Here is a 131,931-nt window from a genome sequence, read left to right on the forward strand (position 1 = left end):
CCAAGCAGCCCACATGCACCTCAGCGGCACTTCCACAGAAGTGGCACCCAGACCTGAGAGAGTGCTGGCTTGGGGCCAGGGGCCATACGCACTTCAAAAGGAAGAAGTGGCTGGCCTGTAAGGCTGTTCTTTAGGATGGCTGAATAACCTTTGATCTGCCCTGAGAGGAATGTGGGCATCTGGCGGTGGCTTATAGGCCAGCCTTTGATTTGGCTGCAGTACAGATCTCCTTCGGTGATTCCCATGGAATTACGTAGACCTCAACCAGGCCCCAGACACCTTGGCAATTTGCTGTCCTCCTGCTACACTGTGGCCTGTTTGTCTAGAGCAGGCTTATTCCCAGCAAGGGCATGTGTCACATACTCTCCTCTCCACTTGCTTTGCCCTTTCCTGGCCTGCAGTCACGTGAGTAAGGGTAATGGGTGCCAGGGCTGGCCTTGGCGCCCTGCTCCACCATCTTTCCCAGATAAAACTTCCATAAGGCAGCCCTTTCTTCCCTAAGGTGCAGCCCCAGTCTACTCCCTTATGATTCCCACCAGGAGCACCTGTCGGGTGTATAGTTACCTCCTGGCCATGTTTAATTCATGGCTGGGGGTTGGGATGAACTTCACAAGAAAGGAAAGAACTCCCTTGGGTTCTTGCCCAGTTCCCGCTGACCCCACAGAACCTACAGCCAAGGCCTTCTCCCCAGGACTGAGGCTGGGGAGTAGGAGCTGCCCTTGGGCTTAGAAAACACTGTCCCAGCCAGGGTACAGTCATTGCTTACTAATCCGCAGCCCTGGAATGTCTGTGGGCCAATCAGCGGGGTCTCTAGTGGCTCCCCAAGGGTGCTAATAATCCTACAATGATTAGCAGGGGCCACGGGGTCAGTGCACACTGCTCTGCCTGCTGTTGGTGGGTCAGGCTGGCCAGACTCAGAAGTCAGAGTACAGAGAAAATCTAAGAGAGCTATATGTCTCTTTTCAAGCCAACGCCACCAAGGGGAGGATCTCTGGACACACTGATTACTTACCAGCCTCTTCCTTTTGTCTGGCAGCCAAGCCGGACTCCTTGGGATTATGAATAGCTTCGTCCAGCCTGGGAAACTAGCTGGAAGGCTGCTTAAGGCCGTGCCTGCAGCACTGGACAGGCCCATGCTGCAGCCAGAGCCCTCTGTCTGGCTGGGAGGCCAGCGCCACCGGCCTGGTCTCCTGCTTGCGCTTCTGGCTCTCCTTGGCATTGCCTGGGCAGAGGTGCAGCCACTCCAGGTGCCTGAGCAGGCTCCAACACCCCAAGGTAAGGGACACCTGGGCCAAGACAGAGGTGAGGTGACATGATAAGCCTGCAGAGGGGTACCAAAGGACTTCTGGGAAGCAGGTCCCAGGCCTGAGCCCTGGGTTGTGTTGATGTAATGTGATGAGGGGTCCCCCAGGACCATCCAGGGGATATTGTGGAGGAATGCTGAGACTGGTGAGGAAGAGGGATAAAGGGGATGGGTCTTGGGGCGGGGTGAAGAAAGAATCCTGGCTGCAACATTTAGCCTCAGAAGAGGTAACATGGCAGAGAGGAACCCCAGACAAGGGTGCTTCCAGCCAAGGTGTGGGTCCCTCGTTTCCTCCAACATCCCTCCCCCCGCCCCCCAATGCTCCAACAGTCAGCTACAGCACTGCTTTCTGTCTGGTCTCGCTCCACCTCCACCCCTATCTTCATCCCCTTTTCTGCCTCCACCCGTGTGCCGAACACCCTCCTGTACATCTCAGGTCTATATCCTTAGGGTGGGGTAGCACTGTCACCAGGCCATGGGGATATCCCAGCTCCCACTGCCCTGTGGCCCGACCTTCTCTCCTGGCTCTCAGCCCTGAGCAGGAAGGAGAGTTTCTTGGTGCTTTCCCTGCACAACCGCCTGCGCAGCCAGGTCCAGCCCCCCGCCGCCAACATGCGGAGAATGGTGAGTATTGCTTTCCAATCCCAACGCTATCAGAGGGTAGCTACGGGGACCCTGTCAGTCTCAAGTAGGATTCAGGAGGCCTCCTTCTACCTGGGGAACCATGGTCCTGGCTACTGGGGGAAGGGTGAGGGTTAGGGTGTGAATGTGTGTGTGGTTTTCTCCCTTTGCAAGGAGGGCCTCGGTGTAGGAGGTCAGGCCCCTCAGGGCTTCACCCTGGCCTCAAAGTGGTCCTTGGGCCAGCCCTGGCATCCTGTTGCCACGGAGACCCAGAAATATGGAAGCCGGGATCCCATCGTCCAGGGAAGAATAGCTGTACAAAGGAGTCCAGCAGAAAGGAAGAGGTGGGGAACAGGGAGGGAGAAGAGTCTCCATGGGCTGCAGAGGGGCTTGTGTGGGACAGCATCTGTCTGGGCAACTATGGGGGGGGGCACTCCTGAGTTCCAGCTCATTCACTTACTGAGCCAGGGCCGAGGGTAGGATTTCCCACGGGCCAGAGCTGCGGTGTTGGAGCTCAGAAATCAGTCCTGGCCCATGAATCGGGCCAGGGAGCCAGGGAGAGATGGGTAGGGGCAGCAGGCAGGGTTCCCCATGGCTGCCTCCCATAAACTCCTCTGAGGCTGGCAGCCATAGTGGGTGGCGACCTTGAGAACTCTGGGGTCAGTTTCCCAGGAGATGGGGGAAGGGCAAGTGGGGTCTGCCTTCCTCCCCTTTCCTTGCCTCCTGTGGCTCTGTGACTCCCTGGGCCCAGGTCCTAGGCAGCCAAGGTGCTTCTAGCTGTAATGCTTGGTAGTAAGTGTTACTGGCCCAGGACCCTGACACAGCAGACAGGGCTTGGAAAATCACATTTGGCCAGGTGAGAGCAGCAGAGCTCTTCTGACCACAGCCAGCGCCAGCTTCCCCTAAAGGAAAATACAAAACCCCTCCGCAAAGCTGGGCTCTGCCCACGCTCACTTTACTGGGTGGGGAACATGACGGCAGAAGTCCAGCCCAATGCCTGTTCCCTGAGTAGGGTCTAAGCATGTCTGTGCAAGACTCAGCAAGATGGAGGCTCAGTCCTGGTCAGAGCCCGATTCTGGGAAACACCTGTCTTTTCCTGCCCACCTGGTAGGGCTCGCAGGGCTTGGCCTGACCCCCTGTTCCTGCGCAGCGAGGGGAAGTGTTGGGCAGCTAAGCAGAACCCCTTGACCATGGCTGCCTGCTCAGTGTGAACTGGCACCCCCACGTACTCAGGCAGTGTGGAGTGGACACATTTCCCATGGCCTCTTCCTTAACCCAAAGGCTGCCTGAGCATAACTTTGTTTATGCCACTCCCAGGACTGGAGCGAGAGCCTGGCCCGACTAGCTGAAGCCAGGGCAGCTCTCTGTGGCACTCCTGCCCAAAGCCTGGCACCTGTTCCACGGACCATCTCACAGGTGGGCTGGAATGTGCAGCTACTCCCCATGGGTTTGGCGTCCTTTGTTGAAGTGGTCAGCCTCTGGTTTGCAGAGGGGCAGCGATACAGTCACGCAGATGCTGAGTGTGCCTATAATGCCACCTGCACCCACTACACACAGGTGAGTGTGTCTCAGGTGAGGCCAAAGTATGGGCTGCCAGGGTTGTTGCAGTCAGATTTGCATTGCTGGCAGAAAACACCCGACCAAGAACAGCTTGTAGGAAAAAAAAAAAAAAAAAAAAAAAAAGGTTTATTTGGCTTACAGACTCAAGGGGAACCTCTGTGATGGCAGGGGAGAACAATGACATGAGCAGAGGGTGGACACCACCTCCTGGCCAACATCAGATGGACAACAGCCACAACAGAGTGTGTCAAACACTGGCAAGAGGAAGCTGGCTATAGCACCCATAAGCCTGCCCCCAACAATACACTGTCTCCAGTGTAGGCGTTAATTCCCAGATTGCCAAAAGCTGGGACCCTAGCATTCAGAATAGCTAAATTTATGGGGTCACCTAAATCAAACCACCACAAGGATAATCTCAGAAGGTTATGTATTTTCTCCTAAATACTCAGATTATTTTTTCCAACTTCTTTCTTTTTCTCTCTCTTTCTTCCCTCCTTCCTTCCTTCCTTTGTTTCTTTCTCTCTCTCTCTCTCTCTCTCTCTCTCTCTCTCTCTCCTTCTTTCTTTCTTTCTTTCTTTCAATTTTAATGAGGTGGGGGTCTCAATCTAGCCCAGGCTGACTTGGAGCTCACTCAGTAGTCCTAGGTTGGTTTCGAACTCACAGCCATCCTCCTACCTCTGCCTTCCAGTGCTGAGATTAAAGGTATGTGCCACCATGTCCAGCAGTTTTCTTGTTTTTTCAACTTCTGTTTGTGTGTGTATGTGTGTGGGTGTGGGTGTGTTTGAGGCAGGATCTCACTCTGCAGCCCAAGCTGGCCTAACTCAGGGAGATCCTCCTGCTTCAGTGTCTCCAGGGCTGGGATTACAGGCATCTGCCACCACATCTGGTTTCCCTCTGAATTTATTTAGCTGTATGCCATAAAAGTTTGATGTCATTGTTACTTTGTGCTGTATGTGTGTGTGTTAGTGTATGCACATGTATGTGCAGATGTATGCATGTGGAAGCCGGAGGAAAGCACCAGCTGTTCACTACTGCTTTTCTACCTTATTTCCCTGAGAAAGAGTCTCTCATTGAACTTGGCGCTTCTCATGTTTTGGTTTGATTGGCTAACCATGTGTGGCCACGTGGGCTTTTTATGTAGGCACTGGGGATGAAACTCAGGTCTTTATATTCAGACCTTTTTATTTATTTATTTATTTATTTATTTATTTATTTATTTATTTATGAGAAAGAGGCAGAGAAAGAGAGAGAATGAGCGCACCAGGGCTTCCAGCTGCTGCAAACTCCAGATGCACATGCCATGTTGTGCATCTGGTTTATGTGGGTCCTGGGGAATCAAACCTGGGTCCTTTGGCTTTGCAGGAAACTGCCTTAACCACTAAGCCATCTTTACAGCACTGTTTTTTCCCTCTTTCTTTCTTTCTTTCTTTCTTTTTTTTTTTTTTTTGAGGTAGGGTTTCACTTTAGTCCAGGCTCACCTAGAATTCACTATGTAGTCTCAGGATGGCCTTGAACTCACAGTGACCCTCCTACCTCTGCCTCCTGGGTGCTGGGATTAAAAGCATGCACCACCATGCCTGGCTAATTTTTCAAGTCTTTACGTGTGTGAATTTGAGCATGCACATGCCAAAGCACTCATTTGGAAGTTAAAAGATACTTTCAGGTAGTCAGGCCTCACTTTCTACCTTGCTTGAGGCAGGATCTCTCTGCTGTTTGCCACTGCTCTGTACACTAGGCTAGCTGGCTATGAGCTTCTGGTGAATCTCCAGTCTCTGTCTTCCATGTTACTGTAGGGATTGCAGATACTCACAGGGCTGTGTCCAGTTTTCCATGGGCTCTTGGGATCTCAGCTGAAGTCACATTTACTCAACAGGCACTTTTACCCACTGAACCATCTCCCCACACTTTGTTTTGATTTTTATTTGTTTATTTTGATCTTTTGAGGTAGAGATGACCTGGAATTTGTCTCAGGCTGCCCTTGAACTCACAGTGATCCTCCTACCTTAGCTTCCCAAATGCTGGGATTAAAGGTGTGCACCACCATGCCTGGCCATTTTTATTTCTTTTTGTTGTGTATAAATGTGTGCTCATGTATGTGCAGGTGCAAGTAATTTTGCATAATGTGGAGGCCAAAGGACAACTTTGAATGTCACTCCTTTTTTTTGGTTTTTCAAGGCAGAGTCTCGCTGTAGCCCAGGCTGACCTGGAATTCACTATGTAGTCTCAGGGTGGCCTCAAACTCATGGTGATCCTCCTACCTCTGCCTCCCAAGTGTTGGGATTAAAGGTGCCACCACACCCAGCTCTTTCTCCTTTTTTTTTTTTAATGCAATACTGTTTATTTAATTTCAAAAACATCTCAGCAGGGCTGGAGAGATGGCTTAGTGATTAACGCACTTACCTGCAAAGCCTAAGGACCCATTTTTGATTCCCCAGGACCCAAGTAAAGCCTGATGCACAAGGTGGAACATACATGTGGACTTCATTTGTAGCAGATGGAGGCCCTGGCATGTCCATCCTCTCTCTCTTTCTCTCTTTCATCTATCTATTTGCCTCCCCCCTCTCTCTCTCTCTCAAATAAGTAAATTAAAAAGTCTCAGGGTTGGAGATTAGCAGTTAAGACACTTGCCTATGAAGTTTAAAGACCCATGTTTGACTCTTCAGATCCCACATAAGCCAGACACACAAGGTGGTGCATACACCTGGAGTTTGATAACAGTGCTGGAGGTCCTGGCATGCCAGTGCTCTCTCACACTCTCACACTCGCTGTCTTGCATAAAAAAAAAAAAAAAAGTCAGTTTGTTGGGCTTGCCTCAAAAAAAATAAATAAACAACTCAGCATTGTGACCTTACAAAAAAATAACAAAAAGTTGCAAATTGTGTTTAAGTACAGAGGGGCCTTGAACTTTCATTGATGCAGTAGTTCTTTTGCTTTGTTGATAAAGACAAGTTCTAGTTTAGAAACAAAGTTTGAAAATGTACTGCACTTAAAACTCCAAACACTTTTTCTCATGCCAGTAGACCCCACCCACTATCCCACAACTAAGAATATCAGCAGAATGCTAAGTCACTATATACAAAGACAAGACAACCTGAAGCTAAATGATGCTCACCGCAGTATCAACAGGTCCAGCCTCACAGTGCATGCCCTGAGCTACAAGCTCCTCCAAAAGGCACCTTTCCCACCCCACCCATTCTCCACACCATGCAAGGTGCATCATGAGTTCGTCTCAGTTGTTTGTCCCCTTTGCAAACTATAGATATGTACAGCTGACAGCTCAGAATTTCTAGAAAACAACCAAATAGCTAACCTTACAAGCTGAAAGCAAAATGCCAGCAATATCCCCAAACACCTTGTTACACCAACAGCAAAGTGCACAGAGTGAGGAGAACATGAGAGCACCCTTTCATTTTAAAAAATGCTTGGAGGGCCGGGTGTGGTGGCACAGCCTTTAATCCCAGCACTCAGGAGGCAGAGATAGGAGGATTACTGTGAATTCAGGGCCACCCTGAGACTACATAGTGAACTCCAGGTCAGCCTGGACTAGAGTAAAACCCTACCTCAAAAAAAAGAAAGAAAAAGAAAAAGAAAAAGAAAAAGAAAGAAAGAAAAGAAAGAAAGAAAGAAAGAAAGAAAGAAAGAAAGAAAGAAAGAAAAAGAAATAGGGCTGGGGAAATGGCTTAGTGGTTAAAATGTTTGCCTGCGAAGCTTAAGGACCCTCGTTCGATTCCTCAGGACCCACGTAACCCAGACACACAAAGGGTTGTAAGTGTCTGGAGTTTTGTTTGCAGTGGCTGTAAACCCTGATGTGCCCATTCTCTCTTTCTCTCTGCCTCTTCCTCTCTCTCAAATAATAAATAATATAAAAAAAGAAAATTTATTTTAAAAAAGAGCCAGGCGTGGTGGCACATGCCTTTAATCCCAGCACTGGGGAAAAAAATTGCTAGGAAATATGTACAACTTTGATACAGTTTCAGGGTGCTTCAAACACCCATGGGCCACTTCATGTAAATCATTGACACTGAGAGACTACAATGTGATCATGATCAAGTTTTGTAATTAAACCTAATGAGGGAATGGAGGGATGGCTTAGCGGTTAAGGCGTTTGCCTGCAAAGCCAAAGGACCCAGGTTCGGTTCCCCAGAACCCACTTTGGCCAAATGCACAAGGGGGCTCACGCATCTGGAGTTTCTTTGCAGTTCCTGGAAGCTCTGACACGCCCATTCTCTCTCTCTCTCTCTCTCTCTCTCTCTCTCTCTCTCTCTCCCCCCCTCTTTCTCTGCCAAATAAATAAATAAATAGATAAATAAATAAATAAAATCTAATGAGGGCCATAGACATGGCTCCAATGTGCGATATGTCAATCATGGTGCTCCCTACTCTGAGGTATTCACAAGGAGACAGATAAACTCACTCTTTGTCTTCCTCTTCCACCTTTTTCCGGGCAACTTTGGTGAGACCCTTGGGCCATCAAACTTCCCTTTGGACTTAACAGTCTTCTCGTACTTCTGCTGTAGTTTGGCTGCCTCGGGGCTGGCTGTATGGCTGCTTCTCGCTGTCACTTAAGCTATTCCACATCTCACCCAGCTTCTTGGCCATATCTCCAATAGAGATGCCAGGGTTTGTGGATTTGATCTTGGGATGGAATTCTGAGCAGAATAGGAAAAATCCAGGTGGTCTTTTTGGGGCACTGGGGTCCTTTTTCTCTTTGCTTCCTTTAGCTGGTCCATAATCTTTCATTTCCCGATCATAGCACACTTTATCCGCCTTCGCCATTTCATCAAACTTGGATTTCTCCTTGCTTGACATTGCCTTCCACCTTTCAGAGCACTTTTTGGAAAATTCTGCAAAATTGACAGAACCTCTGGGTTTTTCTTCTCTACAAGTCTGCACAAAGAAGGCATAGGCAGACACATTGGAATCTTGGGTCACCTTTAGCCATCCTGACTGTACTGTTTGCTAGTCTGGGCAGCGTAGGGCACAACATGCAGCAGCTCAGAACTCCTAGCCTTCATGACAGCCACCTTCTCTTTTTTCATATATATATATATTTTTAAATTATTTATTTATTTATTTATTTATTTATTTATTTATTTATTTATTTATTTATTTATTTATTTGAAAGCGACAGACACAGAAAGACAGATAGAGGGAGAGAGAGAGAATGGGTGCGCCAGGGCCTCCAGCCTCTGCAAACGAACTCCAGACGCGTGCGCCCCCTTGTGTATCTGGCTAACGTGGGACCTGGGGAACCGAGCCTCGAACTGGGGTCCTTAGGCTTCACAGGCAAGCGCTTAACCGCTAAGCCATCTCTCCAGCCCTCTTTTTTCATATATTTTATTTATTGCTACTATTATTATTATTATTTGGTTTTTCGAGGTAGGGTCTCACTCTGGTCCAGGCTGACCTGGAATTAACTATGTAGTCTCAGGGTGGCCTCGAACTCATGGTTGTCCTCCTACCTCTGCCTCCTGAGTGCTGGGATTAAAGGCGTGCGCCACCCCTCCCGGTTTATATTTTATTTTTTTTGAGACAATCCCAACAGACTGGTCTTTCTTTTTCTTTCCTTTTTTTTATTGACAAGTACCATAATTGTAAACAATATCCCATGGTAATTCCCTCTTTCTAAAAATTATTTTATTATTTTGTGAAAGAGAGAAAATGGGCGTGCCAGGGTCTTCAGCTGCTATGAACAAACGCCAGATGCGTGCGCCACCTTGTGGTGCATCTGCAACATTGCATGCTTGCGTCACTGCCTGGGGCTACTTGAGATCTGGAGATTCAAAGTTCTTAGGCTTCGCAGGCAAGTGCCTTTAAAAAAATTATTTTTATTTATTTATTTGCTTGACAGAGAAAGAGGGAGAGAAAGAAAATGGGCGCGCCAGGGCCTCCACTGCAAATGAACTCCAGACATGAGCGCCCCCTTGTGCAGCTGGCTAACTGGGTCCTGAGGAATGGAGCCTGGGTCCTTTGGCTTTGCAGACAAACGACTTAATCGCTAAGCCATCCTTCCAGCCCCCCTTCTTCTATGAGACAGTGAGCGAGAGAAAGAAATGGCATGCCAGGGCCTCCAACCACTGTAATTGAATTCCAAGTGCACCACCTTGTGTGCATGTGAGACCTTGCGCATGCGTCCCCTTGTGAGTCTGGCTTATGTGGGATCTGGGGAGTCGAACATGGGTCCTTAGGCTTTGCAGGCAAGTGCCTTAACTGAGAAGCCATCTCTTTGTCCCTATTATTTATTTATTTAATTATTTATTGTTTGGTTTTGCGAGGTAGGGTCTCACTCTGGCCCAGACTGACCTTGAATTAACTATGTAGTCTCAGGGTGGCCTCGAACTCATGGCACCAAGACATTGAAAACAAACTCCAGATGCATGTGCCATCATGTACATCTGGTTTACATTAGATTCTGGGGAGTTAAACCTGGGTTCTTAGGCTCCGCAAGCAAGCACCTTAACTGCTAAGCTATCTCTCCTACCCCTCTTTCTCCTTTTTTTTTTTTGTTTTGCTTATTTATTTACTTATTTATTTATGGTTGTTCTATATCTTTTTTTTTATTTTTTGAGAGAGAGAGAATGGGAGCACCAGGGCCTTCAGCCGCTGTGAATGAACTCCAGACACCTGTGTCTCCTTGTGCACATGTGCAACATTGTGCCCTTGCATCACTACATCTGGCTACGTGGGACCTGGAGATTCATACATGAGTTCTTAGGCTTTGCAGACAAGTGCCTTAATGTCTCAGCCATCTCTCCAACCCTATTTTTGGTCTTTTGAAGCAGGGTCTCACTCTAGCCCAGGCTGACCTGGAACTCACTCTGTAGCTCAGGCTGATCTCAAACTCATGGTAATCCTCCTACCTGAACCTCTTCAGTACTGGGTTTAAAAACATGAGCCACCACTCTCAGCTGCTGTCTGCCTACATTTTCTGATAACAATTTCTTGCTTCCCTAGAACTCACCAATTAACTAGACTGGCTGGCCAAGAAACCCTCAAGATCCACCTGTCTCTGCCTTCCCAGTGCTGGGATTACAAATTTGTGCTATCACATGTGGCAAGCACTTTGCTGATTGAACTATTATTTGTCATTTTTAGTGGCAACTGAAGAGCCTGGGCTTAACCATTTATACTATTTCAAGTGGTCATTGATTTTAAGACTTTTTAGATCTAAGTTTAAAAAACCCATATCCAAAAATCAGAGTGTGGTGGCACACAGCCTTCAATCCCAGCACTCGGGAGCAGAGGTAGGAGAATAGTTGGGAGTTCCAGGTCAGCTTGGGCTAGAGTGAGACCCTGCCTCCAAAAGAAAACAAAAAAAAAAAGTATGGGGCTGGAGAGATGGCTTAGCGGTTAAGGCATATGCCTGTGAAAGCGAAGGATCCAGGTTCAATTCTCCAGGTCCCACATAAACCAGATGCACAAGGTGGCAATGCATCTGGAGTTCATTTGCAGTGGCTGGAGGCCCTGTTGTGCCCATTCACTTTCTCTCCCCTCCCACCATCTCTAATAAATAAATAATCCTTTTTTAAAAAAAGTATTATGGTGACACATGTCTCTGGAGTTTGTTTGCAGTGGCAAGAGACCCTGAAATGCTCACACACATGAACACATGTGCACACACACAAATGCATGTAAATAAATATATACTTATATTTATTTATTTTAGAGACAGAAGGAGAGAGATAGAATTGGCATGCCAGGGCCTCAGCCACTGCAATTGAACTTCAGATGCCTGCATCACCTAGTGGGCATGTACAACCTTATGCTTGCCTCACCCTTGAGTGTCTGGCTTACGTGGGATCTGGAGAGTCAAACATGGGTCCTTAGGCTTCACAGGCAAGTGCCTTAACCGCTAAGCCATCTCTCCAGCCCATAAACAGCTTTTTAAAAAGATAGTTAGGGCTGGAGAGATGGCGTAGTGGGTAAAGATGCTTGCCTGCAAATCCCAAGGACCCAGGTTTGATTCCACAATACCCATATAAAGCCAGATGCACAGGGTGGTGCATGCATCTGGAGTTTGTTTGCAGTGGGTGGAGGCCCTGGCATGCGAATTCTCTCCATCTCTCTCTCTTTCTCTCTCAAATAAATAAATAAACTGGCCATGGTGGCTCACACCTTTAATCCCAGCATTTAGGAGGCAGAAGCAGGAGGATTGCCATGAGTTTGAGGCTACTCTGAGACAACATGGTGAATTGCAGGTCAGCCTGGGCTAGGGTGAGATCCTACCTTGAAAAAACAAAAATAAATAAATAAAATATTACACAAATACAAAGATAGCTATAGCCAGGCATGACGGCATATGCCTTTAATCCCAGCACTTGGAAGGCAGAGGCAGGAGGATCAACCATGGGTTTGAGGCCACCCTGAGAGTATAGTGAATTCCAGGTCAGCCTGGCCGCCTGGGGCGGGGGGGCTGGTGTAGGGAGAATTTAAGGGATGTACAATCGAACATGAGGCTGTTCATGTCAAAATCTTTTGCCGCTGTTGGCCACCTGCCCACAACCCCCTCCGTTCAGCAGCTCCTACTCTTCATCTTCCACTCCTCGTCTGCCTAGAAAGCTTCCCCACCATTCTAACGACCCTGCCTAGCCGGGCTGCCGCTCCTGAGGGCCCCAAGGGAGGTGCACGAGCTGTCTGCCTGGACAAAAGCCGAAGCTGCAGCCTCCTTCCCCAGATGTGCATTCCCTGTGCTGCGGGGCTCAACACTGAAGCGTTGGTAGCCTTGCGGGGCTTCTGAGCTGTTGTGTCCTCTGCAGCTCGCGTGGGCCACCTCCAGCCTCCTGGGCTGTGGGCGGCATCTGTGCTCTCTGGGCCAAGCAACCATGGAAGCCTTTGTCTGTGCCTACTCCCCTGGGTAAGTGCCCTCGCCCTGGGCTCGGAGGTGGCCCAAGGATAGGGGCGGGGGTTCCTTCACCCAAGGAGAAATGTGCACCCCGCCACTAGGAAGGCCTTTGCTCCCCCTGGTCTGCACCCTCGGTGGGAGGGGAAAGAGGAGGAAAGGGAGAGGAAGCAAAAGTTCTGGCCACGCTTGTCTTTTGGCTGCCCCTTCCTCTGGAAGCGTGACCCAGCTCTGGGAGAATTTGCTCAAGACTCTCGAAAAAGTCATCTTTTCCTTTCCTAGCAGATTCCCCTGCTGCTCCCAGCCTCCCTGGCTGGACTAGAGGTGCCAGAGGGGCACCAGGCAGCAAGGGCCCCCCTGTACCTTGCCCAAAGCCCCTTCCCTGCCCAAGGCCCCGCCCCAGCCTTGCCCCCTCTCCCCCCCCCCCATCCTGCTCAAAGCCAGGCTCTTACAGAACCCCGATGCCTGCTCTCACAGAGGCAACTGGGAGGTGAACGGGAAGACCATCGCCCCCTATAAGCAGGGTGCCTGGTGTTCGCTCTGCACAGCCAGAGTCTCGGGCTGCTTCAAGGCCTGGGACCATGCAGGGGGACTGTGCGGTGAGTAACGCTCGCTACCTGTCTCCCCCCGGAGCAGCAGGCACAGGAGGGCTCGGAATGGTCACCCTAGGGTGGGAGGGCAGCAGTATGAGGGGCTGTCCCAGATGCCCTGGCACCCAGGAAGAGAGCCTTTCTCAAAGTTCTTGCTTCGTGTGACTAGAGGTCCCCCGAAACCCATGTCGCGTGAGCTGCCGGAATCACGGATATCTCAATGTCAGCACCTGTCACTGCCACTGTCCCCCTGGCTACACAGGGAAATACTGTCAAGGTAAGGACCGAGCACCACTCTCAGGGGATGAGGAGCATCTGGGTGGGCACGCCCTTGTGCTTTGGTTTGTCCTGGGGCTGGTGCGGTGGAGGTGGCGGTTGGTGGTGGCTGCAGATTCAGAGTGTTCTGAGGGCGTCCCAAGCGGATTGGGTGCTGATCGTGACCTCAGTGGAGCTCCGCACTGTGTGTATTCGGTCCACAAGCACTCATCCAGCGCCAGCTGTGTGCCACACCTTGAGCTATGCAGAGACTCAAAATGCAAGTTGAGCATGGTGGCCACATGCCTATAATCCTAGCACTTGAGAGGCTGAGGCAGGAGAATTGCTGTGAGTTCTAGCTACAGTGAAGAACTGTCTTTAACTGTCTTTAAAAGCATGCAATGAGCCGGGTGTGGTGGCGCACACCTTTAATCCCAGCACCTGGGAGGCAGAGGTAGGAGGATCGTTGTGAGTTCGAGGCCACCCTGAGACTACATAGTGAATTCCAGGTCAGCCTGGGCTAGAGTGAGACCCTACCTCAAAAAAAAAAAAAAAAAAAAAGCATGCAATCAAGGCCAGGCGTGTTGGCGCAGGCCTTTAATCCCAGCACTCTGGAGGTGGAGGTAGGAGGATCGCCGTGAGTTCAAGGCCACCCTGAGACCACATAGTGAAATCCAGGTCAGCCTGGGCTAGAGTGAGGCTCTACCTCGAAAAACCACACAACAACAACAAAATAAATAAAATAAACATGCAATCAAAGCTGGGCATGGTGGCACAAGCCTTTAAATCCCAACACTCGGGGAGAATTGTTGTGAGTTCAAGGCCACCCTGAGACTAATAGTAAATTCCAGGTTAGCCTGAGCTAGAGTGAGACCCTACCTCGAAAAACTAACAACAACAACAACAACAAAAAAAAATTGCAATCAGATTTGCTTCCGCAGGCTGTGGAAAGGAATTAGGAAACAGATGGGGAATCTTGTTACAGTCTCTAGACCTTCCAAACCCCAATTTCTTTCTCTCTCTGCAATGGGAGTCCAGCCAAAGAAGCCAAGTGTGGGAGTACCTGGGAGCCCTCATGAGAGGGTGTTCTTGTGTGGCTGGCACCCCTAAGTGTTTGGTGTCTGTGGGGGCAGCGTCGGGTCCGAGTGGCTAGAGGCTGAGCACCCTGTCTGCCCTCCTGCCCTGTCCTGACAGTGCGGTGCAGCGTGCAGTGTGTGCATGGCAGGTTCCGGGAAGAGGAGTGCTCCTGTATCTGCGACGTAGGCTATGGAGGAGCCCGGTGTGCCAGTGAGTCCTGCCCCCGAGGCCCCTCCCAGCACCCCCTTCAGTGGGGAGCTGGGTCCTACTCTACCAGCTCCCAGCAGCCCAAGTGCACAGCTTTTTCCAACTCCTTATTTAGGGACATCAAATAGCTTGAGAATGGCCACTGTGGCAGTATTTTGTTTATATAATTTATTTAGTTGTGTGTGAGGGCACACAGGGTCTCTTGCTGTTGCAGACGAAGTCCAGATGCATGCACCACTCTGTGTCCAGCTTTATGTGAGTACTAGGGAATTGAACCCAGGCCTTCAGGCTTTGCAAGCAAGTGCCTTCAAACAGTGAGCCATCTCCCTAGCGCCACCACGGGGATAGTTACGTGACTGGATTTATACTAAACCTACAAACTATGGATCTTACTTATTTATTTGAGAGAGTGAGAGAAAGAGGCAGATAGAGAGAGAGAGAAGGGGTGTGTAAAAGGCTCTAGCTACTGCAAAGGAACTCCAGACACATGTGCCACCTTGTGTATCTGGCTTTATGTGGGTACTGGGAAATCAAGCTTGGGTCCTTAGGCTTTGCAGGCAAGCACCTTAACCACTGAGAAATCTCTCCAGCCCTGGATTTTTTTGTTTTGTTTTGTTTTTTTGGTTTTTTGAGGTAGGGTCTCACTCTGGTCCAGGCTGACCTGGAATTAACTATGTAGTCTCAGGGTGGCCTCGAACTCTCAGCGATCCTCCTACCTCTGCCTCCCAAGTGCTGGGATTAAAAGCGTGAGCCACCACGCCCAGCTTTTTTTTTTTTTTTTTTGAGGTAGGGTTTCACTCTAGCCCATACTGACCTGGAATTCACTATGTAGTCTCAGGATGGCCTCGAACTCATGGTGATCCTCCTAACTCTGCCTCTAGAGTGTTGGGATTAAAGGCGTGCACCACAACACCTGGCTTGTTTTTTTTTTTTTTGTTTGTTTGTTTGTTCTGTTTTTCTTCAAGGTAGGGTCTCGCTCTAGCCCAGGCTGACCTAAAGTTCACTATTTAGTCTTAGGGTAACCTCGAACTCATGGCAATCCTCCTACCTCTGCCTCCCAATGCTGTTTATTTTATTTTATTTTTGAGAGAGAGGGAAAGAAAGAACTCATTGTTACATACTTACCAGCACACTACTTACCTCCACCTACGTCCAGTTTGGAGCAGTTGACCAGAGGTTGGGGAACATTGAGTTTAGTCGTTGGCAGAATGGGAGAGGGCAAGGACTCTGTGGATTCTAAGGTCAGTACACTCAGACTCAGGCTCCCTCCCAACCTCCAACCAGCCAAGGTGCACTTTCCTTTCCACATCTGCGACCTGAGGATCGATGGAGACTGCTTCGCGGTGTCTTCGGAGGCAGATACCTACTATGGAGCCAAGATGAAATGTCAGGTGATGACTGACCCCTGCCTTCCAGAGACCACCCCCCCCCATGCCCCGTTCAAGGATTTCAAATGGAGTAAAAATGGCTCTGGACCAAGGGATAGTTCCTTCTTCTTCTACAATGGCCTCACTCTCCTCACTAGGATAGAGCAGGAGTCACAGGCTCAAGGCTCGTAGCAGCCAGAAGGCCACCTATAATGGAAAGTTCCCAGGGACAAGGCCCCACCCACCTCTCTCTAAACGGCTGACCTGACATAACAGCTGCCACTGCTGGCTTGTCGTGAAGGAATGCCAGGTCAGGGTGGCCAGGACTCAGGAAACCCAGGTTTTCCTTGGCACCTCTTGATTAATGTTGGTACTCAATCTGGATATATTTAAGACACTGAGCAATTGAGACAAAAACCCTTCCAAGAGCAGGACCCTGCCTGGGCCTGTGGGCTGCCAGTTGGACCCTTATGTAGACAGAAATGGGGAGCAGTAAGGGAGAGGAAAAGGACCCTCATTTTCAGAGGCCTGAGGTTGTTGGGGTTGTGTGTGTGTGTGTGGGGGGGGTAACAGCAGCCTGGCCAGCACATATATTTGGGATCCTGGCCATGGTGGAACAGCAGAAGGGACAGAAGGGACCGGCCTGAGCTCTGGAGGCTCCGCAGTGTGATGTGGGGTATGAGTTACAGGCAAAAGGTGGGGTGCTAGCCCAGATCGAGAGTCAGAAAGTGCAGGACATCCTCGCCTTCTACCTGGGCCGCCTGGAGACAACCAACGAAGTGACCGGCAGTGACTTTGAGACCAGAAACTTCTGGATTGGTGAGTGCCTGATGGTTGGAAGTATGATGAGTAGAGGAGCTTGACAGCCACACAGCCCCAGGAGACATAGGCTGTGACAGCCCTGAGCAAGCACTGGCGTGCAGCAAGTGTCTGGCGAGGCCCTGGAACATGGAAGGGCTAGCCTAGCCCCTTTTGTGGGAAGAGGGGTGAAGGTAGGAAAGGGGGTGGGGGCTGCTGGGGCTGCTTGGAAGTGTCGTTTAAGAACTGAGAGCCTCAGAGACACTAGGCAACAGGCTTCTGGGCTCAGTTCCTCCTCTTGGGGTCCTAGGCTCTCAGGCGGGAGAGTAACCTTAGCTATCCTGGCTCAGGGCTCACCTATAAGCCATCTAAGGACGCCTTCCGCTGGACTACTGGGGAACACCAGTCTTTCACCAGTTTTGCCTTTGGGCAGCCAGACAACCAGGGGTGAGTCTGGGGTGCCCATGTTCCTCTGGGCCTGCTTTCCACCTGGGTCTGCTTGGCTGAGCTTCCCAGCCTCAGAGGCTCTGGGCTTTACTTGGTACCAGGTGCCAGGAACACCTGAGCCCGACTGGTTCAAGCTCTCAGGATTGAGGTGAGGGAGGTACAGGAGACACAACATACAAGAGGGGCTCAAGAAACTGTCATCCACCTGTCATTGCCGATTTCCCCGCATTGTCCTTTCCTCTGTTTTTTTTGTTTGTTTGTTTGTTTTCAAGGTCGGGTCTCACTCTAGCCCAGGCTGACCTGGAATTCACGTTGTAGTCCCAGGCTGGCCTTGAACTCACAGTGATCCTCCTACCTCAGCCACTCCAGTGCTGGGATTAAAGGCATGCGCCACCTTTCATCAGTTATGTCCACTTGTCCTTCCCTCTGCCACCTCTCTTGACCTGTATCTGCATTAATATACCAATTCTGGCACCCACCACACATACACATATCCACTGTGTCCACACACATATCCATCAGCTTAACCACCAGCTGTCCTGTACGAAGAACCCTCTGGTTAGGTGGCCTTGCCCTGGTCTCCAAAGTCCATAGCAAGGGTGGAAGTGAGGAGTTTATATGGCCACAAGGGGCTCCAAGTATTTTCCCCAGCACTAAGTGCTGGCAGCCAGGCCTGACTAGGCTCTTGCTGGGGTGGTAGCTTATGGGCCTGTCCTTTCCCACTGACTGGTGTAGTTAAGTGCTACACAAGGGAGTTCCTTGAGGTATTCCTAGTTTCCTAAGAAGAGCTCTTAGTACAAAGGACACATGGGATGGGATGGCTCCTAGCAACCCCAACTTCAGGTGGAAGAATCTGGGCCTCACTGATACTTATGGCCCAATGGGATGGAGGGGTTTAAGATGCTTCTAGACTCCGGATTTATTTCCTTCACCCAAGCATCCACTATCCTGGTCCCACAGGTTTAGCAACTGTGTGGAGCTACAGGCATCTGCTGCCTTCAACTGGAATGATCAACGCTGTAAAACTCGAAACCGTTACATTTGCCAGTTTGGTGAGACCCCTCCCTTGGCTTCCTTTCTCTGATTCCTGTCCCCTGGGGTACTTATGGCCTGTCCCAGGCTGCTACAATACTCAAATCATAGGCACAGAGTGGATCTGAGCATACAGGGCCACAGAGGATGTCTTGCTCAGTGACTTGTATGTATGGTTAGCTGAGGCCCACAGCAAGTCCACGCAAACACTGGATAAACCACCGAACCACATCTTGCTGAGGAATTTTCTAAGGTTCCTCTGCTCCTATTATGAAAACTACCTCCTGTGGAGCTTACTGTCAGAGCCCTTAATGTAATCCCTCAATTGCCTAGAGCCCAGTCATCTATGAGGAAGGGCAGAGGTGAAACCTAGCCCAGCATTAGCTCCCAGCATCCTCTTGCTGAAAAGTTTATAGTTCCACAAGGAACCATGGCCACAGGTCCTTCCAGATGAGTGCAGCAGGGTCCCCACCCCAGGACTGTCGACGCCACCCACAGGCCCTCTCCTTTTCTGCTTCCTTTTCAGCTCAGGAGCACATTTCCCGGTGGGATCCAGGGCCCTAAGCCTGGCCAGGCAGCTTTCCTGCCAGCCCCTGAGCGCACAAGGGCCAGGCTAGGACCACATGTCCGACGTTCCAAAGAGGTCTCCATCTTTGCACAATGCTGGATGCTGGGCACAGGGCGAGAGTGCGGCTGCAGGGGTAGACCCAGGGAGCCTGGCGCAGGAAGAAGAGAGACAGCGACCCTCTGCCTGCTTCTGACTGGGACGATGGGTTCTGTGAAACACTGAGCAGAAGAGCTGCTGTCCAGCGTCTGGGCCAAACCTTCTGGGGCAGCTGGAGGTTTCCAGATAGTTGTCTTGTAAAGGATTAAATGAATTTTTTAATTATCTGGGTTTGCAATGGCTCAAGCTTTGTCTTGTTGTTTGCTTTTGGCTTTTTGAGGTAGGGTCTCACTCTAGCCCAGACTGACCTAGAACTCACCTGTAGTCCCAGGCTGCCCTTGAACTCACAGCAGTCCTCCTACCTCTGCCTCCCGAGGCCTGGGATTAAAGGGCAGTATGTTTGTTTGTTTAGTACGTTGGTTTTTTTGAGACAGGGTCTGGCTATGTATCCCAGGCTGTCCTCTGGTTCACAGCAGTCCTCCTTCTTCAGTTTCCAAGAGCAAGCTTCCCAGTCCAAGTACAGCTCTTTCTCACCCTTATGAGCCAAACCTCACAGTCCATAGTTCTGACCAGAATAGTCCATCAAACTGTACTTACAGCACTGTAAGGCATCTCTTAGACTAAGGTTTCAACTCCTTCCACTTTCCTCTTGAAAATCAGCTCCAAAAAGGCTGAAGCCACATAGTCAGGTGTTTAGCAGCAACCCCACTTCTGGTACCACTTTACTGTTGCAGTCCGGTTTGCATTGCTGGTAGAAATCACCCAACCAAGAGCAGCTTCTGGGAAAAAGAGGTTTAGTTTGGCTTACAGGCTTGAGGGGAAGCTCCATGATGGCAGGGGGAAACAATAGCATGAGCAGAGGGTGGACATCACACCCTGGCCAACATAAGGTGGACCACAGCAACAGTAGGGTGTGCCAAACACTGGCATGGGGAAACTGGCTATAATACCAATAAGCCCACCCCCAACAATACACTCCCTCCAGGAGACATTAATTCCCAAATCTCCATCAGCTGGGAACTTAGCATTCAGAACACCTAAGTTTATGGGGGACACCTGAATCAAACTACCATACCCCATAACAGACATACCACTATTGTACCCGTTGGCTTATTTGACCTGGCTGGCCAACTATAATGCTTTCAGTGTCTACTGTTGAGTATCTTCACTGGTGATTTCTCTCTCTCCCATTGAACTGCATGCAAAATGGCTTCTTCCAGCTTTCTGTCGGCTGATCTGCATGGAGGAGGTTATCAGCTCAGTTCCAGCAGGATTTCTCAGTGGCCTTGTAGCCCAAGTATATGGAGTCTTCAGCAATAGGGTCTTACCCTCTATTCCTGGTGGGAAACCAAGGGCCTCGGCAATGGCCTATAATGTTTTGAGGGCATCAGGGACCTCCCTGGCCAACAACTCACTGGAAGATATCCCATCCCTGGAACTGAAAATTTTCTAGCCACAATCTACGGCTCCTGAGTGTTCCACTGTCCAAAATGTAGGATTACATATGATTTATTTATATCCTCTTAGATATTTATTTATTTTAATATATATTAATTTTTATTTATTTGAGAGAGAGAGAAAGAGAGAGAGAATGGACACACCAGGGCATCCAGCCACTGCAAACAAACTCCAGATGCTGCACCCCCTTGTGTGTCTGGCTAACATGGGCCCTGGGAAATTGAACCTAGGTCCTTTAGCTTTGCAAGCAAGAGTCTTAACTGCTAAGCCATCCTTCCAGCTCTATTTATTTATTTATTTTGGTTTTTTGAGAAGGTTCTCACTCTAGCCTAGGTTGACCTGGAACTCACTATGTAGTCTCAGTGTGGCCTCAAACTCACTGTGATCCTCCAACTTCTGCCTCCTGAGTGCTGGGATTAAAGGTATGCACCACCACACCCAGCTTTTAAAATTTATTTTAGTTTTATTTATTTATTTGAGAGAGAGAGAGAGAATGGCCACACTAGCCACTGCAAAGGAACTTCAGACACGCATGCCACCATGTGTATCTGGCCTTTATGGGTACTGTAGAATCAAACCTGGATCCATAGGCTTCTCAGGCAAGCACCGTAACCACTAAACCATCTCTCCAGTCCTGAATACCTGAGTTCAGGTGCCCAGAGCCCACATAAAGCCAGCAGCAGTAACTGGAATGACTGTAACCCTAGCAAGCCTACAGTAAAATGAGAGGCAGAGACAGGAGAATCCGTGGAAGTTTGTGGGCCTACTGGTCCAACAAACACAGTAGTGAACAGTGAGACATGCTGCCCCAAACAAGATGGGAAGGTGAGGGGCAGCATCCAAGGTTGTCCTCTGACCTCCACATGCATCATGCCATGTCATGTGTGCCTAGCACGCACACACACACACACATACACACACACACACACACACACAAATCCCACAGTGCTTTCTTTCTGTTTACAGGAAATCATGAAGAATAGGTGCTCTAATTCTTTCTTTCTTTCTTCTTCTTCTTTTGTTTGTTTGTTTGTTTTTCAAGGTAGGGTCTCACTGTAGTTCAGGCTGACCTGGAATTCACCATGTAGTCTCAGGGTGGCCTCAAACTCACAGCAATCCTTCTACCTCTGCCTCCCGAGTGCTGGGATTAAAGGCGTGTGCCACCATGCCCGGCTTCTTTCTTTTAAAAAAAAATTTATTTATTTATTTATTTATTTGAGAGAGGGAAAGACACAGAATGTGTGAGAGAGAATGGGTGCCCAAGGGCTTTCAGCCACTGCAAATGAACTCCAGATGCATGTGCCACCTTGTGCATCTGGCTTATGTGGGTACTGGGGAATTGAACCGAGGTCTTTTGGCTTGGAAGGCAAGTGCCTCAACCACTTAAGCCATCTCTTCAGCTCTAATTATTTCTTTAAAATAAAAAATGTTTAAGCCAGGTATGGTGGCACACACCTTTAATCCTAGTACTCGGGAGGCAGAGGTAGGAGGATTGCTGTGAGTTTAAGGCCACCCTGAGGCTACATAGTGAACTCCAGGTCACCCTGGGCTAGAGTGAGACCTACCTCAAAAAAAAGCACAAAAAAGCCAGGTGTGGTGGTGCCTGCCTTTAATCCCAGCACATGGGAGGCAGAGGTAGGAGGATCACCATGAGTTCAAGGCCACCCCGAGACTACATAGTGAATTTGTCAGCCTGGACCAGAGTGTGACCCTACCTGGAAAAAACAAACAAAAAAATTATTGGTGCTGGAGAGATGGCTTTGTAGTTGAGGTGCTTGCCTGCAAAGCCTAATGACCCGGGTTCAATTCCCTGGTAATCAGGTAAAACCAGATGCGCAAAGTGGAATTCGTTTGCAGTGGCACACCCATTGTCTCTCTTTCTCTCCTCTCTCACATAAATAAATAAATAAATAAATAAATAAATAAATAAATAAATAAAATATATACTTTTTTGAGATAGAGTCTTGCTCCAGCCCAAGCTGACCTAGAATTCACTATGGAGTCTCAGGGTGACCTCAAACTCATGATGATCCTACCTCTGCTTTCAAGTGCTGGGATTAAAGGCATGTGTCACCATGCCTGACTAAAACATTTTTTTAAAAATATTTATTTAGAGCTGGGCATGGTAGGGCATGCCTTAATCCCAGCACTTGGGAGGCAGAGGTAGGAGGATCACTGTGAGTTCGAGGCCACTCTGAGACTACATACTGAATTCTAGGTCAGCCTGAGCTAGAGTGAGACCCTACCTTGAAAACAAAAAATTTTATTTAAGGCTGAAGAGATGGGTAAGTGATTAAGGTGCTTTCCTGCAAAGCCAAAAGATCCATGTTCAATTCCCCAGGACTCACGTAAAGCCAGATGCACAAGACAGTGCATGCATCTGGAGGTAATTTGCAGTGGCTAGAAGCCCTGGTATGGCCATTTTCTCTCTCTCTCTCTCTCTCTCTCTCTCTCTCTCTCTCTCTTTCTCTCTCTCCCTTCTTCCCTCCCACTCTCAAATAAATAAATAAATTTAAAAATATGTAAATGTCCTAGTTCCTCACCCCCCCCCCCCAGTACTGGGAATCCAACGGAGAGCCTCACACATTCTAGGAAAGTGCTTTGCCACTGAGCTATTTCCCAGCACACATCTTAATCTTTTTCTTCTTATGTGCTCGAAGGGATTGTCTGGTGATGTGCTTGGGTGATGTTTTCTGCTCTCTGGAGACTATGTATATAGACAGTCTGAGCTTCACGGCCTAAGGAGCCTACAGATAGGAACAGCAGTGGACACTGGTTTACTCTGGCCTTACAGTACAGCACCCCAACTTACTTGAGTGTGACCCTTGTTCTCATCTATGGTAGAAGCCACTTGGTCCTTCAAAGCCTCGCCTTTGATGAGTGCTTTGTTCTAGGAGATTGTAGGATTAACTGTCTCACCACAGCATGCCAGGGGCTGGTGGCATCCGGTCTCTTAATACTAACTGGATTTTTTCACTGCCTTTGGCCACTTACAGACCTTAGATTGCCCACTGTTTCCTATGGGGCTTCTTGCTCCATTCACTCTTGGTCGTATTGTTGCATGACTTAGAGCTCTCAGTTGTAAGCCATAGAAACTAATTCTGACCACACTAAGAAGAAATGAGTGTGTGAAGGAAGATGCTTGTTATCTCCTAGGGGCCCGGGAGAGTCACGGAATCAGATCTGGAAGTGATCATATGGCAGAGCTGGCTTGGTGAAGACCTCCCCTCCCCTCTCTTCTATGAGAAACAGTAGCTACAAGTGGCACCACACACACACACACACAAAGGACCGAAATTCTACTATCTTTGAAAATTGGGTCTGTGATTCTGATTGGAAGAGTTAGTTCATGTGCCCAGATCCTGGCTGCAAAGAGGGCTGGGGAAGGAGGGCAGAAACAGTTATTTCCAGCTTCATTCAGGAAGGCAGGCTCTGTCTCGGAGTTTGAGGATATCGATAACAGAGGAAGAGGGCTTAGATGTGGGACTGCTGAAAGAACCTCTACTATAAGAAACCACTGGTGAGCGAGGCATAGTGGCTCATACCTTGAATTCCAGTACTCCAGAGCCTGAGGTAGCAGGAGTGAGTTGCTTGCTGTTTGAGGCCAGGCTATGCTACCGAGTGAATTCCAGGTCAGCCAGGACTATAGTGATACCTGCCTCAAAGGAAGAAAGGAAGGAAGGAAGGGAGGGAGGGAGGGAGGGAGGGAGGGAGGGAGGGAGGGAAGGAGGGAAGAAGGGAGGAAGGAAGGAAAGAAGAAAAGAAGAAAGAAAAAGAGAAAGGGAAAAAGAAAAGATGCTAGGGAAATCCAGGCGTGGTGGCGCACACCTTATATCCTAGCACTTGGGAGGCACTTAGGCACTTAGGAGGATTGCCAAGAGTTCGAGGCCACCCTGAGACTCCATAGTGAATTCCAGTTTAGCCTGAGCCAGGGTGAGACCCTACCTCGAAAAAAAAAAAAGAAAAGAAAGAAAGAAAGAAAGAAAGAAAGAAAGAAAGAAAGAAAGAAAGAAAAGATGCTAAGGAGATAGTTCAGTGGCTAAAGGAACTTGCTTGCCAAGCCTGCTGGCCCAGGTTCAATTCTCGATCCACCCATGTAAAGCTGGATGGGCATTTGTTTGTAGCAACAATAGACCATGGTGAACATTCATGCTGGCATGCGCACACACATGCACACATGCGTGTGAAAATAAATTTTAAAAAACTTAAAAAGAAACCAATAGTGAATCCAGGATTTGAGGCCCTTGTGATTGTCTTAGCAGCCCCTCTCAGAACATACCTGACCCGGGACTCTGTGTATGTGGTGTGGGTCATGGGGCATTCCTATGAAAAAGCAGGGAGGTTTCCAGGATCTGTTTATAGCTGACCCTCCAAGTATGTGTAATAAATCATCTAAGGTTTTGGAACACTATACCAGTTGTAACACATGAGCCTGATATTTCAGCATGCCTTTCTTCTTGCTGCCTATGTAGTCCTGAACATGTTCATTAACCTTCATGTAAGGCAAGTTAGGAATAACATCTACCTGTGAGGTTCTGTGAGGATTAAATGATGTGATGGATATAAAGTTTACAGCACCATGACTGGTAAAGTGTAGGATTGCAATCATGGTTAACTGCTACTTGAAGCCTTTAATAGTGGATATGATAACAGTTACCCTTTCCTTTCTTCCTGGGAGAGCCATGCAAAGAAGTTAACTCAAGGGCTGAAGAGGTGACTTAGTGGTTATGGCACATGCCTACAAAGCTTAAGGACCCAGGCTCAGTTCTCCAGATCCCACGTAAGAGAGATGCACATGGTGGTGCATGCGTCTGGAGTTCCTTTGCAGTGGCTAGAGGCCCTGACGTGCCCATTCTCACTTTCTCCCTCCCCCCCCCAACTAATAAATAAATAAAAATAAATCTTAAAAAAAGGGCTGGAGGGATTGCTTAGTGGTTAAGGCATTTGCCTGCAAAGCCAAAGGACCTAGGTTCAATTCTCCAGGACCCAAGTTAGACAGATGCACAAGGGGGAGCACACATCTGGAGTTTGCAGTGGCAGGAGGCCCTGGCATGACCATTCTCTCTCTCTCTCCCTCTCCCTCTTTCCCTGTCAAATAAATAAATAAATAAGAAATATTTTTTAAGAAAGAACTTAACTCAAGGCTGAGGCAAGAGAATTGTGAATTCAAGACCAGCCATGGTTACATAGCAAAAAAAAAAAAAAAAAGAAAAAAAAGAAAGAAAGAAGGAAGGAACAAATGAACTGAGCCAGGCATGGTGGCGTATGCCTTTAATCCCAGTACTTGGGAGTCAGAGGTAGGAGGATCGCTGTGAATTTGAGGCCAGCCTGTGACTAAAGAGTGAGTTACAGGTCAGCCTGGAATAGAGTTAGACCCTACCTTAAAAAAAAAAAAAAAAAAAAAAAAAACAGGGCTGGAGGGATTGTTTAACCATTAAGGTGTTTGCCTGCAAAGCCAAAGGACCCAGGTTCCCCCAGACCCACATTAGCCAGATGTACAAGGGGGCACAGGCATCTGGAGCTCATTTGCAGTGGCTGGAGGCCCTGGCACGCCCATTCTCTCACTTTCTTTTCTTTTTTTAGGTTTAGCCTATTATCTTCATTTTTATTTTTTATTTTTTTTTTCATAGTAACAGTCAAGGAATCTTCTTTTATTTGTGCAATAGGAAGGAAAGGTTTGTAGAAACAGATCTGGGTTTGAACCCCAAACCACAATCTTTTGAATCACTTTCTGAGAGAACATGGGCAATTTTCCAAGCCTTACTTTCATTTTTAAAATGTACATAACATAATACCAAGGAGCACTGAAAATATAAAGCACTTGATAAAGAAAATTGTGTAGCATTTTATAGGGGCTGCTTGTCATTAACAATATTGCTGGGATCCTTACCATTAAACAGCTTGAAGTGTGTTCCATCAATTCTAAGAATTTACCTTTAAAACTATTCATTGTAAGACAGGCATGGTCATGTACACCTTTAATCCCAGCACTTGGGAGGCAGAGGTAGGAGGATCACAGTGTCACTTTCTCTGTTAAATAAATAAAAATAAAAAATTTGGGCTGGAGAGATGGCTTAGCGGTTAAGCGCTTGCCTGTGAAGCCTAAGGACCCCAGTTCGAGGCTCGATTCTCCAGAACCCACATTAGCTAGATGCACAAAGGGGCCCATGAGTCTGGAGCTTGTTTGCAGTGGCTGGCGGCCCTGGCTCACCCATTCTCTCTCTCTCTCTATCTGCCTCTTTCTTTCATTGTCTGTCGCTCTCAAATAAATAAATAAGAATGAACAAAGAAAAAATTAAAAATAAAATAAAATAAAAAATAATTTAAAAAAAACAAGGGCTGGAGGGATGGCTTAGCAGTTAAGAGCTTGCCTGTGAAGCCTAAGGACCCTGGTTTGTGGCTCGATTCCCCAGGACCCATGTTAGCCAGATGCACAAGGGGGCACATGCGTCTGGAGTTCGTTTGCAGTGGCTGGAGGCCCTGGCACGCCCATTCTCTCTATTTCTCTCTATCTGCCTCTTTCTCTGTCTGTCGCTCTCAAATAAATAAATAACAATAAACAAAAATTAAAAAAAAAACAGGTGGCTAGAGCGATGGTTTAGCAGTTGAGGTACTTGTCTGCAAAGCCAAATGACCCAGGTTCGAGTCTCCAGGACCCACATAAGCCAGACACACAAAGTGGTACAAGCGTCTAGAGTTCAGTTATAGCAGCTAGAGGCCCAGGTGTGCCCACTTTCTCTCTTGAAAATACATAAAAATATTTTTTAAAACCCCAAACCAACCAAACAACAAAAGAACTCCCAAACTAAGTACTTAGAAGGGAGTCTTGTACCTCCTTTTGTCCCTAGGAACAGGTACCCACCTGGGCAGTGTTCCCAAACCCTCCTAGGAAGAACCTGCGAGTCCTCCCTCAGAAGACCCTCTCTCCTGGCTTCTGTTGGAAGAGTGCCATGTGAACTGGAGACCACCGAGACCAGTTGTGATTCCCAGCCTCTGTCAACCTGAGGCCTACAATAAGGTGACATTTGCTCCCCAGTGGGCAGTTGGACTTTGGGTCTCCAGCAGAATTTATAATCTCCCAAGGAATAAAATGGCCAGAATACTTGGAAAAAAAAAAAAAAAGAAAGAAAAAGAACTCCCAAACCAAACAAGAAGTCAAATCCAAACAAAAGTAAATGCATGACAAAAGAAGATCATGACCGTTGCTCTTAGAGAGCTCTGGATGAGCACCAGAACCTTGCACTCATTGTCCTGCACAAGGGGGCGCTCGCGTCTGGAGCTCCTTTGCAGGGGCTGGAGGCACTGGCGCGCCCATTCTCTCTCTCTCTCTCTATCTGCCTCTTTCTCTCTCTGTCACTCTCAAATAACTAAATATAAATAAACAAAAATTTAAAAAAGAAAAAAGAGAGAGACTCTTGGGCCGGAGGGATGGCTTAGCGGTTAAGGCCTTTGCCTGCAAAGCCAAAGAACCCTGGCTCAATTCCCCAGGACCCACATTAGGCAGATGCACAAGGGGGCGCATGCCTCTGGAGTTTGCAGTGGCGGGAGGCCCTGGCTCACTCACCCTCTTTCTCTGTCAAATAAATAAAAATAAAATATTTTTTTAAAAGAGAGAGAGACTCTTTAGTAATGATGAACATGAAATGGGCTCTGTGGCCTGAGTCACTCAGTCACTCAGGCAGAATATTTGCTGAGCTCTGAATTCAAGGGTCTGTGATAGGATGAAGATTTCAAAGGTGGCTTTGATGCTGACCCTAATTACCCACCGAGGTTTCTAGTCTGACATAAGGAACTCAGGGCTGTGACAGAATCACAGCCAGGTATCTTGATTCTTGGATGGAGGTTGATGAGCACTGTGGGGGAAGCACCCAGTACAATTTTACTTTGTTCTATGAAAGTTCAGTGTGCAGGATAGCATCTTGCATCCCTACACAGCAAGCACATGGGAAGCCAGCCTAGCCTCAGCCCATAGCACTGGACGCTCCCTTTCCTTTGCACAGTGTGGGCTGGACACCTGGTACATGAATACTGGTCATTGGCAAGTTAGTTCTCCAGTGCACCCTGATTTCTTCCTTCCTGCCCCTTATTCCTGGCTTTTCTCTGTCACTTCACTGGAAGGATACATGCCTCTGTCACAGCAAATAGCACAGAGGTCCCTGTGTCAGGGAGTTCAGAGGCCCCCACACATCATTGAAAGGCAGGCCAAGGTCTTGCAGTTCTTTCTTTCTTCCTTCCTTCCTTTCTTTCTTTATTTATTGTTGGGTTGTTGTTTTCAAGGTAGGGTCTCACTCTAACCCAGGCTGACCTGGAACTTGCTCTGTAGTCCCAAGCTAGCCTCAAACTCACAGAGATCCTCCTACCTTTGCATCCAGAATGCTGGAATTAAAGGCATGTACCACCATCCCCAGACAGAAGTTCTTTTGAGCCTGTCACCTGGTTCTTTTGCTATTCTTTGCTCACAGCAAAGGCTCTCGTTTCTAAGACAAGAACCTTGGACTGGTTCATTGCCTACAGGAAACTTCTAGGTTAATCATTTTAGGTAGCTTGGTGGATGAGCAGAACTGGCTATATAGGGTCTGATGCAGAATAAAAATCCAGGGGGCTGGATACATGGCTCAGCAGTTAAGACATATGAAGCCTATGAAGCCTAAGGACCCAGGCTTGATTCCTCAGGACCCTCATAAGCCAGAATCACAAAGTGGTGCATGTGTCTGGAGTGCATTTGCAGTGGCCCTGGTGTGCTCCGTTCTTTTTCTATATCAAATAAGTAAATAAGTAAATAAAATTCAGCGGCTGGTGGTGTACACCTTTAATGTCAGCATTCAGAAGCAGAGGTAGGAGGATCACTGTAAGTCCAAAGCCAGCTTGGAACTACAGAGTGAGTTCTAGGTCTGCCTGGGCTGTAGAGTAAGACCCTCCCTCAAAAAACAACAGACTATACTTCCCAGGATCATTTCTATAGTTCCTTACTGGAGAAGTTTCTCTGACTGTGTAGAGTACCAGAAACCACGAAGAGGAGGCGCAGTGTTCTCTGCTGAGCGTGAAGCTGGCCCCGGGTGTTGTTTTGTGCAACTGCCCATCGCCATTGATGATTGTTCTCTCTCCCCCGGGAGAGTAAGAGGAAAAGAATGCAGTCTGAGTGGCTTCCTTAAAAAAAAAGTCAGGGGCTAGGATATAGTTCAATGGTAAGCACTTGTCTAGTATGAACAAGAACCTTGGTTTGATCACCAGAAACACACACAAAGCAAAGAAAATAAAAATTTCAAGTGCCAGGGGCTGGAGAGATGGCTTAGTGGTTAAAGCACTTGTCTATAAAGCCTAAGGATCCAGGTTTCATTCCCTGGTACCCACATAAGCACAAGGTGGCACATGTGTCTGGAGTTTGTTTGCAGTGGCTAGAGGCCCTGGTACGCCCATTCTCTCTCATACGCTCACTCTCTTTCTCTCTCAAATAAATAATTAAATAAAGTATTTTAAAAATTCAAGTGCCGGGCTGGAGAGATGGCTTAGCGGTTAAGCGCTTGCCTGTGAAGCCTAAGGACCCCGGTTTGAGGCTCGGTTCCCCAGGTCCCACGTTAGCCAGATGCACAAGGGGGCGCACGCGTCTGGAGTTCGTTTGCAGAGGCTGGAAGCCCTGGCGCGCCCATTCTCTCTCTCTCCCTCTATCTGTCTTTTTCTCTGTGTCTGTCGCTCTCAATTAAATAAATAAAAAATTTAAAAAAAAATTCAAGTGCCTTGCTCAGAAATTGCTAAGAAGAGCTAGATAGATTGCTCAGTCGTTAAGGTGCTTGCCTGCAAAACTTAAATAGGACCAAGGTTTCATTCCCCAGTACCCAGGTAAGGCTAAATGCACAAGGTGGTGCATGTATCTGGAGTTTGTTTGCAGTAGCTGGATGCCCTAGCATGCTCAATTTTTCTCTCTCCATCTGCCTCTCTCAAATAAATATTATTAAAAATTACTAAGAAGATGGGTGTGGTGGCACACACCTTTAATCCCAGCACAGGCAATGGTAGGGTTGCTGTGAGTTCGAGGCCAGCCTGGGACTACAGAGTGAGTTCCAGGTCAGCCTGGGCTAGAGTGAGCCCCTACCTTAAAAAAACAAAAAAGTTAGTGCTCACCTCGGCAGCACATATACTAAAATTGGAATGATACAGAGATTAGCATGGTCCCTGCACAAGGATGACACGCAAATTCGTGAAGCGTTCTATATTTAAAAAAAAAGTTAGTAGTATTTCATAAACATTACTGGGGCTCTTGGACTTCATCTGTCCTTGAGCACTTGAGCCCCATAGTCCAACCCAGAGAGGTTACCAAGTGGGACTCCCTCCTCTGGTTCTGGAGCCTCTCACCTTCCTGTGCTGTTCTTCTTTTGAGTTTGTTTGTATGAGACAGGAGAGTATTATGTGTCCCAGGCTGGACTTAAATCCTCCATCCTCCTGAGAGCTCGGGTAGCAGGCATGTCATCACACCTGTCCTCTCTTGAGTTCAAGGTAAATAATCTTGGTATGGGATCTGGGAAGTTGTTTGCCTCAGAGCAACAGTTTCATGAACTGGAGACTGTAAAAAGTACTCCTTTTGCTTCTAACTGCCAGCCACTTTACTTGCAGCAACAGCCAGTGCAGGGGCTTAGTGAGGAGCAGGTGCTGGGTATGGGCTTGGCATCAGCAGGCCAGTGTGGGTGTTCAGGCAGGCATTCTCCATCCTGGACACTGAAGAATTAACCCAGACCACGGCTGGGTGTCTCCTCAGAGGACGCAAGAATCACAGGTATACCTTCTCTTGCTTTTTAACAGTAGCAGTTCAAATTCCAGGGCTGGGGCAGTGGGGTTAGTACTTGGTTTGGGTCTGAACGGAACAATGCAACCTTCTTAAACCTAGGGTATTTTTGCTTTGAAACATGTAAAAGGGACCCTTTATGTCTCTGTCTAAGGGAGTCTCCAGGATGAGCCCCTGAAGCCTGATCCCAGCCCTGTGGAGGGGCCTGGGTCTGTCTGAGATGGGCTAGATCTGAGGAGGAGGAAAGGGTCCTGTGTGCACGTAGCCTGGCTCCCTGCAGCCCCTTCTTTCATTCTCTCACCTCGGTCCCACTATTTTCCTCTCTCTTTAGATCTGGGCATGGCTTGGGAGCCCAAGCCTGGCCCTCCTTGGCTAGGCCAGAAGAGACAGCAGGGCATGGCTATCTTCTGGTAAGTGTCCTGTCAGCAAGGGAGACTGCTTGTTGATTTGTTTGGATTCCTCTGAGATGGGACAAGGACTCCAGAAGACTCTCCAAGTATGATGTCCACCAGGCAGTTCAGGCTGCTCAGCCCTACGAGGAGGTGCCGTGTCCTTCAGACTCAGCAATTGTGTGTAAACAGACTAAGTACACCCTGGCATCCCTTGGAGCTAACATAACCCTTAAGATTTGAACTGACCTTATTGGGGCAGGATGCCCTTCTACCAGCTTGAAACCAGGGACTTATGTCCTCCAAGGGGAGCCTCTATGAGGATTGGGGCCCTGTTCCAGGTGTAGATGTTTGGGTATAGTTTTTTTTTTTTTTTTTTTTTTTTGGCCCTTAACTTGGTGTGCCTAAAGCAATTGTGTACATATGTGGTAAGTATTGTGTAGTGTGTCTATGGTATTTGCACATATGTGTGTAGATGCGAATGCCCTGTGAATATGTGCATTGAGGTCAGATGTTGGGTATCATCCTTTACTGGTGCTCACCTGCATGTTTCCTTGAGAGACAGTCTCCCACTGAACCCCAAGCTGCCATTTTTTATGGTCAGACAGGCTGATCAGCAAGCCCCAGTGATTCTGCGGTCTCCACAGGTCTGTAGTTACAGGTGAACATGGCCTCACTCAGCTGTTTACACAGGTGCTGGGGATCAAACTCAGGACGAATCAGGCGAGGGCTTTTACCCACTGAGCCTCTCCAGCCCTACTTAAAACAATTTTAAAGAAATCTAGTTTCCTTCCTCCCTCCCCCCTCCCTCCCTCCCTCCCTCCCTCCCTCCCTCCCTCCCCCCTCCCTCCCTCCCTTCCTTCCTTCCTTCCTTCCTTCCTTCCTTCCTTCCTTCCTTCTCGTCCTCCTCCTTCTTTTTTGACAGGGTTTCACTCTGTAGCCCAATCTGGCATGGAACTCTATGTAGACCAGGTTGGCCTCAAGCTCTTAGCAATCCTCTGACTTAACCTCCCAAGTGTTGGGCTTACAGGTTTGACTCACTACCCTGGCGTCACAGTTTCTAGTTACTTTTGGTGTTGGATCTCCCTGGAAGTGGGGTGGCAGGGCTGAGGTGTGGGCTGCTCTGAGAGGTACCTGTAGCTCCGGGCTGATTTCCGGGGCAGCTGGGCCAAATCTCTCCCTGCCAGTAGCCTCTCAAGCATACTGCTCTGAGCAGCATTTCACAGAGCTTGTCTGGGGCTACTGAGCAGGTGCGTACTCAAGTTACTCAGGGTTTGTAGCCTTTTGTTTCTTCAGGGACACATGTAGAGCCACAGACTAGTGGTTCTCCTACTTATAACATGTGGAGTTTCTTGTTTGTTTGTTTGTTTGTTTCTCGAGGTAGGGTCTTGCTCTCTAGTCCAGGCTGACCTGGAATTCACTGTGTAGTCTCAGGCTGGCCTCAAACTCATGGAGATTCTCCTACCTCTACTTCCTGAGTTCTGAGATTAAATATTTTTACATTTACTAAGGGGGCCTTTTCTTCTTTTTTTTTTTTCCCCCAAATATTATTTGTTTATTTATTTGAGAGAGAGAATGGGTGCGCCAGGGCCTCCAGGAACTGAAAACAAACTCTAGACCTGTGCGCCCCCTTGTGCATCTGGCTTATGTGGGTATTGGAGACCGAACCGGGATCCTTTGGCTTTGCAGGCAAACACCTTATCCGCTAAGCAAGAGGGGGCCTTTTCTTGATAGCTGATCAAATATAGGAACGGGTGGTGGTGCACACCTGTAATCGAAATATTTGGGAAGGCAAGAGAAAAGGGCAAGCTCAAGGCAAGCCTGGTCTGCATAGCAAGTTCAAGTCTAGCCAGGGCTGCAGTATGTACAGTCTGAGGCTGTCTCAAAATAAACGGGAGAAACAGAGAGAAGAGAGAGAAGAGGAAGAAGAAAGAGGACAAGAGCAAAGAGATGAAAGGAGGAAGAAAAAAGATAAAGAGGGAGAGGGAAAGAGAGACTGAGAGAGACAGAGAGAGAGAGAGAGAGAGGGAGGGAGGGAAAGAGAGAGAAGAAAGAAACTGGTTAAAATAGGAAAGCACTGGTCCACACAGATCCCGGTCTCCTGCCTCACAGCATAGGGTCCCGTACAGCCATACCTACGGTGTATTTTGTCTTTGTGGGAAGTCTCAGGTTTGCAGGCTACAACCATTAGCACAGACCAGAGGCCGTTATGGCTACAGCCTCGGTGCAACCAAATTGTAAGAAAAAGGTTAAATCAGCCGCCATCAGAGGTCTGGCCTCGGTGCATGCGAAAGAAGCCAGGTCCCTCCTTGCCTGCAATTGGCGCGGCTGTCGTAGCGCATGCGCACACCGTGTGCGTTTCAACTTGGATAACAGTACAATCTTGTCTTTTACACTTCTCATTCTTGACCACTTACGGAAAACAGTCATTTGGGAAAAAAAAGAATAAGGCAAAAGTGACGCACACACAAAAACGGAGAACTGTGCATTGGCCGGGAATCGAACCCGGGCCTCCCGCGTGGCAGGCGAGAATTCTACCACTGAACCACCAATGCTCACAGAGAAAGCGAGCTGTTTTTGAAGCCCAGAAGGTCTACCATAAGCCTTACTGGTGGAGTGAAGTATTGATGTTCTGGAGGGCTCATTACTACTGTGTGGACAGCATTGCTGCGGGTTGGACAGCACGTTGCCTGCGGAAGGATGCGAGCACGGCCGCTCGCTCTCGTTCCTCCTCCGGCCGACCGAGCGGAATCCGCGGCCGCCCTGTGCCTCCCCGGCCTCCCACCCAGACCTCCGGAACCCAGGAAGCAGGGGCGGCCGGAAATCTCCGCGCGGCTCCGAGAACTCTGCTGCTCGGTGGGGATGGCTAACATCTTGATGTCCCCCCAGCGCCCCTCCCCACCGCCCGCTTCACTGCTCCCTGGTGGGCTGTCCTGGAGCTGGACTTTTTGGGCAGCAGCACCGGAAAGTTGTTTGAGAACTTTACCTCCAATCCCACGCATCCTCTCCCCACTCCCAATTCACCACTCTCCCCAGCCCCAGCCTGCAGCCCCGCATTCCCCCCACAGCCCTTCAGGCCCCGTCAGGAGAAACTCAGTTGTCTTTGCAATCCCTCACCCCTCAGGGCCCGGTACCCCTGAACGCTCCCTGCCTAGAAGAGGTGAGAATAACCACCCGAGCCTAGGACCTTGCAGGAGGTTGTTCTCTGGCCGGGCCTGTCGCCAAGGGCAGGTGGTGTGGCCGCCCGCGCTAACCCTGCCTTCCATCCTTGCCTGAGCGGGGATCTGTATCCTGGCACTTCCTCGACAGGATTAAAGGCTCCCACATCCCCACGGTGACTTTGGGCTCTTACTTAACTCTTCGCTTTCATCCTTTGCCAGACTAAGATCCAGAACATTAGTGGTGTCTGACTCAAGCAGAAGATTCTTTGGAGAGACAGGGTCTGGCTGGACAGCAGCCTGTAGGCAATTGTTCCCCTACTGTTGCCTGGACTCACTGGGGATGGAGGGAGTTACCAGAGTTCAAGGGAGGACCTGTGAATTCTGGTTTGTGTGATCTCCCAAAATGACCTGGGTCAACTTCTTAGGGCTTCTTCTGGAGAAGAATCCTGGCAATCTAAACAAGAGGTACAGGTGAAGGCAGGTGGGTCAGGAGTTCAAGGATTGCCTCAGTACATACCAAGTTTGAGTCCAGCCTGGGCTATATGAGACCCTTGTCTTATGAGCAAACAAATAGCTTCATCCTTGATTTATTAAGTTCAACTTGGGACCAGGCAAAGGCTCTGACTCTCCCTTTGCATTTATTATTATTATTTTGGCTTTTCGAGGTAGGGTCTCACCCTAGCTCAGTTGATTTGGAATTTATTATGTAGTCTCAGGCTGGCCTTGAACTCATGGCGATACTCCTATCTCTGCCTTCAAGTGCTGGGATTAAAGGCGTGCGCCACCATGCCAGGATGATGATGATGATGATGATGATGATGATGATGATTTTGAGAATGAGAGAGGGAGAGGGAGAGAATGCACACACCAGGATCTTCCACCTGCTGCTAACGAACTCCTGACGCATGTGCACCTTGTGTGCATGTGTGACATTGTGTGCTTGTTTATTGTTACTGTGCGTCTGGCTATGTGGGACTTAGCGATTTGAACATGAGTTCTTAGGCTTCATAGGCAAGCCCCTTAACCACTAAGCCATCTCCCCCCCACCCCGCTTCCATTTGTCTCCACAGTAGCGACAGTAACTATGACCTGAACTATGAGCTGCACAGAGAAGATAACCCCTTCAGGTGGGTAGGTCTTACCCTGTGTGTCCTGGGGAAGGGCAGGTGGAGCTGGGTAGCTCTACCCCTCTCTTCTATTCCTTTAGGGTATATGAAAACCAGAGGATCCCTCCACTCATCAGCCAGGTGCCAGCCAAGTTCCGAAGGACTCACATGCGTCTAGGGATCAAGAGCAGCTACAGCCTCCACAAGGCCTGTAGGAAGAGCCATCTGTCCCTGGGACGGATGAAGTGTGAGTGAGGGGGGCACAGTTTTCACCTGAAGTCTAGGGAGGAGCTGGGCAACCTTACCTGAACCAAAGCACACTGGGAGCCCCAGCAACAATATCCTCAGTCCCTATGGCTATGTGCCTGGTGTGGGCATCAACCCAGTCTCTCTCTCAGCAGTCCAGACTGATGAGCTGCGCTCCATCAGGGAGGAGCTGAGCCAGATCAAAGCCCAGGTGGACCGCTTGTTGCAGAGTCTGGAGCAAATGGAGCAGCAGAGGGACCAGCATACAGGTCAGGTACTCAAGAGTGGGCACAGCCTACGTCCTCAGCAGGTCTTATTTTTCTACTTCTGACGATGCCAGGACGCTGGGGTCCTGCCTGTGGCATTTCCTGAATAGGCCTCCTCTCCCTGGAGTGCACTTCTTCTCCACTCCTCCTGCCAGTTATTGTGGCTGGAGGACTCCTGTAACCTCGAAGTTGTCCCACTCAGCAGCTATATGAACTAGAGCATCCTGTCCCATCACGCTGTTGCTCTCGAGAGCATTATATTACTGTCAGCTGAAACTTCACATTTGACCACTGGTTGTTGACTGCACAGAGACAAAGAACAGTAGGGGGAACAGTAGCCCTAGAAGTGAGGAATCTTCATTCAGAACTACTGATCCCCAACAGGAGCCCAGGTGCCAGAAGACTCGTCCAAAGGCAAAGAGCTTCCAGGGAAGCAGACATGACAGAGGCAGTGAGTGGCTTGTCTTCCTCTTCTTCCATACCTACCTGTGTTTGGGTTCTGTGTCGATGGGTAAGGAAGGTACACTCCACTCTGACTTATGCAGGAACCAACATTAGTGGGACACAGAAAGGCTTGCAGCTTCCAGAGCAATACCTAGAACAATAGACCCTGCCCTGCTTTTGTTTTTTTTTTTCAAGAGTAGGTGTCATGCATTCCTAGACTTGCCTCGAACTTGATATGCAGCCAAGAATGGCCTTGAACTTCTGATCCTCCTAGCTCCACCTCCTAAATTACAAGGATTACAATCATGCACCATCACACTCAGTCCTGTGATGCTGGGGTCGAACCTGGAACTTCATATATGTACATGTGAGGCAAGCACTCTACCCTTGCTCTTTCACAGTGGGCCTGATTGGCATAGCTATACCAGGGATTCAGTAGTAGGAGTTTATGCCCAGGCAGTTGGACTCTTTTTAGTCAGTCAGTACTGGACTGAAATACCAAAATCATAGATTTGAAGGAATGTCAGAGGTATGTCCCATGACCCTTGCACAAGAATCCTCTGGCAAGCTTGTTAAAACACAATCATTTAAAAATAAAAACAGGGTCTGGAGAGGTGGCTTAGCTTGTAAGGCATTAGCCTGCAAAGCCAAAGGATCCCAGTTCAATTCTCCAGAACCCACAGAAGCCAGATGCATAAGGGGGCACATGCATCTGGAGTTCATTTGCAGTGGCTGGAGGCCCTGGCAACCCCATTCTCTCTCCCCCCCCCAAATAAATAAATAAAATACAATTTAAAAACAAAAACAAAAACAGCTGGGCATGGTGGTACACACCTTTAATCCCAGCACTTGGGAGGCAGAGTAGGATCGCTGTGAGTTTGACACCAGACTGAGAGTACATAGTGAAGTCCAGATCAGCCTGGGCCAGAGAAAAACTGAACCTTGAAAGACAAAACAAAAGTTAAAAAATGAGACAAACAAGCCGGGCATGGTGTCGTACGCCTTTAACCCTAGCACTTGGGAGGCAGAGGTAGGTGGATTGCCATGAGTTTGAGGTCACTCTGAGACTACATAGTGAATTCCAGGTCATCCTGAGCAAGAGTTGAGACCTTAACTTGAAAAAAAGAAAAGAAAAACCACAAGCTCCCAAACTTCTGTCCAGTTCCTGGTATCACCCCACTGGTTGTCTAAGGGTCTTGGGATGCATTTGCCATGCTCCCAGGACAGAGAAGCTGTGGCTGGAGAAGGCCAAATCTGACAGTGGCCCTTTGTACAGCAGCATTAAAGGGCCTGTGTTTTCCCTGCCTTCCTACATCACTATCAGTGGTCCCTACAATAGGCTAAGCCCACATTACTGCCCTTCAAGCAAGCCCAGGGTGGCTGTGTGTGTGTGTGTGGGGGGGGTTGGCAATGGTGATTCCCCGCCACACACACTGCCTGCTTACCTCTGCCCTCCCTGCTGCCCAGGCCCTGAGTCACAACTGCCTTGTAAAAGGACTACAGAGAAAGAATTCCTGCTGGTTGTAGGTTCCAAGGTCTCAGGAAGATTTTAGAAGAGTCAGGGATGTAGCTCAGTGGTAGAGGGTTTGCTTAGCATAGGCAATTCTCAGCAACCCCCTCCCCCTACGAATAATTTAGAGTAGCCCCCCAGAGCTGCCAAAGCTCCCAAGACAGGAGTGGAGGGCCGGATCTGGGAGACTAGATGCTGACAGATAGCCCTCTTGTCTAACTAAACTGCCTCCCTCCCTTCCTCCCTTTGTACCTGTCTCCTCCTATTCTTTTCCACAGGTGAAGAGTCAAACATCTGACCAGGCCAGCCAGTAGATGAGAACCTTTTGGGGCACTTTCTGGGGTGGCTTCTTTGCCTTGTGTATTCCTTTTTGAAAGCCTCCCGTTGCATCTATGTAAGCCCAGCAACAAGCCTCCTCAGAGGGAGTTTAGCTCTAGATGTTGTTTCCATGGCTGGCAGCAGCTCACCATCTTCAGGATAGTGAACAGGAGGGAATTCACAGGGCAGAGGGCCTTTATCTATTACTAACTGCAGACTGCCTAGTTGACGCCTTCCTTCCCATACATCACTTGTGCCCCATACAGACTCAGGCTTCAGTCTCCAGTGGGTGTAGCCCTACAGGGTGTGTGGGGCGGGGAGGTAGGTCATTGGGGGTGGATCTTGGGTGTCCAGCCCTAGGTGTGTTTGGTGGCAGAAGACCCTGAGTCCTGATGCAGTGTGGAGAGCAGCTGGGAGCTCTGGCGGTCTTGGGCTGGCTGTTGGTGGTATCTCTCTGCTTGGATCTATGAAAGTGAGTCCGCTTCTTCTGCCATTGATGGTGTTCCCCTGGAATTTGTAAGCCTGAAATATAAGCTATAAGCTGCTTTTGGTCTGGTGTTTGCTCAGCAATGCAAAGCTGACTGCAATACCACTAGTCCTAGTGTGTAGAACACTATGCAACAGCCAAGCCAGCTTTCTCCAAAGGTAAACACACTGGTGTTGCTACAGACACTGAACCAGTCATTTTTGTGACCTAATCCCTTTTGACTCAATGCTGTAATCATACGTGCATTCTATAAAGCTATCCTTCAGGAGTATCGTTTTTATATCCCATTCTTATCACTCACTAGGATATGTATTTCAGATCTGCTTTAGGCAACTGTATCTTATCAGAAAGGAAAAATAAAATTTCTATTTCTTCTTCCTGGTCAGTTCTTATTGTGGTCCCAGACTGCCTGTTCCCTGCGTTTCCCAGGTTAGCCCTTCCAAGAGAAGCTGAGGGATTCAGCAGTTACATGTGTCTTCCTCCAGTCCAGCCCTCACTGCAGACCAGCAGGACTTAGGAAGTTACACAGGGCAGACCTTCCCCTCCAGGTCAGTAAGGCCAACTCTGCCTTATGGGATAGCCAGGCTGTCTGCTTTCTTAATGTCCTACTGGACTGTTAGATCTAAGCAACTGACAAGAGACCCAAGACCATACTACCCAACTCAGAAAAGATTTGCTTTTAATTTTTTCTTTATTTATTTGAGAGTGACAGAGAAAGAGGCAGAGGGAGAGAATGGATGCGCCAGGGCTTCCAGCCACTGCAAAGGAACTCCAGATACGCGCACCCCCTTGTGCATCTGGCTAATGTGGGTCCTGAGGAATCGAGCCTTGAACCAGGGTCCTTAGGCTTCATAGGCAGGAGCTTAACCGCTACGCCATCTCTCCAGCTCAAGATTTGCTTTTTTTTTTAATGTGTGGTTTTGCTCTAGCACAGGTTGACCTATGGTTCACTATGTAAGCTCAGTGTAGCCGGGCGTGGTGGCGCACGCCTTTCATCCCAGCACTCGGGAGGCAGAGGTAGGAGGATCGCTGCGAGTTCGAGGCCACCCTGAGACTACATAGTGAGTTCCAGGTCAGCCTGGGCTACAGTGAGACCCTACCTCGAAAAACCAAAAAAAAAAAAATAATAATAATAAATAAACAAATAAACAAACAAATAAGCTCAGGGTGGCCTAAAGCTTACCCTGCCTCCCAAGTGCTGGGATGAAAGGTGCGCCACCACACCTAGTCCAAGATTTGCTTTTAAAAAAGTTTTACTTATCTATTATTTGTGCGAGAGAGAGAAAATAGGTGCTCCAGAACCTCTAGGTGCTACAAAGGAACTCCAGACACATGCGCTACCTTGTGCATCTGACTTCACATGGGTCCTGGGGAACTGAACCTGGGTCCTTTGCCTTTGCAGGCAAGCACCTTAACCACTATGCCATCTCTCCAGCCCCAGATTTGCTTTTTAAACCTAATACCAAGAATAATTACAACAGGCATATTCTTTTTCAGATGTTAAAGGGCTTTATGTTTTATCTCGAGTCATGAAAAGGCACAGTCTTATGATCCATATGCTCAAAAGTAGCCCAGTTCTATCGAAGTCCATGGCAGGCCTGAACAGGGTCTGTCCAAGACCACAGCTCCAAGTAACTACAGCTTTTGTCCTTTCGAGTTGGAATTAAGGCTGCTTTCAGAAGGCTTCTCCACTCAACAGCTGCCCAGTGCAATGGTTCTGTGTGTGTAGCTCCCCATTCTTCAGTGCTCCAGCTTCTTAGTTGGGCGCAGCCGGGCGACCCACAGCGCACGTAGGTCTTCTCGGCGACGGCACGGTCGTTGGCCTCACGGTGGCTTAGGTTTCTGATTCAGGGCGGGGCGGCGGCACCCCTCCGGCGGGCAGCCCGCACCAGGCACTGCTGCAGCACGGGGTAGAGGCGCTGGCATCCCTCGAGGCCCAGACGCACCGCATCAGCCCAGCTGTCAGTCTGCGCGCCCTCCCCGCTGCCCAGCACGCCGGCCACCTGATTGAGCACGGGCATGAGCGCCACGGTGAGGCCGGCGGCGGCGTGCTCCTCCTCCAACCGCGTGGGGTCCAGCATCCAGGTGGGCGTGGGCTCCGGGGTGAGGCTCAGGCCGCAGCCCACCACCAGGTCGTACATCTCCACTCCGGCGTCGGCCAGGGCGAGCGCGGCGGCCGTGAGCGCGGCGGCCAGCGCCGACCCGCCGTCCTCCAGCAACAGCGCCGACACCTCGAGCTGGGCGCGCGGATAGCGGCCCAGGCGCACGGCGGGCTCCAGGGCCTCCTGCAGGGCCAGCGCCAGCTCGCGCTCCTCACCGCCGCCCGGAGGCGCCCGCCGCCGGCGACCCGAGAAGGGCGCGCGGCGGAAGTCGCACAGCAGGCGGCCTCGCAGCGCAGCTGGGGCCTCGCCGCCCGCTCCCGCAGGGCCGCCGCCGCGCTCGCCGCCCTCCGCCTGGCGCGGACCCGACACGGCGCACAGCACCTTGGTCCCTCCCGCCTCCAGGTAGGCTGAGCCCTTGGCCTGGCTCAGCAGCCCGGCGCGCGCGTACACCGGCCGTAGCCGCATCGGGTCGCGGGCGGCGGGCGCCTCGTCTTCGCAGGCCGCGTACAGCTGCGGTGGTTGAGACTCCTCCGGTCCCCGGATGCGGCGATGATCCCCCCGCATGGCGGCTACGGGCGTGCGAACCGCTTCCGCCGGCGCGACGATCTTGACTGCACGCGGGCTTGCTCCGCCGGCTCGAAGACGCGCGCCCGCGCGAAGGCTGTCGGGACGGGGGCCGGTGTCACACTGCCCCTTGTTGGCTTGGAGGAAGTACAGCAGCCCTAGCTGGACCCCTGCGTAGGACTAAATGGGATGGGGGCTGGCCCCACTGACTGGCAGCCTCCCAGGAAAAATCCATGTTATTTAATCTGTAAAACGTATTTTAAGGGCTGGAGAGATGAAGCCTAAGGGCTCAGGTTCGATTCCCCAGGACCCACGTTAAGCCAGATGCTCAAGGTGGTGCGTGCATCTGGAGTTCATTTGCAGTGGCTGGAGGCCCTGGCATGCCCATTCTCCTCCTGTCTCAAATATATAAAATCATTTTTTTAAAAAAGGTATTTAAAATTTGCACCTTTGGCCGGGTGTGGTGGCACACGCCTTTAATCCTAGCACTCGGGAGGCAGAGGTAGGAGGATTGCCGTGAGTTCGAGGCCACCCTGACACTCCATACATAGTGAATCTAGGTCAGCCTGAGCTAGAGTGAGACCCTACCTCAAAAAACAAAAACAGGGCTGGAGAGATGGTTTAGCGGTTAAGCGCTTGCCTGTGAAGCCTAAGGACCCCAGTTCAAGGCTCGGTTCCCCAGGTCCCACGTGAGCCAGATGCACAAAGGGGCGCACGCGTCTGTTGTTCGTTTGCAGAGGCTGGAAACCCTGGCGCGCCCATTCTCTCTCTCCCTCTATCTGTCTTTCTCTCTGTGTCTGTCGCTCTCAAATAAATAAATAAATAATTTAAAAAAAAAAAACAACCAAAACAACTGCACCTTTGTAAATATTTTATGTGTTCACCATTGCCTTGCCCAGCTAGAGGTCAGGACTTTCTATTATGTGCATATTTATTTGTGTGTGTCTGTGTGGAGGTCAGAACAACTTTTAAGGTGTCAGTGCTTCACCTTTTTGATTGTATCTTTTACTGCTGCAAGTAAATGCTAGACTGCATATTACCTGGCTCGAGAGCTTTGGATTCTACTGGCTCCATCTCCCAGCATTGGGACCACAGATGCTTGTGCCACTTTGCAGCCAGCACAGCATGTGCTGGGGAACTGGACCCTGGGCTGAGGCTTTGCAAACAAGTGCCTTTAACTACCCAGCCATCTCCCCAGGCCCTAGTGAAGATTTTTTGTCCATTCCTGTATTCACTGCCCAGGCTGGTAACACACTGGACTATATAATTATCTTCCTGCCCCTAACATTCCTTACCTAGAATGTCCTGTTATTTATTTATTTCAAAGAGCACAAGAGAGAGAATGGGCGCACCAAGGCCTCCAGCTACTGCAAATGAACTCCAGATGCATATGCCACCTTGCCCTTGTGCAGTTGGCTAACATGGGGCCTGCGGAATCAAACCTGGGTCCTTTGGCTTTGCAGGCAAGTGCCTTAACTACTAAGCCATCCCTCTAACCCATGTGCTCTTCTTGAAGTCAAAGATTCCAGCCCCTTCCTTTTCACAACCCCCACCCCTGCTCTTCACCCCGCTCCACCTGTCAGCAGAGCCAGCCTGCTCTATCAAGGATCTATCATAGGTAGGCAGTACCTTTACTTCCCATACACTATTGACTCCAAACTCTGCTTTTGGATGAACTGCCCCCAGGGACCAAGGGCTCCATCCTCACTGTCTTTGGGATAACAAAGTAGGAATAATGGGGCAGTTCCTGGGAGACATCCGCAGCCTCAATTATCTTCTATGCCAGCTGCCTGATCTTAAGTCAGCAGCTTCCAAGGCAGGCAGAGGAGAGACACAGGCTTAAGACATGGAGAGATTATCCCACAGGCTCTGAGAAAGTGCTTCTCACTGGAAGTAATCCAGTAGAACCTTTTTCTCTTCCCCTCTAATAGTGTCTCTTGTCCATCTAACCCTACCTAGTCTGCCTTCACTTCCACAACCAATGAGGGCTCTGGAACTTGATTTAGTGAGGACTACAACTAGAAGCCAGATGAAGCCACAGCCTGGGGCTACCTCTGGGGAAAGGACAGATTGCATGGCATCAAGTATTGCACATGGTCCTTTTATTTTCTGCAGCAAAAAGGATTACTATCTGCAGACCTAGACAGTTGGGTCTACAGAGAGAACCTGTCTAGATGACAGCGCGAAGATGTTAAATAACAATCCTGGAGTAGTGGTTCTAGACAGATGGTGCTGATGTGGACGGCTCAGAGCAGTAATGGAAAGGGGCAGTGAGTCACAGAACAGCTCCAAGTGTGTTCCAGTTACTGCTGGATTAGGACAGATAGCCCAATGTCCTTCTGGCAGATGGAGAGCTCCCGGCTGCACTGATGCGCCCTGATGTATCCAGTAGTGGGGAAGAATGCTTCCCAGTGAGGGACTCCACTCAGTTCTTCACATCTCCCAGGTGGAGCTGAGCAAAGGAAGTAGCCAGCTGCAGCGCCTCCTGCAGGCAGCCCACGTTCTTGCCTGTGGCCTGGGCAGACACATCCTTGCCACCACCTTTGCCATCCATCAAGCCTGACACTTGCTGTACCCATTCGCTGGCTTTTAGGCCTCGGTTGGCTGCATTCTGAAAGACAGGAACGGAAAGTGGGAGTCAGAACAGAAGATAGGATTGAGGGTGGATTGGATGGAGAGAAAAAGGACAAGGAACACGAACACACACACACACACACACACACACACACACACACACTGCACTGGGTGAAGCTACCATGCTTCCAGAGGCTGTGGTTAACTGGCTGGAAGCAGCCATGGCCATTGCCAGAACAGAACAAGCAGCAAAGCTAGGCATCAGCCAATTCAGTCAAACATACGCACCAACAAGAAGGCTGAGGTGAGGTTAAGGGGTACCAAAGGAGGTGACAAATGGTGGGCAGCAATTTCTCACTGGGGTTGCACACACATAAACAGGTCTGGGAAAGCAATACAAGGAATCATTCAGAAGCTACAGCCCTTCCAACTGGCATAGTGGTTTACAGACAGTTCTGACCTGAGGGACTTGACACAAACATGTGATCTTGCCAGCCTCATTGTCCACTGTGAAGAGCATGGCAGATGTCTCAGGGGAATGTGTCTTGAAAAGCTTCAAGGCTTCATTCAGGGCCTGTGGGGAGAACCTGTGTTAAGCCGCAGCTCTGGGGCAGGAAGCCTTGCTCGCAATAGAGGAGTCTGTAGAATTCTGCCCTCAGCACCACTCCACTCTCTTCGAAGAGCAGGAGCTATCTATCTCCAGGAGCACAGAAGGACTGAAGCAGGTCCCTGCTCCCACTCGCTCCAAGGCCTGCCCTCCAACCCCAGGTAGCTGTTTCTTCCTCAGGCCACCAGATCTCTCCCTGGCTCAGCCTAACTTTAAGCTAGGTGACAGGTCTCAGATGACCACACAGCTCTTAGCCACACAGCACAGTTTGAGCCACCAGAAGGCTGACAAGGTTGGAAGGAAATGAACGGGCAAGGGACCCCTGACCCCAGCCCCTGGTTGCCTTGGCCGAAGCGCCGTTCTCCATCTCCAGGATGACCAGCGGCTGGTTGGGGTTGCTGTCAATAAGCTGCTTTGTCTTCTCCAGCACCTGTAAGGAATCCGCAAGAGAGGATCAGTCAAGGGCTCAGACCCAGAACCCAGGTAGCTGCTCTGCCAGCCTCGACCCAAGAAAACCTCCTGGCTCCCTTCCAGTTGCCAGAACTGCCAGGACTCACTCGCTTCTGGACATCAGCTTTGCTGGCCCGGTCTAAGTCATCCATGACCTTCTTCAGGGACTTCAGAGTCTCCCGCTGTTCATCCTTCTGCCACTGGGGAATGACTGCAGTGGCCAGGGCCTGGAACCAGTACAAGAAGACCATCTGAGTCTGGGCCACAAGGAGTGAGGGTAAGGCTCCAGTCCACTCCACCCTACCCTTCTATCTTTAAAACAAAGTCCTTCCCAGATAGTATCTGGGAAAAGAGAGGAAAACCGAGGTATTTGCTGGCTTCGAGACCAGTTATGATACTAACTCCTGCAGCTGTCACAAGCAGTACAAAGACGGCTCAGCTCTCAGTAAGACTAGGTTCTCAGCCAGGCAGGGTAGTACACACCTTTAATCCCAACACTCAGGAGGCTGAAGTAGATAGATCATCATGAGTTCAAGGCCAGCCTGGAGCTACAGAATGAGTTCCAGGTTAGCCTGGGCTAGAGTGAGACTCTGACTTGGGGAAGGATGGAAAAAAAGAAAAAGACTAGGTGGGCTGGAGAGATGGCTTAGTAGTTTTTTGCAAAGCCAAAGGACCTCAGTTTGATTCCCCAGGACCCAAGTAAGCCAGGTGCACAAAGTGGCACATGCATCTGGAGTTCATTTGCAGTAGCTAGAAGCCATGACACACCTATTCTCTCTCTCTTTCCCTCTCTCAAATAAAATAAAATAAAACAGACAAGGTTCTCATTAAGCTATAAACACAGCCTGTGAGGAGCTTACTGGAAACTCAGATATATTGAGAAGCACCAGCCACTGGACTACATAGAATTTACAAGTGCATACCAAAAGCCTTTCTCAAAAATAAAAATAGGGGGCTGGAGAGATGGCTTAGCGGTTAAGCGCTTGCCTGTGAAGCCTAAGGACCCCGGTTCGAGGCTCGGTTCCCCAGGTCCCACGTTAGCCAGATGCACAAGGGGGCGCACGTGTCTGGAGTTCGTTTGCAGAGGCTGGAAGCCCTGGCGCGCCCATTCTCTCTCTCTCCCTCTATCTGTCTTTCTCTCTGTGTCTGTCGCTCTCAAATAAATAAATTAAAAATTAAAAAAAAAATAAAAATAGGGCTGGAGACATGGCTTAGAGGTTAAGGTGCTTGCCTGCAAAGCCTAAGGACCCATGTTTGACTCTCCAGATCCCACATAACCCCAAACACACAGGTGAAACAAGCACAAGGTCGCACATGCCCATTTTGTTTGCAGTGGCTGGAGGCCCTGATGTGTCCATTCTCTTTCTACCTATTTCCGTATCTCTTTCTCTCTCAAATAAATAAAAATAAATTTAAAAATATATATGGGCTAGAGAGATGGCTTAGCAGTTAAGACACTTGCCTACAAAGCCTAAGGACTCAGGATTGATTCCCCAGTACCTACATAAGCAAGATTCACAAGATGGCAAATGTGTCTGGAGTTCATTTGCAATGGCAAGAGGCCCTTGCGTGCCCATTCTCTCCCTTTTCTCTCTGTGCCTCTTTCTCTTTCAAATAAATAAATAAATATTAATTAAAAATAAAAAGTGGCCGGGCATGGTGGTGCATGCCTTTAATCCCAGCACTCAGGAGGCAGAGGTAGGAGGATTGCCGAGACTTTGAGGTCAGCCTGAGCTAGAGCGAGAACCTACCTTGAAAAACCAAACAAAACAAAGATAAATAAATAAAAAGTGACTCATGCCTGTAAAAAGGTTGAGGCTGGTGGACAGCCACAAGGTTGAGGCCAACTGGGGCTAGCTATACATGTATATTATGGTTCAGGCTAGCCTGGGCTAACAGTGAGTCCTTGTCTCAAAGAAATCCAACCAACCCACCAAAACATTACACTTAATTAAAAGCATTGCATTATTGCAGCAGAACCAAAATTAGTTTGGAACTAGCCAATTATATTGTATTTAAACCTTAAAAATTGTTTTTAAAATTCTGTTTTCATTCCAATCATCTGATGGGTCTCTGTGTATTGCTTCCACAGGATGTTCTGGGCTTTGGGAGGCAGTTTTCCTCTGGGATCTGTGTTAAGTCAGCAGCTGTAAAGATAGACTGGAAAGCCGCCGGTTGTGTAGCATGCACTCTTATCAAAAAATTCAACTCAGGGCTGGAGAGATGGCTTAGCCATTAAGCGCATGCCTGTGAAGCCTAAGGACCCTGGTTCGAGGCTCGATTCCCCAGGACCCACGTTGGCCAGATGCACAAGGGAGCGCATGTGTCTGGAATTCATTTGCAGTGGCTGGAGGCCCTGGAGCGCCCATTCTCTCTATCTGCTTCTCTCTGTTGCTCTCAAATATATAAATAAAAAAAATTTAACTCAGTTATGTGAAACCAAGGCCTTTACCCCTCACTTCCTTGAAACATGATCTTTGTGGTGGTTTGATTCATGTGTCCCCCATAAACTTAGGTGTTCTGGAGGTTAGGTTCCCCAGCTGATGGCTGGAAATTAAAGCCTCCTGGAGGTGGTGTATTGTTGGGGGCGAGCTTATGGATGTTATAGCCAGTTTCCCCATGCCAGTGTTTGGCACACTCTCCTGTTCCTGTTTTCTACTTTATATGGACCAGGAGGTGATGTTCACCCTCTCCTTATGCCATCGTTTTCCCCTGCCATCGTGGTGCTTCCCCTTGAGCCATGAGCCAAAATAAACCTCTTTTTTCCATAGGCTGCTCTTGGTTGGGTGATTTCTACCAGCAATGGGAACCTGACTGCAACAGTAAAGTGGTACCGAGGAGTAGGATTACTGTTAGACATCTGACTGTATGGCTTTGACCTTTTGGAGCTGATTTTCAAGAGGAATGTGGAAGCATTTGAAACCTTGGCTTAAGAGATGCCTTGCAGTGCTGTAAGTACAATTTGATGGACTATTCTGGTCAGAGTTGAAAGGCTTGAATGCAATAAGAACTATGGACTATGAGGTTTGGCTTATGAGGGTGAGAAAGAGCTTTGCTTGGGCTGGGCTAGCAGTCTGTGTGAAAAGCTTGTTGTTATGCCCCTGTTTTGAGAAGTTGTACAGAATTGCTTTGTGTAGAAATGAACTGGTATCAGCAGAAGGATATGGCACAGAAAGAAAAATCTTTGGGTGAACTGCTGCCCATTCAGTTGCAATTGAGAGATTACAACCTTTGAGACTGGGCTAGCCGACCTGCACTGGGGCAACAGGAAGAATGTCGATTCTTTTGCAGGGATCCTGAGTGTTCAAGGAGTATCCTAGTCTTCAAAGTCTGCTTTATTCCTCCCTGGATTAACAAATTGGCACCCTACCTGGTATTGTGGAGTATAAGAAATGCAGGAAAGAGAGGGTCATTGAGTTTGCAACATGGTCTTGTGTTCTGGAAATAGCCATGGAAGCAGGTTTGCTGGATGCCTGCGTGGAGACCCAATGGGGCCATGAGGATGAACTGTGGGTTGCAGTGGAGTCCCAGTAGAGATGCTGGGACCAGAAGATGGCTGCTAAGGAGCTGCCGGCCCCAGATGAAGTTTCCCAGGACTGTGAGTAGCCTAGCTGGAAGGGCAGAATTGGAATGCCAGAGACTTATTGCTGGTTAGAAGTATTGAACTTGGAGATTTGTCACTGGCTAGTTGTTGGACTTGAAGCTACAGAGTTTGATGTTTGCCCTGGTTGTTTTAAATCTTGTATGGGTTGAATATTTCTTTGCTATGCCCAGTGCCATCTTTTGCAATGTGAATGTTTATTCTGTGCCATTATGGTTTTTTTGAGGTTATTTTTTGGTATTATGGCTCAGTTAAAAGACTTTGGATTATGGGGATGTATGAACATCATTAGGATTGATAAAAACTATGGGGACTTTCGTAGATAGACTGAATGCATGCATTTTACATCATGGATGGTTGACAGTGTATGGGGGCCTGGGGCAGAATGTGGTGGTATGACCCCGGTGTCCCCCATAAATTTAGGTGTTCTGGAGGTTAGGTTCCCAGCTGATGGCAACTAAAAATTAAAGCCTACTGGAGTCAGTGTATTGTTAAGGGTGGGCTTATGGGTATTATAGCCAGTTTCCCCATGCCAGTGTTTGGCATACTCTCCTGTTCCTGTTGTCTACCTTATATGGGCCAGGAGGTAATGTCCACCCTCTGCTCATGCCATTGTTTTCCCCTGCCATCGTGGAGCTTCCCCTCAAGCCTGTAAGCCAAAATAAACCTCTTTTCCCACAAGCTGCTCTTGGTTGGGTGATTTCTACCAGCAATGCAAACCTGACTGCAACAGTCTTGATAACTGTAACAGCAACACTGTGTCTCAGAGAAAGGGGAGAAAAAAAGAGAGCTGTACACATGGAAGAAAAAAAGGTGAGTGTGGACTCCCAATAGGATACCATTTTAAGTTTCTTTTTTTTCTTTTGTTTTTCAAGGCAGAAAGTTCCTTCCTTCCTTCCTTCCTTCCTTCCTTCCTTCCTTCCTTCCTTCCTTCCTTCCTTCCCTCCCTCCCTCCCTCCCTCCCTCCCTCCCTCCTCCTTCCTTCCTTCCTTCCTTCCCTCCTTCCTTCCTTCCTTCAAGGCAGAGTCTCATTCTAGCTCAGACTGACCTGACCTAAAATTCACTATGTATTCTCAAAGTGACCTCAAACTCACACCGATCCTCCTACCTCTGCCTACCCAGTGCTGGAGATTAAAGTGCCACCATGCCCAGCCATTTTAAGTTTTTTAACAGGAGATGTATATATGATTTTAGTGACTTGAAGTTACAGTGTTTAACGGGTTTAATGATTAAAAACAGAAGTTCAGGGCTGGAGAGATGGCTTAGTGGTTAAGGCACTTGCCTGCCAAAAGACCTAGGTTCGACTCCCCAGGATCCAGGTAAGCAAGTTGCACAAGGGGGTGCACACATCTGGAATTCATTTGTAGTGGCTAGAGGCCCTGGTGGGCCCATTCTCTTTCTCTCCACCTGCCTATTTCTGTATCTCTCTCTCTCCCAAATAAATAAATAAAAATAAAATATTTCTTTAAAAAAGGTTCAAGGAGGGTCTTATTCATCAGACTTAGTAAGGAATCATGGAGACTTCAAGTTAGGGGAAGCCAACCTTACCTCACCAAGGTCAGCAATCTCTCTCTGCACATCTTTGTTGGGTGCAGTCTGGGCCTTCACTTTGACCTCCATAGCAGAGAGAGATTTCTTCAAGCTCTCTGCCTTCCTGAGAGCCTAAGCAGGGAACAATCAGCTGTAAACTCCAGGTAAGTAACTTTGAGCATGACTATTGTCTACAGATAGCTTGGAAGCTCTAATGGCACATTGTGGAGCACACCTCCCAAGACGTTACAAGTTTCTTTTCTTTAGGAAGCAAGTGTTGGTAACTTCCTGCCATAGAAGGAGCACCTGCCTCACACACCTCAAAGGCTGCAATATAACCCAGGCTCCAGGTGACCAGGCACTCAAACCAGAAGCCCTTTCCCCCACTGGAAAGACCGCCCTTCAGGATTCAGCACAAGCTACACAGTTCCCTCCCCCAGAGCAACTGTCCCTCTAGGCCAGGTACCTCCATCGAGGTACACTTATACCCCTTGGAATAGGTGGAGAAGCAAAGGGCATCTGAAGCCACAACAGAACACTGGCTGACCCTCCCACACATGGAGGCAGGCTTTACATATATTTAAAAGATTAAACAAGACAGCTAAGAGATCTTGGGTAGTGGCTTTCTTTTGACAGCCGTGGGTAACTGGATGATCTAGGAGCCTAGCAGTCTGTACTTGCATTTTGACTGCAACAGCCACAGACTGTTTGCTCTATGGAGTGTGGGCTGGGCTTCCCTTGCTTTGTTCAAGTAAGCCACCCAGTGGCCTGATCTGCTCACCTTTTGGGCTTCAGCACCTGTGACAGCAACAATTCTCCGGATGCCTTTAGCAATAGCTTCTTCGGTCACGATGACAAAAGCACCAGCGTGACTGGAGTTCCGTAGATGCCTGAATGGCAGAACACCAAGGCTGTGATAAAGAGGAAACCCGGGTACCCTGGCCTCCCTTCCTGACCACTGGGAGCCCTTGGTGGGATCCCTGAGCCACATGAGCCAATTCTTTCATGGATGTTTGCGAGGCTCTTCACTCTCTCTCTGTCTTTTTTTTTTTTTTTTTGTCTTTTTGAGGTAGGGTCAGGCTCTAGCCCAGGCTGACCTGGAATTCACTATGTAGTCTCAGATTGGTCTCAGTGGTAGAGCATTTGTCTAGCCAATGAAAGGCCCTAGAGCACATCTACAACATGTCAAACAGGAAAAATAAATTAAAAAAAAAAAAAAAAGCAGCAGCGAGGGCAGTAAGAGTTGGTCTAGTCTGCTCCCATGTCAAAACCTGGTAACAAAGGAACAAGAAGCAGGAGACTCCCGTCTACTACGGCCCCTCCTAGGTACTCACGTTCCCCCACAGAACTCAACAGAAGTAAGGGATCCAGCAGGTCCAGAGGGATCATCCAACAGCTCAGACACTGGGACTCCAATGGAGACAATTCGCACAGGGTCAGGATAGGTCTCATCAAACACAGCTCTCAAGCCCTGGATAGCTTTCGCTGCTGCCAGGGGACAATCCTGGGTGTAGACAGGCTGCCACAGAAGATGGGGGTAGAAGGCTGGGAAAAGTCTCTTTTAACAGTATAGGAAGAAGGAGCAGAGAGAAGATGGGCCAGCAGCCAAGACTCCAAGGTTCTAAATCCAGCTCTGCCTGGCACATGCCCCGCACCTTCTGAAATAATGTACCATGTACAAGATAAAGGAAACAAACACAACTTTCTAACCTTGTGTTAAACTGTGAGCCAGATCACATGTGGATGCAATACGTAACTACAAGAATACTGGCTATTTAAGCCTGTGGTAGAACAAAGACCAAGTTCTTCCCCTTCCAGACACCACTACTACAAAAGCAGTCTGAGAACCAGGGCTTTCAGTGTACCTATGGGCAAGTGGGGACCTATTCCAACAGAGCGAGAAGGTCTGGACTGCTAAGCCTCCATGAGAGAAAATGAGTGCAGGAAAGAGTCAGGTTCTGACCCAAGAACTTAAGACTAGAACCTACCTTAGCTGCCTCAATCAGCTCATTGGCAATCTCCTCAGCCTTTTTGATCTGCTGGGTGGACATGGCTCCCTTGGCCGTGAAGTCGAACCGAAGGCGGTCAGGAGCAACCAGCGAGCCTTTCTGGTCAGCTTCCCCCAGCACAGAGCGCAAGGCGAAGTTCAGAATGTGGGTGGCTGTGTGGTTGCTCATGACAGGTCTCCGCCGGGTCTGTAAAGGGCAAAAGTAGCTGGCAGAGAGGTCAAGACTGCCAGTTGCCCCCCAGTACTCAGCCATCTCTCCAGCCCTTGCCCCTCATTTTGTATACAAATCTGGGAACATGCCACTGCAGCCTCAAGCCCAAAGAGATCTTGTGGGTACTTCACTGCTGAAACCCAGTAAAGCAGACTATAGTCATTTGAGGCCTGCTTTCTTTTCTCATCCACATTGCCCCACTTAGTTCTTTTTTTTTTTTTTTTAGAATTAGTTCTGATCCCGACTCAGATCTAATACTAGAGAGGTAGAGGTAGGAGGATCACCATGTGTTCAGGGCCAGCCTGGGACTACACAGTGAGTGCCAAGACTGCCTGGGCTAGAGTGAGACCCCGCCTCAAAAAAAAAAAAAAAAAAAAAAAAAGTCAATCTCTAGCCTGGAAAATGGATCTAATAACAACTTTATGGGGGTCATAAAATCCTAGGTAACCCCACAGGATTGATGAGTGGAGCAAGTTAGAAGCTAAACTTATGGCTGTGAGGCACAGCCTAGTATCAGCTTAGATTTCAAGGTGTAAAATATACATTACTATCTCCTTCTAAGCTACTGTTACTTTGGAACTTTGTTACATGCATCAGAGCTTAGTTCTTTTTATTTTTTTATTTACTTACTTAATTTGAGATGGTTACACTATGTAGCCCAGAGACTGACCTTGAACTCTCCATCTTCCTGCCTAAGCCTTCTGAGTGACAGGATTAGAGACATTCACCATCATGCCAAGCTTCACGACTTGGGATAAGAAAGCAATCCATGAGATGTGTCTCAGGATCTCAATTGAAATCTCTGGTGAAAGGACTACTTTTTTCATCTCTCATGATCCCAAAACTGCATCTGAGGCTGTGGAGCTGGCTTGCTTGAAAAACAGGATAGCTTGGTTTGATTCCCTAGTACCCATGTAAAGCCAGATGTACAAAGTGGTATATGCATCTGGAAATCATTTGCAGTGGCAAGAGGCCCTGATGTACTCATTTAGTCTCTCTCTCTTATGCTTGCAAATAAAAAATAGTATTTAATTTTTTTTTTTTTTTTTTTTTGAGAGCGACAGACACAGAGAGAAAGACAGATAGATGGAGAGAGAGAGAAGGGCTTGCCAGGGCTTCCAGCCTCTGCAAACGAACTCCAGACGCGTGTGCCCCTTTGTGCATCTGGCTAACGTGGGACCTGGGGAACCGAGCCTTGAACTGGGGTCCTTAGGCTTCACAGGCAAGCGCTTAACCGCTAAGACATCTCTCCAGCCCTTAAATTTTTTTTTAAATTAGGATTGGAGAGATTGCTTAGCAGTTAAGGCATTTGCCTGTCAACCCTAAGGAGCCAGGTTCAATTTCCCAGAACTTATATAAGCCAGATACACATGATGATGCATAGATCTGGAGTTAGTTTGCAGTGGCTGGAGGCTCTGGTGTACCCATTATCTCTCTCTTTAAAACAGAAAAAAAAAATTAGAAATTAAAGGAAAAAGTACATCAAAATGTACTCCTGTACTCTGCTTACAAGGGACAAAGTAACAAGCCAATTTAAAACCCAAACTGGAGAGATGACTGAGCAGTTAAGGTGCTTGCCTGCAAAGCAAGGTTAATCAAACTAACCAGAATTCCATTTCCCAATACCCAGGTAAAGTCAGATGCACAAAGTAATGCATGTATCTGGTGTTCATTTGCAGTGGCTGGAGGCCCTGATGTGCTCATTCATATTCTCTTTCAAATAAATGAAAATATTTTAAAAGGAGGCAATCTCTAATAAGTGCAAATGGGCAGCAGGGCATTGACGACAGTAAGTGCCTGTCATCCCGGCACTGGGGAGGCTTAGGCAGGGGGACCATCACGGATTTGAGGCCACCCTGGCTATATAGTGAGTTCCAGGATGGCCAGAGGTACAGAGTGACATCAAAGAGATAAAATAGAAATTGGCTGGGCATGTTAGCACACACCTTTAATCCCAGCACTTGGGAGGCAAAGGTAAGATGATCACTGTGAGTTCAAGGCCACTCTGAGACTATATAGTGAATTCCAGGTGAGCCTGGGATAGAAGTGAGATCCTACCTCGAAACTGTCCCCCACACCAAAAAATTAAACAAATGAAAACAGAATGGAGGCCAGCATAATGCAACTCACCTCATCAATAAATAGCCGGACTTGATCCCCGACTTTGAGGTTCCCGTATATTGTTCCTATGTGTAGCACATACCCGCCTCGTACCTGAGCATTCTTCACTGTAAACTCAGTTTTCTACCAAGAGTCAACAAGGAGATCAATAAGTAAATAACATTTCAAAATGTACCAGTTCTCTTTGTATATACATATATATCACTGCCATTATTTATATAACACACACGTGCACGCACACACACATGACATAGATACTAAATAGTATCTTGAAAGAATTTGAAAGCCATTATTAGGAACCAAAACCTAAGGAGACCAGGTGACAGACTCATCAGGACAAAACTCAGCAGTGGCAGAGCTGGAGGCTAAGTACAAGAAACAGCCCCTCAGCTACAGAAATACCAGTAAAAGATCCCAACCCAAACATCCATCAAGACCATTCCAAAGCCCAGAGTGTTAAGGAGCAAAAGAAGCTTCCCAGCTCCATCCCTGGCCCTGCCCAGCTGACAAGAAGTGCTGGCTCACATCCTCACTGCTGTCATCAGCCTTCACCAAGTAGCCTTCATCGTAGATCTGCCCTCCTTGCTCAGCATAGAAGCAGGTCTTATCCAGGACCACTCCACACTCCTGGCCAGTGACCACCTCTTCCACGAACATCTTTTCCCTGCGCAGAGCGAGCACTGTAGCCACTTCATTCTCAAACACTGCTCAGTGGAACAGCAGAGACAGAAGACAGAGATCGATGACTGCATTCATACATTTCTGTGTTTCTTGAGGTAGTGGCATTGAACCTAGGCCCTCCCACTCTTCCACTGAGCTACCATTCCTGGCCCTGTTCACATGTTATTAGCTGCCTTTTTCTGAGGAGGGCCGTATGTGAGTGTAGAGTATGTACTGCGTACACATGCAGACCGGAAGAGTGTCAACTTTTGCTTATCTGTCTATTTCCTTGGGGCAGTACTCACTCTCCTTGGAGCTGCTGTTTTCTCCATTTTTAAAATTTTATTTATTTATTTTGTTTTTCAAGGTAGGATTTCCCTCTAGTGCAGGCTGTCCTGGAATTCACTATGTTGTCTCAGGGTGACCTCAAACTCATGGTGATTATTCTACCACTGCCTCTCCCAAGCGCAGGAATTTAAAGGCATGCACCACCACATCTGGCTAATTTTTTTTTTTTTCAAATGAACCTCAGACACATGCACCACCTTGTGCATCTGGCTTACATGGGTACTGAATCAAATCTAAGTCCACAGGACTCATAGGCAAGTGCCTTAACCATTAAGCCATTTCTTCAGCCATTTAAAAATTTTTTTTGGTTTTTGTTTTTCAGGGTAGGTCTTTGCTCTAGCCCAGGCTGACCTGGAATTCACTACATAGTCTCAGCGTGGCCTTGAACTCATAGCAATCTTCCTACCTTTGCTTCCCCATTGCTAGGATTAAAGGCGTATACCACCATGCCCGGCACCCTTAAAAAAATTTTTTTTAAATATATTTTATTTATTTGAGAGAGAGAAAGAGACAGAGAGAGAAAGATTGAGAATAGGCATGCCAGGGCCTCCAGCCACTGCAAACTAACTCTAGATGCATGTGCTCCTTGTGCATCTGGCTTATGTGGGTTCTGGAGAATCAAGCCAGGATCCTTTGACTTCGCAGGCAAACACCTTAACCGCTAAGCCATCTCTCCAGCTCCCCTTTTTTTTTTTTTTATTAATTTATTTGAGAGCGACAGACACAGAGAGAAAGACAGATAGAGGGAGAGAGAGAATGGGCGCGCCAGGGCTTCCAGCCTCTGCAAACGAACTCCAGACGCGTGCACCCCCTTGTGCATCTGGCTAACGTGGGACCTGGGGAACCGAGCCTCGAACCGGGGCCCTTAGGCTTCACAGGCAAGCGCTTAACCGCTAAGCCATCTCTCCAGCCCTCTCCAGCTCCCTTTTAAACATTTTTTAATGAGAGAGCAAGAAGGAGAGAGAGAATTGGTATACCAGGGCCTCCAACCACCGCAATCAAACTCCAGATGCTTGTGGCACCTAGTGTCCATGTGCGACCTTGCCCTTGCGTCACGTTCTGCATCTGGCTAACATGGGATCTGGAGAGTTGAACATAGGTCCTTAGGCTTCAGTGGCAAGCGCCTTACCTGCTAATCCATCTCTTTCCAGCCCTGTTTTCTCCATTTTTTTTTGGTCAACAAGCCATAGTGATGCTCTGGTTTCTACCCCTCTCATCTCCCTCTTGGACTGGGAATGCAGGTGTTCGGCGGGTGGCCACACCTAGCTATTTATGGAATCAAACACAGGTCACCAAGCCCTCTTACTTGTGCAACAAGTGCTCTTAATCACTGAGCAATCTCCCCAGACCCTTAGCTGTCTTTAGCTAATTGTGTCTCATTGGATTTTGGAAATAAGCCCATTAGACTTAAAAAAAACAACAACAACAACAAAAACAAAACAAAACAAAAAAAAACAAAGCCAGGCGTGGTGGCGCACGCCTTTAATCCCAGCACTCGGGAGGCAGAGGTAGGAGGATCGCCCGTGAGTTCAAGGCCACCCTGAGACTACATAGCGAATTCCAGGTCAGCCTGAGCCAGAGTGAGACCCTGCCTCGAAAAACCAAAAAAAAAAAAAACAAAAAAAAAACAGCATGCTGGTTTTGCACCAGAGAATCAACACGCAATAGGAAGAGTAACTATTGTCCCAGTTTCTAAAACTCAGGGGTTTCCTAGGATGCAGGTTTTCAGTGTTAACACTGGGATAGAGCAAACTGGACTGTTAGTCACTGTCTATTTCAGACATTGAACAGATACAATTCAATTCCTTATAATAGTAATGGGTTCCCTAGTTCAAAATCAACTCATACATGTGCGCGCGCACACACACACACAATAAATAAATAAATAAAAACACCTCACAAACAATTCAGTTTGTGAGCTCACTTACAGATTTTGGTATAAGATGCTCTCTACCAGGGGCAAAAAGCAAAAAACATGTACAGGCCAGGTGTGGTGGTAGACACCTTTAATCATAGCACTTGGGAAGCAGAGACAGGAGGATCACTATGAGTTCAAGGCTAGCCTGAGACTACATAGTGAATTCCAGGTCAGCCTGGGCCCCTACCTCAAAAAACAAACAAACAACAACAACAACAACAACAAAAATGTATGGCTTTATTTATCTTGTTCTTTGAGAATTCTAATATGCTGATACAAAATTCAGTAGCCATTGTTGATTGTTTCAAAGTCAATTGCCCATTTTCCTGCAATGTGTTACAATTAAAGGACTTGATCAGGGCTAGAGAGATGGCTTAGCAGTTAAGGCACTTGCCTATAAAGCCTAAGGACCCAGGTTCAATTTTCCATGACTCATGTAAGCCAGATGCAGAAGGGGGCATATGCTTCTGGGGTTTATTTGCAGTGGCTGGAGGCCTGGCACAACCATTTTCTCTATCTGCCCCCTTCTTTCTCAAATAAATAAAAGAAAAAAAATTAAACACTATCTGATCGAAGATACATGTAACCTTGCTACAACCGTTTTTTAAAAACTACTTTGGGGGGATGGAGAGATGGCTTAGTGGTTAAGGTGTTTGCTTACGAAGCTAAAGGACCCAGATTCAGTTCCCCAGGATCCACGTAAACCCGATGCACAAGGGGAACATGCATCTGGAGTTTTCAGTGGCTATAGGCCCTGATATGCCCATTCTCTGTCTGTCTGTCTGTCTTCTATCTCTCTCCCTGCTTGCAAATAAATAAATAAAATTTAAAAACTAGTTTTTGGGCTGGAGAGTTGGCTTAGCGGTTAAGGCACTTGTCTGTGAAGCCTAAGGACACATGTTTGACACTCCAGATCCCATGCAAGCCAGACGCACAAAGGTGAGGCAAGTGCAAGGTTTCACATGCCCACTAGGTAGAGGAAGCATCTAGAGTTTGACTAAAGTGGCTGAGGCCCTGGCATGCCAATCCTCTCTCTCTTGCTTGCTAAAAAATAAAATTTAAATTTAAAAACTATGTTTTTTTTTCCCCTTTCCCATTTTGGTTGTTCTAGGTAGGCTTTCACTCTAGCCATAGCTGTCCAGGAACTCACTCTGTAGCCCTACGTGGGCCTCAAACTCATGGTGATCCTACCTCAGCCTCTTCAGTGCTGGACAGGCTTGAGCTACCATACCTGGCTTAAAACAACTTTCTGTAACCACAATTGTAACAAAGAGCTCAGAAAAGGGTACTTGTAAGAATAAAAGTACATCGCATGATCTGCTAGGCATCTGACCTTGCGACTCATTACTCCAAAACCCCCAGGTAAGAGGCAGACAGCAGAAGCCCAACAACATACCATAGCTACCACTGGAGTCTGCATGGTAATTATACTTTGGAGAATCGTCTGTGGCCTCCAAACCCTTAGCCCGGAGCTCCTCAATAGCATAAATGTCCAGCATAATGAGGTCTTCTCCACCTGCTCCTTTGCCCTGTGACTTCAGCTGCCAAGTAGAGAAACAAGTCTAGTCACCTTAACATATGAGAAAAAGAATTCAAATTTGCTAAGCTATGCCCAAGATAAAGTGAAAGAACAACATTTTCCAGTTTCAGCATTATTGACATTTTGGGCTAGAAATTTTTTGTTGTCAAGGCTAGACTCTTGCATTGTAGGACAAGATGACAGGAGCATCTGCCCTCTGGCTGTAAAATGTAAAAATGCCTTCACATGTTATCGCCAAATGCCCCAGAAATAAGTACCTCCCTTCTCCCCCCCACTGAGAACCACGGGTCTAGGTATGAAAGAATTTAGAAGATGTTAAGGAAAAGAAGTCACATTTGCTTTGTACCTCAGTAAGTACTGGCTTCCCTGCCCATTCTCCTCACTCTACCTGGGCCAGTTTCCTCTCCTCTTCAAAGCCATCCATGTCCACCACTAGGCCCTTCTCTTCAGCAATCAGTCCGGTAAGATCCACTGGGAATCCATAGGTGTCATAGAGGAGCCAAGCAGTGTCTCCTGCACAGCACAAAGAAGTTGTTTCAGAATAACATGGATAGCCCACTTTTTTTTCATGCCAAATCCTCCCAGAAGAATGCTGACACAAGGAAATAGAATCAAGGCAAATCAGAATCTCTAACAACTTTTTTTTTCAAGGTAGGATCTCACTCTAGCTCAGGCTGACCTAGAATTCACTATGTAGACTCAGGGTAGCCTTGAACTCATGGCGATTCTCCTACCTCTACCTCCCAAGTGCTGGGATTAAAGGCATGTGCCACCATGCCCAGCTTTGACCTGTAAGAAGCACAAGGGGTCACCTAGTAAAGTTCTTTCTTGATGCAAACATTCATGTGTTCAGTTGGAAAAAATTCATTAGACTTTAATCTATTTAAATATTATACTTCAATAAAAATCCTTAAAATTCACTGGGTGTGGTGGCACATGCCTTTAATCCCAATTTGGGAGAGAGGTAGGAGGACTGCCATGAATACAAGGCGACCCTGAGACTACATAGTGAATTCTAGGTCAGACTGTGCTAGAGTGAAACCCTACCTCGAAAAACTAAAAAAAAGAAAACCCTTAAGATTAATTTCCCCAAAAGCCAGGTATGGGTTCACATGCCTTTAATCCCAGCACTTGGTAGAAGGTAGAAGGACTGCCATGAGTTCAAGGCTACCCTGAGACTCCATAGTGAATTCCAGGTCAGCCTGGGCTAGAGTGAGACACAACTTTGAAAAATAAAACAAAAATAATAATAAATAAATAAAGCAAATTGCAAAAGTTTCTAAGTAAGATAAACAAACCTGGCCGGGTGTCGTGGCGCACACCTTTAATCCCAGCACTTGGGAGGCAGAGGTAGGAGGATCGCTGTGAGTTCAAGGCCACCCTGAGACACCATAGTGAATTCCAGGTCAGCCTGGGCTAGACTGAGACCCTACCTCAAAAAAAAAAAAAAAAAAAACTTAGTCTTATCTCTGCCTCCTAACTGCTGGGATTAAATCTGTGATCCACCATGCCTGGCTGTTTTGTTTTTTTTTTAAATTTAAGAAAGAGACAGAGAGAGAATTGGCACACCAGGGTCTCAGCCACTTAAATGGAACTACAGATAGTTGTGCCACCTAGTGGGTATGTACAACCTTGTGCTTGCCTAACCTTTCATGCTTCTGGCTTCAGTGGGAATCTGGAGAGTTGAACATGGGTCCTTAGGCTACACAGGCAAGCACCTTAACCACTAAACTTATCTCTCCAGTATATGTATGTCTGTCTATATATACATATATATATTTAGGTCTCACTCTAGGCCAGGCTAACCTGGAATTCACTAATCTCAGGGTGGCCTTGAACTCACGGCAATCCTCCTACCTCTGCCTCCTGAGTGCTGGTATTAAAGATGTGAGCCACCAAGCCTGGCACCTGCATTTTTTAAATATGCATTTTATTTACCTATTTGAGAGAGAAAGAGACAGATAGGGAAAGAGAGAATGGGCACACTAGGGCCTCCAGCCACTACAACCAAACTCCAGGTGCATGAGCCACCTTGTGCATATGTGCATATGGCTTATGTGGGCACTGGGGAATCAAACCCGGGTCCTTAGGTTTTACAGGCAAGTGCCTTAACTGCTAAGCCATCTCTCCAGCCCCTACTACTGTGTTAATTGTATGCTTTAAAACAGAATCCTTCTTTTCACCAAAGGCAGTTTAACTAAAGTACACTTAGCCTTAGCAGCCATGAGAATCCATGTGCTTTTTGCAGAACGATGCCCTAGCCCGGACAGAGGAAGACACAAGCTGGGTCTTACCAGGAATGGTCTTGCAGTCTCCAAGACTTTGAATTTTTCGGTCCAAGATGCGACGTCCTCTGCTAAGCGTCTTGAGAAACTGCACTTCTTCCTCATTAATGATGTCCTTCACCATGTCTGGGTCCTTCTTTAGCTCAGGAAATGCATCTCCCTGATGAAGGGGGCTCAATGAAGCCAGAGCCTAAACCATGAGCCCCCATAAAAATGCCCCACCCACCATATCCCTCTCAGAATATGGCTTTAGCACAGAAGAGAAAATTCTACGTACCAGGGATTGGACGACAACATCAACTAATGTAGCAAAGAACCCCCTGCTGGCATTCAGTTTCTCATGGGAATACCGAACAGCCCGGCGGAGAATCCGTCGTAACACGTACCTGTTGAAAGGGAAACAGACCCTACTGCCTTGCTGGAAAACATCCCCAGCAGAGAGTTGTTGTAGCTCCTATAGGATTCTACCCAAAGAGCAGCAGGGTCAATTTTAGGTCTTGCTTTTGCAGAAATTTCCCATCTTAAGCCTGCTTCATGTTATATTCTCCAAGGTTTCTAAGATAATTCTGGCATCACTCAGTGTCAAGGATAACCCAGGCTAAACACTAGCCTTTTGTTCTTAAGTGTTTGATTAAAAGGTGAAACCAGACTATGCAGATGATCCCAGGCCCTGCCTGTCAATAATGCAGGTTCTTGGCATTAGTCAATACTTTGCCTACTCTGCGCCTGCCCAGGTCCCATTAGACAACCTTAAATGCAATTCTTTTTTTTTTTTAAGGCTTTTTTAAAAATTTATTTATTTATTTATTTATTTATTTGAGAGTGACAGACACAGAGAGAAAGACAGATAGAGGGAGAGAGAGAGAGAGAATGGGCGCGCCAGGGCTTCCAGCCTCTGCAAACCAACTCCAGACGCGTGCGCCCCCTTGTGCATCTGGCTAATGTGGGACCTGGGGAACCGAGCCTCGAACCGAGGTCCTTAGGCTTCACAGGCAAGTGCTTAACCGCTAAGCCATCTCTCCAGCCCTTAAATGCAATTCTTATCAACTGACACCGCTGAAAAAGCAAACACAGTAGCATTAGCATCTCTTTAACACAAGCCAAAACTCCCTTAATATGGGGAGAGGAGATCACTCCATCTTTCCCAAATATAATAGTAATTAAGCTTGGCTTTAAATTATAGAGCTGGATATGGTGGTGCATGTCGTTAGTCCCAGCACTCAGGAGACAGGTAGGAGGGTCACCATGAGTTTGAAGCCAGCCTGGAGCTACAGAATGAGCTCTAGGTCAGCCTGGACTAGTGTTTCAAAAAAACTGGGAATGGGGGATGGTGGCGTACATCTTTAATCTCAGCACTTGGGAGACAGAGGTAGGAGGTATTGCCATGAGTTTGAGGCCACCTTGAGACTACATAGTGAATTCCAGGTCAGCCTGGGCTAGAGCAAGGCCCTACCTCAGAAGATAAATAAATAAGTTACATAGAGTCAGAAAACTGATGTTGTCAGTCCAAACCCTGTCCAGATCCTAACATACTCACCCTCGCCCTGTGTTGTCAGGCCGGCCTCCGTCAGCCAGTGCCACAGTGATGGTCCGTGCATGGTCTGCCAGCACTCTGTAGGCCATGTCAATTCCATCAGCATCCTCAGCACCAACCTTCCCAGTGTATGGCCGGGCACCTGTACCCTGAACGCAAATTCCAAAGGCCCATCAGAACAAACTTTCTGGTACTGCCTTACTAAAGCAGGTCCCTAGAGGAGTAAAGACACTAGGAGAAAGGATAACTGTTTCGCCAGATCCCACAGAAGAAGCAAAGGGCCTCCAGTCAGCCCCTCACCCTCATGAAATTGCACAGTCTTATGCAGATAGCCTGATGCTATTAGTAATGAAGTAGGCCAAAGGCAACAGGTACTTTGGCCATTATCTTTGGCTATACTGCTAAAAGCCCATCTTAGAAGCCTTTATATATCATAAATGTTTGTAACAGGCCCAATACCTTCTGAATGGCATCAAAGTAAGGAACAAAAAGGTCAGTGTCATAGTTGGACATCTTATTCTGCAGCACCGACACCAGCCGCTCCAGACCCATCCCTGTGTCGATGCTCTTCTTGGGAAGAGGTTTCAGAAGGCCGTCAGGTTCCCTGTGAGATGCAAAATGAGAGGAAGTTGAAGCAGGGACTTAGGCCACCAATTCCAATCCCTATATTAAAGTCACCAAAAATGAACAAAGCCACCACTAAGCCAGGTGTGGTGGCACATGTCTTTAATCCCAACAATCAGGATGAAGAAGTAGGGGGATCACCATGAGTTGGTGGCTGCCCTGAGATGTCACAGTGAATTCCAGGTTAGCCTGGGCTAGAGCAAAACCCTACCTAAAAAAACAAACAGCTGGGTGCAGTAGTGCATGCCTCAAAATAAAAAAAGAGCTCCAAGTAGAAGCCCAAATTCCAACAAGAATTACTTTATAGGCATAGACATTATGAAAATAGTACATGAGATAAGTTTATAAAACAATAAGTTGAGCCAGGCATGGTGGTGCATGCCTTTAATCCCAGCACTCCGGAGGCAGAAGCAGGAGGATCACTGTGAGTTCTAAGGCCACCCTGAGACTACATAGTGAATTCCAGGTCAGCCTGAGCTACAGTGAGACCCTACCTCAAAAAAACAAAGAAAAGAAAGAAAGAAAGAAAGAAAGAGAAAAACAATAAGCCCAAACCTATCTCAGTGATCAGAAAGAAAACCTGAGAATAAAGTTTCAACAACTGCTACCAATACCCCATGAGGCCTCTAGAGTCTGCATCAGGTCTCCTTCAGTGCTATTCCATTGGTCCTCAAAACAAAAACCCAGAAAGAACCATCTGTTATGAAGACAGCCATATAACTGATTTCTCTTTTTCTGCTTACCTAAAGAAACAGTAGTACTCATGACAGGAATAGAGCAGTCCCCCACACTACCTGTTATACTGAATGAAGACAAGGTTCCATATCTCCAGTACATTGGGATCATCCTGGTTGACAAGGTGTGCAGCGTCCCGACCACCAATCCGGTCATAGTGGATCTCGCTGCAGGGACCACATGGGCCTGTGTCACCCATCTCCCAAAAGTTGTCCTTCATATTACCAGGGAGGATTTTGGTGTCATCTACCCTGCAGAGTAAAGAAAATAAACCTCATTATAGCCACCAATAAGAATCCTGCCCAACTGGGCATGGTGGTGCACACCTTTAATCCCAGCTCTTGGGAGGCAGAGATAGAAGGGTCACTGTGAGTTTGAGGTCACCCTGAGACTACATAGTGAATTACAGGTCAGCCTGGGCTAAAGTAAAACCCTACCATGAAAAAAACAAAACAGAATCCTACCCAGACTTCTACCACACAAGGAGATTCCCTGTAATTTCCTGTAAAGAAGCTTTAGTTTCCAGCAATTACTAATAGTAAGCTGCTCACATACAAATCCTACCAAGGGTCAGAACATGACTCTTCTCAAGTGTGACCACAATAAAACACAAAATATGCATATGGTATGATTATAATACAATGAAAATGTATAAAGATAAGATATAAAGCTTGGAAAGGAACATATATTCCCTTTATAAATGTTCCTTCAATTTTCAGTTCCCCAATACCCATGCAAAAGCGAGACAGAAAGTGGGACATATATCTAGAGTTCATATTTGCATGGTGGGAGGCCCTGGCGTGCTCATTCTCTCTCAAATAAATACATTAAAAAAAAGAATGCCGGGCATGGTGGAGCATACCTTTAATCCCAGCACTCGGGAGGCAGAACTAGGAGGATCACTGTGAGTTTGAGGCCACCCTGACACTACATAGTGAATTGCAGGTCAGCCTGGACTAGACTGAAACCCTATCTTTGATAAGCAAAAAAGAACACATGGGGCTGGAGAGATGACTTAAGAGGTTAAGGCACTTGCCTGCAAAGCCTAAGGACCAGGTTTGATTCCCCAGTACCCATGAAAGGCAGATGTGCATGCGCAAGTGGTGCATGTATCTGGAGTTCATTTGCAGTGGTTAGAGACCCTGGCAGACCCATTCTCTCTCTCTAACAAGTAAATAAAAATAAAGTATTAAAAACTAAAAAAAAAAAAAAAAAAAAAAAGAACACATGAAGGTATTTACTTCTGGGGCTGGGATTATAGCTCAGTGGTAGAGTGTATGGCTAGCATGCATAGCCCCGGCTCCAGCTCCCAATACCATAAAAAAATAAACAAAATGAAGTGCTGCAAGCCACTCTTCCTCTGCTTCAAAGCACTCATCCCTAAATGGGAAATAGCAATATACTCTAAGAGTTCATTCCTGACAGCGACTTTATCACTCTCAGCAAGTGAATTGAAATCTATATATTTGTGGTACATGTTTGTGACAAACATGTGTGTGCAGATGTGCACGTCTCAAAGCACACACTGCAGAGGTTACAGAAATGTTGGGCATCCTCCTCTACTGCTCATACACGTGCCTTAAGATGGACTTTCTCACTGAACCCAGAGCTAATGGTCTCTGTCCCCCCCCCACCCCCACCCCCACTGAAGTTACAGAAATGCTTGGCCATGCTCAGTAGTTTATGTGGGTGCTATGAAATCTAATCAGGTCAAATCAGACCCTCATGCTTATGCAGTAAGTGATCTGAACTGCTGAGCTACCTCCCTAGTTCTGGAGGTGCACTCTTACCCTAAATTTTGCCAGATCTGTTTGCACTCCAGATCTGGTTCTAAGCCAGCAGCTTCATCCCCACCAAAGTAAGTAACATAGAGTCTTTCAATTGGAATGCCAAATTCTTGGGTGAGAAGTTCCAGAGCCATCTTACATGCCAATTCCTAGAAAAAAAAAATATAGAATATAGTCAAAGTAAAATCTAGTATGAGCAGGAAAAGACCAGATCCTAGGAATATGGATTTAAACTATAGTATCTTCAGTATAAATGCAACCAAATTGAAAATCGATTTATGTAAGAAATATAAATGGAGACTGTCTAATTAGAGATACATATTTATTATTATATGACCTCTACTCCTGTATCTCCTAGATAACATTTCATGTGTTAAAACAAGCATTAGAGCTCAGTACCTGTGTAGAAAAGACTCCTGTGTTCAGAAGCCCAACAGGTATCTTATGCTGAGCTTACCTTGAAATAATCTCCAAAAGACCAAGAGCCCAACATCTCAAAGAAGGTGTGATGGTAGACATCCTTGCCCACGTCATCAAGGTCGTTGTGTTTTCCCCCAGCCCGGATGCATTTCTGGGTATTAGCAGCTCTGCTCAGCTTGGCCATAGGGTGAGATGGGTCAATTGTGTTTAGGAAGATGGGTTTGAACTAAAAAAAGAGAGAAGAGGACAGCTGTGATTTGAAAGAACTGCCGTAGTGCTATAAACAGCCTGTAGGAAGTGGCTGCAGACAAACCATCCTTTGGGTTTAGTAAGCCTAGCGCAGCCAAAGCAGAGGCACCGGTCTGGGATGGAACGTGACTCCCTGCACCTCTCTGTCTAGGTCCCACCAGTGTCACCAGGTGTGCAGGCAACGCCTGTCAGACCTGAACAGCCAAAGGTCACGTGTAAAACCTATGCTTCTTCACAAGTTTCTCAGGGTCAGTGATTCTCACAGAAATACTCCACAAGAGGTGGAAGGTCGGGCTGGAGAGATGGCTTAGCGGTTAAGCGCTTGCCTGTGAAGCCTAAGGACCCCGGTTCGAGGCTCGGTTCCCCAGGTCCCACGTTAGCCAGATGCACAAGGGGGCGCACGCGTCTGGAGTTCGTTTGCAGAGGCTGGAATCCCTGGCGCGCCCATTCTCCCTCTATCTGTCTTTCTCTCTGTGTCTGTCGCTCTCAAATAAATAAATTTAAAAAAAATTTTAAAAAATTTAAAAAAAAAAAAAAAAAGAGGTGGAAGGTGAGCACTAACACCCAGAAGTTGTTGCTCAACCTCCACAGGTGCACTGTGCCTAACTCACAGAAATCTTCCTGCCTCTGCCTCCCGAGTGCTGGGAGTAAAGGTGTGCGCCACTACGCCTGGCCTTAAAAACATTATTTATTGCCGGGCATGGTGGCACACCCCTTTGCTTGCAGCACTTGAGGCAGAGGTAGGAGGATCATCTTGTGTATTCGAGGCCACCCTGAGACTATGTAGCGAATTCCAGGTCAGCCTGGAATAGAGTGAAACCCTACCTTGAAAAACAAAACAAAACAACAACAATAACAAATACATACACACACACACACACACACACATTTATTTATTAAGAGAGAGAGAAAGAAGCAGGCAGAGAAAGAATCGGCACACCAGAACCTCTACCACTGCAAACAAACTCAAAAGGCATGCGCCACCATGTGCATCTGGCTCATGTGGGTACTGGGGAATGGAACATTTAGGCTTCATAGGCAAGCTCCTTAGCCACATAAATAAATATTTTGTTCATTTTTATTTATTTATTTGAGAGTGAGAGAGAGAGAAAAAGAGACACAGAGAGAGAGAACGGGTGCGCCAGGGCTTCCAGCCATTGCAAACGAACTCCAGACACATTGCGCCCCCTTGTGCATCTGGCTAATGTGGGTCCTGGGGAATTGAGCCTCAAACCAGGGTCCTTACACTTTACAGGCAAGTGCTTAACCGCTAAGCCATCTCTCCAGCCAATAAATAAATATTTTTTAAAATAAATACCTTTTAGCCAGGCATAGTGACTTTTTAATTCCAGCACTTGGGAGGTAGAGGTAGAGATATTACTGTGAGTTCGAGGCCAGCCTGAGATTACATAATGAATTCCAGTTCAGCCTGGAATAGAGTGAGATTCTACCCCAGAAAAAAAAGGGGGTGGTGGAGAGATGGCTTAGTGGTTAAGCACTTGCCTATGAAGCCTAAGGACCCTGGTTCAATGCTCAATTCCCCAGGATCCAGATAAGCCAGATGCACTAGGGGGCACATGCATCTGGAGTTCATCTGCAGTGGCTGGAGATGCTGGTGGGCCCATTCTCTATCTATCTGCCTCTTTCTCTCTGTCTGTCACTCTCAAATAAATAAAATTTAAAAAACAAAAAATTCTTTTTAAAAAAAAAACGAAATTCTGTTGATTTATACCTGTAATTTTAGCACTTGGGGAGACTAAAGGAGGAAGATTATGACCAGTCTTGGCTACATAGTGAATCGCAACCCTGCCTGGGCTGTAGACTGAGATCATGTCTTAAAACAGCACAGTCAGGGACTGGAGAGATGGCTTAGTGGCTAAGGTGCATGCCTGCAAGTCCTAAGGACCCTGGTTCAATTCTCCAGGTCCCACGTAAGCCAGACTCTGGCGAACCCAATAGCCGTGGCACTTCCTGGCCTGCCACTGGCCTTGGTAGGTGCCATGTGGGCTGGGACTCAGGCTGCATCCCAGGCGCTGCATCCATGGCCTTAGTTAACTTTCTTAAAAGACTATGTTTGACTATCCACTATGCTCTATGCATCATCTCTTTCACTTCTGATTGTAACCCACAGGCAGCACTATCATTCCTCATTTCACAAAGAAACTCAGGTTCAGCCATGTAATATCAGCCCCTGGGAGTTAGATGCAGGGACAGCACCAGTTCAAGGTCATGGTACGTGACAGAACTGGGATTCCATCTAAATTCAAGACTGTGGTTTACCACTGCTCTGATGTGTCCTATGTGGACGGTCAAGAAACAAGGAGAGAAATCCTTACCTGGTTCATGCCTGCGTTGGCAAAGAGCAAAGTAGGGTCGTCCAGTGGAATGGTGGCAGAGGAGTGAACATAGGTGTGCTCATTTCTCTTGAAAAAACTTATAAATCGCTCCCGGATCTCACTTGCCGTTAGAGTAGAGTTCATCTTGAAAGTCACCTGACAGAACTAACGAAAGGAAGAAAAAAAGGAAAGTAAACTAAAAGTAGGTATTACACAAGACTCCTACCATCTCAGATGAAGCCAAAGGACATGAGTTAGCTGTTTGATCCTGAAACCTGTATGTTGTAATATCCCTGGCTAAAAATCTTCATCAAGGCAAAATTTTGCTTACCAGCAGAGAGGCAGCCCCATCCATCTTTCCTCCCCGTGCCAACCTCTACAGGCTAGACACACCCACACATCAAGTAGAGCCAAGAGGTGGTTTACTCATGTTCTCATCCATTCACTCAACAAATATGTACTGAGCATCCGGTGCCAGGAATCTGAAAAAGACCTCATGATCCTTACAGTCCAACTAGGGAAGAGGGAGAGACTGGGGAAGGCTGAGTTCTATCCAAGTTCTGAATCTTTCAGGGGGTTACTTCTACTAAAGAAGTGGCCCTGTTCTAACCGACCTCTAATGTTTCTTCAAGCTCCGTGATAATCTTTTTTTTTAAAAGTTTTATTTATTTATTTATTTGATTATTTGAGAATAAACAGAGAGGCATCTGGACTAAATGAGGTCATAGAAGGAATGGACCTAACAGATATATACAGGACATTTCATCCAAAGGCTGCAGAATATACATTCTTTTCAGCAGCACATGGAACATTCTCTAAAATAGACCATATATTAGGACACAAAGCAAATCTTAACAAATTCAGGAAAATTGAAATAATTCCTTGCATTCTATCTGACCACAATGGAATTAAACTACAAATCAGTAGCAAGAAAGGCTATAGAGCATACACAAAATCATGGAAACTAAACAATACACTACTAAATGATGAGTGGGTCAATGAAGAAATCAAAAAGGAAATCAAAAAATTTATAGAGTCAAATGATAATGAGAACACAACATACCAAAATCTCTGGGACACAATGAAGGCAGTTCTAAGAGGTAAATTTATAGCCTTAAGTGCCTATATTAAGAAATTAGAAAGGTCGCAAGTAAGCGACCTAATGCTTCGCCTTAAAGCCTTGGAAAAAGAAGAACAAGGCAAACCAAAAAGTAGTAGACGGGAAGAAATAATAAAGATTAGGGCAGAAATTAATGAAATAGAAACAAAAAGAACAATCCAAAGAATTAATGAAACAAAGAGTTGGTTCTTTGAAAGGATAAACAAGATTGATAAACCCTTAGCAAATCTGACCAAAAGAAAGAGAGAAGAGACACAAATTAATAAAATCAGAGATGAACAAGGTAACATCACAACAGATTCCAGAGAAATTCAAAAAATTATAGGGACATACTATAAAAGCATATACTCCACAAAGTATGAAAATCTGAAAGAAATGGATGATTTCCTTGATCTATATGACCTACCTAAATTAAATCAAAATGAGATTAATCACTTAAATAGACCTATAACAAACATGGAGATCCGAGCAGTTATCAATAATCTCCCAACTAAAAAAAGCCCAGGCCCGGATGGATTCACTGCTGAATTTTACCAGACTTTTAAGGAAGAGCTAACACCATTGCTTCTTAAGCTTTTCCAGGAAATAGAAAAAGAAGGAATCCTACCAAACTCCTTCTATGAGGCCAGCATCACCCTGATACCAAAACCAGGCAAAGATAGAACAAAAAAAGAAAATTACAGACCAATCTCCCTCATGAACATAGATGCAAAAATTCTCAACAAAATATTGGCAAACAGAATACAAGAGTATATCAAAAAGATCATTCACCCTGACCAAGTAGGCTTTATCCCAGAGATGCAGGGATGGTTCAACATACGCAAATCTATAAATGTAATACATTACATAAATGGGTTGAAGGACAAAAATCACATGATCATCTCATTAGATGCAGAGAAAGCATTTGACAAAATCCAACATCCCTTCATGATAAAAGTCCTACAGAGACTGGGAATAGAAGGAACATATCTCAATATAATAAAGGCTATTTATGACAAGCCTACAGCCAACATATTACTAAATGGGGAAAAACTGGAAGCTTTTCCACTAAAATCAGGAACAAGACAAGGGTGTCCTTGGAAGTCTTAGCCATAGCAATAAGGCAAGAGACACACATAAAAGGGATACAAATTGGAAAGGAAGAAATCAAGTTATCATTATTTGCAGATGACATGATTCTATACATAAAGGACCCTAAAGACTCTACTAGCAAGCTGTTAGAGCTGATCAAAACCTACAGCAATGTAGCAGGATACAAAATAAATACACAGAAATCAGTAGCCTTCGTATATGCTAACAACAAACACACAGAGGATGAAATCAGAGAATCACTCCCATTCACAATTGCATCAAAAAAAAATAAAATACCTTGGAATAAACCTAACTAAGGAAGTAAAGAATCTATACAATGAGAACTTTAAGACACTCAAGCGAGAAATTGCAGAAGACACTAGAAAGTGGAGAAACATCCCTTGTTCCTGGCTTGGAAGAATCAATATCGTGAAAATGGCAATCTTACCTAAAGCAATCTACACATTTAATGCAATCCCTATCAAAATTCCAAAGGCTTTCTTCATGGAAATAGAAAAAACAATCCAAAAATTCATTTGGAATCATAAAAAACCTCGAATATCTAAAATAATACTTAGCAACAAAAAAGAGGCTGGTGGTATCACCATACCTGATTTTAACCTATACTACAGAGCCATAGTAACAAAAACAGCATGGTACTGGCACAAAAACAGACATGTAGATCAGTGGAACAGAATAGAGGACCCAGATGTAAGCCCAAGTAGCTATAGCCACCTGATATTCGATAAAAATGCCAAAAATACTCATTGGAGAAGAGACAGCCTCTTCAGCAAATGGTGTTTTGAAAACTGGATAAATATCTGCAGAAGGATGAAAATAGATTCTTCTCTCTCGCCATGCACAAGAATTAAGTCCAAATGGATTAAAGACCTTAACATCAGACCGGAAACTTTGAAACTGCTAGAGGAAAAAGTAGGGGAAACCCTTCAACATATTGGTCTTGGCAAAGACTTTCTGAATACAACCCCAATTGCTCAGGCAATAAAACCACAGATTAACCACTGGGACCTAATGAAATTACAAAGATTTTGCACCGCAAAGGACACAGTGAAAAAAGCAAAGAGGCAACCTACAGAATGGGAAAAAATCTTCGCCAGCTATATATCTGATAGAGGATTAATATCTAGGATATACAAAGAACTCAAAAAGTTAACTAATAAGGAATCAAACAAGCCAATCAAAAAATGGGCTAAGGAGCTAAATAGAGAGTTCTCAAAGGAAGAAATACGAATGGCATATAAGCACCTAAAAAAATGTTCTACGTCACTAGTCATCAGGGAAATGCAGATTAAAACTACGTTGAGATTCCATCTCACTCCTGTCAGATTGGCCACCATCATGAAAACAAATGATCATAAATGTTGGCGGGGATGTGGAAAAAAAGGAACCCTTCTGCACTGCTGGTGGGAATGCAATCTGGTCCAGCCATTGTGGAAAACAGTGTGGAGGTTCCTAAAGCAGCTAGAGATTGATCTACCATATGACCCAGCTATAGCACTCCTAGGCATATATCCAAAGGACTCATCTCATTTCCTTAGAAGTACGTGCTCAACCATGTTTATTGCTGCTCAATTTATAATAGCTGGGAAATGGAACCAGCCTAGATGTCCCTCAACAGATGAGTGGATAATGAAGATGTGGTACATTTATACAATGGAGTTCTACTCAGCGGTAAAGAAAAATGAAGTTATGAAATTTGCAGAAAAATGGATGGACCTGGAAAGTATTATACTAAGTCAGGTAACCCAGGCCCAGAAAGCCAAGCGCCACATGTTCTCCCTCATATGGGGATCCTAGCTACAGATGACTGGGCTTCTGTGTGAGAATGAAAATACTTAGTAGCAGAGGCCAGTAAGTTGAAAAGGAGACATAAAGGGTGGAGAAAGGAAGGGAGGAGGATACTTAATAGGTTGATATTGTATATATGTAATTACAATGATTGTAATGGGGAGGTAATATGATTGAGAATGGAATTTCAAACGGGAAAGTGTGGGGGTGGGGAGGGAGGGAATTACCATGGGATATATTTTATAATCATGGAAAATGTTAATAAAAATTTAAAAAAAAAAAAAGTTTTATTTATTTATTTATTTGATTATTTGAGAGTGACAGAGAGAGAAAGAGGCAGATAGAGAGTGAGAGAGAGAATGGGTGCACCAGGGCTTCCAGCCTCTGCAAACGAACTCCAGACGCGAGCGCCCCCTTGTGCATCTGGCTAACGTGGGACCTGGGGAACTGAGCCTCGAACTGGGGTCCATAGGCTTCACAGGCAAGCGCTTAACCGCTGTGCCATCTCTCCAGTCCCTCCGTGATAATCTTTATGTCTGGACCTGTGCAAAGTTCCATATCCCCAATGCCAGGGTCTCCAGGTTTAGGCTGACATGTAAGTGAGGCTGCTGACAACAGCAGTGAAGCCAAAAATGAAGCGATTTGTACAAGGGGCTGCTTTTCACTAGCAAGAACAGATATAATTCTATGTGGCGTAAGGGCTGATAAAGAGCTGCCAGGGCTGCCTTCTACCATTAGATCACTAAGGAGAAAGGCAGAGGGTGTAGCTCAGTGGTAGGGCATGCATAAAGGCCTGGGTTCAATCCCCAGCACAGAGAGAGAATTAAGGAGGCAGAGTGGAGGCCCACTGAGGAGGTAAGGCTCACTGAATGAGCAAGGAATCAGGGGATAAATTTCTGAGAAAGAGAAAAAGAGAACAAAACAATTGTACAGCTTCAAACCCCGCCCCCCCGAAGGTAGGGTCTCACTCTAGCTCAGGCTGACCTGAAATTCACTATGTAGTCTTCACTATGTCGTCTCAGGGCTCAGGGTGGCCTTGAACTCATGGCGCCTGTACTTCTGTTCCCCAAGTGCTGGGTTTAAAGGCATGTGCCACCATGCCCAGCTTCAAAACTCTTTTTTTTTTTAATTTTTTTTTGCTTATTTTTATTTGAGAGCAACAGACAGAGAGAGAAAGAGGCAGATAGAGAGAGAGAGAGAATGGGCATTCTAGGGCCTCCAGCCACTGCAAACAAACTCCAGACGTGTGTACCCCCTTGTGCATCTGGCTAATGTGGGTCCTGGGGAATCGAGCCTCGAACCGGGGTCCTCAGGCTTCACAGGCAAGTGCTTAATGGCTAAGCCATCTCCCCAGCCCCCAAATTCTTTCTTATGTATCATGATGTCCCTGAGAAGCAGGTTGAGGAGATGACAGGTTTTGGTAAAGATCAGTCACTACCTGGTATTGTAAGTGCCATACAGCAATGGGTGTCCAGAAAAATAGGAACTATCTCATTCATCACATTAAAAGTCAACAGAAAGGCCAGGCGTGGTGGCACACACCTTTAATCCCAGCATTTGGAAGGCAGAGGTAGGAGGATCGCTGTGAGTTCGAGGCCACTCTGAGACTCCATAGTGAATTCTAGGTCAGCCTGGGCTACAGTAAAACCTTACTTGGAAAAAAAACAAAACAAAACAAAACAAAACAAAAAAAGTCAATAGAAAGTACACCTTTTAATCCCAGCTATTGGAAGGCAGAGGTAGGAAGATCACTTTGAGTTCAAGGCTATCGAGTGAGTTTCAGGTCAGCCTGAACTACAATGAGACCCTACCTCAATAAACAAACCAAAAAAAAATTTAAAAAGATAAACGAACAAAAGACGTCAGGCTGGAGAGGGGGCTCCATAGTTAAGCCGCTTGCCTGCAAAGCCTAAGGACCTGGGTTGAATTCCCCAGTACCCATGTAAAATCCAGAGAAAAGAGATAGAAAGAATGGGCGTGCAAGGACCTCCAACCACTGCAAACGAACTCCAAGTGCATGTGCCACTTTGTGCATTTGCCTTTATGTGGGTACTGGGGAATCAAACCCTAGTTGCTAGGTTCTGCAAGCAAGCACTAAAACTACTGAGCCATCACTCCAGCCTCCAGTTTTCTTCTTTCTTTTTTTAAACAAGACAGTAAGAGAGAAAGAGAAGGAGATGACATGACAGGGCCTCCAGCCACTGAAATTGAACTTCAGATGCTTGTGCCACCTTCTGTGCATGCACGACCTTTGCACTTTTATCACCTTGTGTGTCTGGCTTACATGGGATCTGGAGAGTCAAACATGGGTTCTTACACTTCGCAGGCAAGTGCCTTAACCACTAAGCCATCTCTCTAGCCCCAGTTTTCTTTTTCTTTTTCTTTTTAAACAAGAAGATAGATAAAGATGTCCACACTGGACATAAGACCCAGACCTAGAGTTATGGTCAACCACAATTCTAACTGATGCATTCACACCTCAGTCAACACATTACTCAAACAAAAGCCCCAAGGAGGCAAAAAGATGGTAAAATAGGTTGGGAGCCAAAGAATGGACCAGAATTCCCACAGATGGGGATTTACTGTCCATGATAAGGAGTCAGAGCTCAGGTCTTCAGAAATCTTGTCATACCTCGTTCTTTCTCATCCCTCCAACTCAAGGCTCTCAGTGACTCTTAACAATGATAGCAAAAACAAACTTATGGCAGTAATTCTTCCTTACAGCAATCCATAGATGTTTGAGAAAACTAACTCTAAATAGACAACCTGAGGTAAACAGACAAATTCAGCACATGAATTTCCCATTTTTGCTTACTCATTCAACGTAATGAATGCACACTTAGTGCTGGGAAACAAGACAGTCTGTGTTATTTAAAGGAGATCACTACATACAGAACTAACCAGTAACCATAGAATTTACTAGGTTTGGCTACATAGGTTGATACTACTAAAAGCTGTATGTCCACCGTCATGACTCTCTTTTTTCTATATATACAGGAACTCTGTATAGTTACAAACGTTAAAAAAGAAAAAAAGTAGCCCAGAGGTGGGCCCTTACATTCTAGTTCCCATCTATAGCCATAAAGGCTTCGAGTATTATTATTATTTGCAAGGCTGGGGGCAAACCCAGGGGTTTGAATACTCTTTGGTGCCTTAAATCACACCGTGGCTCCTGCGACAGGATCTTGCCACATGCTCGCCATGTGCGGAGACTGACTGCCTCACCATCAGCCCTTCTTATTCAACTAATTTCTTAGTTTTACTTAAAAATAAATATTTATTTGAGAGAGAGAGAGAAAGAAGGGGGGGAGGCGGGGAAAGGGCAGTGCTCCAGGGCCTCCTGCCACTGCAACCAGATGCACGTGCCACCTTGTTAATCTGGCTCTATGTAGGCACTGGGGAACCGATGCCTTGGTAAGGCTTGCAAGCAAGCACCTTCAACAGCTAAGCCATCTCTCCAGCCCCAATGCCTCAGTTTTGATCAGTTGTGAAGAAACTTATTTAAGGAATTTTTTGTTTTCTGCACCACGTTTCCACTTTTACTGTCTCAAAGCCCAAATGTCTACCTTTGTAATTTCCACATACATTTGAAGGCTCTAATGCTCATCTCCCAAACAAACTGTAAATTAAATCTCAGTGGAATCATGGCTGTTTGGGGCTATGTAGCCAGTCACTAATACTGTGGTGGCTAAATCATACTGATTAGTTCCACTAACCTTTAATAGCACTTCACTTACATACTTCAAGGCACACAAATAAAAGCACATTGTCTGAAAAACAGCTGAATATGAGCCAAGAGTGTGTCAATTACTCCGTTCATTTTTATAATAATTAGCCAGACATGGTGGCGCAAGCTTGTGATTCCAGCACTAAAACAAGAGAAGCACCGCGAGATGAAGGCCAGCCTAGAATAAGGTGTGAGACGCTAAAAACAGAATTGTAGGCGACGTCTCGCAGCAAGGCTCCACCCATCTAGGTCACTCTGGTCTCGAACCCGCTCCCCATTCCTAATCCCCCGAAGGGATTAAAACTAGTTGAGACAAAAACCTTAGCTGTAGGCGGTAACTCGATAGCAACCACGATCTTCCCAAGGTCTCAATCCTCTGCAAGACGTCCCGAGGCGGCTCCACCCCCAAGGGGCTGGCAATGAGTCACTCTCGGGTCCCGGCTTCAGCCCAGGTCCGCTTACCCCCAGGACAGGCACGGGGCGGCTGGGGGATCGATCGGCTGCCGCTGCCGCCCTCTCCTCCCCAAGCGCCGGCTCCTCTCGCGCAGCAGGAACGAGGCCCGCCCGCCGCTTCTCCCGGCGTTCGCGGCCTCTAACTCCTCGCAGCAAGCCCACCGGAGCCAGATACCGGGTTACCCGCTGTCACCGACCTGCGAACGCTCCGCCCGACGCGCGCCTGCCACGACCCGCCGTACCGCACGCCCTAGCCAATCAGAACGCTCCCATGAAACAGTGTCCCGGGACGTCTTATCCTCTCCAGATATTATTGGTTGAGGTGCATGCCAATCTACCTGAGAGCGAATCAGCCTATTGGTCGTTTTCTGGAAAAGCTCCACTACTCGGCTGATGCAATGTCCGAGAAAGATGCGACAGGGAGGGTCACGTGACAGTGTTTGATACAGGCAAGAGGCGACATTTTGGCTTCCTTAGACAGAGTACCAACAGTTGACCGTTAGCAAGAAAGTTGATAACATATAGCCGGGCGTGGTAGGGCACACACCTTTAATCCCAGTACTTAAGAGGCATGATCGCTGTGAGTTCGAGGCCAGCCTAAGTTTACTTAGTAAATTTCAGGTCAGCCTGGTCTACAATGAGACACTACTTCAAAAACATAAAGGGCTGGAGAGATGGTTTAAGCAAAGGCACTTGCCTGTGAAGCCTACGGACTCTGGTTTGATTCCCCAGTACCCACATAAGTCAGATACACAAGGTGGCACATGCGTCTGGATTCTATTGCAATGGCTGTAGGCCTTAGGGCACCCATTCTATATTCCTCTTGCTCACTCTGTCAAATAAATAAATAAATATTTTAGAAAAAAAATAAAGAAAAAAGAAAATAACAAAAAGATGATAATATATATTTGTTGAAGATCACAGGTTTGGTACAGGTCTTTTCATTTCAATTGCAGAAAGACATGCTGACCTCAAATGTTGCACACACACATGTGTGTGTGAGTGTGTGTGTGTGTGTGTGTGCACATGCACGCGCTACTTGCTGTTTCTAAGGGACACCAGACACTTGTACCACGTTTTTCATCTGCCTTGTATGGGTGAGTTGGGAATTAAACCCCACGTCAACAGGCTTTACAAGTGCCTTTAACCACTGAGCCATCATTCTAGTCTCTAACATTTGTGGGGTTTTTTTTGTTGTTTTGTTTTTTGTGAGACATGATTTTGCTTTATACCTAACTTACTATTTTCCCATCTCAGCCTCCTGAGTTACCTTTGTGTGACACCATGCCCAGCTCTGAGATTCTTTTTTTTTTTTCTTCTTCTTGGTCTTTTTTTTTCTTATTTATTTATTTATTATTTTAGAGAAGAGAATTGATGCACCAGGGCCTCAGCCATTGCAATTGAACGTCAGATGCTTTTGCCATCTAGTGGGCAAGTACGACCTTGCTTGCCTCACTTTTGTGCATCTGGCTTACGTGGATTCTGGAGAGTCAAACATGGGTCCTTAGGGCTTCACAGGCAAGTGTCTTAACCACCAAGGCATCTCTCCAGCTCCTTCTTGTTTTTTTTCAAGGTAGGGTCTCATTCTAGGTCAGGCTCGCCTGGAACTCAATCTGTTGTCCCAGGCTGGTCTCAAATTCACAGCAATCCTCCTAATTCTGCCTCTGGAGTGCTGGTATTAAAGGCATGCACTATCACAACTAGCTCTTCCATTTGCACTTTTTATTTATTTATTTATTTGAGAAGGAAAGAAGCAGAAAGAGAGATGGATGGATGGATGGATGGATGGATGGATGGATGGAAAGAAAGAAAGAAAGAAAGAAAGAAAGAAAGAAAGAAAGAAAGAAAGAAAGAAAGAAAGGGCACACTAGGGTCTCCAGCCACTGCAAACAAACTGCAGACACATGTCCCACAATGTGCATCTGACCTACATGGATATTGGGGTATCAAACCCTGGTCCTTAGGCTTTGCAGGCAAGTGCCTTATCCTATGCCATCTCTTCAGCCCTCATCTGAACTTTTTGTTTGATTTTTAAGGTAGGGTCTCACTCTAGACCAGGCTAGCCTGGAATTCACAAGTCACTATGTAGTTTCAGGGTGGCCTTGAACTCACAGCAGTCCTCCTACCTCTGCCTCCCGAGTGCTGGGATTAAAGGTGTGCATTACCATGCCCGGATCCCATCTGAACTTTTGATTCTCACAACATTTAAATATACATATCTCGCCCCCCCCACCCCACCCCAGGTCTGGAGAGATAGCTCAGTAGTTAAAGCCTATACTCACTCTTTCTGTCTGCCTCTTTGTCACTCTCAAATAAATTAAAAATTTTTTGTTTGGATTTTTCAATGTAAGATCTTGCTCTAGCCCAGGCTGACCTGGATTTCACTAAGTAGTCTCAGGGTGGCCTTGAACTCAAAAAGAAAAATAAATAAAGAAAGAAGACAGCCTCACACCTAAGGACGCCCTCTGCTGGAGGCTTCAGCCGGTCTCTGGCCCCCAATGCTCTAGGTGCGCATGCGGAAGAACTGCTCCCTCCTCTCTTGGTTGGCCTGGGCGGGGCCATGTTCAGACCTCAGCCAATAAGGCGTAGGCTTTGCTGAACAGCGAGGAGCCGTTGGGGGAGCCTAACTGCCATGTTGGGCGACGATGGCAGGGGCTACTGGCCGTGTTGGAGGGCGAGCCCAAGGGCGCTTTCCACTCTCCCTGCCCGTGAGCCGGGTGAGTATCAGTGTGGGGATCTCTCCTTTCACACGTTAGGTGTCTTCCTCGGGAGGGATGGAGGGAAGTGAACTCAAGTCAGCGTTTACTAAGCCTTGCCCATTGCCAAACACTGGGCCCAGGACTTGGCAAGATGGTGGCTATTTACTGTGCTTGCAGAGGAAACTGAGGTTTGTCAGGGGCCGCCGCCTGGGAGTAAATGCAGGAGCCTGAATTACAGTCCAGGTGTCCATATTTCACTAGTGGTCCTTTGGATGCCAGGCTCAGCTATGTTGAGGTGGACCTCGGGGAACCCAGATGCTTGTTTTTAATTTTTTAAATTTATTTGTTTAGAGAGAGGCACTGCATACAAACTCCAGATGCATGTGCCTCCTTGTGCATCTGGCTCATACAGGTACTGGGGAATCGAACCTGGGTCCTTTGGCTTTGCAGGCAAGTGCCTTAACCACTAAGCCCCACATGTAATAGATAAAATAACACGTGCTAACTGTGTAATAGGGAAATTGGGGTTCTGGGGTGCTTCATAGAACCACAAACTCTGAGTTCATATCAGTAGACTAACCAAAGAATTAGCAATTCCAGATTCAAAGGAATGATTTTTAAAATACCACATTTTATTCAGATTTTACAAAGGAGTGTGGGAAGGAGAAAGTTGGGAGATAAAGTGGGGAGAAGAGAAGTACACCAGGTGGAGCCCAAAAGCCCATGTGGGCCATATGTAGCTCAGCAGTTCATGTGACCAGATACGGATCTGGGTAAAAAAACATGGAAAGAAAAGAGAAAAGAAAGTTCAAGGACCTCCTGCTATTTGGGGAGCTAGAGGAGATAAAGAACCCCTGTGGAGAGTAAGGGCCTGGGTCCCCCTCCTGACTGGGCCAGGGTAGGGCCTAGGTGGAGCCCCTCCTGTCTGGGCCTGGACCTGGGGTGCCCAGGCTAAGCCATTTCTCCAGCCATCCTTGTTTTATTTTTTTTCTCAATTTTTATTAACATTTTCTGAGATTATAAAAAATATACCCTTCTTCTCCCCCCCCACTTCCCCCTTTGAAATTCCATTCTCTATCATATCTCCTCCCCATCTCAATCAGTCTCTCTTTTATTTTGACGTCATGGTCTTTTCCTCCTCTTATGATGGTCTTGTGTAGGTAGTGTCAGGCACTATGAGGTCATGGATATCCAGGCCATTTTATGTCTGGAGGGAGCACGTTGTAAGGAGTCCTACCCTTCCTTTGGCTCTTACATTCTTTCCGCCACCTCTTCTGCATTAGACACTGAGCCCTGGAAGGTGTGATTGAAATGTTACTCTGTACTCCAGTCACTTCTTTCCAGCTCTATGATACCTTCTGAGTCGTTCCAAGGTCACTGCCATCTGAAAAGAGAAGATTGTCTACCCAAAGTGAGAGTAGCATTAATATAAGGTTATAAATATTAAGAGAAGTGCTTACTGGGCAGTTTGATAAGCAGAGTATATACATTTTTCCAGACATCAGCAGATGTTACACCCCTAGGGCTCTTGACTACCCCTGTTTTAAGTTTTCAGTATCAGGGATGTGTTTCCCCCCATGGAGTGGGCCTCCAGTCCAATTGGAGGGCAGTTGGTTTCCACCATGACAGACATGCCACTATTGCACCCGTTGGCTCATTTGGCCTGGCTGGCCGATTATGAGGCTTGCAGTGTGCACTGTTGAGTTTCTTCACTGGTGGTATCTCTTTCTCCCCTTGAACTACATGTAGAATAGGTTCTTCCAGCTTTCTGGAAGCTGGTCTACACGGAGGAGGTTATCAGCTCAGTTTGTTTTATTTCTTAAGCCCTGTGGTGGGAGTAGAATTTGTTAAATGTTTACCTCTTTTTTTTTTTTTTTTAAGAAATCTATGTATGTATGTATTTGAGAGAGAATATAGGGGTGCCAAGGCCTCTTGCCTCTGCAAATGAATTACAGACCCAAGAACCACTTTGTGCATATGGCTTTACACAGACACGGGGGAATCAAACGTGAATCACTGGACTTTACAAGCAATTGTCTTTAACCACTGAGCCCAAAGTACTCTTTTCTCTTCTTTCTTTCTTTCTTTCTTTCTTTCTTTCTTTCTTTCTTTCTTTCTTTCTTTTTTGTGTGTGTATGTGTGTGTTTTAAGAACCTATCTCAGGTCAGGCCACTAAAGCCATCTCTTCAGCCCTTACTTGTTTATTTATTTATTTTGGTTTTTCAGGTAGGGTCTCACTCTAGCCCAGACTGACCTGGAATTCACTATGTAGTCTCAGGGTGGCCTTGAACTCACAGTGATCCTCCTACTTCTGTTTCCCAAGTGCTGGGATTAAAGGCATGCAACACCATACCCAGCAAGAAAAAAATTTTTTAAAGAATAAAGGAAGATTCAAAAAGATAAATTATGAATTACTAAGTTTATTTAGGGGGAAATCACAAACTGCGGGGTTTATTTAAGGGAGATTGCGGTCTAGGAAGTGAGGCTAAATATGTGGGAAGTAGGAAACATGCTCTCATGTGGCTAAAACAACATAATATGTGAAATCCATTTAAGAGAAATTGAGCCCTTTAAAGATTATAGAGAGAGTATAGCTGCAAGCATGTGGGAAATTCACTTGAGAGAAACTGAGGCCTCAGAGGTTAGATGATTGCAGTGAGTTCAAGACCATCCTGAGACTACATAGTGAATTCCAGGTCAGCCAGGGCTAGAGTAAGACCCTACCTTGGGGGTGGGAGAGAGGGATAAATAAATAAAATTCTGGCAAGGTGTGGTGGTGCATGCCTTTGATCCTTGTGCTTGGGAGGCAGAGGTGTAGGATGATCACTGTGAGTTTGAGGCCATCCTGAGACTACATTGTGTATTCCAGGGGCCTGGATTAGAGTGAGATGCTACCTGAATTTTTTATTTTTTTATTTATTTATTTTTTTTTTTGGCCAAATACACAACTCTTACACCAGTGAGCTGGGTTTATAACCTGGGCTGAGGCTAACCCCAAAAGTCAGGTATTAAGCTGCTCTCTTGCCAGTTCCTCTAGGAACTGAGTCTATTCAGTCCAGAAAACCAACTTGTTCTTTCTTGTTGGTGATGCTCTGGATGGAACTCTTTCTCCTCATAAGTTACTTTAAAAAAAATTTTTTTTTTTATTGGTGCTGGAGAGATGGCTTAGTGGTAAGGCACTTGCTGCAAAGCCTAATGACCTGAATTCGAATCCCCAGTACCCATGTAAAGCCAGATGCACAAAGTAGTGTATGCATCTGGAGCTTATTACAGACTAGGGGATATATGGGCCTGTGGGGGTCATTGGAATTCCTTGGTTGCAGAGCAGAGCAGTCCATCTTGTCTCAGAGCTGAGGCCAGTACATAAACTGATAATGGGGATGGGTGGTCTGGATCACTCCAGGAAGGTGATTGTTGGGAGAGGGTGGTTGGGTCACATGGGAAACAAGATTACAGTGAGATGGCCATCAGAGTCCAAAGATGGAGTCATTCTGGATCTAACATGCCAGGACTAGCTCCATTGTTAAAGGTGTTCGCTTGCAAAGACTACTGCCTGTGTTTGATTCCCTGGTACCACATGAAGCCAAACACACAGAGTGATGCATGCATCAGGAGTTTATCAGTGGCAAGAGGCCCTGGCATGGCCATGCTCTTTCTCTCTCTCAACTAAATATAATAGAAAGTTTTTTGTTGTTGTTTGTTTTGTTTTGAGGTGGTTTCTTTGAGGCCTGGACTGACCTATGTAGTCTCAGGGTGGCCTCGAACAGCGATCCTCCTACCTCTGCCTCCCGAGGGCTGGGATTAAAGGCGTGCACCACCACGCCCGGAAAAAACTATTTTTATTTTACAATTTATTTGAGAGAGAAAATGGCCATGCCAGGGCCTTCAGCCACTGCAAACGAAGCCCAGATGTATGCGCCCCTTGTGCATCTGACTTACGTGAGTCCTGGAGAATCGAACAGGGATCCTTTGGCTTTCAATGCAAACGCCTTACCTGCTAAGCCATCTCTCCAGCCCTGGAAAAAGTATTTTTTTTAAAAAAGAACCCGAACAAGTAAACAACTGTGTGTTTGCTTGTTTATGCCTTTTGACTATGATGGCTTTAATATATTCAGTCTATATGAGGTCCTGTGTGTCACGGTGCTGGGAGGGATGGTGGTTTTGGTTTTGGCTCCATGAGCCAGCTGACAGGAGCTTAGGCAATTTTCTGTCGCTCCTGGGTTGGAGGGGAAGGCACCTGCAGGGCGGGCTGGGGCTGGGGATCTGAGGATGACGTCTCTAGGCGGGAAGGCGCGGGCGTGACGTCAGTGCGGCGCGCGGCTTCCGGTCTGGAAAGCCCTAGCTGATGCCTTCCCCCTCGGTGGAGCGGGACCCGGGCTCCGCTCCACCCCTCAGAGCCCGCAGTCGTGCCGCGGCACCGGCGGGCATCTCTGCCAGCTCCTCTTCCGCGGCCGGGACCATGGCCACGGACTCGTGGGCTCTGGCGGTGGATGAGCAGGAAGCCGCGGCTGAGTCGGTGAGCTGTCACCAGCCATAATTGGATAGGGGACCAGGTCCGGTCAGGTCTTGGTCCCTTGGAAAGGACACTCCTTAGGTGTGCTGATGCCGGGAGGAGTGAAGGGAAGGGCTGGGGCCTGGCACCTGAGCTGGCTTTGTTTACCCACCTGCTTCCTCATTACCATTCGGGTGCTCCATTCCCTGCCTGTCTTCCTGGGATCAGGCTTGATGACAATGCATTCGCAACCCTGGATTGTAATCATTATGTACCTCCATATTCGCAGCTTCTTGGGCTCAGGGAGCACATCTTACTATATGTTTGTGTGCCTCCTTCCGCTTGCTTGTAGATGAATGATTTACTCAGTAGGTCTTGTTTCTGAGCCAGATACATAGTAACCAAGACATGAGTTAAACATTACTAAGTGTGATTAATTTATCCTACCTAAGCATTGTTTCTCTTAGTACATACTTCTGTGAATTCCCCATAAACCAGGACCCTGTCTGTCTGTCTTTTGTTCCTTCTTTTTTTTTTTTTTGTTGTTTTTTGTTTTTTTGAGGTAAGGTCTCACTCTGGTCCAGGCTGACCTGGAATTAACTCTATAGTCTCAGGGTGGCCTTGAACTCATGGCGCTCCTCCTACCTCTGCCTCCCAAGTGCTGGGATTAAAGGCGTGCGCCACCACGCCCGGCTTGTTCCTTCTTTTTGTGTTTTGCTTTTTTTTTTCAAGGTAGGGTCTCACTCTAGCCCGGGCTGACCTGGAATTCACTATGTAATCTCAGGGTGGCCTTGAATTTATAGTGATCCTTCTGCCTCTGCCTCCCCAGTGCTGGGATTAAAGGCATGTGCCACTATGCCTGGCTTGTCTTTTTTTTTTAATTTTTATTTTCATTTATTTATGTATTTGACAGAGAGAAAGAGGCAAAGAGAGTTAGAGAGAAAGGGAATGGGTACGCCAGGGCCTCCAGCTGCAGCGAATGAACTCCAGATGCATATGCCACCTTGTGCATCTGGCTTACGTGGGTCTTTTATTCAAACTTCTAAAGAGTAAAGATTTGAGCTGCTCTTGGTGATACATGGTCTTTTTTTTTTTTTAATTAAGAACATACCTTATATGGACACATCATGTGTTACCATCTGTTCCCTCCTCCCTGCCCCCATTCTGCTAGGGACCCTCCTCAATGGGGTTGCTGATATTCCTCATGTGGTTGTGGATTATGTCTTGTGGGGACAGCAGTCAGTTATTGGTCGGGAGGCAATGCCTCTGGGCATGACATCCCAACCTGTGGCTCTTACAGTCTTTCTGTCCCCTCTTTCTCAAAATTCCCTGAGCCCTGGGGGTGGGGGGTGTTAAGTCTACTTTAATGATGAGCTCTTAGGAGCCTCTGGAACTCTGCTTTGGTAGGTGTTGAGCATCCTTAGTGACTGTCTCTTTCACTGTGCCGCTGATTGTCTGGCTCACCATAGAAGCTGCACTCTTGCCCATTTCTCCAATTCCTCTGTGGGTTCAGCTGGTCCCTAGCTAAAGTGTGAGTGGTTTATCTCCTTAGATGTCACTACTTTCTGAAAAAGAAAAACAGTTTTCCACGTGCACCCTCTGGCACAGGGGATCTGGGAGTTTAATACATGTCTTTAATTGCAAAACTTGGAGGTGAAGACAGAGGACTGCTCCTAGTTCAAGGCCACCTTAGCTGCACAGTGAGCTCTTGTCTTAAAAGGGGGGAGGAATCAAGACTGTGGCTGGGGTGATGGCTCAGTTGTTAAAGGCTCTACAAGCCTACCCACAATCAAGCTAGAAGCCCAGTGGCGCCTGCATCTGTAATCCCAAGGCCCTTGTCAGTGGAAGACAGAGTTAATAGATCCTGAAGCTCACAGACCAGCAAGTCTGGCCTTCTCAGCAACAGACAACAATAAGAGAGACTATCCCAAAGTGGAAGGAGAGGGCTAAAAAGATTTTAGCTCTCAACTATTTGTTTAGTTATGAATGCACATAGTTTAGGCAAGTGTCTTAACCACTGAGCCATCTATCTAGCCTGATGTACATTGTGTAAACAAAAAAATGTTTTAGGGCTGCAGAGATGGCTTTGTGGTTAAAGTACTTACCTGCAAAGACTAAGGACCCAGATTTGATTTCCTAGTACCCACGGAAGCCAGGTGTACAAGGTGGCACTTGTGTCTGGACTTTGTTTGCAGCAGCTGAAGGCCATGGTGTGCCCAGTCTCTCTCTGTCTCTCTCCCTCCCTCTCTCTTTCTTTTAATTATATATATTAGAGTACAGATTTTTTTGTAAGTACATGTGTTTGCATTCATTTATATTTTTTTTCCAGAGGCAGAATCTCACTCTAGTCTGTGTTTGCATAGCAAGTGCTCTTACCTGCCGAGCCATCTCCCTAGCCATAACTTTTTTTTGAGACAAGGTTTTACTTTAGTCCAGCCTGACCTGGCATTCACTTCATTGCTCCAAGCTGGCTTCAGACTCATGGCAATCCTTCTACCCTGCCTTGTGAGTGCTAGAATTAAAGGTATGCAGCCCCATGCCTGGCCCTAGACCCTAACTTAAAATTTTTTTTTTTATTTATTTGAAAGTGAGAAAAGAGAGAGTATGGGTGTGTTGGGGCCTCTCGCTGCTGTAAACATGCTCCAGAAGCATGTGCCACTGTGTATCTAGCTTTACATAGGTACTGAGAAATTGATACCAGGTCGACAGGCTTTGCAAGCAAGTGCCTTTAACCATTGAGCCATCTCTCCCCTAACTTTTTTAAAAATTATCTATTTGAGAGAGAAATAGAAAGAATGGGTGTGCCAGGCCTTCTTGCTACTGTGAACAGACTCCTGACACATGCACCTTGTGCCTCTGGCTTTATATGGGTACTGGGGAATTGAACCTGGGCCCACAAACTTTGTAAGCAAGTGTCTATAACCTTTGAGACCTTTTTAGTTGTAACTTTTTTTTTTTTTTTTTTTTGAGACAGGGTCTTACTCTGTAGCTCAAGTTGTCCTTAAACTATGTAGTCCAGGGGCTGGAGAGATGGCTTAGCAGTTAAGCACTTGCCTGTGAAGCCTAAGGATCCTGGTTCAAGGCTCAATTCTCCAGGACTCACGTAAGCCAGATGCACAAGGTGACGCATGCATCTGGAATTTGTTTGCAGTGGCTGGAGGCCCTGGAGCGCCTGTTCTCTATCTGTCTGCCTCTTTCTCTCTCTGTCTGTTGCTCTCAAATAAAAAAATAAAAATAAACAAAATTTAAAAAACACAACGACTATGTAGTCCAGGTTGGCTTTGGACTCAAGGCAATCCTACCTCAGTCTCCCCAGTGCTGGAATTATAGGTGTGAGTCTCCATGTCTGTTAATCTATTATTATTATTTTGTTTTGTTTTGAGGTAGGGTCTCACTCTAGCCCAGGCTAACCTGGAATTCACTATATACTCTCAGGGTGGCCTTGAACCATCCTCCTACCCCTGCCTCCTGAGTGCTTGGGTTAAAAGGCATCCCACCATCATGCCTGGCTTCTATTAATTGTTAAAAATAATTTATTTATTTACTTATTTGAGAGAGAGAGAGAGAGAGAGAGGAAGATGCAGATAGAGAGGGAGAGGCATGCCAGGGTCTCCAACTACTGCAAGTGAACTCCAGACACATGTGCCACCTTGAACTTCTGACTCGTGGGTACTGTGAAATTGAACCTGGATTCTTAGGCTTTGCAGGTAAGCACCTTAAGTGTTAAGCCAGCTCTCCAGCCCAAACAATTAAGTTTTAAATATTTCTATTTATTTGTGACAGAGAAAGAGAGAATGGGCATACCAGGGCCCTCTGCCACTTAATACAGAATCCAGACATATTGCACCTACTTTGTGCATCTGACTTTACATGGATACTGGGGGAATCAAATCAGGGCTTCCAGGCTTTGCAGAAAGGTACCTTTAACCTCTGAACCATCTCTCCAGGCCCAATTTATTAATTTTTTTTTATTTATTTGAGAGAGAGAGAACGAATAGTTCTCATGAGGGCCTCTAGTCACTGCAAACAAATTCCAGACTCATATACAACCTCGTACATTTGGCTTATATGGGTGTTGGGCAATTGAACCAGGATGCTTAAGCACCTTAACTACTGAGCCATACCTCCAGCCCCCCAGCTTATTAATATTTAAAAATATTTTAGTGAGCCAGGTGTGGTAGTGCACACCTTTAATTCCAACATTCAGGAGGCAGAGGAAAAAAGATTGCCATGAGTTTGAGGCCATCCTGAGACTCCATAGTGAATTCCAGGTTAGCCTGAGCTAGAGTGAGACCCTACCTCAAAAAAATTTTTTTTTTCTTTTAGTGGGCTGGAGAGATGGCTTAGCGGTTAAAGCACTTGCCTGCAAAGCTAAAGAACCCAGGTTTGATTCCCCAGGACCCACGTAAGCCAGAGGCACAAGGTGGTACATGCGTTTGGAGCTCATTTGCAGTGGGGAGAGGCCCAGGTTCGTCCACTCCACTCTTTCTATCTGCCTCTTTCTCTCCCAAATTGAATAAATAAACAAATAAAAGTATTAAAAATATTTTAGCTATTTGAAAGTGAAGGAGAGAGAGAGAGACAGAGGATGAAAGAGAGAGAGAATGGGCATGCCAGGGCCTCTAGCCACTGGAAACGAACTCCAAATGCATGTACCTTGTGCATCTGGTTTTATGTGGGTACTGGGAAATTGAACTCTGGTCCTTAGGCTTTGTAGGCAAGCATCTTAACCACTGAGCCATCTCTCCAGTCCCCAATTTATTAATTAAAATATACATTATCTAAAGCTGGAAAAACTTTTTCCCTGGAAATCTTGTTATTTTTCTTTTCCAGTGGGAGGGCTGGAACTCAGGGCTTCATACATGCTAGTTAAGTGCTCTATCACTGAGCTGCAACCCCAACTTAGCCTTACAATTTTAGTATTTTACAGTTATGTTTATAATTTGTGCAAGGGGAGAGAAAGAGAGAGAGAGAAAATGGGCACCCCAGGGCCTCTAGCCACTGTAAATGAACTACAGATGTATGCACCACTTTGTGCATTTGTCTTTATGTTGATCTCACACTAGCCCAGGCTGACCTAGAATTTGTTATACTCTCAGGGTGGCCTTGAACTCATGGCAGTCCTCCTACCTCTGCCTCCCAAGTGCTGGGATTGAAGGCATGCACCACTACACCCTGCTCCTTTTTTTGTTTGTTTGTTTGTTTTTTTATTTTTATTTATTTATTTGAGATCAACAGACAGGCAGAGAGAGAAACAGACAGATACATAGAAAGATAATTGGTGCGCCAGGGCCTCCAGCCACTGCAAATAAACTCCAGATGCATGCACCACCTTGTGTGTCTGGCTTACATAGGTCCTGGGGAATCAAGCCTTGAAATGGGGTCCTTACGCTTCACAGGCAAGTGCTTAACTGCTAAGCTGTCTGTCCAGCCCCATAGAATAGTGTCTAATTGTTCCAGAACCATTTGTTATGAAAGTCCTTTTATTTATTTATTTTAAAAAAATTTTGTTTTGTTTTTGTTTTTTGAGGTAGGGTCTCACTCTAGTCTGGGCTGACCTGGAATTCACTATGGAGTCTCAGGGTGGCCTTGAACTCATGGTGATCCTCCTACCTCTACCTCCCAAGTGCTGGGATTAAAGACGTGTGTCACCAAGGTCCTTTGATATTTATTATCCTTGTTCCTATTTTCCATCTTTCCCCCTATATTTCCTAGGATATTTTCTGTACTCGCTATGTATTCTATTTCATTTTTCACTTCTGTCATATTGCTAATTTCAAGATCTAACTGTTCTTTTTCTCTTTACTATTTCTCTTTTTAAGTTTTTTTTTTTTTTTACAAACAACTCTGCGACTTTCATGACTATAGTAACCCCTTACCATTTTGAGGATACTAATATTTTCTTCTTTTTGCATAGTATTTGTTTCTTTTTTCTTCTTTAACTTTTATTTTAGGGCTGGAGAGATGGATTGGCAGTTAAAGCACTTGTCTAAAAAGCCAAAGGACCCAGGTTTGATTCCTCAGGTCCCATGTAAGCCAGATGCACATGATGGCACATGCATCTGGAGTTTGTTTGCAGTGGCTGGAGGCCCTAACATGCCCATTCTCTCTTTCTCTATCTGCCTCTCTCTCTCTTTCTCAAATAAATAAATAAAACTTTATTTTATTTTATTTTTGAGACAGGGTTTCACTGTAGCCCAGGTTGACCTGAAACTCACTATGTGGTCCCAGGCTGGCCTCGAACTCACAGTGATCTCTTACCTCTACCTTATAAGTGCTGGGATTAAAGGCATGCACCACCATATCTGGCTTTTTAATTTTTATTTATTTATTTATTTGAGAGCAACAGACAGAGAAAGAAAGAGGCAGATAGAGAATGGGCACGCCAGGGCCTCTAGCCACTGCAAAGGAACTCCAGACGCGTGCGCCCCTTTTGCATCTGGCTAACGTGGGTCCTGGGAACTGAACCTCGAACTGGGGTCTTTAGGCTTGACCGCTAAGCCATCTCTCCAGCCCTTTTTAACTTTTTTTTTTAACAGTTGTATTAATTTGTTTCCAAGTCAAGAGAAAGAGAATGACAATAAACATACCAGTGCCTAGTGCCACTGCAGACAAACTCAAGACACATGCATCACTTTGTGCATCTGGCTTTATGTTGGTACTGAGGAATTGAACCCAAACTTTCAGGCTTTGCAAGCAAGGGCCTTTAACCACTGAGCCATTTACTTATTGTATCTTTTTGGAGGGGGTGGGGAGGGTTTCAAGGTAGCATCTCATTCTAGCCCAAGCTGACCTAGAATTCACTACAGATGACGATCTTCCTTAACATTTTTATAGCCGTATATGATGCATTTTGATTATATTCACCCCTCCCACTACCTTCTCTGATTTCCTTCTAACTCCTGCTGATCCTTTCCTCTTCCCAACAAGTACCCCTTCTGCTTTTTTGTTTCAAGGCAGGGTCTCACACTAGCTCAGGCTAACCTAGAACTCACTCTGTAGCCCAAGCTGTTCTCAAACTCATGGTGATCCTCTTTCCATGGCTTTCTGAGTGCTGGGGCTAAAGGCATGCACCACCATGCCCAATCCCTTCTACTTGAAAAAAACTTTGCATATGTGTGTGTGTACACACAGGTGCATGTGCCAAGTTCTCTTGCCACTGCAAATAAAACACCAGACTCTTGTGTCACTATTTTGCATCTGGCTTAGGTGAGTGGCTTGGAAATTGAACCTGACAAGCTTTGCAAGCAAGTGTGCTTAACCCCTGGGTCATCTTTCCAGCTGTACCTTCTACAGTTAACTAAGGTTTCTTAGAGCAGCATAGGTAAGCAAAAGCAACTTTCCAGTGACTACACCACTAACAAAAATGTCTTTTCCTCCCCAGCAATATTAACAATCCCCAGGGAGGGTGGGACCTTGTGAACGCCTTCATGACAGACTGTTGAAGGGGACTAATCTTTTTTAAAAATAGATATTTTACTTATTTACTTACTTATTTGAAATAGAGGGAAAGAGGTTGAGAGAGAGAGAATGAGCTCCTCAGGGCCTCCAGCCACTGTAAATGAACTCCAGATGCATGCACCACCTTGTGTATCTGGTTTACATGGGTCCTAGGGAATCAAACCTGGGTTCTTTGGCTTTGCAGGCAAATACCTTAACTGCTAAGCCATCTTCTCCAGCCCAAGGGAAACTAATCTTGTGTGGACCTTGTGCAGGTAATCACAACTGCTAGAGTTCAGGTGAGCAAGGGCATGTCATACCCAAAAGAAAACTGTCTAACACTCTGTCCCTTCCTCTGGTTCTTACATTCTTTGTGCACCTTCTTCAGGGATGCTATCTGAGATGGAGGGGTGATATAGATGTTTCATTTAGGCCTGAGCATTGAGCAGTTAGCACGCACTTATCAGCTTTATTTTATTTTACTATTTTGAGCAGGATTTCAGGGTTTCCTATAATATAGGCTGAAGTCTAACTTAATATGTTCCTTGGCAAGATATGTGGGAATGCTTTACTACAGGCTAAAATATATTCAGCACCTCTGTATGTCATGCACTGTGCTGATGGCTTCGCATTTACTGTCTATGAACATGTTCTGTATCCTTCAGAACTAATATGTTTCTTTTTTTTTTTTGAGGTAGGATCTCACTCTAGCCCAGACTGACTTGAAATTCACTATGTAGTCTCAGGATGGCCTGGAACACACAGCCATCCTCCTACCTCTGCCTCCCGAGTGCTGGGATTAAAGGTGTGTGCCACTGCGCCCAGCTAAAACATTCTTTTGTCATTCCTGTCTCCTCCCATCCTTCCTCTTTTCCTTGTTTTATACTTGAAGGAAAGACAGAAATTAACTTCAAGGCATAAAGAACTTGACAGTCATTTAAGAAAAGCTATTTCATGAGCTGGATGTGGTGGCGCACACCTTTAATCCCAGCACTCGGGAGGCAGGGGTAGGAGGATCGCTGTGAGTTTGAGGCCACCCTGAGACATAGTGAATTCCAAGTAATCCTACATTGAAAAACCAAAAAGAAAAGAAAAACTATTTCATTATGGTGACTTTCATTCTGTATAAATGGTATCTTAGTCTCAATATTAGTGTACCTGCTTTGTACTGGATTCAAATAGAAATAAACTCTTGTCATTAAGGTGTTTACATTCTGTAGAGGACATCAGTTCTGCCAGGATAGCCATAAGTTCATAGTGATTGACAAAGTCTTAGTAATTCTTCCTTTGAAACTTTTTTTTTTGAGTTAGGGTTTCACTCTAGCCCAGGCTGACCTGGAATTCACTATGTAGTCTCAGGCTAGCCTCAAACTGACAGCGATCCTCCTACCTCTGCTTCCCGAATGCTGGAATTAAAGGAGTGTGCCACCATGCCTGGCCCTCCCCTGAAACTTTTCTTTGATCTGTTTCTTCTTTTCTGTAGCCTGGTGGGTAATTTACATAGTGTGCCCCAATGCCCAGGCTGTTCCCAGATAAAATAGACGGCAGCACAAGGCAGCTTGACTGTGGAACAGCTTGTTAGCCTTCGTGGTCTGCTTTGAATATTTCCAGCAGCATCAGTACACTTCACCACAGGTTCTTTGCCCTGTAGTCTTTCCTATTTGATGTCTATATTTCTTTTTGCCTTGGAACATGAGAAAATACAGCTTTGATGACACTCTACCAAGCAATTCTTTGTCATCAAGGCATTAGGCAAACTCACAAATTATAATTCTACCTAGAATTTATAATTAGGAATTGTTAATTTTTTGAGCTGCTGTATAAGCATTTTTTTCAAATACTATATTTATGGGACATTTTATTATTTTCTTTCAAACATTTAGAAGCAAAAGTAACCCAGAAGAACAACCTAATGAATAACTGCTAATGAGTACACATATGAGTAGGTTTTTGCTTTCCTGCTTCATTAGAGAGGCTCTTTTGATTCAAAATCTTGTGATTTTCCTGACACTTTCCCCTCCCCCCATATTCTCCATTTAGTTGAGCAACTTGCATCTTAAGGAAGAGAAAATCAAACCAGATGTCAATGGTGAGTAACTAATAGTTAGTTGAAAGCAAATGTGATTTTTCTTTAGTATTTCTGTTTGGGCATAACAAGTACCTGGAAAAATTGTATTTGCACTTAATAATGGGCTGCATTGATTTGGGACTCAATGAACTAGATAACAATAAAAGTGTGTTTAATATAAGAAAGAGAACACCCAATTGGCTCAAATTATTAAATTTATTACTCACCATAGGACTTGAGCTTCCTTTTAAATGGTTTTTCAGTTTGGGATGAGATACAGTTTGAGCAACTTGTCAGTTTACACATTTTAGATAGTCTGAATTCATAACTGAATTCAAGCTAAGATGGAGGACTCTGAGTTTAGGTTAGTGGTAAAGTGCTTGCCTAACATGTATGCAAGATCCTGGCTTCCGTCGCAAGAACAAACAACAGCAACAAAAATCTAATATAACGTTTACCTGACATGTACGATCTTGTTTTTATAAGCTAAATTTTTACATAAGCTAAAACATTATTTCACTACATTTCTACTAACCAGTCATATATAACATGGAATTTTAGACATTGTAGTCTCATTAACAATAGGATTGCACTGGGCAAGGTGGCACATGCCTTTAATCCCAGCACTTGGGAGGCAGAGGTAGGGGGATCTCCATGAGTTTGACACCACCCTGAGACTACATAGTGAATTCCAGGTCAGCCTGGGCTAAAGCGAGACCCTACCTTGAAAAACAAAAACAAAACAAAAAAAATTAAAAAAAAAATAGGATTTGCAAAGATAGTCCTTGAGTATCAAGATGCTTTCTAATAGCAGGGAGTGGTAGCATACGCCTTTAATCCCAGCACTTGGGAGGCAGAGGTAGGAGGATCCTGTGAGTTTGAGGCCATCCTGAGACTACATAGTGAATTTCAGGTCAGCCTGGGCTAGAGTGAGACCCTACCTTGAAAAACAAACAAACAAACAAAAAATAAAAAGCTTCCTAATGAATTCTGACATTTCAAAAATAATGACGCTACATGAAAACTGTGTTAGTTTTTGAGCTAGAATAAGAGGGCATCAAATAGAAAAGAACTGAACATAAGCAATGTTTCAAAACTTTATTTAGGGGCTAGGAAGATAGCTCACTGGTTAAACATGCTTGGTTGCACATTCAGCCTGGGTTCATTTCCCTAGCTACCTCCATGAAGCTGGACACAAAAGTTGGCACATGAATGTGACATTGGTTTGCAGCTGTGAGAGACTCTGGTGCATGTGCACGTGCACATACATGCACACACATAAATAAATTTTAAATGCTAAGAATTTATTTTAAAAACTTTATTCAGCTAGGTGTGGTGGCGCACGCCTTTAATCCCAGCGCTTGGGAGGCATAAATAGGAGGATCGCCATGAGTTTGAGGCCACCTTGAGACTACATAGTGAATTCCAGGCCAGCCTGGGCTAGAGCAAGACCCTACCTCAAAAAACCAAAAAAAAATTAAAAATTTTATTCAAAACTAAATATGCATATTAATAAAGAAAAATTCTAACTGCATAAAAAAATAAGCTGGGTATGATGGTGTGTGCCTTTGATCCCAGCACTTAGGAGGCAGAGGTAGGAGGATTGCCGTGAGTTTGAGGCCAGCCTGAGACTATAGAGTGAATTCCAGGTCAACCTGGGCTATATAGATAGTATGACCCTACCTTGAACAGCCAAAAAAAAAAAAAAAAAATTAAGGCACAATAAAACTTGTTTTGTTTTTTGTTTTTTTTTTTTGTTTTGTTTTGTTTTGTTTTTGTTTTTCGAGGTAGGGTCTCACTCTGGTCCAGGCTGACCTGGAATTCACTCTGTAGTCTCAGGGTGGCCTTGAACTCACGGCGATTCTCCTACCTCTGCCTCCCGAGTGCTGGGATTAATAAAACTGTTTTTAACAATGCCTTGGTTTTCTCCTTTTTTTTCCACAAATATGAGAATTTTTTGTCAAAGAATTTGAATTTTGTATGACCTCTTTTTATGTCTGATAAAGGTGCTGTTGTCAAGACCAATGCTAATGCAGAGAAAGCAGATGAAGAAGAGAAAGGTAACATAGCTTTAAACCTATATAAATGAGATTCCTTCCAAATTCTAGGAAAATGGGTTGATACAAAGATTTATATATTCATTCATTCATTTAGAGTGTTTTGGAGGGATGCACAGAGAGAGAGAGAGAATATGGGCACACCAGGGCCTTCTGCCAGTGCAAACAAATTCTAGACACATGGTGCTGCTTTCTGTATGTGGTTTTATGTGGGTACTGGGGAATCAAACCCAGCCTTGAGGCTTTACCAACAAGCACCTTAAGTTCTGAGGTATCTCTTCAGCCCCTTTTATAGGTGTTCTGAGAAAGGGCCTTTATAAACCAGATTGGCCTCAAACTTGTGATCTTCCTGCCTCTGCAGTTGTTTTATCTTGATTTGACATTAGTAGGGGTCATAGTACTAGAATAAAAGTTCAATTTAGTAAGTGAAGAATCCTAATGATTTATGTTTTAGAGAAATATTTATACTTTAAGTATATTTACAAATAAAAACTATGACATTTCTTGAATTAGAAGGCTCAATACACATATTTCTGTATGTAAAATACTTATGAAAGGTGAATTCATGGACTTTAAAAGTCTTTGCTCTTTACTGGGCATGGTGGCTCATACCTTTAATCTTAACATTTCGGAGGCAGAGTTAAGAGGATCAATGAGCTCCAGGCCACCCTGAGACTATATAGTAAATTCTAGGCCAGCCTACCTAGAGCAAGACCTTACCTTGGGGGCGGGGGGAAAGTCTTTGCTTTCAAGCTGGGGAGATGCTCAGTTAAATGCACTTGCTGGCAAAGCCTGATGGCCTGGGTTTAATTTCCCAGTACCCACGTAAAACTAGACACAAAGTGCGTTTGGAGTTTCTGTGCAGCTGCTGGAAGCCCTGGTGCACTCATACTCATTTTCTCTCTTCACTTTCTCTCAAAACATTTTAATTAATTTAAAAATAAATATTTTATTTTGGGGCTGGAAGGATAGCTTAACAGTTAAGGGGCTTAAGGACCCAGGTTTGATTCCCTAGGACTCATGTAAGCCAGATATACAAGGTGGTGTATGTATCTGGAGTTTGTTTGCATGGAAGGAGGCCCTGGTGTACCTAATTCCTTCCCTCTCTCTCTTCCTCTTTCTCCCCCTTTCTCTCTGTAATGACAAATTTTCAGTATTTTATTTTGGAGCTGGGCATGGTGGCACACGCCTTTAATGCCAGCACTTGGGAGGCAGTGGTAGGAAGATCGCCAAGAGTTGAAGGCCACCCTGAGACTACATAGTGAATTATTCCAGGTCAGCTTGAGCTAGAGTGAGATGCTACCTCGGAAAAACAAAAACAAAAACAAAAAAATGGACACATGCCAGAGCTTCCAGCCACTGCAAATGAATTACAGATGTATATACCACCTTGTACTTATGTGGGTACTGGGGAATTAACCATGAGTCCTTAGGCTTTGTAGGCATATGCTTTAAGCACTATGCCATTTCTCCAACCCAATGAGTAATTTTTTTTGGTTTTTCGAGGTAGGATTTCACTCTAGCTCAGGCTGACCTGGAATTCACTGTGTAATCTCAGGGTGGTCTCAAACTCATGGCGATCCTCCTACCTTTAAAAATAGGTCTTTGTTCTATTTATTTATTTGTTTTCAAGCAAAGAAAGCGATAGAAGAGAGGCAGAATGGGTACACTAGGGCCTCCAGCCACTGCAGACAAACTCCAGATGCATGCACCACTTTTGTGCATCTGGCTTTATGTGGGTATTGAGGACCCAAACTCAGGTCTTTAGGCTTTGCAAGCAAGCACCCTAACTGCTGAGCCATCTCTCCAGCCCTTTGTTCTCTCTCTCTCTTCATTTTTCAAGGTAGGGTCTCACTCTAGCCCAGGCTGACTTGGAATTCACTCTGTATTCTCAGGGTGGCCTTGAACTCACAGTGATCCTCCTACCTCTGCCTCCCAAGAGCTGGGATTAAAGGCATGCACCACCATACCTGGCTTATTTTTTTGTTTGTTTGTTTGTTTGAGGTAAGGTCTCACTCTAGCTGAGGCTGACCTGGAATGCACTCTGTATTCTCAAGCTGGTGTTGAACTTATGGTGATCCTACCTCTGCCCTCCTGAGTGTTGGGACTAAAGGCGTGAGCCACCATGCCCGGCCTTTGTTCTCTTTTGACAGAGGACAGAGCTGCCCAGTCTTTGCTCAACAAGCTGATCAGAAGCAACCTCGTGGATAACACAAACCAAGTGGAAGTCCTGCAGCGGGATCCGAACTCTCCCCTCTACTCAGTGAAGTCTTTTGAAGAACTTCACTTGTGAGTATTTCTGCATTTAGCTGGAGATGATAGACATGTTGTATATATTTTTTCATACAGCAGACATGTACTTAACACAAAGTCAAGTAATGGATTTAGTTGCTTTTGGCTATTAAGTAAAATATCTAGGTGAAAGGCCAGGTATGGTGGTGCATGCCTTTAACCCCAGCACTCAGGAGGCAGAGGTAGAAGGATTGCCTTGAGTTTGCAGGCACCCTGAGACTACATAGTGAATTCCAGGTTGGCCTAGGGTAGAGCATCTGAGATCCTACCATGAAAAACAGAAACAAACACACAAAAAATAAAATACCTTAGGTTATCTGCCAAAGCTTTAACTACACTTACACATTGTGTCCAATCATTGTTAGTTACAAACTATGTGTAATAGTGAAAAAGGGGGAAAAATATCTCGTGACTTTCATCTTTAATGATTTTTCTAGGAAACCACAGCTTCTGCAGGGAGTCTATGCCATGGGTTTCAACCGTCCATCCAAAATACAAGAGAATGCATTGCCTTTGATGCTTGCTGAACCGTATGTAACTTGCTGCAACTCTACCCCACCTCTGATTTCCTATTTAAGAAAAAATTATCCTATATGAACCCCTTCCCCCAAAAGAAAGGGGCTCTCTCCCTCACTACCGCTGTGCTGGACTGTGGAGACTGAGCCCAGGCCTAGGCTTGCAATAAAGAAACCTATTGCTTTATTTTATTTTTTATTTATTTATTTATTTATTGGTTTTTCGAGGTAGGGTCTCACTCTGGTCCAGGCTGACCTGGAATTACCTCTGTAGTCTCAGGGTGGCCTTGAACTCACAGTGATCCTCCTACCTCTGCCTTCCGAGTGCTGGGATTAAAGGCGTGCACCACCACACCCGGCCTGTTGCTTTTTTTTTTTTAATTTTTTTTTTTTTTTATTTTTATTTGAGAGCGACAGACACAGAGAGAAAGACAGGTAGAGGAAGAGAGAGAGAGAATGGGCGCTCCAGGGCTTCCAGCCTCTGCAAACGAACTCCAGATGCGTGCGCCCCCTTGTGCATCTGGCTAACGTGGGACCTGGGGAACCGAGCCTCGAACCGGGGTCCTTAGGCTTCACAGGCGAGCGCTCAACCACTAAGCCATCTCTCCAGCCCCTGTTGCTTTTTTTAGAAAAAGAAAAGAAAAATTATTTTAAGTCAGGATAATAGGCTCACACCTGTAGTCAAAATACTCAGGAGGCCAAGGCAGGATAATTGAAAATGCAAAGCCTTCTCAGAATGCAGACTGAATTTAAGGCCAGGTCATCTGTGGCTACACAGTGAGTTTGAAGTTAGCCTGAGATCCTGTCTCAAAAAAATGGAGGTAGGGGAGGCTGGAGAGATGGCTCAATAGTTAAAGGTGCTTTGCTTGTAAATCCTGATGGCTTGAGTTTTCCCCAGTACCCACATGAAGCCAGAACCACAAAGTGGCGCATATGTCTGGAGTTCGTTTGCAGCAGTAGGAGGTACTAGCATACCCATATTCAGTCTCTCTCTCTCTCCTAAATAAATTAAATAAATAAACTATTAAAAAGTATTTTTTGAGTCAGGCATGATGGCGCATGCCTTTAATCCCAGCACTCAGGAGGCAGAGGTAGGAGGATCACTGTGAATTTAAGGCCACCCTGAGACTACATAGTGAATTCCAGGTCAGCCTAAGCTAGAGTGAGACCCTACCTCGAAAAAAAAGAAATTGGGGAGGCACTGGAGAGATGGCTTAGCAGTTAAGATGCTTGCCTGCAAAGCCAAAGGATCTAGGTTTGACTCCCCAGTACCCATATAACCCAGATACACAGGGTGGCGCATACATCTCTAGTTCGTTTGAGAGGCTGAAGACCCTGGCGTGCCCAATCTCTCTCTCTCTCTCTCTCTCAAATAAAAAAAAAAAAGCATAGAAATGACATGAGCTGACTCACATTTTATTAGAATCAGTGTTTGCTCTGTAGAGTACAGATAAGAGATGTGGAGTGCTTCATACCCCACCATAAAAATCTTTCTGACACTGAACATGGTGGTGCACACCTTTAATTCCAGCACTTGGGAGGCAAAGGTAGGAGAATTGCCATGAGTTTGAGGCCACCCTGAGAAAGTACATATTGATTTCCAGGTCAGCCTGGGTTAGAACAAAACCCTATCCCAGCAGGGGGGGCACGGATCTCTTTGTGAAGGAATTATATGTAACTTATGTAACTGTGGTATAGAATGTCAGATCTCCAATAAATACAATTTGAAAACTTTTTTTTTGTGGGGGAGGGAGGTTCGAGGTAGGGTCTCACTCTTGCCTAGGCTTACTTAGAATTCACCATGTAGTCTCAGGGTGGCCTCAAACTCAAAGCAATCCTCCTACCTGTTTCCAGAGTGCTGGGATTAAAGATGTGTGCCACCAAGCCTGGCAAAAGCCCATTTTTTGAGGGGGAGGTTTTTGAGGTGAGGTCTCACTCTAGCCCAGGCTGACGTGGAATTCACCATGTAGTCTCAGGGTGGCCTCGAATTCGTGGCGACCCTCCTACCTCTGCCTACTGAGCCAGGCGTGGTGGCTCACGCCTTTAATCCCAGCACTTGGGAGGCAGAGGTAGGAGGATCACCATGAGATCGAGGCCACCTTGAGACAATATGGTGAATTCCATGTCAGCCTGGGCTACAGAGTGAGACCCTACCTTGACCCCCACCACCACAAAAAAAAAAGTGTGTGTGCCGCCACCATGCTCAACTTTATTTTTTTATTTTTTATTTTTTTGGTTTTTTGAGTAGGGTGTCACTGTAGCCCAGGCTGACTGGAATCTACTATGTAGTCTCAGGGTGGCCTTGAACTCATGACAATCTTCCTACCTCTGCCTCCCAAGTGCTGGGATTAAAGGCATGAGCTACCATGCAAAACTCATTTTTTTAAATATTTATTTTACTTATTTATTTGACAGATAGAGAATGGATATAGCAGTGCTTCTAGCCACTGCAAATGAACTCCAGATACATGCGCCACTTTGTACATCTGGCTTAAATGGGTCCTGGGGAATCAAGCCTTGGTCCTTAGGCATTGCAGGCAAGCATTTAACTGCTGAGTCATCTCTCCAGCCAGAAAATTCATTGTTAAGCTTTACATACCTTAATTTATTATTACTTTTTTTAGTTTACTTTATGGTAAAGCTCCTAAACAGTTTCTTTTCTTGTGTAGTCCACAGAACTTAATTGCTCAGTCTCAATCTGGTACTGGTAAAACAGCTGCCTTTGTGTTGGCCATGCTCAGCCATGTAGAACCTACAAACAGATTTCCTCAGGTAAGTATTTGAACTTTGTACTAACATACTCCTAAGGGGGTGCCATTTGATGGCTGGGTGTTGCAGTCAGTTCGCATTGCTGGTAGAAATCACCCAACAAAGAGCAGCTTCTGGGAAAAAGAGATTTATTTTGGCTTACAGGCTCGAGGGGAAGCTCCACGATGGCAGGGGAAAACGATGGCATGAGCAGAGGGTGGACATCAACCCCTGGCCAACGTAAGGTGGACCACAGCAACAGGAGGGTGTGCCAAACACTGGCATGGGGAAACTGGCTATAAAGCCCTTAAGCCCGCCCCCAACAATACACTCCCTCCAGGAGGCATTAATTCCCAAATATCCATCAGCTGGGGAGCTAGCATTCACAACACCTAGGTTTATGGGGGACACCTGAATCAAACCACCACGCTGGGCATGTTTACTCACACCTGTAATCTAAGCACTTAGCATGCAGAGGCAGGAGAATTACTATGAGTTTGAGACCAATATAAAAACAACCAAAAGTTGGGCATGGTGGCGTACACTTTTAATCCCAGCACTTAGGAGGCAGAGGTAGGAACACTGCCATGAGGTCAAGGCCACCCAGAGACTACATAGTGAGTTCTAGGTCAGCCTGGGCTAGAGCGAGACCCTACCTTAACCCCCCCCCCAAAAAAAGAGACAACCAACAATAAACAAAGATCTTTTAATACTTTTTACATAAACTAGAATTCAAGTTGAAAATAGTTTTATTGTTAACAGAAATCATATTCTGTCAGGTGTGATGGCACACATCTTTCATCTCAGCACTTGGGAGGCAGAGGTAGGAGGATCACCATGAGTTCAAGGCCACTGAGACTAAATAGTGAATTCTAGGTCAGCCTGGGCTAGAGTGAGACCCTACCTCGAAAAAAAATGTAATCATATCCCACTTTCCATGTTGTGCCATAGAATAATACTAACTGGCCCTATGTTGACTTGAAGGGGAAAAATATTTACAATTGTTATAGGTTAGAATGTTCTGACAACTACAGGAATTGGTGGCATACACCTGTAATCCCAGAACTTGAGAGGCTGAGGCAGGAAGATCATGAGCTTGAGGCTAACTTGGGCTACAGTATAGTGAACTAGATGACAGTTTGGCCTATGTAGTAAGACTGTCTCAAAAAAAGAATAGACCTCCCCCCCAGGCTTATGCAAACAACCCTTAATTAAACTTAGTGGGTCACAAAAAAAAATAAATAATAAAAAGATATCAAAATAGAAGAGGGACTAGTTGAGAAGAAGGGGTTCAGTGGGACTAGGAAGGTGGAAGCAGACAAGAGAAGATGAAGAGGTGAGCATGATTAAATACACTATGTACACATATAAAATTGTAAAAAATTAATTTACCTAGCTACAGATGATTGGGCTTCTGCGTGAAAATGAAAATACTTAGTAGCAGAGGCCAGTAAGTTAAAAAGGAGACATAAAGGGTAGAGAAAGGAAGGGAGGAGGATACTTAATAGGTTGATATTGTATATATGTAATTACAATGATTGTAATGGGGAGGTAATATGATGGAGAATGGAATTTCAAATGGGAAAGTGTGGGGGTGGGGAGGGAGGGAATTACCATGGGATATATTTTATAATCATGGAAAATGTTAATAAAAATTTATTTAAAAAAATTAATTTAGCAGAGTGTGGTGGCATTCACCTTTAATCCTAGCACTTGGAAGGCTAAAGTAGGAGGAACACTTTGTGTTTGAGGCCAGCCTGTGCTAGAGTGAGACTCTGCCTCTGAAAAATAAAAAATAAAACAAAAGGAAAGGAAATTTAAAAGCAGGCATAGACTGTGAGTTCAAGGCCACCCTGAGACTACATAGCAAATTTCAGGTTAGCCAAGGCTAGAGCAAAAGAGAGACATCAAAAAAGGGGCTGGGCTGGATGTGGTGGTGCATGCCTTTAACCCCAGCACTGGGGAGGCAGGGATAGGAGGATTGCCATGAGGTCAAGGCCACCCTGAGACTAAATAGAGAATTCCAGGTCAGCCTGAGCTACAGTGAGAACCTACCTCAAAAAATCAAAAAAAAAAAGAGCGTGGTGGCGCATGCCTTTAATCCCAGCACTCGGGAGGCAGAGATAGGAGGGCCACCATGAGTTCAAGGCCAGCCTGAGACTACATAGTGAATCCCAGGTCAGCCTGGGCCAGAGTAAGACCCTACCTCAAAAAAAAAAAAAAAAAATCAAAAAAAGAGGGTAGGGCTGGTGGTCTGGAGAGATGACTAAGCGGTTGAGGCACTTGCCTGTAAAGCCTAATGACCCAGTTTTGACTCCCCAGAACCCACATAAGCCAGATGCACAAAGTGGCGCATGTGTCTGGAGTTTGCAGTGGCTAGAGGTCCTGAGTGATCATTCTCTCTCTCTCTCTAATAAATAAATAAATAAAACTTTTTAAAGCCGGGTGTGGTGGTGCACGCCTTTAATCCTAGCACTTGGGAGGCAGAGGTAGAAGGATCACAGTGAGTTCAAGGCCACCCTGAGATTACATAGTGGATTCCAGGTCAGCCTGGGCTAGACTGAGACCCTACCTCAAAAATACCAAAAAAAAAAAAAAAAAAAACTTAAAAAAAAATTTAGGGCTGGAGAGCTGGCTTAGCAGTTAAAAGTATTTGCCTGCAATGCCTAAGGACCTAGGTTCAATTCCCCAATACCCACATAAGCCAGATACACAAGGGGCATATGTATCTGGAGTTCATTTGCAGTGGCTAGAAGCCATGGTGTGCCCATTTTCCCTGTCTTTCTTTCTTACTCTCTCTCTCCTCTTTCAGGATAAATAATTAAATGAAAATTAAAAAAAAAAAAATCCATGTCACAAATGTATTTAAAAAAAATTAAGAAGAGAGCTGGGCATGATGGTGCATGCCTTTAATCCCAGCACTCAGGAGGCAGAGGTAGGAGGATTGCCATGAGTTCAAGGCCACCCTGAGACTCCGTAGTGAATTACAGGTCAGGATGGGCTACAGTGAAACCCTACTTTGAAAAAACAAAAAAATAAAATCCTGGAGAGATGGATTAATGGTTAAAGTACTTGCCTGTGAAGCCTAAGGACTCAGTTCTGTTCCCCAGTATCCATGTAAGCCAGATGCACAAGGTGGCACATGCATCTGGAGCTCATTTGCAGTGGCTAGTGGGCCTGAACACCCATTCTGTCCCTTTCTGTCTTCCTCTTCTTCCCTCTCACATAAATGATAAATAGGAATAGAAAGTCTTGAGAACACTTTTCTTTTTCTTTTATGAGAGAAAGAATTGGTGCACCAGGTCCTCTAACCATTGAAATTGAACTCTAGATGTTTTATTTGTCACTTTGTGTGTGGGTGCCGCCTTATGTGTTTAGGTTCTGTGGGTTTTGAGGAGTCGAACCTGGGTCCTTAGGCTTTGCAGGCAAGTGCCTTAACCACCAAGTAATCTATCCAGCCTTTGAAAACTTTTTGAGTGAGTGAAAAGGAAACTCATGTACAATTAGAAGTTCATATTCTTGCTGTGACTATTAATGTTGACCATCAACTTGCTAGGATTTAGAATTACCTAGGAGATATGCTTTGAGTCTGTCTTGTAAAGGCATTTCCAGTGGGCTTAACTGAGGAAGGGAAACTCACTATATGTGTGGGTGTCATCATCCCCTTGGGCTGTAGTCCCAGAATGAGTAAAAAGGGAGACACTGGCATTTATATCTCTGCTTCCTGATTCAAATGCAGCATGATCAGCCACTTGATACTCCTATAGCTGTGACTTATGATCAACCATATCCCCTCAAAACATGAGCCAAGCTGGGCGTGGTAGCACACGCCTTTCATCCCAGCACTTGGAAGGCAGGGGCAGGAGGACTGCTGTGAGTTTTAGGCCACCCTGAGACTACATAGTGAATTCCAGGTCAGCCTGAGCTAGAGCAAAATCCTACCTCAAAAAAAATAAAAAATAAAAAATAAATAAATAAATATAACTCTTCCCCCCCCCTCCCCCAGGAACTCCAGAAGCATGTGGCACTTGATACATATGGCTTATGTGGGTACTTACCTGAGTCCTTAGGCTTCCCAGGCAAGCACCTTAATGGCTAAACCATCTCTCCAGCCTAACCCTTCCTTAAGTTGCTTTTGTCCAGTGTTTCTCACAGTAATGAGAGAGTAACTGATACAGTTACTGGTGTGTGAGTTTTGTGCTCCAGTGATCAATAATCGTTTTCTAATGTCTTTACCTAACTGGAGTGCTAACCCCTAAGAATTCTAATTGATGACTTCCATTTAAATAATCAAATGGTATACATTTTAATTTATATTCTTTCCTTCAGCCTCACTGGAAGAATAAGTTCTAATGGGAATGCCCCTTGGCAAAAGAGATTTTGTCCTGAACTCTCATTCTGCACTCTTTCCCTGCCAGTGTCTGTGCCTCTCTCCAACATATGAGCTCGCTCTTCAAACAGGAAAGGTGATTGAGCAGATGGGGAAATTTTACCCTGAACTGAAGCTAGCATATGCTGTTCGAGGCAATAAATGTGAGTATACCTAGATGAGTGTGATATCCTAAGTCATTAACTTTGAATCACTTTTTTTGTTGTTGTTTAGTCACAAGGGCTGATACTAAAGGCATGCACCACCACACCCAGCTTTGAATCATTATTTTTTTATGATTTTATTTATTTGAGAGAGACAGTGAAAGGAAGAGGGAGAGAGAAAATATGGGCACACCAGGGCCTCCTGCCATTACAAACAAACTCCAGACACATGTGTTGCTACTATGTGCATTTGGCTTTATATGGGCACGGGGGAATTGAACCTAGGCCATCAAGCTTTGCATGCAAGCAAGTGTCTTTAACCACTGAGCTCTCTCTCCAGCCCTTGAAGGTTTTTTTGTTTGTTTATTTTTGTTTTGTTTTGTTTTGTTTTGTTTTGTTTTGTTTTTTGAGGTAGGGTTTCACTTTAGCCCATGCTGACCTGGAATTCACTATGTTGTCTCAGGGTGGCCTTGAACTCATGGAAATCTTCCCACCTCTGCCTCCTGGGTGCTGGCATTAAAGGTGTGTGCCATGACGCCCAGCCCTTGAATTTTTTTTTTAAATTTTTTGTTGTGTTTTTTATTTATTTATTTGAGAGCGACAGACAGAGAAAGAGGCAGATAGATAGATAGAGAATGGGCACGCCAGGGCCTCTAGCCACTGCAAAGGAACTCCAAATGCTTGCACCCCTTGTGCATCTGGATAACATGGGTCCTGGGGAATCGAGCCTCGAACCAGCGTCCTTAGGCTTGACAGGCAAGTGCTTAACCACCGAGCCATCTATCCAGCCCTGAATATTTTTTTTTATGTTTATTTATTAGAAAGAGAGAGACATATTTTGTGTGTATATATATGTATATGTGTGTGTGTGTGTGTGTGTGTGTGTGTGTGTGTGTGTATATATATATATATAGAGAGAGAGAGAGAGAGTGTGTGCGTGTGTGTGTCAGAGAGAGAGGGGAGGGGAGGGAGGGAGGGAGAGAAAGAAAGAAAGAGAGAGGGAGAGAATGGGCTTGCCAGGGCCTTCAGTCACTGCAAATGAACTTCTGAAGCATGTACTACCTTATGTATCTGGTTTATATTGGTCCCGGCAAATCAAACATGAATCTTTTGGCTTTGCAGGCTAATGCCTTGACCGCTAAGCCATCTCTCCAACTCGCTTGAATTTTTTTTTTTGTTCATTTTTTATTTATTTATTTGAGAGCGACAGACATAGGGAGAAAGACAGATAGAGGGAGAGAGAGAGAATGGGTGCGCCAGGGCTTCCAGCCACTGCAAACGAACTCCAGACGCGTGCGCCCCCTTGTGCATCTGGCTAACGTGGGACCTGGGGAACCGAGCCTCGAACCTGGGTCCTTAGGCTTTACAGGCAAGCGCTTAACCGCTAAGCCATCTCTCCAGCCCTTGCTTGAATTATTTTTAATTTGAGAATTTTTCAAAGCATACCCCGTAGTAATATAATGAATATGTGTATACTCTTCCAATTAGATTCAAAAGCTCAACATGGAAGCTAGGTACTGTGGCACATGCCTTTAATACCAGTACTCAGGAGGCAGAGGTAAGAGGATCACTGTGAATTTGAGGATAGCCTAAGACTACATAGTGAATTCCAGGTCAGCCTGGGCTAGAGTAAGACCCTATGTTGAAAAACAAAACAAACAACAACAACAAAAAGCCCTCAACATGAGCTGGAGATGGCTAGGCAGTTCAAGGCACTTGTATGCAAACCCTTGATGGCCTAGGTTCAGTTCCCCAGTACACAGATGCACAAAGTGGTTCTTGTACCTAGAGTTTGTTTGCAATGGGAAGAGGCCCTGTTGTGCCCATTCTCTCTCTTTCTCCTTACAAACAAATAGTTTTTTTAAAATCCTCAATATTCTACCATTTTTCTTTTATTATTATTATTTTTAATATTTATTTATTTGACAGAGAAAGAAGAGAGAGAGAATGGGTATATGGGCATGCTAGGGCCTCCAGCCATTGCAAACAAACTCCAGATTCATGTGTCATTTGCATCAGGCTAACGTGGGTCCTGTGGAATTGAAGCTAGGTCCTTTGGCTTTGCAGGCAAACACCTTAACCACTAAGCAATCCCTCCAGCCCCCATATTCTTTTATCTACATGTGTTTATACATTCTGCTCAAACATTTAAAAGTAAATTGCAACATTATAACTCGTTATTCCATAATTATTTAATATGCATGTGGACATTATTTACTTACTCAAAATACCCTTGTCACAACCAGTGAAATTTAGGTTCCTTAGGTTAACTAACAATCAGTCCATTTCATTTTTCCTCAGTTTTCTCTAAAGGTTTTCTTTTTTGTTGTTGTTGTTGTTTTTATTTATTTATTTTTTTGAGTTAGGGTTTCACTGTAACCTAGACAGACCCGGAATTCACTCTGTAGTCTCAGAGTGGCCTCAAACTCATGGCAATCCTCCTATCTCTGCCTCCCGAGTGCTAGGATTAAAGGCATGTGCCACCATGACAGGCACAAGATTTTCTTTTTTTTTTAATTAATTTTTTATTTTTATTTATGTATTTGAGAGTGACAGACAGACAGAGAAAGAGGCAGATAGATAATGAGAGAATGGCCATGCCAGGGACTCCAGCTGCAACAAGCGAACTCCAGACACGTGCACCCCCTTGTGCATCTGGCTTACGTGGGTCCTGAGGAAATCAAGCCTCGATCCGAGGTCCTTAGGCTTCACAGGCAAGTGCTTAACCATCTCTCTAGCCATCTCTCCAGCCCAAGATTTTCTTTTTTAAAAATATTTTATTTAGATATATGAGAGGGAAAGAAAGAGAAAGCAGGAGAGGCAGATAGAGAAAATGGGTGCACCAGGGTCTCCAGGCATTACAAATAAACTCCAGACCCATGTGCCACCTTGTGCACATGGCTTAAGTGGGTCCTAGAGAATCAAACCTGGGTCCTTAGAGTTCTTAGGCAAGCACCTTAACCACTAAGCAATCTCTCCAGCCCTTCTTTTGTTTTCTTGTACTCCAGGTTGATCTTGACATTACTCAGCTGGAATTATAAATGCACACTACCATGCTTAGCTTCGGTACATTTTTTTTTTCAAGGTAGGGTCTTGCTTTAGCCCAGACTGCAGGCTGAGCTGGAAGTCACTGTGCAGTCTCAGGTTAGTCTTGAACTCACACTGATCCTCCTACCTCCACCTACTGAGTGCTGGGATTAAAAGTGCATGCCACCACACCAGGCTCTCTCTTTTTTTTTAAAGATTTTATTATTTATTTGAGAAAGTGAGAGAAAGAGGCAGCTAGAGAAAATGGGCATGCCAGGGCTTTAACCTCTGAAAAGGAGCTCCAGATGCATATGCTACCTTGAGCATCTGGCTTAAATAGACCCTGGGGAATTGAACATGGGTCATTTGGTTTAACAGGCAAGTGCTTTTAACTACTAGAACATCTCTGTAACCCTCTTTTTGAAAAAAAAAAAAAGTACATATATATATATATATATATATATATATATATATTTTTTTTTTTTTTTTGAGAGAGAGAAGCAGAGAGAATGGGCACACCATGGCCTCCTCCTACTACAAATGAACTTCAGACATTTGTGTCACTTTGTCAAAGCATCTGGCTTTACATGGGTACTGGAGAATTGAACCCAGGCTATCAAGCTTTGCAAGCAGTTGCTTTTAACTGCTAAGCCATCTTCTTCAGACCCACCACTTTCTCTTTATGACTGCTGTTTTTTGGGGAGGCGCTTCAAGGGTCTCACTGTAGCCCAGGCTGTCCTGGAATTCACTATGGAGTCTCAGGATAGCCTTGAACTCAACAGCGATCCTTTTACCTCTCTCTTCTGAGTGCTGGGATTTAAAAAGCTGTCATAATAAACCAGGCATTGTGGCACACGTCTTTAATCCTAGCACTTCGGAGGCAGAGGTAGAAGGATCACTGTGAATTTGTGGCCAGCCTGAGACTCCATAGGGAATTCCAGGTCAGTCTGAGCTAGAATAAGACCCTGCCTTGAAAAAAAAAAAATTTATTTATGATAGAGAGAGGCAGATAGAAAGAGAATGGGTGCTGTAGGGCTTCCAGCTGCTGCCAATGAACTCCACATGCATGTGCCACCTTGTGCATATATGGATCCTGGGGAATCAAACCGGGTCCTTTGGCTTTTCAGGGAAGTACCATAACAGCTAAACCATCTTTCCAGCCCGCCACCCACCCCTTTTTTTTGAGATGAGATGTTTTCTGTATTTTGGAAGCAAAGGAGGATAGGCAGGGCTTTGAAATCCACAGCTGGCTTTGCTTTTGAAAACTCTTTGTCTTCCTTCACAGTGGAAAGAGGTCAGAAGATCAGTGAGCAGATTGTCATTGGCACCCCTGGGACCGTCCTAGACTGGTGCTCCAAGCTCAAGTTCATTGATCCCAAGAAGATCAAAGTATTTGTTCTGGATGAGGCTGACGTGATGATAGCTACTCAGGGCCACCAAGACCAGAGCATCCGCATCCAGAGGTAGGGAATGGAGCCAGAAGGAGATGGCAGAGCCTCCTCTTGCTCCTGTCAGGTTCTTTGCTCTGCCCTGTGCAGCAGCATTTGGCGTCGGCCCGGGTTGAGAAGGGGGACCTGGGACCTCACCTCGCCCAGTGCCACCCTGGTGTGCTCCTCTCCCTCCCGGGGCTGTTCTGCACCCCAGACAGCCTGAGCGGCCAGAGCCCATTCAGGCAGTGGAGGCCGAGCTTCTGTTCCTTCTGGTGAAAAGCTGCACCTCGCCTCCACTTGCAGGATGCTGCCCAGGAACTGCCAGATGCTGCTTTTCTCTGCCACCTTTGAAGACTCAGTGTGGAAGTTTGCCCAGAAAGTGGTTCCAGACCCCAACATTATCAAACTGAAGCGTGAGGAGGAGACGTTGGACACCATCAAGCAGTATTATGTCCTGTGCAATAACAGAGAGGAGAAGTTCCAGGCCCTGAGCAACCTGTATGGAGCCATCACCATTGCTCAAGCCATGATCTTCTGCCACGTGAGTAGCGGCTGAAGGCCTGCAGGGGCTGCCCCACTCCTGCCTACTATGGGCAATAGCTTTAGGATGTCTCAGAGGAAAGCTGGCTTGAAATACCCACAAGAAAAACAAAATCACAGTGGAGGGCTAGAGAGATGGCTTAGTGGTTAAGGCATTTGCCTGCAAAGCCAAAGGATCCTAGTTTGATTCTCCATGACCCACATAAGCCAGATGAACAAGGGGTGCATGCATCTGGAGTTTGTTTGCAGTGGCTGGAGACCCTAGTGCACCCATTCATTCTCATTCTCTCTAATAAATAAATAAATTATATATATATATATACATACACATATATATACTTTTTAAAAATCACAGTAGAAAGAGGTCAAAACACCTATGATCCAGTTGTCATTTTCTCTTTTTTTGTTTTGTTGTTTTTTTTTGTTCTTTAGGTAGGGTCTCACTCTGGAATTCACTATGTACTCAGGGTGGCCTTGAACTCACTGCAATCTGTCTACCTCTGCTTCCCGAAGGCTACCCATTGTCATTTTTACCTCTAAAGGGGCTCTGCTCTTTCATGAGCCCTCTGCCACAACCATCTCCAGTCTGAGGACAAGATTCCACTGTGTGAAACTAAAAAGAAAGAAAATGACATTCACTTTCACCTGCACTGAGTCATACTCTTCTCAGGTTTCTGCTTTAGATAGACATCTTTCATCATACTTCTTAGAGGTTGCTCCATGGGACTGGGGAGATGCTTCAGCAGTTACATGTGCTTGTTTACAAAGCCTTTTAGCCTGGGTTCAGTTCCTCAGTTACCCACATAAATCTAGACAAGCATTCATTTGCAGTGGCAAGAGACTCTGGAGTACACACAAACAAAAACAAATAATAAAGTTAAAATTTCGGGGCTGGGGTCCTGGAGAGATGGCTTAGAGGTTGAGGAGTTTGCCTATAAAACCAAAGGACCTCCATTCGGTTCCCCAGGACCCACATAAGTCAGATGCACTAGGGGCACATGCATCTGGAGTTCGTTTACAATGGCAGGAGGTCCTGGTGTGCCTGTTCTCTCTCTCCCTCTCTCTGTCTCATTTGCTTTCTCTCTCTTTTTGCCTTAACTGCTAAGCCATATCTCCAGCCCAAAACATAACTTTTTAACTTTTGTAAATGAACGCATTTGGCTCAGTCCACTGTATTCCTTGATGATGAAAAAATAAGAGCATTGGGAGGCAGAGGTAGGAGGATCACCGAGAGTTCGAGGCCACCCTGAGACTACATAGTGAATTCCAGGTCAGCCTGAGCCAGAGTGAGACCCTACCTCGAAAAACCAAAAAAAAAAAAAAAAAAAAGAGCAGTTAATTTATCTAAACAAAATCCACATGGCCAAAATTCCATGTGACAGATTTAAAGCATACTGTTCACTGACCTCTTTAGAACTTAGTGTATTATAATGGCAACTAGCCCCATTTTTGTGGATATCTTTGTCTTTGTTTTTGCTTTTGTTTTACAGGTCTCTTCATTAAAAACAATTCTTTTCACTCCAGACCCGCAAGACAGCTAGCTGGCTGGCAGCAGAGCTCTCAAAAGAGGGCCACCAGGTGGCTCTGCTGAGTGGCGAAATGATGGTGGAACAGAGGGCTGCAGTGATTGAGCGCTTCCGAGAAGGCAAAGAGAAGGTTCTGGTGACCACCAACGTGTGTGCCCGTGGTAAGCAAGATTGGCCAGGTTGGCCAAGCTCGGGGTCCCAGGCACCGTGAGCAAGATACGTCCTCACATCCAGGGAGGCGGATGGTGTGGTTGGGTCTCTCCTTTGTAGGATAGGGTGACAAGAACCTCCCAGAAGCCAGCAGGCTGCCATTGTGGAAGGACACTCCAGGCGCTGGCTGCTTGGGATCAGAGCCTGCTCTTCCTGGGGCACCTCTGGCTGTTGAGCTGTGTCTCCAATGACGCCTGCTTTCTGATGTCTTAGATTTTAGCACCTGCCACAGTTTTGTTCTTTTGCTTCTACTACAGGCCTGCAGGTGTCCTCTACTGCCCACATCCTAGAGGTGGCCTGCCCCAGGCTCTGCCTTGACTGGAATTGGGTGTTTGGCTGAGTGGGTGATTACGTCTCCTCCTCTGACTCCTCTCTGTGTGTCCGTCCCTCCAACTCCTACATGCAGGTATCGACGTTGAACAAGTATCAGTCGTCATCAACTTTGATCTGCCCGTGGACAAGGACGGGAACCCAGACAACGAGACCTACCTGCACCGGATCGGGCGCACAGGGCGCTTTGGCAAGCGGGGTCTGGCGGTGAACATGGTGGACAGCAAGCACAGCATGAACATCCTCAATAGGATCCAGGAGCATTTTAGTGAGTCCTTGGAGTGTACTACGCATGAGTCTTTTCAGAGGGGGCGTGGGAGAGGGGGGTTTCGTGTGGCCCATGAGAGGCTCTGTCCATGCACATGCTCATGCTGCCCCCCCACCCTCCCACCCTAGGGATGGTCCCAGGGAGCACACTGGGAGCGTTCCAGGCTTGGGGCCTGGAACGGAAGCTCAGCTGGTGCCAGGCTGAAGGGCCTGAGCTCTGGCTGTTGGTATCAGTGACCAGGGCCTTGTTGCCCCCCACTCAGACTCTGGAAGCCTGCCTCTGTGGTCAGATGATGTCACTGTGGTCCAAAGCATTGGTACCTTCCCGTGTCTTCCTTCTCCCCGTGCTCTTCTAGGTGACTTTGGCTATTTCCATCACAAGTCCATGATGGTCTCTTCAAATCTTCTTTCCCCTAGATAAGAAGATAGAAAGATTGGACACGGATGATTTGGACGAGATTGAGAAAATAGCCAACTGAGAAGGCCGCCAAGCGTCTGTTGTGCTCCAGCGCCACTCCGTGCTGTCCCCGTAGGAGACCAGTGCTCTCATGGCTTAGGTCTTGACGTCACCTCAGAGAAGAAGGCCCGCGTAGAAAAACTACCTACCTCATTCAGAATTACGTTTGGACTTGACAAAAATTTGTACAAATGATGGAGGATGGTAGAATATTTGTTTATAACTTTGGAAGATTAGGCATGAATACACAGAAATTTACCTTTGGAGGTTCCATCTTTTTTTTTGTTTTTTGTTTCTTTTTTCCTGGTCAATTTTTCTCCCATCATTATGCTCATCTCTGCTGTGGTTCTAGACAATGTAGATACTTCCCCTGGAATCCTTATGCCAAACCTTGCCTGTTTTCAGGCTTGGAGTGTACAGGGCAGCCTTCAGCCTTGTGTAACAGTACAGAAGAGAAGAGGAAGTATAGAGGGATAGGTCCTAAGTAAAATCAGTACGTAAACCAGCTATTGTATCTGGAAGATGGTATGAGGCATCAGAGTTGCCTATGAGCTATTGCTTAGAACTTGTGGAATGTCTCATCTGAACATTACCAGACCCTCTATGCTAACACTCATATTAGGAAGAGATGTGTTATGATAGACCAAAATGCCAACCCCTGGGGCCGTGTGACTTTTTTTTTTTTTCAGAGAGAGAGAGAATGGGTGCACCAGGGCCTCCAGCCGTTGCAAATGAACTCCAGACACATGCACTCCTTATGCATCTGGCTTACATGGGTCCTGGAAAAGCAAACCGGGGTCCTTTAGCTTTGCAGGCAAATGCCTTCATTGCTAAGCCATTCTTCCAATCCCAGGACTGTTTTTGTTTGTTTTTTGAAGTTGGGTCTCTCTCTAGCCCAGTCATAACCAAGAATTTACTCTGTAGTCTCAGGCTATCCTTGAACTCACAGAGATCCTCCTACCTATGCCTCCCTAGTGCTGGGACTAGAGACAAGATTTGTGCCACCATGTGCAGTAACCTTTTCTTTTCATCAGACAGTAGTCTGTATATATGCACATCTGATTATTGATGGGCCTTTTGCTTGTACTTCAGTAAGTCCTGTGGAGAAGTCATCGTGGAGAATTGGTGGTAGCCCTGGCTGTTTCACAGGCGCTTGAACCATCTATTTTTTCTTGTTTGTTTTTTTTTTCTTTGAGGTAGGGTCTCACTCTATTCCAGGCTAACCTGAAATTCACTACGTAGTCTCAGGGTGGCCTTGAGCCCTTAAACTCATGGCAGTTCTCCTACCTCTGCCTCCCCAGTACTGGGATTAAAGATGTGTGCCACCATGCCTGGCCTCATCATATATATACACACATACATACATACATACATACATACACACACACACACATATATATGTCCATAACATCACCTTGATCCTTAGTAGTCCCAAAAGGTTGTTTGAGGTTTGAATCCTCAGTGGATATTATAGCTTCAAGTTGCTAATTGGCAGCCTTAATCCACGTATGGTCAGTAATAGTTAAAGATCTTGCTTTGTGCCAAGCATGGTGGCACATGTCTTTAATTCCAACATTCAAGAGGCAGGAATAGGATTGCTGTGAGTACAAGGCCACCCTGTGACTACATAATGAATTCAGGTCAGCTTAGGCTAAAGTAAGCCCCTACCTTGAAAAAGAAAGGGGGACACTGGAGAAATAGCTTAGTGGTTAAGGCACTTGCTTGTGAAGCCTAAGGACCCATGTTCAACTCTCCAGGTCCCACGTGAGCCAGATGCACAGTGACATAAGTGCACAATGTTGTAGCTGCACACAAAGAGGCATACATGTCTGGGGTTTGATTGTAGTAGCTGGGGGCCCTGGCGTGCCATTTCTCTCCGTCTTTCTCTCACATTAAAAAAAAAAAATTGCTTAGCCGAGCATGGTGGCACACCAGCACTCAGGAGGCAGAGGTAGAAGAATTGCTGTGAGTTCAGGGCCACCCTGAGACTACATAGTGAATTCCAGGTCAGCCTGGACTACAGCAAGACCCTACTTCAAAAAACCAAAACAACAAAACAAAAAAAAAAAAACTTGGGGGCTGGAGGGATGGCATAGTGATTAAGGCGCTTGCTTGCAAAGCCAAAGGACTCAGGTTTGATCCCCCAGGACCCACATAAGCCATATGCACAAGGTGGCACATGCATCTGAAGTTCATTTGTAGTGGCCGGAGGCCCTGACATGCCCATTCTCTCTCTCTCTCTCCCCCTTTCTCTCTGTCAAATAAATAAAAATAAAAGAGGAAGATATGTTTAAAAAAACAAACAAACCTTGGGCTGGAGAGGTGGCTTAGCCTTTAAGCACTTGCCTACAAAGCTGAAAGGACCCAGGTTTGATTCCCCAGGACCTATGTAAAGCCAGATGCACAAGGTGGCACATGTGTCTGGAGTTCTTTGAAGTGACTAGGGAGGTCCTGACATGCCCATTCTCTCTGTATTATATATATAATCTTTCTCTTTTATTTTTGGTCTTTTGAAGTAGAGTCTCACTGTAGCCCAGGGAGGGAGCCCTGAACTCACGGCAGTCCTCCTATTATGTCTCCCGAGTGCTGTGATGAAGGGCATGCACCATCATGCCAGGCTTCAAACTTTCAAACTAAAAAAAATATATCTTAGCTGGGTGTGGCAGCACATGTCTTTAATCCCAGCACTCAGGAGGCAGAGGTAGGATTGCCATGAGTTTGAGGCCACCCTGAGACTACATAGTGAATTCTAGGTCAGCCTGAGCTAGAATGAGACCGTACCTCAAAAAAAAAAAAATATATATATATATATATATATATATATATATATATATATATCTTCCTTTGTGTTGGGCATGGTGGTGCATTCCTCACTGCTAGTTTGAGGCCACCCTGAGACAACATGGTGAATTTTAGGTTAACCTGGGCTAGAGCAAGACCCTATCTTGAAAAAAATGTAGAGCAAACAGTAGAAATGGGTGATTCCTCACACCTTGCCAAGGCTGTGGGTACCTAAGAGTGACAGCAGAGCTGAGATGAATCAGTGCAGGAGCAGTCGACACTCCCGTCCCATCAGAAGGGGCATTCTTCAGGTGCAGGACAACTGCTTTTTTACTTATTTATTTGACAAAGAGAGGGAGAGAGAAGGGGCAGATAGAGAGAATGGGTGCTCCAAAACAAACTCCAGACGCATGTGCCACCACATATATCTGGCTTACTTGTATCCTGGGGAATCAAACCTGGGTCCTTTGGCTTTGCAAGCAAGTGCCTTAACCACTAAGCCATCCCTCCAGCCCATGACTGCTTTTTCTAGGATTTGTGTAGGAGAATGTGTCTTAAAGCCAGGTCTGTAAGTGGGAAATGAAAGGGTCAATGTCAACCTTTAGGTGGTTTCCTTAATGTCAGAGTAACCATCAGACCAGTGGATTTCCAGTTCTGCTACTTCCCTGAGTAGGTACTTGATTATGCACAAGTTTTCTATGTTGTTGGTCAACTTTAAACCATTTTAAGAACTTTTTTTGTTTTTCAAGCAGGGTCTTACTCTAGCCCAAGTTGACTTAGATAGAACTTTCTGTAGTCCTGGGCTGGTCTTGAACTTACTATCTTTGGAGTCTTTCAGAAAAAAATTTTATGTTCCAAACCTGAAATAATTAAACAAGGATTATTTGGGCTAGAGAGATGGCTTAGCAGTTAAGGAACTTGCCTACAAAGCCAAAGGACCCAGGTTCAATTCCCTGGTTCCCAAGTAAAGTTAGGTGAAAGGTATCCTATGCATCTGGAGTTCATTGGTAATGGCTAGAGGCCCTGGCATGCTCATTCTTTCTCTCTCTGCCTCTTCCTCTCTCTCAAGTAAATAAAATAATTTAAAAATATGGACCACAGTTTAAGAAGTTAATAGACTTTTAAAAAATATTTTATTGAGCCGGGCGTGGTGGCGCACGCCTTTAATCCCAGCACTCGGGAGGCAGAGGTAGGAGGATCGCCATGAGTTCAAGGCCACCCTGAGACTACAGAGTTAATTCCAGGTTAGCCTGGACAAGAGTGAGACCCTACCTCGAAAAACAAAAAAAAAAAAAAAAAAAAAAAAGTTTTGTTGGGGAAATGGCTTAGCAGTTAAGGCGTTTGCCTGTGAAACCTAAGGACTCCAGTTCAATTCCCAAAGACCCACGTAAGCCAGTTGCACAAAGGGGTGCATATATCTGGAGTTCGTTTACAGTGGCTGGAGGCTCTACCTCTTCCCCTCCGTCCATACCTCCCTCTCTTGTAAATGAATAAATAAAAATATTTTTTTAAATGTTTTATGGCTGGAGAAATGGCTTAGCAGTTAAGGCTCTTGCCTGTGAAGCCTAAGGATCCATGTTCAATTCCTCAGATCCCTCCCTGAATGCTGGGATTAAAGGCATGTGCCTCCATGTCTGACTTTCCATCTTGGTTTTTGAGACAGGGTCTCTCTCTGAACCTGGAGATCCCTGATTTGGCTACACTTGATAACCAACAAACTCTAAGGATCCTCTGCCTCTGCCTCCCCAGTGCTGGACAGGCATGTGTTGCTATGTCTGGCTTTTACATAGGTGCTGTGTATCTGAACTTAGGTTTAGTGGAGCAAGCATCTTACTGACTGAGCCCCCATTTATAAGTTCTTTTTAAATTTATGTGTGTGCGTATGTATGTAGGGGCATGTGTGAGAGACATTGTGGGTGAGTGTGAGCCATGGCATGCATGTGGAAATCAGAGGCCAACTTTTAGGTTGGTTCTTACTTTCCAGCTCATTTGAGGCAGGGTTTCTCTCTCTGGGTCTTACTGCTATTTTGCTATGCTGCTCTCTGTCTCTTTCTGAGCATCCAGGAAGTTCTCCTGTTTCCACTTCCCATCTTGTAGTCAGCAGGTTGACATGACAGAAGTCCTCCCAGTCTTCTTCGGGCTTTTTCTTTTTTCTTTTTTTGGTTTTTCGAGGTCAGCTCTCACTGTAGCTTAAGCTGAACTGGAATTCACTATGGAGTTTCACAGTGATTCTCCTACCTCTGCCTCCCAAGTGCTGGGATTAAAGGCGTGCACCACCACACATGGCCAATAGTCCTTATTTTTGTTGTCTGACTCCAGTGGCAGCATTTTCCAAAGTGACACAGTGCAAATGAGAGCAGTCTGAGAAACTAGAGCTAAGAGGCTAAGACCCTGCTTTCTCCATAAGCTGATATGGGCTTCCTCAGAACAGCTTTGAATTCCCAGTGTGATATCAGAGGAGAGGTGGGGGTGATACTGCTTGTCTTGCTGGGCTGGCATCCCTATATAGCACGGTGGAGAGCTGCTCCATAGCAATTTTAGCATGAGATGGACAGGAGTAGGCAGTGGGAAGAAAATATTAGATGACAAGTTGGGCACAGTGACACACAACTGTAATCTTGACATTAGGGAAGCTAAGGCAGGAGGATTGAAAGTTTGAGGATCAGGCAAATACATAAGTATGTTTGTAAATATATGTGCGCACACACATACACAGGCTTGAGACATGGTTTAGCTGTTAAAGTGCTTGCCTGCAAAGCCAAAGGACCCAGATTTGATTCCCCAGGACCCACATAAAGCCAGATAGATGCACAAGGTGACACATGCATCTGGAGTTCATTTGCAATGGCTAGAGGCCCTGGTGTGCCCATTCTCTATTTACCCCTTCCTCTCTCTCTCTCTCTCAGTTTTTTTTTTTTTTAATGAGTCGGAACTAAAGAGATGGCTTAGTGGAGCTGGGCGTGGTGGTGCACGCCTTTAATCCCTGTACTCGGGAGGCAGAGGTAGGAGGATAGCTGTGAGTTCAGGGCCACCCTGAGACTACAGAGTGAATTCCAGGTCAGCCTGGGCTAGAGTGAGACCCTACCTTGAAAAACAAAACAACAACAAAAAAAAAGAGATGGCTCAGTGGATAAGAGGCTTGCCTGCAGAATGTAAGGACCAGAGTTCGATTCCCCAGTACCCACATAAAACCAGATGCACAAGATAGCACATGGAGGGCTGAAGGATGGCTTGGTGATTAAGGCACTTGCCTACAAAGCCAAAGGACCCAGGTTCAATTCCCCAGGACCCATGTAAACCATATGCACAAGTGGCGCATGCATCTGGAGTTTGTTTGCAGTGGCTGGAGGCCCTGGCGCGCCCATTCTCTCTTTCAAATAAATAAATATTTTAAAAAAAATTTTTTTAAGGTAAATATTTTTAAAAGAAAATTTGAGGAACATTTGGGCTACATAGCAAGTTCGAGTTTGGCCTGGACTACAAAGTTGAGTCCCTGTCTCACCAATAAATAAGCTTGAGAGTGGTGATTGGATGCTATGTCAGCCAGCAAAATAGGACACTTACCTTCTCTGATATAGCAAGTAGTAGGTTTGCATCTTGAGAAAATGATTCTCCATCTTTTTTATGTTTTAAATTTTTTTTAAATTTGTTTTGGTTTTTTAAGGCAGGGTCTCACTCTAGCCCAGGATGACCTAGAATTCACCATGTAGTCTGAGGGTGGCCTTGAACTCATGGTGACCCTCCTACCTCTGCTTCCCAAGTGCTAGGATTAAAGGCGGGCGTCACCAGGCCTGGCTTGTTTTTTATTTTTATTTTATGGGCACTTTGTGCATCTGGCTTACATGAGTCCTAGAGAATTGAACGTGGGCCTTTGGCTTTGCAGGCAAGTGTCTTAACTGCTAAGCCATCTCTCCAGCCCTTCTTTAAATTTTTATTTATTTGAGAGAGAAAGGGAATGGGTGCACCAGGGCCTTCAACTGTTGCAAATGAACTCCAAACTCATGTACCACCCTGTGCATCTGGCTTATGTGGGTCCTAGGGAATCCAACCTGGGTCCTTTGGCTTTGCAGGCAAACACCTTAATCAATAAGCCATTTCTCAAGCTCCCCTCCACTTTTTTTTTTTTTTCACTTTGAGAGAGTTTAATGTTACTCCCTCCACTTTTTTTGTTGTTGTTTATTTTTAGTTTTTTGAGGTAGGGTCTCATTTTAGTCCAGGCTGACCTGAAATTCACTATGTAGTCTCAGGCGAGCCTCAAATTCAGTGGTCCTTCTACCTCTGCCTTCTGGGTGCTGGGATTAAAAGCCTGGACCACCACACCAGACCCATATTCAGTCTTAAATAAATAAACAGGAAATAGAGAAAAGATTCAAAACACCAGGAAACAGTACAAGGAAGAATTCACAGGAATGTACAATCCTATATGGGCAGAGATGAACCTGGTTCATCCTCTCAAAGGGAAGACAAATCACTGCGTCAATGCCATGAGGCTCTATCCAGAGCACGCAATTCCAGATGGCCATGGTAGATTCTAGACAAAGGAGCTATGCTTAGAAAACAAGGCAGAAATGTAGTCCTTTATCTGCGGAGTATGATGGATACAACAAAGCATCAGTAGATGAAGACTTCTCTTGGCATTCTCATGGGAGATACTTAGTATGGTTGTGGAGCTCCTGGGGAGCCAGAGGATGGATACAGGAAAGGAAATGTGAGGTGTGAAGACTGAAGATGAATGAATGAAACAACATTGGAAATGATCTGGCCAGCCATCTTCCTAGAAGAGTCTGTTTGTCCACTATTTCTATTAATTTGTCTCTCTTCTGTTTAGAAACTTCTGTGCTGTGTTTAATGCTGGGGAATGTACCTCTTCAGTTCTGCTGCTTGTTCTGAGTATTTGGGAGGTATTGAAATAAAGATACTCTTTTTGTTTATTTAAGAGTGACAGACAGAGAGAGAGAGAGAACTCCAGACAGGTGCGCCCCCTTGTGCATCTGGCTAATGTGGGTCCTGGGGAATTGAGCCTTGAACCGGGGTCCTTAGGCTTCACAGGCAAGTGCTTAACCGCTAAGCCATCTCTCCAAACCATTTTTTATTTTTTTTTGAGATAGGGTCTCACTGTAGCTCAGGCTGACCTGGAATTCACTCTGTAGTCCCAGGCTGGCCTCAAAATTATAGTGATTCTCCTACCTCTGCCTTCTGAGTGCTGGGATTAAGGGATGCACCACCATGCCTGGCTAAAGATACATTTTATTTATTTATTTATTTATTGCTTTTTCAAGGTAGGGTCTTGCTCTAGCCCAAGCTGACCTACAATTCACCATACAGTCTCAGGCTGGCTTCTAATTCATGGTGATCCTCCTGCCTTCTTACCTCTGCTTCCAGAGTGCTGGGATTAAAGGCATGTGCCACCATGGCTGGCTTAAAGATACTCCTTATTAAAAAACATATTTTCTCAATTTATTTAAATTATTTGAGAGAGAAAGAGAGAGAGAGCAAGCGAGTGGGCATGCCAGGGCCTCTAGCTGCCACAAATTCCATATGCATGTGCCACCTTGTGCATCTGGCTTTAAGTCAGTACTGGGGAATGGAATCTGGGTCCTTTTGGCTTTGCTGGTAAGTGCCTTGGTTGCTAAGCCATTTCTCCAGCTCAAGATACTCTTTTTGTTGTTATTGTGGTTTGTTTTGATTTTTTGAGGTAAGGTTTTGCTCTAGCTCAGGATGACTTGGAATTCACTATGAAGTCTCAGGGTGGCCTTGAACTCATAGCTATCCTCCTATCTCTGCCTCCCAGGTGCTGGGACTAAAGGTGTATGCCATCACACCCCGTTCCAAGATAAGATTTTGTGGGGGACCGTTGACGTAGGGTCTCACTGTAGCCCAGACTGACCTAGAATTCTCTATGTACTCTCAGGGTGGCCTCAAACTCATGGAAATCCTCCTACCTCTGCCTCCCAAGTGCTAGGATTAAAGGTGTGCACAACCACAACTGGCTCCAAGGTACTCTCTTTAAAAAAGAATAGTTTTGGGCTAGAGGGGTGACTTAGTGGTTAAGATGTTTGCATGCAAAGCCAAAGGACCCAGGTTTGATTTCCCAGGACCCACGTTAGCCAGATGCACAAGGGGCGTACGGGTCTGGAGTTCATTTGCAATGTCTGGAGGTATTGGTGTGCCCATTCTCTCTTTCTCTGTCAAATAAATAAATAACATAAAATAAATAGCTGGGCATAAGTGACACATGTCTTTAATCCCAGCACTTGGGAGGCAGTGGTAGGAGAATCGCCATGGAGTCCAGGCCACCCTGAGACTACATAGTGGATAACAGGTCAGCCTGAAGTAGAGTGAAACACTACCTCGAAAAACCAAAATAAATAAATAAAATAAAATAAAAAATAGTTTTTATTGGGCTGGAGAGATGGCTTAGCAGATAATGGGCTTGCCTGTGAAGCCCAAAAACTCATGTTCGAATCTCCAGGTCCCACATAGCCAGATGCACAGTGATGGAAGCATGCAATGTTGCACATGCACCACAAGGGGGCACATGAATCTGTAGTTCCTGGGCAGCTGCTGAAGGCCCTGGCATGCCTGTGCCTATTCTTTCTCTCTCCCTCTCTCTCCCTCTATAGTAAATAAAAAAGTAAATAATATAGTTTTATCTACTTATTTGAGAGAGATAGAAAAAAGACGCAGGCAGAGAGTGAGTATGGGTGCACCAAGGCTTTCTGCCACTGCAAACAAACTCCAAAGGTATGCACCACTTTGTGCATCTGGCTTTATGTGAGTGCTAGGCATTGGAACCTGATTGTTAGTTTTTGCAAGCTATTACCTATAGCCACTGAGCCATCACTCTAACCCTTAAGGATACTTTCATAAACTGTTAATTTTTTCCTTTTTTAAAAAAAAATTTTATTCGCATTTTCCATGATTATAAAAAAATATCCCATGGAAATTCCCTCCCTCCCCCCCTGCACTTTCCCCTTTGAAATTCCATTCTCCATCATATTACCTCCCCATCTCAATCATTGTACTTACATATATACAATATCAACCTATTAAGTACCCTCCTCCCTTCCTTTCTCTTGCCTTTATATCTCCTTTTTAACTTACTGGCCTCTGCTAGTAAGTATTTTCCTTCTCACGCAGAAGCCCAATCATCTGTAGCTAGGATCCACATATGAGGGAGAACATGTGGTGCTTGGCTCTCTGGGCCTGGGTTACCTCACTTAGTATAATCCTTTCCAGGTCCATCCATTTTTCTGCAAATTTCATAACTTCATTTTTCTTTGCCGCTGAGTGGAACTCCATTGTATAAATGTGCCACATCTTCATTATCCACTCATCAGTTGAGGGACATCTAGGCTGGTTCCATTTCCCAGCTATTATAAATTGAGCAGCAATAAACATGGTTGAGCACGTACTTCTAAGGAAATGAGATGAGTCCTTAGCATATATGCCTAGGAGTGCTATAGCTGGGTCATATGGTAGATCAATCTTTAGCTGTTTCAGGCACCTCCACACTGATTTCCACAATGGCTGGACCAGATTGCATTCCCACCAGCAGTATAGAAGGGTTCCTCTTTTTCCACATCCCCACCAACATTTATGATCCTTTGTTTTCATGATGGTGGCCAAACTGACAGGAGTGAGATGGAATCTCAATGTAGTTTTATTCTGCATTGCCCTGATGACTAGTGACGTAGAACATTTTTTTAGATGCTTATATGCCAATCGTATTTCTTCCTTTGAGAACTCTTTATTTAGCTCCATAGCCCATTTTTTTGATTGGCTTGTTTGATTCCTTATTATTTAACTTTTTGAGTTCTTTGGATATCCTAGATATTAATCCTCTATCAGATATATAGATGGCAAAGATTTTTCCCATTCTGTAGGCAGCCTCTTTGCTTTTTTCACTGTGTCCTTTGCGGTGCAAAATCTTTGTAATTTCATGAGGTCCCAGTGATTAATCTGTGGTTTTATTGCCTGAGCAATTGGGGTTGTATTCAGAAAGTCTTTGCCAAGACCAATATGTTGTAGGGTTTCCCCTACTTTTTCCTCTCGCAGTTTCAGAGTTTCAGGTGTGATGTTAAGGTCTTTAATCCATTTGGACTTAATTCTTGTGCGTGGCGAGAGAGAAGAATCTGTTTTCATCCTTCTGCAGATATATATCCAGTTTTCCCAACACCATTTGCTGAAGAGGCTGTCTTTTCTCCAATGAGTATTTTTGGCATTTTTATCAAATATCAGGTGGCTATAGCTACTTGGGCTTACATCTGGGTCCTCTATTCTGTTCCACTGATCTACATGTCTGTTTTTGTGCCAGTACCATGCTGTTTTTGTTACTATGGCTCTATAGTATAGGTTAAAATCAGGTATGGTGGTACCACTAGCCTTATTTTTGTTGCTCAGCATTATTTCAGATATTCGAGGTTTTTTGTGATTCCAAATGAGTATTTGGATTGTTTTTTCTATTTGCATGAAGAATGCCTTTGGAATTTTGATAGGGATTGCATTAAATGTGTAGATTGCTTTAGGTAAGATTTCCATTTTCACAATATTGATTCTTCCAATCCATGAACAAGGGATGTTTCTCCACTTTCTAGTGTCTTCTGTAATTTCTTGCTTGAGTGTTTTAAAGTTCTCATTGTAGAGCTTCTTTACTTCCTTGGTTAGGTTTATTCCAAGGTACTTTTTTTTTTTTTTGATGCAATTGTGAATGGGAGTGATTCTCTGATTTCATCCTCTCTGTGTTTGTTGTTAGCATATATGAAGGCTACTGATTTCTTTTTTTTTTTAATTTTTATTTATTTATTTATTTGAGAGCGACAGACACAGAGAGAAAGACAGATAGAGGGAGAGAGAGAGAATGGGCGCGCTAGGGCTTCCAGCCTCTGCAAACGAACTCCAGATGCGTGCGCCCCCTTGTGCATCTCTGGTTAACGTGGGACCTGGGGAACTGAGCCTCGAACTGGGGTCCTTAGGCTTCACAGGCAAGCGCCTAACCGCTAAGCCATCTCTCCAGCCCAAGGCTACTGATTTCTGTGTATTTATTTTGTATCCTGCTACATGGCTGTAGGTTTTTATCAGCTCTAACAGTTTGCTAGTAGTCTTTAGGGTCCTTTATATATAGAATCATGTCATCTGCAAATAACGATAACTTGATCTCTTCCTTTCTAATTTGTATCCCTTTTATGTGTGTCTCTTGCCTTATTGCTAAGACTTCCAGTGCTATATTAAATAAAAATGGGGACAGTGGACACCCTTGTCTTGTTCCTGATTTTAGTGGAAAAGCTTCCAGGTTTTCCCCACTTAGTAATATGTTCGCTGTAGGTTTGTCATAAATAGCCTTTATTATATTGAGATATGTTCCTTCTATTCCCAGTCTCTGTAGGACTTTTATCATGAAGGGATGTTGGATTTTGTTAAATGCTTTCTTTGCATCTAATGAAATGATCATGTGATTTTTATCCTTCAGTCAATTTATATAATGTATTACATTTACCAATTTGCATATGTTGAACTATCCCTGCATCACTGGGATAAAGCCTACTTGGTAGGGTGAATGATCTTTCTGATATATTCTTGTATTCTTTTTGCCAATATTTTTTTTTAATTTTTTATTTATTTATTTGAGAGAGACAGACACAGAGAGAAAGACAGATAGAGGAGAGAGAGAGAATGGGCGCGCCAGGGCTTCCAGCCTCTGCAAACGAACTCCAGACGCGTGCGCCCCCTTGTGCATCTGGCTAACGTGGGACCTGGGGAACCGAGCCTCGAACCGGGGTCCTTAGGCTTCATAGGCAAGCGCTTAACCACTAAGCCATCTCTCCAGCCCTGTTTGCCAATATTTTGTTGAGAACTTTTGCATCTATGTTCATGAGGGAGATTGGTCGTGATTTTCTTTTTTTGTTCTATCTTTGCCTGGTTTTGGTATAAGCGTGATGCTGGCTTCGTAGAAGGAGTTTGGTAGGATTCCTTATTTTTCTATTTTATGGAAAAGTTTAAGAAGCAATGGTGTTAGTCCTTCCCTGAAGGTCTGGTAAAATTCATCAGTGAATTCATCTGTGCCTGAACTTTTTTTAGTTGGGAGATTTTTTTTTTTTTAATAACTGCTTGAATCTCCATACTTGTTATAGGTCTATTTAAGTGATTAATCTCATCTTGACTTAATTTAGGTAGGTTATGTAAATAAAGGAAATCATCCATTTCTTTCAGATTTTCATACTTAGTGGAGTATATGTTTTATAGTACGTACCTATGATTTTTTGAATTTCTCTGGTATCTGTTGTGATACTTCCTTTTTCATCTCTAATTTTATTAATTGTTATCTCTTCTCACTTTCTTTTGGTCAGATTTTCTAAGGGTTTATCAATCTTGTTTATCCTTTCAAAGAACAAACTCTTTGTTTCATTGATTCTTTGGATATTTTTTGTTGGAGGGTTTCTATTTCATTAATTTCTGCCCTAATCTTTATTATTTCTTCCCATCTACTGATTTTTGGCTTGCCTTGTTCTTCTGTTTTCAAGGCTTTTTTGGGGGGGGATTTTTGAGGTAGGGTCTCACTGTAGCTCAGACTGATCTGGAATTCACTCTGTAGTCTCAGGGTGGCCTTGAACTCACTGTGATCTTCCTACCTCTGCCTCCTGAGTGCTGGGATTAAAGGCATGCACCACTACACCCAGCTGTTTTCAAGGCTTTAAGGTGAAGGGTTAGGTTGTTTACATGAGACTTTTCTTTTTTCTTTTTTTAAATTATTTATTTATTTGAGAGTGACAGAGACAGAAAGAGGCTGAGAGAGAGAGAGAGAGAAAGAGAGAAAGGGAGCGAATGGGCACACCAGGGCCTCCAGCTATTGCAAACGAACTCCAGATGCGTGTGCCCCCTTGTGCATCTGGCTTACGTGGGTCCTGGGGAATCGAGCCTCGAACCAGCGTCCTTAGGCTTCACAGGCAAGCACTTAACTGCTAAGCCATCTCTACAGCCCTCTAGTTTCTTAATATTGGCACTTAAAACTATAAATTTCCCTCTTAGGACTGCCGTCATTGTGTCCCAAAGGTTTTGGTATGTTGTGTTCTCATTATCTTTTGATTCTAAAAACTTTTTGATTTCCTCATTGACCCATTCCTCATTTAGTAGTGTATTGTTTAGTTTCCATTATGTTGTATATGCTCTAAGCTTTTCTTGCTATTGATTTGTAGTTTGATTCCATTGTGCTCAGATACAATGCAAGGAATTATTTCAATTTTCCTGTATTTGTTAAGATTTTCTTTGTGTCCTAATATATGGTCTATTTTAGAGAATGTTCCATGTGCTGCTGAAAAGAATGTGTACTATGCAGCATTTGGATGAAATGCCCTGTATATATCTGTTAGGTCCATTTCTTCTTTGACCTTATTTAATTCAGATGCTTCTCTGTTTAATGATTGACAGGATGACCTGTCAATTGATGAGAGTAGGGTGTTGAAGTCCCCCACTACAACTGTGTTTGGTGTTATCTGTGACCTTAGTTCTAATAGCATTTGTTTGATGAAGTTGGGAGCCCCCATGTTAGGTGCATATATGTTTAGGATTGTAATGTCCTCCTGTTGGAGTGTGCCTTTAATCAATATAAAGCAACCTTCCTTATGTTTCCTAACTAATGTTGGACTCAAGTCTGCCTTGTCAGATATTAGTATAGCAACCCCTGCTTGTTTTCTAGGCCCATTTGCTTGAAACACTGTTTTCCAACCTTTCACCCTAAGATAATGTCCATCCTTTGTAGAAAGGTGAGTTTCTTGGAGGCAACAAATTGAAGGATCCTACTTTTTAACCCAGTCTGCAAACCTATGTCTTTTGGTTGGGGCATTGAGGCCATTGATATTAAGAGATATTATTGAAAGGTGTTATTTATTTTTGCCATTTTTTTGTGTAGATCTTCCTCTTTTACCTTTGCTCTATTGTATTAAGTAGTATTTGAGTATGGTTTGTTTTTTCCAGGTTCCTTGTATGTGTGTTTTTCTTTCTCTTCAGCATGGTTAATTCTTTCAAGTATTTTCTGTCAAGCTGGTTTTGTCTTGAAATATCTCTTTAGGCTGCTTTTGTTGTGGAATGTGCCTCTGCCTCCTGAGTGCTGGGATTAAAGGCTTGTACTATCAGGCCCAGCTCAGCTTTTTGTTTTGTACTCTGGAATTGGATTGGCCTGAATTCAAATGTCAGAATTGCCAGTTACTAGGGTATTTGATTTTAGGAAAGTTAATTTCTCTGAACCCCTGGATCACAGAGATCCTCCTTCCTCTGTCTCCCAAGTGCTTGAATTAAATGTGTACACCCAGGTCTCCTGTTTGTTTCAGATACTGCATTGGTTCAATCTTTCCTTGCTATGCCCAATGCTATCTTTTGCAGTATAAATGTTTATTCTGTGCCATTATATGTTTGTTTTAATTTTAACTTTACAGGCTTAAAGTTAGGAGACTGTCTTGAGTCTCCGCTGTGATCTCGGACTTTAGGCTTCCCCCTCCCCCACAAAGAAGAGTTTCACTCTAGCCCAGGCTGACCTGGAACACACTCTGTATTCTCAGGGTGGCCTCAGACTCATGGCAATCCTCCTACCTCTGCCTCCCAAGTGCTGCTATTGAAGGCATGTGCCACCATAGCTGGCCTATGGGGACTTTTAAAGTTGTATTGAATGCATTTTACACCCTGAAATGGTTGTGATTTTGGGGGGGGTGGTTAAGGAAGAATATGGTGGTTTAAATCAGACATCCTCCATAAAATCATGTGTTTTAACCACTTAGTCCCCAGCTGATGGCAGTTTGAGCAGTGGAGCCTTGCTGGAGAAAATGTGTTGTTGTTGGGGGGCTTTGGGATATTATAGCCAGCTCCTCCTTGCTAGAACTTGGATCACTCTACTGCGGCTATTTTCCACCTGCAGTGGCAAGGAGGTGATTCCAGCCTCTGCTCATGCCATGTGTAATTACCCCTACCATCATGAATCTTCCCCTTAAGACTATAAGCCAAAATAAATCCTTTCCTCTATCAGCTGCTTTTGGTCAGGTGTTTTGTCCCAGCCACAAGAAGGAAACTACAACATTAGCCTTTTGGCTAAAATCAACTATAAATTTTATCATCCACAGCTGAGCCTGAACTTGGCCCAGGGCAAGCTATTTAGCCAGAGTTAAATGTAACTTTTCTTCAGCTGGAGAAATTGCTTAGTGGTTAAGGCACTGGCCTGTGAAACCTAAGAACACATGTTTGAACAACCAGGTCCCACGGAGCCATACACACAGTGACACAAACATGCAATGTTGCATATGCACACAAGGGCCGTATACCTCTGGAGTTCATTCACAGCAACTGAAAGGCCCTGGTATGCCCATTCTCTCTCCCTTAAAAATAAAGTAATAATAAGGTAAGTTTTCTTTAGTGTTAAGTCTGGAGAGAGTGTGGTTCTCTGGCTTTTAGCTGAACACTCTTCCTACAGAGTATATATAACATGTGCTTGGAGGAGGGAGTGCTAGCCCTGGCAGAAGGTAGTATAAAGAGAGCAAAATGTTATATTTCTCTACATTTCTTTATATCTCGCTTAGAGAAAAATAGAAGTCATTTCCTTGTAGGGGCTCATAAAAGAATAGAATGAAACACTTGCTTAAGCAAATGGTGATGGTAGATAAACAGGAGGCTCTGCTGGTCTGAATAGCACTAACCCGGGCCTGCATTGTTGAACAAAGTCCTTAAGGGCAGATAACTGGGACATTGGGAGACTCCTGGTCACAGGCCTACCTCACACCCTGCTGTTGCTTTCCTGTAACTGACCAACAGACCTGTTTACAATTTCCTTGCATTTTTTTCCCCTCCCCTATCATTTTCAAATACCCATGGAATTCCCCACTATGTTTAAAATTATTTTTATGGCTGTAACTAAAACATGTGAATTGTGATTTATGGTTTAACTCCCATCCTGTTTTTTTTTTTTTTCCTATAAACATCATGTGGTTATTTCCAATAAAAGCTGACACTCTGAATAATTCTGGTCTGCATCCTGAGATCCCAACCTCTGGGGTACAGATCTGATATACCAGACTTTCTTCTTTTTCTTTTTTACCCAATAAAACTTTGCCTCACATTCTGTGAGTCCATGGTCTTACTTGTGTGACACTGGACCCTATAACAGTACAACATTGCCCAGGGCTGCTCAAAACCTTGGAAGGTTGGTTTCATTGTTCCAGTTATAGCTTCAGTCTAAACCTCCCAGAAAGCAGTTGCCTGCACTAAGCAAATACAATTATCCTCAAAATAGATGCAGGTGTTGTGAAATTAAACCAAAGCTGGGTGTGGTGGCGCACGCCTTTAATCCTAGTGCTCTCTTGGGAGGCAGAGGTGGGAGGATCACCATCAGTTCAAGGCCACCCTGAGACTACATAGTGAATTCCAGGTCAGCCTGAAAGTGAAACCCTACCTTGGAAAAACCAACCAACCAACTAAACAAAGAAACAAACAAACAAAAAAACCCAAATCCCTTCATGCCCCCAGAGACAGCTCTAAGAATAGTGTCTCAGGAGAAGTAGGCAGGAATGGTTCTGAGTACTAGAGCAGCTGTGTTTAGTAGTGAAATAGCAAGAGGAAAAGGGAAATACCCAGCTGGAAGTCAAGTCTTTGTCTTTTTGAGGCAAGATCTCATACAGCTGGGGTGTTCTTGAGTTCCTGATCTTCCTATCCCTGCCTCCCTAGTGGAGGGATTCAAAGCATGTACTTCTACATGGAGTTTAAATATTTTATTTTTATTTATTTGACAGAGAAAATGGGTGCGCCAGAGCCTCCAGCCACAGCAAACAAACTCCAGACATGTGTGCCCCCTTGTGCATCTGGCTAATGTGGTGGCACAAGCCTTTAATCCCAGCACTCGGGAAGCAGAGGTGGAAGGATCACCATGAGTTCAAGACCACCCTGAGACTACACAGTGAATTCCAGGTCAGCCTGAGCTAAAGTGAAACCCTGCCTTGAAAAACAACAACAAAAAAAACCTTTTTATTTGCAAGCAGAGATAGAAAACACACACACACACACACAATGGGCACTCCAGGGCCTCCAGTTGCTGCAAATAAACTCCAGATGCATGCACCACTGTGCATCTGGCTTTATATAGGAAGTGGAGAATCGAAGCCAGGTCATTAGACTTTGCAGGCAAGCGCCTTAACCACTTAGCCATCTGTCAAGCCCTATGGTGACTTTTATTTATTTATT

General features: G+C 45.6%; 4 protein-coding genes, 3 non-coding genes and 1 pseudogene across 11 annotated transcripts; 4 read left to right on the forward strand and 4 right to left on the reverse strand.

Moving 5' to 3' along the window:
• The first annotated feature begins 861 nt into the window (after positions 1–861).
• Positions 862–18,982, forward strand: LOC101616227 (C-type lectin domain family 18 member A). 3 transcript variants are annotated; one of them, XM_004659573.3, is made up of 12 exons: positions 864–1,275; positions 1,836–1,927; positions 3,242–3,481; positions 12,241–12,338; positions 12,801–12,922; positions 13,083–13,190; positions 14,363–14,455; positions 15,737–15,843; positions 16,509–16,638; positions 16,968–17,064; positions 18,025–18,116; positions 18,623–18,982. In XM_004659573.3, exons 1-12 carry the CDS (start codon positions 1,059–1,061, stop codon positions 18,658–18,660), a joined length of 1,434 nt encoding a protein of 477 aa, XP_004659630.2. In that variant the 5' UTR covers positions 864–1,058; the 3' UTR covers positions 18,661–18,982. The 3 variants fall into 3 exon arrangements, with proteins under 3 accessions (XP_045013849.1, XP_004659630.2, XP_045013843.1); XM_045157914.1 differs by lacking the exon at positions 3,242–3,481 and having other exon boundaries at positions 862–1,275; XM_045157908.1 differs by lacking the exon at positions 14,363–14,455 and having other exon boundaries at positions 865–1,275.
• Positions 7,895–8,471, reverse strand: LOC105944079 (annotated as a pseudogene).
• Positions 18,983–29,149: 10,167 nt separating the features above from the next.
• LOC123458044 lies at positions 29,150–29,362 on the forward strand. Its single transcript, XR_006635362.1, has one exon. It is a non-coding gene; the product is annotated as a small nucleolar RNA U3 (small nucleolar RNA).
• A 967-nt stretch (positions 29,363–30,329) lies between these two features.
• LOC123458213 lies at positions 30,330–30,433 on the forward strand. Its single transcript, XR_006635510.1, has one exon. It is a non-coding gene; the product is annotated as a U6 spliceosomal RNA (small nuclear RNA).
• A 3,435-nt stretch (positions 30,434–33,868) lies between these two features.
• Positions 33,869–33,939, reverse strand: Trnag-gcc. The gene has a single exon. It is a non-coding gene; the product is annotated as a tRNA-Gly (tRNA).
• A 6,306-nt stretch (positions 33,940–40,245) lies between these two features.
• On the reverse strand, positions 40,246–41,643 carry Exosc6 (exosome component 6). Its single transcript, XM_045138781.1, has one exon. The coding sequence runs from the start codon at positions 41,586–41,588 to the stop codon at positions 40,770–40,772; it is 819 nt and encodes a 272-aa protein (XP_044994716.1). The 5' UTR covers positions 41,589–41,643; the 3' UTR covers positions 40,246–40,769.
• A 2,030-nt stretch (positions 41,644–43,673) lies between these two features.
• On the reverse strand, positions 43,674–77,510 carry Aars1 (alanyl-tRNA synthetase 1). Of its 2 annotated transcripts, none has more exons than XM_045130628.1 (21): positions 77,316–77,510; positions 69,127–69,291; positions 66,579–66,767; positions 66,125–66,270; positions 64,394–64,585; positions 63,435–63,579; positions 62,979–63,124; positions 61,719–61,827; positions 61,451–61,601; positions 59,545–59,669; positions 59,013–59,157; positions 55,216–55,394; positions 54,700–54,813; positions 52,339–52,545; positions 51,685–51,869; positions 51,132–51,240; positions 50,369–50,482; positions 45,327–45,446; positions 45,113–45,199; positions 44,623–44,736; positions 43,674–44,199 (listed from the first exon to the last, which is right to left on the reverse strand). In XM_045130628.1, exons 2-21 carry the CDS (start codon positions 69,268–69,270, stop codon positions 44,014–44,016), a joined length of 2,907 nt encoding a protein of 968 aa, XP_044986563.1. In that variant the 5' UTR covers positions 69,271–69,291; positions 77,316–77,510; the 3' UTR covers positions 43,674–44,013. The 2 variants fall into 2 exon arrangements, with proteins under 2 accessions (XP_044986563.1, XP_044986561.1); XM_045130626.1 differs by lacking the exon at positions 77,316–77,510 and adding an exon at positions 77,174–77,307.
• Positions 77,511–84,348: 6,838 nt separating this feature from the next.
• On the forward strand, positions 84,349–114,203 carry LOC123460143 (ATP-dependent RNA helicase DDX19B). Of its 2 annotated transcripts, XM_045147726.1 has the most exons (12): positions 84,349–84,521; positions 93,978–94,026; positions 96,012–96,065; positions 98,216–98,351; positions 98,792–98,884; positions 101,539–101,641; positions 106,036–106,150; positions 110,463–110,640; positions 110,911–111,148; positions 112,672–112,834; positions 113,290–113,481; positions 113,898–114,203. In XM_045147726.1, the coding sequence occupies exons 1-12, from the start codon at positions 84,351–84,353 to the stop codon at positions 113,957–113,959; spliced, it is 1,554 nt and encodes a 517-aa protein (XP_045003661.1). In that variant the 5' UTR covers positions 84,349–84,350; the 3' UTR covers positions 113,960–114,203. The 2 variants fall into 2 exon arrangements, with proteins under 2 accessions (XP_045003661.1, XP_045003671.1); XM_045147736.1 differs by lacking the exon at positions 93,978–94,026 and having other exon boundaries at positions 84,397–84,521.
• Positions 114,204–131,931: the final 17,728 nt, after the last annotated feature.

The sequence above is a fragment of the Jaculus jaculus genome, chromosome 1 (assembly GCF_020740685.1).
Source record: "Jaculus jaculus isolate mJacJac1 chromosome 1, mJacJac1.mat.Y.cur, whole genome shotgun sequence".
Taxonomy (NCBI): domain Eukaryota; kingdom Metazoa; phylum Chordata; class Mammalia; order Rodentia; family Dipodidae; genus Jaculus; species Jaculus jaculus.

Coding starts and splice junctions, on each gene's coding strand:
- LOC101616227 (XM_004659573.3), top strand. CDS start 1,059: ATGAATAGCTTCGTCCAGCCTGGGAAACTAGCTGGAAGGCTGCTTAAG. Junction 1,928..3,241: donor CCGCCAACATGCGGAGAATG/GTGAGTATTGCT, acceptor TGCCACTCCCAG/GACTGGAGCGAGAGCCTGGC. Junction 12,923..13,082: donor CCATGCAGGGGGACTGTGCG/GTGAGTAACGCT, acceptor TCGTGTGACTAG/AGGTCCCCCGAAACCCATGT.
- Exosc6 (XM_045138781.1), bottom strand. CDS start 41,588: ATGCGGGGGGATCATCGCCGCATCCGGGGACCGGAGGAGTCTCAACCA.
- Aars1 (XM_045130628.1), bottom strand. CDS start 69,270: ATGAACTCTACTCTAACGGCAAGTGAGATCCGGGAGCGATTTATAAGT. Junction 59,158..59,544: donor AGGAGAGGAAACTGGCCCAG/GTAGAGTGAGGA, acceptor TCTACTTGGCAG/CTGAAGTCACAGGGCAAAGG. Junction 54,814..55,215: donor CTGATGACAGCAGTGAGGAT/GTGAGCCAGCAC, acceptor GACTCTTGGTAG/AAAACTGAGTTTACAGTGAA.
- LOC123460143 (XM_045147726.1), top strand. CDS start 84,351: ATGCCTTCCCCCTCGGTGGAGCGGGACCCGGGCTCCGCTCCACCCCTC. Junction 98,885..101,538: donor CCTTTGATGCTTGCTGAACC/GTATGTAACTTG, acceptor TTTCTTGTGTAG/TCCACAGAACTTAATTGCTC. Junction 110,641..110,910: donor CAGAGCATCCGCATCCAGAG/GTAGGGAATGGA, acceptor CTCCACTTGCAG/GATGCTGCCCAGGAACTGCC.